Below are 144,179 nucleotides of genomic sequence, written 5' to 3' on the forward strand. Positions count from 1 at the left end.
GACAGTCAAGCACATGTGAAGCTTGATCAATAATGAATAATAATTGAAAGATTAGCAATCTGGAAGTAGGTCATGGTGGAGGAGACCGAACGAGGATTAATTGAGTTTGCACTCCTCTTAACCCTTACTTTTTAAATTATAGCACTTTAACTCCTTATTGTATATTTTGGATGTGTTAGCATTGATTATATATTTGTTATAGTTTGTATGAAATGTGCTATATATGTTTATCCTTTATCTTTTTATGCAATAAAGTTTACATAAAATATACATTTGGAAACAAAAATGAGACTTTTGTGAAAATATTTTCATACTCAATTTACCCTCTTTTGAGTATGAAAGCTACATTGCTAACATCTACAATATTAAAAAGGATAACAAGAGACACTTTGTATCACAAAGTTGATATCATATGCCTCCTGGACAGTATCCTCTTTTATTGTTCTTTCTCTAATAACTTTTTTTATTTCTAAATTTCTTATGCTATGGCTAAATGGAGTCTAATTGGATTTTGTTATAAATGGGTTCAGTTTTAATTCAATCTCTTTTTCTTTATTGAGTGAATTATCTTGTCTTAATGCTTTCTACAATTGATATGTGATAGAGTAATAGTAGTTAGTTATAACTGTCAAGTGTTAGTTGTAACTATATTTAGTTTTGCATTCAGTTAGCTCAGTATATATGCAACTGATGTATCAGTATTCGTTTCATGAAATGCATCACAGATTTCTTTCTTTATTCTTTCTTCTTCCTTTCCTTTCTTCTGTATGAATCTGATACCTTTCATGGTATCAGAGAATTGTTCAGATCCATGGACCCTATTCAAGAATCAGCTCCAGCTTCCGCGAATTCAAATCCAACTCCATTACACACATTCTCTAATCCAGTGTCATTTAAACTGGATGATGGAAACTTTTTACCCTGGAAACAACAAGCAATGACAACGATCAAAGGTTTCAAATTACAAAAGTTCATCAGCCAAAGTGATGAAAGCCTCAGATCCGAAAGTGAGAAAGAAATCTGGGAGCAACAAGATCAGCTCCTCATGTCATGGCTTCTGTCATCAATGTCAGAATCAGTACATACAAGAATGGTTGGCTGCAACTCCTCATATGAAGTTTGGAAGAATCTTGGGGAGTTCTTTGCCTCTCAAACTCGTGCCAAGATTAAACAACTCAAGATCCAACTTAGAAACACCAAAAAGGAAGGAGCAATATCAAAGTATCTTCTGCAGATCAAGAAGATTGTTGACGCTTTGACAGCTATTGGCTCCAAGATTTCAACTGAGGACCACATTGATGCAATTTTCGATGGATTGGGCGAAGAATATGATCCATTTATTACCTCAGTCACTTCAAGAACTGATGATTATGCTGTCAATGAAATTGAGGCACTACTGCTTGCTCAAGAAGAAAGGATTGAAAAACACAAGAGACCTGAATTAAGTCATCTGCAAGCAAACTTTACACAGATGAACTTTAGGAGACAAGGTAATTTTCGAGGAGGTTCTCCCAATTACAACTACAGAGGACGTGCACCTTACAGAGGAGGAAGAAACTTCAGAGGTGGAGGTCGTTTCCAATCTGGTCAGAACTTCAATGGAGGTCAAAACTTCAATGGAGGTAAACAACAGTGTCAAATATGTGGCAAGTTTGGTCATACTGGATGGGAATGCTATAATCGGTTCAGCCAGAGTCTTCCAAATCCGTTTGAGCAGCAACAAATGCACAACTTTGGAAACTCAAATTCATCTCCCAAGATCCAGTCAAATATGACCATAGCAAATTCCAGTTCCTCTCAAGTTGATGATAACTCAGATTTCTTCTCAGCTTTTGACCCTACATGGTATCCAGATTCAGGTGCCACAAACCATTTTACACCAGATGCTTCAAACCTCACAACAAAAGCACCTTACACAGGTAAAGAAACAGTAAAGATAGGTAATGGTTCAGGTATGCAAATAAAGCACATTGGTCATTCTGTTCTTCAATCAAATTCTTTAGCCTTTACTTTATCGAATCTTCTTCATGTTCCAAATATCTCCAAGAATCTCATCAGTGTCTCTCAGTTTGCACAAGAAAATAAAGTTTTCTTTGAGTTCCATGCTAACATTTGCTTTGTCAAATCACAGGCTACCAAGGAGATCCTTCTCCAAGGCAAGCTTAAAAATGGATTGTATGCTTTTGAAGGTGCTGCCATATCGAAGTCATCTAAAGAATCCAAGTTTCCAAGATCTTTTCTTTCTTCTGCTTTTGATAATTCTAGTCACTGTAATAGTTCAAACACTTCATGTTTAACTATGAATGTATCCAATCATGTCAATGTAAAATCTACTCTAAGTCTTTGGCATGGTCGATTAGGACATGCTGCTCTAAATACTGTTAAGACAGTTCTGCAACACTGTAAAATACCATTTTGTAATAAAACTAATCATGTTGTTTGTAAAGCATGTTGTATGGCAAAAATGCACCAACTTCCATTTCCTAACTCTACCACAACCTATCACAAACCTCTTGAGCTCATCTTCTCAGACATTTGGGGACCTGCAGCTGTCCAAAGTACATGTGGATCTAGATATTATATTAGTTTCATAGATGCATACAGTAAATACACATGGGTTTATCCTTTACAAAACAGATCCCAAACCTATACAGTCTTCATACAATTCAAAGCCATGGTTGAGTTACAATTCGATACCAAAATTAAAACTCTTCAAACTGACAATGGCAAGGAATATATAAAACTCACTCCATTTCTTAGAGAACATGGTATCATCCATAGATTCTCATGTCCATATGTTCATCAACAAAATGGTAATGTTGAAAGAAAACATAGACACATTGTTGAAACTGGTCTAGCACTCATGGCTGCCTCCTCCACACCTACCAAATACTGGGAACATGCCTTCCTTGCAGCAACTTTTATCATCAACCTACTGCCAACACCAAACTTACAGAACCAATCACCTTATCAAGTCCTATTCAACAAAAATCCTAACTATGCATACCTTAGAACCTTTGGTTGTGCATGCTACCCTCACACCAGACCATATAACTCCCATAAACTTGACTATAGATCCACTCAATGCATCTTTCTTGGTTACAGTCCCCATCACAAAGGCTATAAATGCCTTGCACCTTCTGGTCGAATATACATCTCCAGAAATGTTATCTTTGATGAATTTCTATTTCCATTTGTCACACTTGCTGAACCTTTGTCCCAAACACAAACTTCACCTCCTTTATCCTCTGTCCCTCTCATTCCTCTAGTTCAGTCCAAGTGTCCTTCTACTACCACACAAGACACAAATGATCATAATGCTATTATTTTGCCTACTAACATCATTAACTATGCAAATGTCTCTCCTTTGCCTACTGTTTCTTCTCCCACCAGGGTGCTCACAACCTCCACAGATACATGTTCTGGTATTCCAGCACTTGCAGCAGCTAATCCAACTCTTACACAAGGTAATCCTAGTCTCAGTTCCACTCAACCTATTACAACTACTGCCACCAACAAGCATCAAATGACCACACGTGCCAAAGCTGGCATATTCAAACCCAAAGCTCTAAATGCTTCATTAGAACCAACAACTGTCACTCAAGCCATGTCAGAACCTCACTGGCTGAAAGCAATGCATGAGGAATATGATGCATTGCTAAAGAACAACACTTGGAAATTGGAGCCCTTACCTCCAGGCAGAACATCCATAGGCTGCAAGTGGGTGTTTCGAACCAAGTATAAACCATATGGTAGTATCCTCAAGTATAAGGCTCGACTAGTGGCAAAAGGCTTTCACCAACAGCCAGGATTTGATTTTGCTGAAACCTTCAGCCCAGTGGTCAAGCCAACAACTATTCGAGTTGTTCTCAGCCTAGCAGTAACTCAACAGTGGCCAATACATCAAATTGATGTTAATAATGCTTTTCTTAATGGTGATCTCACTGAAGATATTTTCATGGAACAACCTCCTGGCTTCACAAAGGGAGATAAAGCTCTTGTGTGTCATCTCACCAAAGCTTTATACGGTCTAAAGCAGGCTCCAAGAGCATGGTTTGAAAAACTAAGCTCTACTCTCATTCGACTTGGATTCACAGCAACAAAGTGTGACAGCTCACTGTTTGTCTCTTTTACTCCCACAACCACTCTATATGTTTTGGTCTATGTGGATGATATCCTTATTACAGGATCATGTTCCATAGCTATTAAAGCTCTTATTCAGGCATTGAACACTGCCTTTGCACTCAAAGACTTAGGTCATATTCATCACTTTCTTGGAATCGAAGCTCACAAGCTATCTACTGGTCAAATTTTACTGAATCAATCCAAATACATATCTGATCTGCTCAAAAAGGCAAATATGGCAGATTGCAAGCCAATGCCATCTCCAATGATCTCAGGTTTGAAGCTCTCTTCTACAAATGGGTCTCCCTTTCATGATCCTTCCTTGTATAGATCAGTTGTTGGTGCTCTACAATATGTCACAATAACAAGACCAGAAATCTCCTACTGTGTCAATAAAGTGTGCCAATTCATGCACAATCCGCTTGACACCCATTGGAAAACAGTCAAACGAATTCTGAGATACCTTAGTGGAACTGCATCTCATGGTCTGAAATTTACTCCATCCATCCACTCTCATCTTGTAGCATACTGTGATTCTGATTGGGGATCCGATCCAGATGATCGAAGGTCCACATCTGGCTACTGCATTTATCTTGGTGGAAATCTAGTATCCTGGTCATCTAAAAAGCAACCGGTTGTCAGCAGGTCAAGCACTGAAGCTGAATACAGATGCATCGCTTCTTCAATCACCGAGCTTACTTGGCTTCGCTCACTCCTTACTGAATTACATGTGCCTTTGCCAAAACCTCCCATGTTGTATTGTGACAATCTAAGTGCAGTAATGCTTTCTGCCAACCCCTTATTTCATTCTCGAACTAAGCATTTTGAACTGGACCTGTTCTTTGTTCGGGAAAAAGTACTCAACAAGGAGGTTCTCATTCATCATATTCCTGCCCTTTATCAAATTGTTGATGGACTTACTAAACCAATATCCAACTTGAAGTTTCTTGACTTTCGGACCAAGCTTCGAGTTTCTTCTTAATTCACTCCTCAGCTTGCGGGGGGATGATAGAGTAATAGTAGTTAGTTATAACTGTCAAGTGTTAGTTGTAACTATATTTAGTTTTGCATTCAGTTAGCTCAGTATATATGCAACTGATGTATCAGTATTCGTTTCATGAAATGCATTACAGATTTCTTTCTTTATTCTTTCTTCTTCCTTTCCTTTTTTCTGTATGAATCTGATACCTTTCAATATGATCTCTCATGGATTTATTTTGGGTTTGTGTATGGCAATAAAAATGTTGATATAAAAGCAAAATTTGGATAATTTCACCGTGTTCTTTATATCTACGGATATACATATGAAAACATACGATCTTGATAATTTATTACTTGTAATGCTTGAGCCCCGTACGAGAGATGTTAAATGGTTAGAACACTTAGAGATTAAGTTTAAACTACTTGTTAGAGCCCCATATTAATTTTGATTATGTCTTAACCCTTTCCGCCAATGAAGATTGAAGGAAATCAAAAACCCGAACCATTTTTATCATTGCATCTTTGTTCGTGTTAGTAGTTACATTTTAACTTAGCGTTGTCATTCATCACTTAATTTACTGTTCATATATTCAATTTAAACCATTACGATCGATTCAAAAAAATATGAAAATAACAAAATAATACTTGAAAATTACTAATCTCCGAATAACAAAACGTTTTCTCACTCCTTTATTAATTGTATGACCATTATACCATCTGTGGGCAGAATTAATTTTATTTAAATCAAACACAAAATTAAACCAAAAAAAAAGTACTTTTAGTCGCAAAACTTAAAGAATACCACAAAGAAAAAGGCAAAGAAGGCGGCTAAATTGTCCTAACCACATAATAATCGATGAATAGTAAAAGGAAAGAGAAACATCACCAAACAAACCAAACGTGTGAGGTGTGTCCTACGACAAGACCGACATTTCCTCCCATTTTTTTAACCTCAACTTTGATGCTAACCACAAAACACAACCCTCTTTCCATTTCAGTCGGCAATTCTGAAGCTCTTAGAAAAAGTCAAATCATTTTGAGAAAAAACAAAAAAGTAATTATTAGTTTCTTTTTCATTTAGACTTAGGAGCTGAAATCACCTTGAATCTCAAAATATTTTCATTCATCAGAGGAAAAAAAAAAAAGAAAACTGTTTATTGAATTTTGTTGAAGGTAGTGATTTGATTGCGTAACCCATTTTTGTTCAAGTTTTTTCTTTGATCCTTCAATGGATTCTGACTTCTGGACCTCGCGTCTTGCCGCCGCCAAACGCCAGTACACGCTTCAGCATCACCACCCAAGTTCCCATTTAGGTTGGTGTTCATGGCAATTCTTCCTATGTTCCCATTTTTTTCTGGGTCTGGTCAAAATCTTCTTTTTATTATTATTATTATTGAATTTGTGGGGTGTGTCAGATCGGTTAGGAATCGATGACTTTGATGTGGAAGAAGAGGTGCGACCCGATTTCCCGTGTCCCTATTGTTATGAAGACTTTGACATCGTGTCTTTGTGTTCTCATCTTGAAGACGAGCATTCATGTGAATCAAAAGTCACGGTGGGTGGCTGTTATTATCTCTGATATCATTTCCTTTCCGTTGTTGTAACTTAGATCTATTTTCTGTTCTTTGTTAATATGTTTGCTTGTTACAGTTGGTTTTTTCTAATAACAAAAAAAAAAATAAAAAAAAAAAATCTAAAGCTAGATCCTGTTTGCCTCGTATCTTCATCAGATAAATGGGTAATCTTGATAACAAAGTTGTTGGAAGCCTAAAATTAGTTTCCTCATATGGTTGAAAGCAAGAAAGCTTATTGCTACATAGCAAACCTATACTGAATTGAGTTTTCTCTATTTTTCGATCTCAGAAAAATTCTATGAGCAGCTTTACTTTTAAAATTCCAAACCAGAGGAGTGTCTTAGTGATATTTGCTTGCTCAGTTTCAGTGTTATTGAGAATCTGCAAGTTTTGATTAGATACTTTACTGGGCATTTAGAATCGTTACCTGTGAACCCGGAATAATGTGGATTGTGGTAATTTAACGTGGAAAGAGGTTAAAACTGCATATAATGACATTTTTTGAAGTCATTTATATTTAGGATCTAGGACAAGTAACCTGCTTTAGGTTCTTGACATGGCCTACCTTATGATTGACCTGAACATAGGCGTGAGAATTGTAGTTTGCTGGTTCAAACTAGCATATAAGCATGTTATCTTTTGTTTATTGCCCTTATTCCTTACTCTTTTTTTCCCCAGATACTTTGTGATTTGGTTATAATAAAGCAAGAAGTGATGGAGTGAATTAGCTCAAGAATATATATAACTGATTAATTTAAACTTTGTGGAGGACCGAAGTTTGCATATCAAAGAGGACTATATGATTTAGTTTTAAGTTTGTAATCTATTATAAATGAGTAAGAAACCAAAGGCAATTCATAGAAAGAAAATGGTTAGTATAGGGCCTTCTTGATTTTATGCCCTTGAACTTTTTTCTTCCTGCCTATATATTCTTCTAGCATACAGCTCCAATGAGAATTGTCTCTCTCTATTCATTTCTTTCAAATGCCCTTTATGTATTGTATACATGCGCTCAAGGGACTTTTACAATATACCCAAGGACATTCAGGAGGTATGTTCCTAACAACTACTTACTGAGATGGGAAATGATTCTGTATCATTTCATAAAAAAGGTAACCTTTTGATGAATGATCTTCTGAACCTGAATCCTAAATGTTATCTGTCGTTAAAAATCTTCTGATCATTGAGATGGACTTGCTGCTCAATTAGAAATTTATAATGTAGCTGATTTTGTGTGTATGTGTGCACTTTGAATAATCTGTATTAATAAACTATATAAAGGAAAAATCAATGAAGCTGAAGATCAATGATTGGCTTTTTTTTTTTTTTCTGGTTGTTGCTTTACATCCCCACCTCAAGAATTGACTCTAATCTGGTTCTGATAGTGTCATTCATTGTTTTTCTATTATGCAGATTTGTCCTATATGCTCAGTTAAAGTTGCACGGGACATGTTGAGTCACATAACGCTGCAACATGGGCACTTGTTTAAGATATCCTTTATATTGTTGTTTTGATTGAAAATAATTAGCTTGCTCAGATATTGGGTTGCTTCTCAAATGATAAATGAAAAACTTCAATTGTTTTCCTTAACTAAGGATTACGTACAGAGAAGGCGCAGGTTAAGAAGAGTTGCTATTCCAAATAGTCAGACATTGTCACTTTTGGGTCGAGATCTTCGTGAGGCTCATTTACAGGTGCTTCTTGGTGGCGGCGGTGGCGGTGGATATCGGTCAAACAGTGCCACAGTATCTAATGCAGCTACTGATCCATTCCTATCCTCTTTTATTTTGAATTTCCCTGCTTGCGAAGCAGAAGAAATTTCGAAATCTGTAGTAACAAGTGCTGAAGATTCTTCTTCAAGGAATACGGCACCTTCGCATATTTGGAAATCAAGGTGCTCTTTCATGAATTTTAGCTTCCTAATTGTTATTTAATATAAAGAGATTTGGAAATATCTTTGAAATTTTCAATCCCTCAAATCATCAGGAAACTCTCATTATAATGCATTAATCTGTTAAAAAAAACCCTGTTAAATATCTTTTTGATTTCCTTCCTGCACATTATTTATGACAAAAAAACTTAAACATATCTTTACTCTCGAATATTTGGCAATGGACCCGGAAATGATACATTGGAAGAATTTTGCATTTTTTTTTCCATCATAAGTATTTTACACCATCAAATGATCTGAATGTAATGCAATGGGGTGGGCAGAAGCATGATTTGTGACCTTTCTATGTCATCTAGGAACAGATATTAGTCCACTGTACTTGTGTACATAAACTGGTCCTTTCATTCATGCTTAATGTGCATGTTTCATCTTTATTAAAGAATGCCCTAGAATCACAGCTTTGATCTGTGTGTCTCTGCAGTTTTGATCCCTCCTTGAGTATTGAAGAGCGGGAGAAAAGGATAAAACAAGCTGCTGGAAGATCTGGTTTTGTGCAGGATTTGTTTCTTTCAACTTTATTAGGCGACTAATGGAAACTGTGAGTTGCTTAGAAAAGAATAATCAGACATGAGATCCATCCTTTAGGATCTTGATGATAGATACCTCCAGCGGGATAGGGTGGTTATTTGGTAATCGATGTTAGCCCAAGTGGGATATTTGTGGCAGTGGCACCTTTGACAAAGTGCTGAATCTGATGATAGTTATCCTTATCCATTTATCCCATACTTGTAAGCATCTTCACTAGAGATGTATTACTTTCTTTTCTTTTTTTTAAAAAAAGTTTTCTAGCTTATGGAAAGACTTATATTTTGTTATATTGGCATTATGATTCCTTTAGTAATGAGAACACAGAGGACCCTTATGCTTCGTTTGACAGATGAAATATTTTGTACAATCTAATCATTGCTTAAACAAACAAGAAGCAATTAGATCTATCAAGGAATTAAGTAAAGGGATTGAATATATCTCTCGTCATTGGCAACACACCTCTTAACTCGTCGCTTTATTTTCTTTATTTTTTATTTTAAGTACAAAGTCGTCACTTTTTATCAAAGAGAATGTTGTCGACCACGTTCTGAGAAGTTGACAAATTACCCAATAACAACTTTCAAAATTCCCTTCCCTTCATTCTCATCGGTTTGTTACGGAAGGAGGAAAACTACATCATCCTAATCGAATCTGATGAAGAAATTGGAAATGCTCTTTGATAAATTAAAAATAAAATAAAATCGCTAAATGTATCAAAAACTACATTTTTATGTACCATCTAGATCACAAATTCGTAATGTCTGTGGGAATATGAATTTGTGAAAGTTTCACAATATGGCTTTAGTGAGCTAACATATTTTTAAATATGAATTCACTCATTTTTTTTTGGGGTTTTGATCCGGATAAAATATAGGCCCAATGACATACGAAAAAGCCCAACCCACCAAGGATCCAGAGCAAGCGTGACAGACAACTATCGCGTGTAAGCCATAATGCTCTCATCGCGACAGACAAGCCGCAATAACCATATCGCGGATGAAACCCCCTCAAGTAAGCAAGCTTAACGTCCAAGGCAATCCCACCGCGCCTTTATGCCAATAAGCAACGGACAGCTCCAGCTTACCGCGACTCTACAACTAGACACTAACAAAGATAAGGCAACTCAGATCTTAGTACTGACCTGCAACCCAAACTTGGCAATCAGAAGCCAAGCCGCCTTGCTAAGGCAGCATCATAACTACTATATAAACAAAGGGTTCAACACTCAGGTACGATCATCCTTTACATTTAACAACATACATCACCTGCCTCTGATACTGACTTAAGCATCAGAGTGTCTTTGCAGGTACCCCAGTCAGACTTAACGTGCTACCGCAAAGGGCAGATACACAGTTTGATCCCATCCTGACTGAAGGCCCAAGACCGAGCACTAAAATCCATATCTCAACCGTGTGTGATCAGGCTTGATACAGTTTGGCCAACCCACGCCATATCCGGTCTGATCAGGTTTATTATTTGGTTGTAGAGCTTCATTTTGTTATATTATTTTTTTATTAAAATAATTAATTATGCAACCAGAACCAGGTGAGAGGAACAATATAGAGGGGGCGTACCACATACGGTATTCGTTTATCATCGTGTAAATGTTGAATTGTTAGTAGATACTGAAGCCTACAAAATTTGAAGGACATTAAAATCCATCATGCTGTTGAGACTTGAGTCTCCAAAGGAAATAGACTACTTCATGTAAATTTTTACATGATAATATGTGCATATCTTTTTTTTATAGACATTAAATAAACAGGATTTGATCAAAATTTATAAATGTGTATAAATAAAAGAAATAAACATGAAAAATCTATTTCTATTTCTAATTCACCTTAGTTCCGTTTAGAACATCTAATGTTTGAGCTCTGAACTGGACTTTCGATTAGATCGTGATCCCCCGGTCATGCCAAGGAAAAACAAGGATGAAAATCCACTGAATTATTCGCGTAACAGACCCATGGTTCATGTAGTAGCATATGGTCTTCGAAAAACTAATAGTTTTTTTACCATTTAGCTTGTAACTTTTTGTCATGTTTTAATTTTATTTTATTTTTAAAGAAGTTTGAACCGTTGTTTAGTGATTGTCATTTTAATATTAATTTGTCTTCACAGCTGAAAAGGTCTTAACAGTTAACCAAAAGACAAAAATGGCATGCACAAAGTTGAACTGGTCGGTGGAAGACACACATGTCAACTTGTCGGCATTAGTTAAAATTACAAATTAATTTATGATTTGCTCGTTTGAATTCGCAATATATTCTTGAATACCAATGATGGTCATCTTGATCAAACTTCTAGCTGGTAATGATTGTTTAATGATTACTACAATGTTCTTAATGTTCTGCTTGCTGTAAAATCGACTTTGACATTTAACCCTTATAATTCTTTAAAAATATTCTTCAAGTACTTTGTTTTATTTTATAACCAACCCTACGTATATTAACTTTATTTAGATTTGAAAAACTCAGAATCAGTAATATCAATAGTAATAAACAAGGGTACTTGCAAGAAAAGCAGAGAACAAAATTTTACAATGTCATTCCTGTAAACAGAAATCTCTTATTTTGACACAAATTAACAACACGTACGTAGTGCTGTTCATAAATGGTGTCTCAAGAACAACTAGTTAATTATTAATTACACAAAAGACATAACTTATTTATTACTGCTAATTAATTTTACTTTACAAAACAAAACACAGAGAAAGAAAGAACACTCGAATTCAATCCGAACCAATAGAATTAATTATCATTCTTCTGATCAATTTAAACTCTCAATGGCCTTAGCATCTTCCTTAGGGACAGTGACAGTGAGAACCCCATTCTCCATGGAAGCCTTCACCTGATCCAATTTGGCATTCGCTGGAAGCGTGAAACTCCTCTTGAATTTTCCACTGCTACACTCAAAGCGATGCCATCCATCGTTGTTATCTTCTTTCTCCATGCTCCTCTCTCCGCTAATCTGAAGTATTTTTCCATCTTCAACCTCAACCTTCACTTCCTCTTTCTTCAGCCCCGAAATATCAGCCTTGAATACGTGAGCTTCTGGGGTCTCCTTCCAATCAATTTGGTTATTATGGAACGCTGGATTCTCCCGAGAAAGTTCTGGTAATGAAGTAGAAATGGCACTCGAGAATGGAGAATCCTCGAAGGGGTTGCTGTTTGGGATGATGGACATTTTCTTGAGATTTTTCTGTGACAACAGTGTTCGATGTTGTTGTAGGGACAATTTGGATGTTTTAAAGAGTGTTGTATTATATTTATGTACTCTCGGAAGGTGAAGAGAATTCTTCGCAAACATTCACGGACGAGATTATAAGTCTCCTTTCTTCGGATAGAATGTGGACATAATTTTTCTTGACAGAGATCTTTATGGAATTTGTGTCAAATTCTTAATTTTGTATATAATACAGACAAAAAATAGTTACCTGAGGATTGTGAGGAAATGATAAAACTTTTACGCTCATAACTGTGATGTTATTAACAGTTAAATTGATTTTATAAGTTTAAAAGGCTCTCGAGGAAAACGTATTAGAGAAATACAAAAATATTAATATATAGTAATATAAATAAGAGTCTCCAGAAATCAGAAGGCAAAGAGTTAAGTTGAGTTGTAAACTCTTAGATTGAGTGAGAACTCTCTCTTTTTACTCAGTATTGAGTAAAAAGTCTGTAACCTTTATCTAAATATTCTTGACACTCCTTTTTGAATTCTTCAACATCTTTCACTGTATATGGAATCTTATTAGGAACATTTACTTCTTGTAATGGATTTTTAAATTTTATTTCAATTAATTCTTCATTAGTAATATTTATTCTATCTCTTAAAATTTGACCTTTTTTAATTATTTCATATTCTAATATTACTTGTTTTTTCTTCAATGTTCTTTTCTTAGTAATTATGAATCCAGACAATAATAATACTGCTATTGAATAATTCATATCTTATTTGTCTTCTTTTTCAACTTAATAGTCCTACGTATGTTGATATGTCACTTCTTCATAGCTGTCTTCAATTTTTGCTTCTTCTTCTTCATTTTTTGGGGCAACATGGACATTTTCTTTAAGTGTCTTTCGTAGTTACCAAGACTAGTACAGATGGCTGAAATAATTTCATCAGGTAATGTGTCTAAGTATTCACTCATTGTTTCAAACTTATCTTCAAACTTTAGTAAAAGTTTTTTAGCTTCTTCCTTCAGTGGTTGTGAATCTTTACTGTAGATGATGGATATACGGCTGTAATAGTTTAGCCTGTATCCACTTTTATTCTGTAAAGGATTGGAATCAATTGGTCTTGTAAACGATGATTTCAATGAGTTTAAAGCCATGCATTTAAATCAAATGATGATTTCTAATTGAGTTATGTGTAGCTGGTATTTTAGAACCGTGTTCTTTTATCTTTCTCAATATTCTGGTCAAATAGGAGCTCTTTGATGTAGTGGGAGCAAAGTATTGACCTAAGACAATGTACACTCGAAGTACAAGAATTTGTCTTTTGATTCCAAGGGGAGGTTATTAGTATTGATATCAAAAGTAAAATTGACATTAAACTCTTGTGTGGATTAATGTGAGTAAAAATTAATTGATATTATTTACAATAAATTATTTGGAATCTCCAAGCAATGGAAAATGAGATGCTCTTATTAAAAAATTAAAAGGTTGCTTTATAACTCACTTTTAATTAATATATAAGGTCATGAATCTCCTATAAAAACAGAAAAGAAAAACATAATATTTGAGAGAATGTGAGAGAAAAGGAGATGAAATTAAAAAATTCGAATGTACAAGAATTAGTGAGAGAATGTATACTAAAATCTTAAATTTGAAATAATTCAAGTATTGTATAGTATATATTTTATAATCCACATTAAGTTATGTGCTTATAATTTTATTTATCATTTTAATATTGTGAATTTCTATTATATTTTAATAAAAAATAATTAAATAATATTTCCTCTTCGTAGGAATAAATCTTATGATATTACAATATCGATCTAGATTTATTTCTCGACACTATAATAATTACAATTCACATACATGATACTTTCCCTCACAATCCATGGTAAGGGTTTTCTTTCTTAAAGACCGCATACACAAAAGTAATATTACAACACTAACGCTAAGCACACAATTTAAAAAAAGAAAAGAAAAAGAAAAACACATAAACATAATCAGTTTAACCAGAGATTTCTATGGCCTTAACATCAGTCTTCTTGACCTCTTCCTTTGGAACAGTCACAGTAAGAACCCCATTTTCCATGGAAGCTTTCACTTGTTCCATTTTGGCATTCTCTGGCAATCTGAACCTCCTCGTGAACTTGCCACCGCTACGCTCCACCCTATGCCACGTGTCATTCTTATCTTCTTTCTCAACGTTCCTCTCTCCAGTTATCTGAAGAACCCTGTCATCTTCAATCTCTACCTTCACTTCCTCCTTCTTCAGACCAGGAAGATCAGCCTTGAACACATGTGCTTCTGGGGTCTCCTTCCAATCCACTCGTGTGCTCACAAATGCAGAATTTTCCCGAGAAAATTCAGGGTAGGAAGCAGAAAGAGAACTGGGAAAAGAAAAATCCTTAAAAGGGTCCCAGACATCGAGGGAGAATGGATCGAAAACGTTGCTCCTTCGACCACCCAAGAAACTTGGAATCAGTGACATCTTCTCTTATTCTCTCTATTGAACTGGAACTAGCACAGATTGAGATTGTTACCAAAGAACCTTTTTTCTTTTTTTCTCGTTTGATGTTGTTCAGAGGGACATACGAGGTATTTAAACAAGCGGAGAAGTAACCGGTATTTTCGAGAAAATCCAACTTCCCATTGATTTACCGTTTCTAAAAATTCGAAAACTTTCTGGTCTCTTCTGCGTAGTAATGCCTAGAAGGGTCTAGATATCACTTCACGAGTTCGTTGTTAATTCGGCTTGGGTTTTGAAGTCCAAATAATGAGTTGGGCTGAAAACGAAAATGCTAAGTGAAATAGTGTAGTTAATAGCGCCTTCATTTGTTTTATACTTTGAGCCCAACCCACGTCGATAAGGTTAGGGGTGTGAAAAAAATTGGTTGATTTGCCCGTGTTTTTGATCTGATATTGATTTAATCTATAAATATTTACTTTTTTGAATTAGATTTAATTACTAATCCACTTTTATTTGGGTCAGTTTTAAACTTGACTTATTTTAATAATTGACATATTGACCCAAAACTTGACTCATACCCATTATGTGCAGCAACAAAAAAAATGAAAAATCAGCCACTTTTATTATGCATTGACATTATATGATATAAATTATTTGCTTTTGCATAGGCTGTATCACCTTCTTAACTAGTATATGTATTACTTAGTATGAACTTTTTAATCTTTTGTAATCACTTATTGTCAGATTAGTCAGACACTCTATTTTTGTAAAGATTAGCCCTTTTCTTGTGTTCTATCTGTTTTTCTGTCAATAAAGAAATAGGTACTTATGATAGGAATACACTAAATTGCATCTTAGTTTGATACTTGTGTGTGCTAGATATAAGCTGAAAGTTTAGTATGTAAACCAAAATCTTTGGGTACGAGATGAAATACTCCTTTTTTTTAATTTATCATTATTTTGGAGCTTTTTGGTGTTCCAATAAAATCATGATAATTGCTAATTGCAAATATCAATTATGAGTTAGAATGAGCTACTCATGACACTGATTAGTACCATGGAATAGTAATATTAGCATTTTTTTTGAAGAATTGGTATCTATTTAACAAATATCAAATTTATTATATATTTTAAAAAAAAAAAAATTAAATTACATGAGTTTAAAAATTAAACCAATAACTATAAAAAAAATCAAATAAAAAATAAGTTTTGAAATCAAGTCAAAAGTGGATCAGGTTGGATTTGACCTGATTTTGAAACTAAGTCAGACCCACTTCAGAAATCAAGTCAAGTCAGATCTGACCCAGTTCTAAACTAGTTCAAAAAAAATTAAATCGAATCAGACCTGATTTGGATCAAATTAAACTGGATCGAGTCAAAATATCTTATTTATAAAACTAAGTCAAGTCGCGTCGGCACAAAAATTCGACCCGACGTGACCCATACACAGAGCTAGATAAGGCTAATAGAGTAAATAGGGCCTTCCTAAATATAAAATGGTAATTCAAATGCACATGTTCTGAAACCTCAAGCATAAAATATTTTTGTTTGTCATTCTTGGTTGTCTACTCAGCTTCATTCTATGGTTCACAATTCACAAGTAACACCCGCTTCCATGTAGCCCATACATAGAAAATATTATCCTCGAATGATATTATGACAATACACAAAAAATAACAATAATATTCAGATGTAAACAGTACATTTATACTGTTATATAGTTAAGTAAATAAAATCCATAAGAGAGCTATAAAATTGTATTTTGTATACATGACCAAAAAAAGTAAAAGCAATAAAGGATGAAATTAAAATAAAAAAGTATATATATATATATATATATATATATATATATATATATATATATATATATATGTTGGGCTTCCTCCTTCAATACTAAGCCCAAGTCCATTTGAGGAGTTTCCTAAAAACTCTAACCCTAATTTCCACCTCCTCTATATATACTCATTAGTTGTGGGTGGAGGCTAGGTTAGATTAGAGAGGTCAGATTTGAGAGAACAAGTTTGAGAGAAAAATTGTTTGATTGTTTGAGTAAAGCTTTATGCTTTGCATTTGAGAGATCTCTAGAGAGAGTTTGAGTGAAACATTTCTAGGATAGTTTGATTATCACCATTATTGGAGAGGTTGAGTTAACCACCACATTGGTGTATTTGATTCGTTGTAAGTGGATTTTTGATCTGGACTAGGTCCCGTGAGTTTTTTACTTCCTCATTGGAGAAGGTTTTCTCACGTTAAATCTGGTTGTGTTCTTCTTCTTCTCTCTCTCCTGTGTTTACGTTTTGATTTTTTCGCTGCGCTGCCTGACCTGGTGAAGTTCAGGCCGAGGTATTGTCGAGATCCGAGATCAGGATCTTGTTGATTGACTTCCGCACAAAGGCCCCTGAGCCGATCTGAGGGAACCGAGTTTTTCCAACAATATATATATGAAATTAATATTTATTCTTTTTTTTTATAACAATATTTATTCTTTTAAAGAATATAGAATTGTATCATTTTAAATGAGAAAAATAAATATACAATAAAAATCATGGGGGAAAAAATAAAAGGTTTTTTTAATGCAATGTCGTACTAATTTCTTTGGTTTAGGGAATAATTCAATTGCTCAACTACACAAGTGCTCCGAACAAGCTCAAATTTCGACTTTTATGATGTGAGTTTTAAAAAATAAAATTAGAAATTACTTTTTTTAGCTTAAGAGACAAACGCTTAAGGCATGTTAAAATGAGACGTGACAAAAATTAATTCAATAATTGCTTTTATATATGTTCAGTTAATTTTGCAATCAAAGAGAATAGAATAAATTGTATTTATGATAAGTTAGTCAAAATAAAAATTTAGATAATTAATTTTGTTCGGATCATCTCAAAAAATCAGTTTTATATATATAGTAAAATAAGAAAAGGTATGAAGCACATTAAAAAAGAATACGTATTCAACTATCTAGGCTTCAAAATAACCAAATGAATTACATCTAAACATCTTAATTATGAGAAAAAAGTTTTTTATTACAGAAATTTTTTCATTACTTCAATCAATTTTATCTAAACATATTATTTTTATTCCAAAACTCTTTTTTCCGTAAAAAGAACTATTTTAGTAATAATTAATCATTAAAAAAAATTCTTAAGAGGAATTTTTTTTTATTACGGTGAAAAAATTATTACTTTAATCATTTTTATCTAAATATCTTAGTTTTATTCCAAAAATGTTTTTCCCTATTTTAGAAATAATAAAACATTTTCATGCATTGACTAAAATTTTTTTGTTTCATTTTAAAAAAAAATATCCAATCATTTCTTTAAAATACCGACATAGGCAACCAAACAAGAGTAGCTCATATACTCCTTCATTTTCGAATAACTTCCTTTTTGGAAGAAGAGATATTTTTACTATAAAAAATATTCATTATCAATCCACTATCTTCATAATCACCATTGAATTAAAAAGAAAGAATACTAACAAAATGTTGAAAAAAGAAAAAATATCAATCCAATAATAATTATGAAGATAATAAATTATTTAGTAATAAGAATATCCTCATTGTTTGAAGAGATAAGAACTTTTTCCCTTGTATCATTAGAGATAGAATATTATATTTATCGAAGGCCGAACTTTGTTCATCTAGATCAAGATTATTCTCAACAAGAATATGTACTACTTAATCATGCAATACAAATTCAACATATTTTCTACCTTTTGGTAATGAGTATTGTATAAAATATCCTAGTACACATTGTTCATCCTTAATTATGCAAGTACAAGCCAGAGTTTACTAACATTTATCAACAAGATCAACTATGAAATATTATTATTTTGTGTGAGTACAGTGCATAGTATGTCACTACAAGAAAACTGGTATTTGGAGGCTGTTTCACTTAAACTGCCTCCAATTGATACATAGAGGCGATATTTTCGACGATTTAATTGATTCGAGGCGATTGACGTGAAACCGCCTCCATTTTAACATTCAGAGGCCGTTACATTGAAACCGCCTCTAATTATTACATTTAGAGGCGGTTAAACCATAACCACCTACAAATGTATATTAGACGTTGTTAAAATAATCGCTCTCATTGACCATTTAGAGGCAGTTGAGATATAATCGCCTATAAATGTAGCAATTATAGGTGGTTATATTAAAACCGCCTCTGAATTGTAAATTGAGGCGGTTATTTTAACCACCTCTAATATACATTTGGAGGCGGTTTCACGTCAACCACCTCAAAATATACATTAAAGGTGGCTAAATAACCGCCTCCAAAGCATATTTAGAGGCGGTTCATGATCTATCGTACAGTGAGATTCAAAGAGAAAAATCTCTTTGTTCAGCCGTTGGATTGTCCTCAAATTTGGTTAATGTGTTCTTCTCTTGTAATATTTTAATCTAACCGTTTAGATTTTTAAGTTGAATTATCTGGTGTTATATATAAATTTCTAAAGATGACTGTTGCACATTGAAAAAAACCATCTTACCTTCACTTTGAAGTCCCACATTGGATGTCACTTGTTCCTCTTTCTCTATTCTCTTCTATATAACAACCCACACTAACACACACATATACAAAATTCAATAAGTTTTTTATATTCAACTAATAACAATTATATTAACTTTTAAAACTAATTTTTTTTAAAAAATTATATTAACTAATCACTATACAAATATATTAAAAATAAAAATGTAATAATAAAAATTATATTAAATTTTAAAAGTAACAATATTAATATTAAAATTTTAAAATTTATATAATTTTAACCATTTGGAGGCAGTTACACGTTATTTGGAGGCAGTTAATATAACCGCCTCAGATTGTCTTTTGGAGGCGAAAATGGAGGCGGTTAAAATAACCAACCGCCTCAGATTATCTTTTGAAGGCGGTAGTGGAGGCGGTTAAAATAACTGCCTCAAAATATGTTTTGAAGGCGGTTAGAATAACCGCCTCTGATTGTCATGTAGAGGCGATTATTCCAGCGGTTTCTAAAAACTGCCGCGTTTTGCCTCGCGACGGTGATAAACGAGGCGGTTTATGAACTGCCGAACCAAGCATTTAGAGGCGGTTTGAACTGCCTCTAAATGCAAATATAACCGCCTCTAAAAACCAGTTTTTTGTTAGCAAACCCAGAAAATTTTATTTATGTTTGCATATTTAGTCCGAATATTTAGTGGAGGGGATTTGGGGAGAGTGCTTCCGGAAAAAAAAATTAAAACAAAGTTTTAAATGCATTAAAAATAAAAGAATATAAAAAAATTATATCCTTATGTTACATGCACCAAATTTTTTGTCAAGTTAAGAAAAAGATAAGACCAATTCATTAAATAACGTGTCATTTCACTTTCTTTAATTATATAACTTGATAAAAAATTTGATTCATATAATATGAGAGATATAATCCTTAAATAAAAAAAAAAAACTTGAACTTAGCGTAAAAAAATAGTAATCAACTTAATGATATAAACCACTGATAATACAGCCACTAAAATTGTTCCTTGAGTGACACTCATAATTAATTAAAAAATATATCTCTTTTATACTAGACAAAATGTATGACCAAATTTATGTGTGCACCTTGCACATGTAGAAAATCAAATAGCTCCGCCACTAGTATGTAATATCTATCTTGCGCGAATCACACACACAAAAAGCTACAGAATACAGAGAAGCATAGTATAATCAACCAGAGATTTCTATGGCCTTAACATCAGGCTTCTTGGCTTCTTCCTTGGGAATAGTAATAGTAAGAACCCCATTTTCCATGGAAGCTTTCACTTGATCCATCCTGGCAATCTGAACCTTCTCATGAATTTCCCACTGCTACGCTCAACCCTGTGCCATGTATCATTTTTGTCTTCTTTCTCAAAGCTTCTCTCTCCAGTTATCTGAAGAACCCTGTCATCTTTAATCTCCAACTTCACTTCCTCCGTTTTAAGCCCAGGAAGATCAGCCTTGAACACATGTGCTTCTGGGTCTCCTTCCAATCCACTTGAGTACTCACAAATGCAGAATTTTCCCGAGAAAATTCAGGGGAGGAAGCAGAAAGTGTTGGGAAAAATCGGTTCCCTCAGATCGGCTCAGGGGCCTTTGTGCGGAAGTCAATCAACAAGATCCTGATCTCGGATCTCGGCAATACCTCGGCCTGAACTTCACCAGGTCGGGCAGCGCAGCGGAAAAATCAAAACGAAAAACAAAGAAAAACACAACTAGATTTAACGTGGGAAAACCTTCTTCAATGAAGAAGTAAAAACCCTCGGGACCTAGTCCAGATCAAAAATTCACTATGAAAATAATGGTTACAAATAATCAGAATCACCAATGTGGTGGTTAACTCAACCTCTCCAACAATGGTGATAATCAAACTATCCTAGAGATGTTTCACTCAAACTCTCTATAGAGATCTCTCAAATGCAAAGCATAAAGCTTTGCTCAAACAATCAAATAATTATCTCTCAAATTTTTCTCTAATCTCTTAACCTAGCCTCCACCCACAACTAATGAATATATAGAGGAGGTGAGATCTAGGGTTAGGGTTTTTAGGAAACCCCTCAATGGACTTGGGCTTAGCATTGAAGGAGGAAGCCCAACAGAAAGAGAACCTGAAAAAGGAAAATCCTTAAACGGGTCCCAGACATCGAGGGAGAATGGATAGAAAACGTTGCTCCTTCGACCACCAACGAAACTTGGAATCAGTGACATTTTGTTTATCTTGGATGTAATTGAAAATTCAACAAATATATGAAGATGTAACACAAATTGAGATTGGTTTCCTTGAAATATATAGTCTCAAGTTGGTTGTATGTGCAACTAATGTGGAGTTTATAAGGTCTTGGACACTCTCACCCTTTTAGCCTCGCCGCCCCCCACTTTCTCTTGTGGCGTTTCTTAGCACAGGTAGGTTGGGCCTGTTGCATTGTCCACTCTTCAAGCCCAATGGGCTCTCGTGTGAGGGGGCGTGTTGAGATATATAGTCCCACATTGGTTGTATGTGCAACTAATGTGGAGTTTATAAGGTCTTAAGCACTCTCACCCTTTGAGCTAACTTTTGAAATAGTGTATCTCAAAGTTCCTTACACTTTGTCTCATGTTTCGCAAGGGGACACATAAGGTATTTAAAAGAAGTGGAGGAGTAACCTAGTATTTTCGAGAAAATCTTATCTAATCTAATGTGAGAAAGCTCGGAAACATTCTAGAATCTTCAAATTACAACCTGAAACCCCCGTCGTAAGTCGTATGACTTCATTCCCACACACGCCAGATGGGCTTGCTCCTTGAAGCCCAACCTAAGCTGTAGGCTAAAAGTTAAAGGCAGGGTGGCTATGATGGTTATAACGATCCATTTATAGGTTTTCTAGCCCATAAAATAACACATATCATTCTGCTGATATTATTACATTAATACTGCTAATATTTTGATTTTTTTGTGTTTATATAAATTAATTGAGTCGAAAACTTCCATTAAGGACTTAAGTTTAAGAGATAGAGTAACAATCAACCAATTATTAAACTCAATTAACCATTTATGTTTATTAATTAAAAATTTATTAATTATTTATCTAACTTAGCGAACAACTTAAGGGAACAACAATCAACTATATAGTTAACTGAATTATCAAAAAGTTAATTTTTAATTAATTCTTTTTTATTTTGTGTGTGTGATTAGGATGTAATTTATAAAAAAAGCAAAAGCAAAAAAAATGAAACCAAAAAGGTTCTTTTCAAATAATGATCAAAATACAAAATAACTATAACTTTTGAAAAAAATCATCTAAAAAATAATACAAAAAAATTATTTGTAATATGGAATAAATATAAAAAGCCCACTTGTGAAAAGCCTTCATTATGAAGAAAGCCTAATTGTAAAGCTTTCACCATGAAGAAAGATATTTCAGCAAATTCTCTCAAGAGTCAACAAAGGCTGCTACATCTCAGCAAGGCTCTTTCCACAAACTTCTTTACAAAACTTATCTCAGGCCATCTATTCAAGAACCAATAGAAAACTTTGTCGTCTCAACACAGGGACATCCTTCAAAATTGGACATCCCTTCACTACAAATACATGTGGGCTAAACACAAGGAAAATCATCTTCTTCTACATGAAATCTACTAGGGGAGGATCACGTGATCACCCATATTAAAATGGTTCTAATTAAAGTCCATCCAAATGGACAAATAAAGGATTTGTTAATGGCACTTTAGAGTTTAGACAATTAAGTTAAAAATATTTCTCATTCTTCATTAAACTATTTTAACTATTTGAAAAATTAAGTAGTAGTTTTTTTTTGTTAAATTTTTAAGGTAATAGAATTTTATTTAACAATTGTATTTCATTTCATTAATAGATTTGGTAATTTTACGTTAACTAATAGAGATGACAATTTATATATGTCAGCTAATTGTATTCATAGGTCAAGGTCTAATACAAATATAAATATATTCAATTCAAATATGATTCACTTAATTTGCGAGTTGATATAACATGATACGACTTAGATAATATTGTTTATATCAATTAACTTTAACAACCAAATTATAAAATAACATGACACTAATAACAATCAAAAGGTAATTAATTACAAAAATATGAGCTACTATTATTTTATGGGTTGACATGCAACACAATACAATCTTTTTTATTATTTTTTGTCAACATAACACAAATGTGAATATAAGTTAACTCAAACACCAAAATTTCATATCATATTTGTATTATGTCACGGGGTCAAGCACTCCATCTGTTAACTTTTTCTAAGCTAAGTATTATATCTCTTAATATTTCTTGCTATTAGAGTCTTCCAAATATTATCTTAATCTTGAAAAAGAAACTTTAGTTTTTGTTATGCAAACAAATTTTGTTGCAGATGATTATTTTAGCAAATCTTCCTTCCTTAATTATACAACATTCTAATTAGCTCTTAAACTATCTTAATGAGTTACATTTCCTGCAGGTGGCTTACTTAAATCTCCACCATCATCTAAATTGTCTTGCTAATCATGTTTTATTGTATCCACCATCTATTTTGTTACATTAATAACATGTTCGTGTATTATTCTTAATTCCATAATTTATTGGTCAAAATATATTTTTAATCTCTATACAAAAACAATTAAATATGTATAATTATTTTTAGTTTGAACTTTGTAGTCTCCGTTACAATTTATTAGAGTTATTAAATAGAAAATTGAAAATACCAAATTAAAAATAAATGTCATGTATAAAAGTTAAAAATAATATATTTTTGTTTTTTATATGTGATAGTCATTTTTAATTTGATCCGTGTGTTTTCAAGTTAATCCATATCAATTGCATAGTATTACAACGGTAACAGAAACAAAAATCAACATTAAAATACTTATATATAAAAATTAAATTGAAAAATCAATGTAAATTAAAACATTTTTAACCTAATTTAAATTAATCAAATTTTATTTGCAAGGCGTTGCTTCTCTTCATTCTTTGTTTTTCCTTTTGTTGTGATACTGTAATCCTAAGTTACATGTAGCACTCTGTTTTAGAACCGGTTTGTTAGCATCACATATGACATTAATCACAGTTATAATCACAAAAATTGAATTATAATACGGATAAATTTTTTCCTTTTTCATTAATAAACATTTCTGTTTAAAATCAATTCCGTAATTAAAACAATTCCAAAAACTGTAACCATAACTTAAATAATATGAGGAACACTTAAGGTTAATTTAACCATGCCATACATCGCTCCCCTAAAATGCCAAGTAGTCCCCTTAGACCAACAAGACTTAAAAACTCATTTGTATTGATATTCAACACTAAATTCTCTTCATGTTTTATTTTCTCAAGGAATTCTATACTTGCTTTATGGTTCTCATCTCCCACTATGTTATAGATCTCCTCATTAGCTACGCGTAAGTTCAAACCGCGTTTAATTTGGAGTACTGTAGCTCAAGTTATGAATTTTTGAAAAAAAATGATGTTGAATTTCGCAGGGTCCCGCGCTAATAGTGCCACAACACTGACTTTTCCTTGTCTTACGGCATCGTCATCGCCATCTTGGCGCCAAAAGTGCCACGATTCTGGAAATTACACTCTATTCTGGTATTTCACCCATAACTTGAGTTATACTTAATCGATTGATGCAATCTTGATCTCGTTGAAAAATTAAGAAAAAGATCTATAACTTCCATTAAGACACAATGGTCCAAACCTATCATATAGAACATGAAAAATGGACAACAAGACATAATATCTTTATATTTACATTAATTCTCAACCTAAATGTCTTCTTTTACCTAATTGGCATTGTATAAATACTACAAGACATAATCCTTACAATTGTAAGACACACATTTATCAAAATAGGCATCCATGCCCTTCCATCATATATACAATAAGTACAATATTAGACAATCTCCAAATGTCTTTAATATATAACCATGAGACTTTGCTACAAAACACTATGATCAAATCATTGGCTCCCATCAACAACATGAGACACCAAAGGAGGTGAGCATAGGCTAAGTCCATCAAAATATATAATGATGTACACATATCAAATGGCTATGAAATGTAAATCCTATACATAGGAACTACCAAATGACATGCTTAACCAAAATAATGCAACATCCTCATATATTAATCTAGCCCAAGTATGACCACTTGCCACCAGAGGCTCCTGTAGTATTTGTACCTGAAAGGGAATCCCCACAACACAAGGTGAAATATACAAATATACCTCAGTAAATCAGGGATCCTTGGAGCATTTCTTCACCCCATAGTTCACTAACAGTATAATAGCAATAACAGTAAATACATATCTATGCAGTGTGTCAAACATCTCTAAGAGACATCCCTCGAGCTCTCAAGCTGTCATAAGGATACTTAGATGCAAATAATCTTACTGGCCAACTAAACTACCAAGTATGAGTTACGCATCGACATGCAACATACAAAACATAGGGAAACACCATCCTATGTCACACCAGTGTATACACATACGTATAACAAAGCATTAAACTACTTTATTGCATTTACATATACTATCAACAACCACTATCCATTCAAGGCTTGATGGAACAATCAAGGGATCAATTCCCAAGATCCAAAGGCTTACCCTAATTGCTTCCAATCTCAACCTTTGCTCACCACCAATGTGCAACATCAAACTTCACAATTAATACCTACATCAAGGTATCATACAATCTATGAATACAACCAATTAAGGCCAACATAATCATACAGAACCAAGGCAATCCATTACTGTATACTAGGCATAAACTCACCAATTCAAGTGAGCTAGTCAAGCTCCAAGGCTTCCTCCAATAGTTGATCACTCACAATTGGTCCATTTGGCTCAATCCTAACACCAAAATGAACACAAATCAAACATACTACCAACCAAGGGCTCTACATGCAAGAAATCACAATTTCAAGCATAGATTTTCCCAAAATATTGAACAATAACCAACTGATAATCTAAGTCAATTTCTACCATTTATTTATCATTTGTAAAGGAATTTAGCTTCAATCTAACTCAAACTCATAAAATCACAAATTCACTATTCATCATCTTCAACCTCATGCAATCTCCATGGAAACAAGGTTTGAGAAGTGAAAACTTACCCCAAAAGATCACACAACCAAGGAATGATGGTCTCCTAAGCTCCCATGGAAGAAAATGTCATTGAACTCCTCAAATCACCTAGTGGGTCAAATTCTTGGAAATGAGATATCTCTCTCCACAAAGCTTCTCACTCAAAACTAAGCTTGGATTCACAAAGAGAGGAAGATTCTAAGTGATTTTGACTTTGGAATGGATTGATTTGGATGAGAAATTACGAAGCTAGGGTTTGGGCTTCAAAATTAGATTCTCCACTCCTCTCCCTTGCTTGTCCGTCGAAGAAGAACAAGAAGAAATGAGTGGATTTTCATTTGTTTTACCACTTACCATAGGTTAGTTATTTTAACTGGGTAAAAACTTATTTATCTATTTAACTATGTTCACTTCCAAAGTTTTAAATATTTTTTTATGAACATTTCTCATTTTACTTTTATATTTTGGGTACTTTTTCATAAACACATTTTTACTCCATAATTTTCACTGATTGCAATTTTTACATCAAAAGTGACCCTATTTATTTAATTAAATATTTTACCTAATTCAACACACTAATACAAGAATAGTTACCTAATTACATGCAATTAATTAAATCTTATGGTGAGAGATACTATATTATATATCATAAATTTTACGTATACATTTTATTAAATACTAATTTCAGCTGTGTATAATATTAGTTAATAACAAATAAGTACTCTTCACCAAAAAAAAAAAAACAAATAAGTACCCTCTCCCATGCACAGGACAGGGGTATACAAATTTTGACTAATAAGTAAGAAGTAAATTAAATTGAACTAACGTGGAATTATAATTTATGCATTTGATAGTGACGTTATTTGAAAGCTTTTCCCATATTCTTTTTCACATGGACAACAGTACATAAATAAATATTACTGCAACTTCGAAACATGAATATAGTTTTGCATAACATTTAATTTGGAGACAACCAGCATCTACGTAGTTGAAGAATTTAGCTCAACAAATATGTAATTAGAAGAATAAAAGTGATAATAATAATAATAATTATGAATTAAAAAAATTAAGAGTTAATATCATGATAAAAGACATATAAATTATGAATTTGTTAAATTTATTTTCTTAATTTTTAATTAACAGTTATAATTCTATATTTTATCTTTTAAATATATTGTTTTAGAAAAACCAAATTCTTTGTTGAAAGCTTCCTATTTCTTAGTGTTTCTTTTTTGTCTTCATTTTGGAATTACTTCCTGGCCCAGTTAAAAATGAAAACAAAGTTGGATACTTGGGGGCCGTTTGTATGGGTTTCTCAAAAAAAAAAAATATTTTTTTTTATGTCTTGCTTATTTTAAAAATATATTTTAAAAAAATAAACCTATTTAAATTTACAAAAATATTTAATTTTTGACAATTCAATTGCTTGGTTTTTAACAAATATAATAATAAATGAGCTTTTAAAAGAAGAAAATAAATATTATGTCGTCTGCACTCCAGATGTACTGATTACAAACTAAATTTTTTATTTAAACAAAAGGGAGTTTCCACAAATTCTGACATTCTGTAACATCATCTTGCTGGGTATTTTCAGATTAGTAACTCAAACTTTTGCTTTGTTCATTAACATTCATTTGTCCTCTTTTAGGTGAATTTCTAATATACACTAAGGTGGCGTTTGACAGAGTAATTTTTTTTTGCTTGGTTAAAGCTTCTCTTCCATTAGACATTTTATACTGAAAATTCTCAGACTCAGATTACTTTTCCAAATACATAATATTTTCGCTTGGAAATTAGAAATATTACCAGGTAAACAAGAAAAACATAATACTTAAAGCAAACAGAGGATTACATGATATCTTACAATCCAGGTAAGGGGTTTCATGATATCTTAAAGACAGAACACACAAAAGTACATATAATAATATGGATTATATTTATCTCATTCAACATAAGATAAATCAAATTCTTACACACACATAATAAAGATGGATCCCACCTCTATTTTGTCTCTTTCCAATTATTTCTGGGTCCCTCTTATAATTTTGTGTCACTAAAATGAGATAACCTATCTCCATTAACATAAGAAAAACATTTCCCTAATAATATATAGCCAAGCACACAACTTTTAACCAAAAAGACAGAGAAACATTATCCGTTTAACCAGAGATTTCTATGGCCTTAACATCAGTCTTCTTGACCTCTTCCTTCGGAAGAGTCACAGTAAGAACCCCATTTTCCATGGAAGCTTTCACTTGTTCCATTTTGGCATTCTCTGGCAACCTGAACCTCCTCATGAACTTGCCACTGCTACGCTCCACTCTATGCCATGTGTCATTCTTGTCTTCTTTCTCAACGTTCCTCTCTCCAGTTATCTGAAGAACCCTGTCATCTTCAATCTCAACCTTCACTTCCTCCTTCTTCAGACCAGGAAGATCAGCCTTGAACACATGTGCTTCTGGGGTCTCTTTCCAATCCACTCGTGTGCTCACAAATGCAGAATTTTCCCGAGAAAATTCAGGGACGGAACCAGAAAGAGAATTGGGAAAAGGAAAATCCTTGAAAGGGTCCCAAACGTCGAGGGAGAATGGATCGACAACGTTGCTCCTTCGCCCACCGCAGAAACGTGGAATCAGTGACATCTTCACTTCTTCCCTTAATTGAACTCTGGATATTTAAATTGTTAACAAAGAACCGCTTCTTCTTTTTGGTGTTCTACAGAAGGACACACAACGTATTTATAAAAACAAAGAAGTAACCGGTAATTTCCAGAATATCCTAATAATGCCCATTGATTTACCGTCTCTGAAAATTCGACAACCTTCTAGACTTTTCGGCACAATTCCCAACCCAGAAGGGTCTAGATATTACTGTATGACTTCATTATTTATCTGGCTTGGGTTTTCAAGCCCAAATTATTTGTGTTGGGCTAAAAGAAAATAGTGGTGCTTAATAGGGCCTTAGTTTCTTTCGCATCTTTGGGCTCAACCCATGTTGTAATGCTAATAGGGCCTTCCTAAAAATACAAAATATAAAACTAATTTTTAGCTTGTTATAATTTTCATCTTTTTTTTTTTAAATAATGTTAGTAATGCAAATGCATTTGTTTTTAAAATCTCAGGCATGAAAAACTGCTCTTCATTACATTACATTGCTAGTATAGTGATAGTCAACTAGACCTCAAGATTTGACTTGTGAAAAGAGTATTGAGTTTTAATTCTGAGAGCCGCAACTTCTGAGGATGGTAAATGACTCAATCTCGAAACCAATGTTTAAAAACTCGGTCCAGCCAACGATTCGGCCGAGGTCAGGGGTCACGGATTCAACCGGAGTATCACGAGGTCATTTTACTGACTCGATTTTATACATTAAAAAAATATAAATATATATCTTGTATGAAAAATTCAAAAAAATCAAACCATCAATTATCAAAGATTCAAAATATACTTAATATAATTCAACCAATTACATCCACAAGTCAATATTACACAAGCTAATCAAAGTATCAAAATATAAAACACATATTCCAATGGAGTTAATGAAAAGTTATATCATCCCTTATGCTTCTCACGCATTTACAACAACATGTGAAAGGAGATCCTTTATCCAAAAGCAAACGACGAAGGAGAGGTGGCGGCGCGACGAATCAATGGTAAGGAGAAAAGAACTAACACGGCAGAGGAGATCACCGGATCAGGGAGACTGAGTCTAGGTTTGGGAGAGAAGATTGGACGAGAAGAATAATAATGATTCAGATTTCATATCTAATTCTAAATCTAGGCAAATCGAGTTTTTTTTACATCAAACAACGCCTTTTCGTGAGTAAATTTTTTTTTAAAAAAAAAAAATACAGTGACCCCCTTTGACCCAAGAGTCATGGGTTCAACCGCGGGGTTTCGGAGGTCAGAGAGGTCAATGTGCATGTAGAGTCTAACTGCTGATCCCAACCCTCAGAGAGAAGGGGTCAGTGACTCGGCGGGATGGATCCCGAGACGAGACGGGGTTTTAAAACATTGCTCGAAACTAGATTAGTCAAACATGTTAGGGTTTGTGACAATAATTGGTATTAAAAAAAATTAAATTAAATAAAGGTCAACTAATTTGTGTGGAGTGGGATTATTGCTTGCTTTCTTAACTTCTTCAAAGCAATTATATAGTTATTACTCTAAGCTATAAACCTACTCAGACTATTAGGCACATTTCATTAATTTTGTCTTCAAGTTTGCTTGGATAAAGAGAGTGACCATACCTGCAATTTCAATTTAATTCTTAGGGACCAAAAAATATTTCATTTACTTGATTATATAAGTGCCCCTAGTAAGTTCGAGCTTTGACTATGTCACTATCTTTATGAGAAGTGATTGCCCCGTAAAATTCTAAAGTGCGTTTGTATAAGTTTTTTTTTTTAAAGTACTTTTATGATACAATTTTTTAAAATCTTTTTTTTTTTCTAGCTTGAGAAGCAAACGGTAAGGGTGTGTTAGAATTAGCTGTGAAAACATTTTTTCAGTAATCCGTTATATGTATAATCAATTATTGTTACAATCAATTATAATAGAATAAGTTTTATTTTAGGATATGTATGTCGATAAACTATTTTAGGATAATTAGTTTCATTTTAGATTATGTAAAAAAAAGTCACTTTTATACAGTAATTTTTTTTTGAAAAAATATGTAGTATGTTTTGCATTCTAAGTGCTCAAACATTATGGGGTTAAATGGGAAATGGGTAGCTAGATTCGAAATAAAGAGATGATTTTTTTTTTTTTATAAACAAATAAAGAGATGAATTATATATTCCATAGTGTTAAAAATTTTGCTTACGAAGAAAAAGCTTTTTACTATAGTAAAAAAAAACTTCTTATCACTTATGTCAGTTTTAACTAAACATCTTAATTTTATGAGATGTGATATTATACCTATTTTTTTTTATGCCTATTATACCTAATTATTTTTAACACCGTTAGATCATAATATTAAAAAGAGAGAAAAATAATGAAGGTTAAATGAGATTCTAATCTAATAGTGCTAAGAATGAGTAAAAGCATAAACAAACAGAAAGAATAAGTTCTAATCTATTTTGAATTTTTATTTTTTTAAAACATTATCCAGTTGCCTTATTAATTTTTTTTAATTAACAATAACTTTTTCCTTCTAAAAAGCATAAACAAACAGAAGCTTTATGATTGATTTCTATTATTCTATTCACCCATTTGAACTCATGAATTTAACTTAATTTCGGGTTGACAAGCTACAATTTCTTCAATAGCAAAACATCTAACCTAAATTAAAGACTTACCGTACACAGGTTAACAGGTTTCATCAATCTGCCCATTTTGGATCTGGTATATTAATGAAAATAAATAATACACATGCAACTTCTGTTTATTCCTTAGTCTAGCTTACCCACTCCAAGATTTTTAGAGTAAAATTATTGTTTACAAATTTTTGTCAATAAAAAAAATGAAAAGAAGTACGATGAAATTTAGATAAAGAAAATAAAAATTATGTTGTTTTAAAAAATGGACTGATAACCATCTTTACTCTCTAAAGTGGATTGGAGAGTGAAAATAATGTCTGGGTTTAATCTTCATTTTAGATCATTTATCTCCTTCTATGTGTTTATACACCCAATATGAAAACACTAAAAACAAATAACGTTTTTATCAGGGGAAGAATATTGTAACAATCAATTAGTGTTACTACCAATGTTACTATCAATCAATTTCACTGTTAGATCGATTATGTTGATCTAACGGTTATATTTATTTTCATTTTTGTATGGTTATGATTCCTCATATTTAATAATTTATATTTATTTTCACCTTTGTATGATTATGATTTTCCATATTTAATGCTTTCACATTAAATATGAGAAATCATAATCATACAAAGATAGAAATAAATATAACCGTTGGATCAACATAATCGATCTAACGGTTAAATTGATTGGTAGTAACATTAGTAGTAACACTAACTGGTTGTTACAATATCCTACCCATTTTATCAAAACTAAGAAAAATAAAATAATATAAAAAACTATTAAAAGTGATATGAAGCTGATTAATCATTCTCATTTGGAAGCTTCATTATTAATGTACACTCTATAATATATAGCTACGGTGTGGAGTTTTAATCAGATCGATTATCAAAGCTGATTTTCAAATTCTCAAAATTTTCATTGTTCTGGGTGGGCGCATATATGCAAACAACCTAATTTTAAGTTTCATTTTTATTTTTCGTAGTAGCTAAATCAAGTTTTCTGAATTGATTTGATGTTAAAGGATTACACCTTCGAAAGCTGGAAAATTGATTGTAGTCTTATTGTCGTATAAAATTTTACTAAAAGTAATTGGTTCTAGCCTTTTCCTTTGCAGTTCCATTACTCTAATTGAAAATAGATTCTTTTACGTGTTATTTAATATGATTATATCATTTAAATTTTGTTTAATCATACAAGAGGAATCAATGGTGATAAAGGATGATAGAAAAAAAATATTAAAATAGAAAATTATAAAATCATCACCATCAACTTATTAATTGATGATTAAGATTTTCTCACATGTTATGATCGAGATGATTCTCACATCACAAATCTATATATAAGATTCAAAAGATTTCAAAATTTGGGACAAAATACTTTTTTCTTTTTTTCAATTGAAATAGAATGTTACGTGTTATGGACCGAATTATTGGGCTTTATTCCAGGTTTATATCAAGACAAAATATCACTATCGCAAAATATCTACACAATTATATCAAATAATTATTATTTATTTTAGGGAAAATTTTAAAAATCTCCTAGTACTTTTCTCATAATCATTTATCTTCTCCCAAAATTTTTAAATCATTTACCCAATGTTATTAAAATCGGTCCGGTCATTGACCCATCGAGGTACTGGGTCACCGAGTCACTAGTTTAGCCAGTGGGTCACTGGTTCAAACGCATGACCCGGTAATTATATACAATTTTATAATTTATATTAAAAAATTATAAACATACTCAAATATCTAAAAAATGATAAAAATCTCAAATATTTTAATATAAAAAATAATAAATTAAATATTATTATCCAATAAAAGATCAAACAAAAATATAATGATCGTGATATGGGGCTTTAGGTTCAGAAAATAACATCTCTAACTATAAATCAAATCAAAATTTTCTGTATAGTGTATAATTGAGATAATATTAGTGTTGTAGGTACAAAACTTATGTAAATCAATAAACAAAAAAATATTAAAATGTGTCCATTATGATTTTTTTTTGAAAAAAAATTTAGATTTTTTTTTGGACCTGACCGGGTCGCCGGTTAACCGACCGGGTCACTGATTTTCATGAAAACCGGCCGGGTCGCACCGGGTCGCATCGGTTCTGATACATGACCGGTCCGTTGCTTCAACCGGACCGGTTACATGACCGGTTTACCGGTTCCCGGGTCGGTTCGGGTTTCTTAACACTGCATTTACCCCCTGAGTGAATGGGATAAGTGATAAAAAATTTTTAAATAAAGATATAAATGATTCAAAAAATTTGTAAGTGTACATGCACTGAGACCTGCCATTTACAAAAAAAATAAAAAAAAGAATGTCACAATTTTTAATGAGTCTATTAAAAATAAAATTACTTTTATATTACATAAGAGTAATTTTTCCCTTAGTGTAAACACACTTCCCTCTCATTATAATTACAAAAACACATTGATTTCTGTCCAAAACGACGTCATTTTGAACTCAATGCAAATAACTTATCTGCATTCACTACAAAAACCCTAAATATATATATATATATATATATATATATATAGGGGAGGGATCTTTTGACTCTAAAGTAAAACTTACAACTTTTACTGTCCATCTCAACCGTTGATTTTCGTACATCTAATTGTTATTATTTATTTGAAATAAATAAATAATTAATTGTTATAAATAATCGTTAGATGGACGGAAATCAACGGTTGAGATGAAGAGTAAGAGTTGTAAGTCTTACTCTAGAGTCAAAAGATCCCTCCCCATATATATATATATATATATATATATATATATATATATATATATATATATATATATATATTTGCTACAAAATTTTAAATAATAATTACTTCGCTACATGAAGTTTTTCGTGCTATAAAACGATTGGTTTTGTGATTTGAGCTAAAGAATCCAAAATATGATATAGATTATTATTTATTATATAACACAAAAATTTATGTAATTTTTTTACATTAAAATGAAAATGTATTACTATTTATTGGCTTGTAGGTAGGGGTGTTAACGAGCCGAGCCGAGCTCTTCTCTTAAAAGGTTAAGTTTGTATTTAAATGGGTCAGCCTGACCAAGCCTGTTGCCTGTTATAAATATAATTATTGGCCTGTGGCTTGTCTTATTTTCAAAAAATAAAAGCCTGATTTAGCCTGTTTAAAAAAATAAGACAATAAAAATTTATCCAAACAGAATATATAATCAATAACACTAGTAATTCCATAAATATTCATAAATTCAAGGTATATCCAAACAGCATAATATAGAACAAAATCATTCAAAAGCTCTATTTAACCAATAAAATGGGATGAAATGGATTGAGGAGAAAGAGAGGAATATTACAAGTAGTATAAAAAATATATAAAAAAATAAAATAATATACTAGGTCGGTCTGAGAGACTCTAATGCCGAGCTTTTGAATTGGAGCCTGAAGCTTTTTTTATTAAACGAGCTTTTATACAAGTTCAAGCCTGATGCCAACAACCAATTTCAGACATGTAAGCCTTCACGAGCCGAGCCAAAGGCCCCTGCCTCATTTAGCACCCCTACTTGTAGGCAATTACACTGAACATGAGAACAAGAGAAAGAATTCAAATGTACCTAGAATTGCAAGCAAACTTTGAGGAAGCTGGCTCTAATTTTTTAGTCCAAATGTACTTGATTTTTATGTCCAAATATACATGTTTTTTTAGCCCAAAATACTATTATATATAAGGTTTGGTGTTTGTCATTTTAAATGACATAAGTTATGTCATGTTAAGAGAGAGATAGACACAAAGAATGAAAATCATGAGAGAGAAAGTGGGCGGTTCTTTTTTAATTTAAATTTTAAATAATTTTGTTTGTGTCTATCTCTCTTAAAATGACATAACTTTATGTCATTTAAAATGACAAACACTTTTCCCTTATATATATATATATTAAAAAAAGGGAAAATGTTTTTTTTCTTTTCCTCCTTAGAAACTTATTTCTTTTTTCTTTTTAATAGAATGTGTCATTAGCGATAAGTAGTAGTTTTTTTTTTTCAATAGATAAGTGGTGGGTTTCCTTGTGTGAAACATATACCACTCAATAATTAATTATTTAAGGGATTACCAAAATCAAGCTGCTAAGTTCCAGATTTTCTTATTGGATTATTTCAGTTGCATGCATAATGTAATGATGGTGTTTTCATAGGTGAGTATGGATCATGTATGGCTGTTGCGCTTGATTTTGAATTGGGCATGGCCTATTTTGGTGTAAACAAAATAATACTCAGCATCTCTTCTTGGCTATTGTGGGTTTCACTTAGGTTTCTGCCTCAATGAACGTTCGTTCATACCCATCTTCATTCAATGAGACCTCGAATTCGTTCACTATTTCCAGATTTGTGCTGAGAGAAGGGGGAGATCTCGAGTTTAAGGAAGGAATGAGGGAAAATGTAACGAGCACTACTAGAAAATGCTATTTTTTCGAAGAAAAAATTCCGTGGAAAATGGTTGAAATTCCGTCAAAAATGACATTTTCGACGGAAATGAAGCCGTCGAATATGTCTTCGTGGGTAAAAAAAATTTCAACGGAATTAAAGATTCAGTCGAAAAATTTGGATGGAAAAATTTCTGTGGAAAGTTTCGACAAAAAAATAATTCCGTCGAAATTTTTCAATGGAAAATGAATGAAATTCCGTCGAAAAATCTTGTAATAATTTTCGACGAAAAATAAATTTCGTAAACAAATTTCTACGGAAAATGAATGAAATTCGGTCGAAAAATCTTGTCTCAATTTTCGACGGAAAACAAATTCCACTGAAAATTTTTGACCGAAAATGAATATAATTCCGATGAAAAATCTTGTAATATTTTTCGACGAAAAATGAATAAAATTCCGTCGAAAAATCTTGTCTCAATTTTTGACGAAATTGTTTTTCCGTTGAATTTTTTTTTCTCAACAAAATTAATACCAATTTATGTTTCACACCTGATAAACAAATATAATGAGAGTAACATATCAAAATTATATGATCTTAATATAATTATGTGTACAAAAGTCCCTGTCATATACTAATCGAAAAAGTCTTATATGTATAAATGTTCAAGACATATACTAATCAAAAGTGACATACATCTACAAAAGTCTCTGCCATATACTAATCAAAAGAGTGTTATATATGTAAAATGTCCAAGACATATACTAATCAAAAGAGACATACATATACAAAAGTCCCTGTCATATACAAATCAAAAGAGACTTATATATATAAATATCCAAGACATATACTCATCAAAAGAGACATACATAAACAAAAGTCACTGTCATATACTACTCAAAAGAGTCATATATCTATAAATATCCAAGACATATACTAATCAAAAGGGAAATACATATACAAAAGTCCCCATCATATACTAATCAAAGAGTACTATATCTATAAATGTCCAAGACATATGCTAATCAAAAGGGACATACATATACAAAAGTCCCTGTCACATACTAATCAAAAGAGTCCTATATCTATAAATGTCCAAGACATATGCTAATCAAAAGGGACATACATATACAAAAGTTCTTGTCATATACAAATCAAAAGAGTCTATGTACAATAGTCCATGTCATATACATCCAAAAAAGATAAAAAAAAAGTCATGCTGGTGGATGACCTGCGTGATCATGGTCATCACCTTGGTCCTGAGACGGGGGATGAGTATAGTCGTCATCCTTAGTATCTAATAATGCCTCAGGAAGCCTTCGCAAAAGCTTCTCCATTTTTTCCATTCGCCTCTGCATCATAACCTTGAGACTATCCTTTTGCTCAACCCTTTCTCCTGATGTGCAGCCTTCTCCTGTTGTTGTGCAGCCCTCTCTTCTTGCTATGCAATTGTACCCTGCAATTGCATAATCAATGTGCGCATCTTGTCATGCTCTTGCTGGAACACTCCAAGTGGTAGCCCATTGGAGAACTGAGATTGCTTAAATGATCCTACCCGTGTACCTAAACCGTATATCCGTCCTTTACGGTTAACCCCACCAGCTTCCTGCAAGAATTCTTCATTATCCGAGGCAACACTGCTAGCATCCTTTCCTGGAGTGACTTGACTGTCTCTCTCTTCCCTCAGTCTCGTAAAGCCATCCTAAAATTTACATAGAAAGTATTGATGTGTTAAAGTCAGGTGCACTAAAACTAATAAGATTTTGAAAGTAAACATTTGGTGTAAAAATCAATAATACTCACAACTATTGCCTTTTCCTTGTCATTGCACCACCTGTCACGATCATCTTTAGATGTGTGTGTATGCTTGAACACAGCCCAATCTAGCGCGGACGAATCCGTGACCCCATCTGCCTGTTGCGTGATACATTTACATCAAACAATTGGAACATAATACGCTAAATATAAAAAAAAAGGCTTACCATTTTATGAATCTACATGCATATGCAATTATAAGTATTCTTACCAACCGCCTTGCATGCTTAGTAGATGGAATTGAACATCCAGAATGTGAAGGTCCGTCAAATTTGGACTTGTTCCTCTTATTTGCTTCAGCCATTTTCTTCCATTTTTCATTAGACCAATGAACCTTTAAACCATCAAGAACATTTAGTCTCATCCAAGACGTATTGCCCTTTCCTTTTCTTATCAAATTCAAGTGATTTTTGATTATGTCAGTGGCTTTGGTCTTGTATGCTTTATCAAAAAGATATTGGTCATCCGACAAGCATTTATATTTTTCCTACAAGGATTAAACATGACAAAAAGACAAGTTAGTAAATTAATCAACATTAACTTGAAAAACCTTGAATCATGCATAAATATTAATATGGTCAGATTTGAAGGGCAACATTACCATCAATGTGTTGAACCAGTTCTCCTTGACGTTGCCTGAAACTGCCCTATATATAGGGTATGGACCGTCATAGTTGCGCTTGATTATTTTTGATATTTTGCACACTACATCATATGGTTCAAAGCTGAAATACATTGTAATGTGATTATATTGACCAATGCATTTAAATTATTATCAACACTTACATGAAGATGTATAGAAAAAATAACACAATTACCATTAACAATTGTTGTACTTACTTGTTGCCATCGACGGTCGTCGTACCCATATACGATTGTCCACGGGATCAATCTCCCCCCATCGTGGAACAAGATCTTGGATGACAGGTGGAGGTGGACCATAATAAGGAGCCTCTAGTGGGACAGAGCGTGATCCTGTTTAACAAAAACAAGAGAAAAAGCCAATAAATTTGCCAATAATCATATTAGAACACAAATTTTTTGGAAATAAAAATGTAGAATATGTGCATAGTTAGTAAGATAACCTCATTTGCTTCTTCAGTAGAAGCTACAAACGGATCTGGTGTCTTTTGGACTGTCGATGATGGTAATTGTGCATCTGGTGATGTTGTTTGCATACATGAAGAGAATGACGTGTGGTCCTGCCCTCGACCTTTAATGGCCCCTCGTCCATATGTACGTAGAAAGGAACTATCCTTACCTCCGACCCTACCATGTGTAGGGTCAAATGCCTTCATCTGCATAAGAAACATTCATGATTAATATGAGTATCATGGCGATCTCCATAAGAATTGATCATTCTTGAAAATGTATACACATTCTACATCAATGAACTTGTATGGCATCCGATGTTACAAAACATTCTAAATCTGATTTCCGTCGAAAAATTCATAAATATAATTTTTTTATATGGGTCTTCGATGAAATTCGTTTTTCGTCAAAATTTTTCTACGGAATCTGATTTCAGTCGAAAAATTCATAAACATTATTTTTTTTATATGGGTTTTTGACTGAATTCATTTTCTATCGAAATTTTTTTATGGAATATGATTTCCGTCGAAAAATTCATGAATATAATTTCTTTTATCATATATTTTTTGGAAAATATTTTTCTCATGTTGCATGAGACAATTTGTCTCACGCAACATACAAAAAAGTTGGTGGGACCCACTTTTTCGCTTTCTCTCTCCTCTTCTTAATGGGTTCCACCTACTTTTGTGTGTGTTGCATGAGACAAATTGTCTCATGCAACATGAGAAAAACATTTCCCATATTTTTTACAATTTTTCAACAGAAATTTATTTTTCGTCAATAATTTTGACGGCAAATTTTTCGTCGAAAATTTTGCATTTTTTAGTAGTGAGTGGTATGTCTAAATGGAATGGCTGAGTCCTGTGAGAATTTTTTTTGAGCGGGGGCTCGAATCTCAAGTCCAAATTTCCTTCAATAAAACCACTTATATTTATCTCAATAAAAGTAATGAATTTTAATTTTTTTAATTATTTACACTTTTATTCATTGAATAAGTAAAGAGAATTAAAAAGTTTGAAATTATTTCAGAAATAAACGTAGATTGCTAACCTCCAAATTGGGTAATAATGACAAATTTCATATTCTGTTTTAAACAGTAATATTTCATTTTTATTTTCGTTTATAAATAAATCTTTTTTATTGTAATTTTAGTTATTTGCTATTTCAGTCATTTATTAAAAAATATTAAAAAAAGTTTGAATTCAATGAAAATACTATGTTTTTTATTTTCCTGAAAAGATACAATAAATTTAAAATTGCACAAAGTTATATATACCATTTAAAATAAAAAAACACTTTTTCATTTTATACTAACTTACTATTTTTAATTTATAGTCTAAGCTTTTTATTAAAATATATGATAATATTTAGTTTATTTATTAAATAAAATGTAACAAAACAAAAATAAAATCAGGAACAAAAAATGAATATAATTAATACGTTGTTGATTGAAAATATTATATTTTCTTACTACCTATCAATTTGATAAATAATATAACAAAATACGTAATAATTTTTTAACTAAAAACAATTTTATTATTTTATATGATTATTTTTAAAAATATCATTTTTTATTATATATTAAGCGTTATTACAATATTTTAATATGAATCAAACAATTAACCAAATAAATTAATCAGGTGGTCATATTTTTTATTTTGGTGGATGTAATCAGGTAGTCATATTTATGGGTGTAAATGAGACAGATTATGTCAGGCTTTAGCTTTGATAGCCTAAGCCTATATAAAATATTTAAAACATATACTGACATATTAAATGTTTGATTTATAAATCTGGCCTGACATATTATAAAAAACTAAAAAGCCTAATACGACATGTAAGGCCTACCAAGTTGTAAGTTAAAGTTTGCAAGCTTAAACCAAACTGAAATATAAAATATAAAATTTCTTATTCGCAAAGATCTTATGAAATAATATTTTCATTAACAACACATGAAAGAATGTTCATAAAGATCACATGAAAATGTTCATAAAGATTACATGAAAATTTCATATATATACATTTATAATTATATATATATATATATATATATATATATATATATATATATATATATATATACATATAATTTGCACTTTCTTTACTAATTTGAGATAATTTGATATTATGATAAAATTTATATGAAAAAACTAGCTTAGTTTTTTTTTATTTTTTTGATAATGTAAGTTTGATGTTTTGCGGCTATAGATTTATTACTTGTATGTATTGATAGAACAGAAATGGATTTTAAAAAAAGTAAACAACATAAACAAACAACCTATTTACAACGATATATTTTCAAAATGTATAATAAAACACTCAACATACAGACATACAGACATACAGTACATTTTCAAAAAATAAGTTTCTGAAATAATTGGAAATTACGATATAATTTATATGAAGAAAATTACTTTAAATTTTTGATTTATTTGATAATACTAAGATTAGAGGTAAAGCTATAGATTTATTAGTTCTATATAATCTTGATAGAACAAAATGGATTTTTTTTAAAAAGTAAGCAACATAAATAATCTATTTGCCAACGGTATATTTTCAGAATGAATAATAAAGCATATGCATTAATTAAGATAAATATTTTGAAAATAGTTGGACGCTTTTAGGTATATTGATGGTGCTTGGTTGCAGAGTCGGTATGGTTTAGTAGATATAGAATGTTTAACAAATCAAAGTGGCGCAGGGAAAGCGTGATGGGCCCATGACCCACAAGTCCTACATATTGATGGTGCTTGGTTGCAGAGTTGGTATGATTTAGTAGATATAGAATGTTTAACAAATCAAAGTGGCGCAGCGGAAGCGTGGTGGGCCCATAACCCACAGGTTCCAGGATCGAAACTTTCAGCAAAAGTTGAGAGAATTGAACTTCAATCTCGTACTAAAATTATTTTAAACTTTTTATATTAGGTTCATACTTTATTATATTTATTTTTGTTTATAATATAAAAAATTTTATTTTCACCTCCATCAAATTTTTTTTTGAGTCTTTCATTAGAAAATTATGGAAGATTTGATTGAAAGACCAAATACAAATATCAAACTCTAAATATATTATGAAGTAAATACCATTTTCGCTCGTCAGCAAATTTTACGATGTCCGCTTTAGTCCCTAGCAAATAAAAAGGCTATTCGTGGTTCTTAAGAAATTCAAAGTGGACCCATTTTAGTCCTTTTGAGGGACTAATATGGGTCTTTTTTAAATTTGTGAGGGACCACGATTTCAATTAAATGGGTCCATTTTAAATTTCTTAGGGACCAAGAATAGCCTTTTATTTGCTAGGAACTAAAGCGGGCATCGTGAAATTTGCTGAGTAATAAAAAAGGTATTTATTCTATATTATAATAGCTTTATATGACTCATGACTACATTGAGTCCTCTCTTTCCTTCTTCTTTTTTAAGTTGCAATCGACTTTCATACGGTAAAACTTTCAAGTTTAGAAGTAGAAAAAGAACCTGTATTATTAGATGGGAAAATTATTTGTCCTTTAAAAGGATGTAAGTTGTGTCCTTTTAATTTTTTTACTTTATGTACTCTCGATAGTACATAGTTATAACATGAAAAATTGCTTTTTTTTATCTCTTCTCAGTCATATCAGCTGACGTGAAAAGTGAAAAAAGTAACTTTTTCATGTTATAACTATGCACTACCGTGAGTACATAGATAAAAAACTAAAAAGATACAACTTACATTCTTTAAAAAGACACACACTAAACCCATATTATATAGCGAACTTTAGCAAACCCTTCTATCATGGGTGTTTCAGGGAGCATCTCGAAAAGAGCTTATTTTCTGTGCTCCAGGAGCATATGATCCCCCAAAAATAAAAAATAAATAAAATATGAGTGGAAATAAATATAAAGATAAGAGTAGTATAAAAATATTACTTTTTATTATATTTGGTAACAAGAGCACCGAGTACTCCGTGATCCTGGAATACCGAAAATATTTCACTCGAGGAACTGTCTCAGCGGCCCAGGTTACTTTTGATTTGGGGCCTCCACATAGCTATCAGCCAACTCATGAACCCATTTGAGGCCACCAACCTGGGACATGAGTCTACGACTCGCTATCTCTTGAAACCACTCGCTTACTCACATCAATCACATGTGAGAAAACTGTTTTGGACCATTTCTCACCCCCTCAACTATCCCCAGAGGTAAGGATATGCATGGGTCGAATTGGTTTAAACGGTGCGGTTCGAAAACGATTTGGTTCAGTTCAATTCAATACTGGTTCGGTTCAAAAATGATTATGTTCGTTTGGAAATGGTTCGGTTCGATTCGGAACCTGTTCGGGTCGACCCTATTATGAAAATAAAAAATAAAAAATTAATGAAATAAAAAAAAATAAAAATCAGTTCGGTTCGATTTGAAAACGGTTTAATTCGGTTCGATTCGAAAACGATTTGGTTCTTGAACTAGTTTTAAAAACCAATTTGGTTCATGAACTAGTTCTTTAAAAGTCGGTTCGGTTCTTGAACTGAATTTTAAAAATCAGTTACTTTAAGTACATTTCAACTCAGTTCAAGATTCGATTCAGTTTTTTAATTATTTTGCAGATTCCTATACGTGGGTCTAATATGCAACATAACACTGCCCAGAAGGGGATCACCTTCAGCACATTGCATATTCTAGTCTCAGATCACTCACAATCTGTGTACACACACGCCCCTGATTCTTACTCGTTGGACTTTCGGCTGGAGATTCTTGATCACATCGCGCTAGCTATTTCTGTCATTGCTGCGTAGATACTATCACTATCTCTTCAAGTAGACAGTCTTTGTTCACCTACAAACCATGAGCTACTAAGAAATAGAGCTACACTAATGGCCACCGGACACAAGTCCAACAAGGTAAAACAAACCCAAAACAAATCGATTACTCTTGACCTATTTTGCCTTCCATATGAATAGATCATCAACTCATTTTATAAAATCCAAATATGATTAATTAATGATAAGCTCACAGTAAGAAATATTCCTATATTCTCCTAATTGGGAACACAATAAGAAATACCTTTCTATAATATCCAAGATTTTTATGAGAAGTGATTATTGTGCAAATTTTTGAGTGATTGAATGTCTTTGACTCAATCGCATGAGTTGATCGAACTTGATTTTCATAAACTAAGTTCAAATTGATAACCAAAATGTCAGCCCAATAGCTGACAAATTCTTCTGATTTTTATGAGACTGATTATAAACAATGATTTGCTAATTATCAAAATTATTATCTAGATTTTCAATGCCTTTGGCTGGCTTGTCTATGCAAACAAGCTATGTTTTTTGTTCGGCTCGTGGTGACGTATCAAGTAAGTTTATCTAAAAATGATTCTTGCCTTTATTTGATTTTACAATTTTACAGTTGAACTTTTGCTATTAGATTCTGAATATTTTGAATTCTAGGAAAACAACCATAATCTTTTCTCATTTGGTATTGAGAAGGATTATGATATTTACTGCAAGCTGGTGTTTCTTCACATTTCTCAAAACATTTTCTACAAGTTGGATTTTATTCACACGAGTGTTACAGCAATAAATACCACACTTAACCAATTAAATTATTCATAACCCAACATCTTCCTTACAATTCAAGGTACATGATATCCATTTTGTGACATAGTTTGAAAATAAGATACTTAATACAAGTAAGAAAAACAACCAAGAAACAGAGAAACTATAATCAGTTCAACCAGAGATTTCTATGGCCTTAACATCAGTCTTCTTGACCTCTTCCTTTGGAACTGTCACAGTAAGAACCCCGTTTTCCATGGAAGCTTTCACTTGTTCCATTTTGGCATTCTCTGGCAACCTGAACCTCCTCATGAACTTGCCACTGCTACGCTCCACCCTATGCCATTTATCATTCTTGTCTTCTTTCTCAGCGTTCCTCTCTCCAGTTATCTGAAGAACCCTGTCATCTTCAATCTCTACCTTCACTTCCTCCTTCTTCAGACCAGGAAGATCAGCCTTGAACACATGTGCTTCTGGGGTCTCCTTCCAATCCACTCGTGTGCCCACAAATGCAGAATTTTCCCTAGAAAATTCAGGGAACGAAGCAGAAAGAGAATTGGAAGAAGGAAAATCCTTGAAAGGGTCCCAGACATCGAGGGAGAAAGGGTCGAAAACATTGCTCCTTCGACCACCAAAGAAACTTGGAATCAATGACATCTTCTCTTTCCTTAATCGAACTCTCGATATTGAAATTGTTAACAGAGAACAGCTTTCTGGTTTGATGTTCTCCAAAGGGACACACGAGGTATTTAAAGAAGGGAAGGAGTAACTGGTATTCTCGATAACCTTCTGGACTTTTCTGCACAATTCCCATATTGGTACTTCATAGGGCCTTACCCTTGAGCCCAATCCATGTTGCTAAATGGTAGTGCTAATAGGGCCTCCTAAAAATATAGAATTAAACTAATTTTCAGCTTGTTTATAATTTGGATACATTTTTTCTTTTTCTCTTTTATTTTAAAAAAGACAATGTTGGTGGTGCAAATGTACTTGTTCTGAAATCTCAAGCATGAATACTTGGTCTTCATTCGCTTTGCAAAACTGATAAATATCATGTAACTACTTTGAATTGATTATCACCGATTATGCCTTCGATCACTAATGTTGATCACGATTATAATTCCTCGAGGGAGCTTGAAGATGTCACTTTTAAGTTGCCGTCATCATAAAGCTCTTTCCAAAACAATTTCCTTTTAGTTTAACAATGTTATTTTTTATTGCTTGCCAACACCCTATTTTGATGGAACCCGTTGCAATTTTACTGTACTTATTATTATTTTTATTTCTTTATATAAAAAAACCCACGGATTTTGGTGGCATTTTCTTGTAAGGAAGTAAATTGCGAAAAAAAAATTACTATTGCAAAAAGTTGGTGATTTGTAAACTTCTTCTATGTAAATTATTAACTATGGGAAAAAGGAATTTGTTTCTTCAGATACTCTCATTTTGATTTTTAGTTGCCTTTACTTGTTTGGTCAAATGCCTACCATGTAGATGTACAGGTTATAAATTTCTCATAGAAATTTTTTCTCTCCAATAGACACAATACAAATGTGAGGTTTAATGAAAAGAGGAAAAAAAATAAAAATAAAAGTGGAACCCACATTTGTGTCTACCGTTCCTGGAGACATAATACAAATGTGGGATCCACTGAAAAGAGGAAAGAGAAAAAATAAAAAATAGAATTCATACCTTTGTATTATGTAGGAGAAAAAAATCTTCTCCAATAATAGGAGAAATCTATCTCCTCTTGAATAGAGCAAGTTCATGTTCAATTTGAATATGTCTTCGCATGGTTCTGGAGTTCCAGAAATAAAAGCTTACATATATCTAAGAATACTCTAAAATTTGCTTGCGCATATGTTATACTCAGCTTGTTATCTTTTTACATGTGAATCGTATTGTTTTTGTCGTAAAATGACTAATTATCTGATGTGGTTCTAGTTTTTGTTGTTGAAGATGCACAATAAATAGAGATAAGAAGAGAAATGAAGGTAGAATGAAGTGAATCACTTTATTGAGAAGAATCAAATGTCTCATTATTCAGACTAGTAACTAATGCCTAATTTCTACAGTAATCCTCCCTTTTTATTCAAGGATTAAGACCCCATCAAACTCACTCACTCTTGATAACATGTTTCCACCTCAATTCTATGGAATCTATCTCCAAAAAATGTACCCTTCAAGTCTCAGGGCTACCCTCGTTTCTAATTTCTTTCATATCAATACCACCTCCAATACCCGGACATGCAAATTTTTACAAAAAGGGCGTGTCGAACACGTGTCCGACACGGACACGCTCTGACACGTTCCGACACGCGATCAACATTTTGTGACATGTGGTCAACTCTCCGACACGTTTGGACAAACTTTTTCGACACGCAGTCAACTTTTTCGGACACGTGCTCAACACTCGGACACGTTTTTTTTTAGTCTTAATTTTATTTTATTAATAAAAATAAAAAAGTCATTTACAAATCAATTTTTTTCTGTTATAAAATTTGACATGAAAAATTAACAAGGTACGAAAAAATATTTTTGTTTATATTTATGTTATAAAATTTGAATATTTGATTAGTTATATGACTTATTATGGACAGTTATATGTATTAAATATAAATTATATTATACATATTAAAAATATTATTTAATATCAAAATGTGTCCCAACATGTTGAAATATGTCATTTTTTAGAATTAACGTGTCCGCGTGTCGTGTCGTGTCCCGTGTCAGTGTCCGTGGTTGCTGCCATGGTTGCTCCAGAGGAATGCATATGGAATGTGGTGGTTGTAAAGAGTTCAATGCCTCACTCAATAAGTTCATTGATGAGAGAAGAAAATATAATGAGATCGTTGATTGGTTGTGAAGAATTCCTTCAATGCCGTTTTGGCAAATTCACTATTGAGAATGGTGAATTCATCTATAATCTTGTTATGGAATTTGCACCTTATGGTTCTCTATGAGACTTAATTAGGAAAAGGCCACTGTTTGAGAGTGAGGAAAGAATCTACACCATTATGCTTCTTAAAGGGCTTTCCTGCATTCATCAAGCTGGAGTTGTTCATTGTTATTTAAAGCTCGATAACATTCTTCTATTTCCTTCATCTAAGAATGATGCAAAGTATCAACTCAAGATTGCAGATTTTGGATTGTCTAAGACTAAAGAAGAGATTATCAATGCTGAGTATAGAAATTTCAGGTTTAGAGGGACACCGTTATACATGTCACCAGAATCAGTTAAGGGTCAGATTGAAACATCATTGGATATATGGTCTCTTGGAAGTATAGTCATAGAGATGATCACTGGGTTAAATGTATGGAGGAACCCTCCAACTTCAAAGGAGATGATTCCAACTAAAAATGAGATGATGTACAAGCTTGTTGTCTGATAGTCCTCAAGAGTTGAGGCCCATTAAGTGTAAATTGTTCCACAAAACCCATGTTTTGGTTATAAATCACTCCCTTCAACCTTCTTCTTTTCATATAGAGCAACTGTTTTGAATAGTGAACCAGAGCAATGCCGAAAGTGGGAATTAAGGTAGACCTGGAGCAAATTTAACATTATCTTTTTCACATATGACTATTGGGTTAGTTTGCTTTGTTCAGGACACCTAAGGCCCATCAAAAGGAACCACAAAATGAAGAGAGAAGAAGGAGTGTTGCGCAGAAAGGAAAAAGAAGTCTGCTATAGTACAACAGCAGTCAAAGGAAGCAATGGGGAGCCGCCACGTCAGCTACAGCAGAGAAGGTGGAGGTGCTGCCTCTGCTACAGTATGAAAGCAAAGAAGCTGAGCAATGGGGAGCCGCCACGTCAGCTACAACAGAGAAGGTGGAAGTGCTGCCTTGAATCCGATACTCCTACTCACAAAGGGAGCCAAAAGCAAGGGGGACCACTTCCATTTAAGGCCAAGCTGGCAAGAAGCAAAGCTACCATTGGAGAGGATTTAGACAAAGCACGACCCTTGATGAAAGGAACAATGGAGATCAAATGAAGAACCCTATAAAAGGAACAAGCAATCCTCATAAAGAGGAGGATCAGCACCCATCCTAGGACCGGTTGTCTCTTTGTTTTCTTATTTCTTTGTAAAAATGCTCACTAGGAGCTAACTTCCTCTAAGTAGGTGAGGGTTCCATAGAAGTAATCCCTTTTGTCTTAAGATAGCTTTGTAAGGAACACATATTTTATAAATGAATTTTGAGTTGCTCTTTGGTTTAATTTATTGATTTTGTGAAACCCTTTGGGCTGGCAACCTCATCCCGGGACCACTCGGTTGATGAAACACTGACAAAGGCGTGTGGAGCATTCTCAAAATCCTGGGGTAGTTTAGCCTGAAGAAAGGAGGGATAAACACCTGGAATGGGGAGCACTGCCATGTGAATCCATGCTCTTTTGAGAAGGCAGCATGGTTTCCTTGCATATAACTCCAAGTACTATGGAGTAACGTGGAGAGTAAGGCCTTACCCTCTGCTTACCTATAGCAAAACAAGGGAAGGAGCAAAATCCACTTGTAAAACATGCTACCAGGCAGGGTTAACCAAAGGGATGAAAACATGGAACCCGTAACACCTACTTGATCTTTTTGTATCTGAAATTAATCTTAACTCAATTCCTATCACAACCTTTTCCTCACGATAACTGAACTGTGTTTTACTAGCTGATGCTCTTACTTTCGTTTCGTTGACTGCTCTTAAAGTTACTTCAATTGATGCCATTTTATTCGATGACCATGCTAAGTCATTCACTGCTCTCATCTGGTTCAGAATGGTTAACATTGTTTAACTAGCTGCCCAGAGATTGCTCTTTGTGAAGCTTAGCTGAGAATAGTGATTTCTTTTATTGCTCCATTTTACAAATTAAGTTTCCTTTAGCGCTTCTTACTTCACAACTGCTCCCTGAGGACGATAAATCTGGGGCTATAATACCCTATATTGCTTGACACGTACGCTTGCGTATAGTTGAAGAGGGTTGCTCTTAGTCAGAGTAGATTGCTCCTGTTGGCAATCCTGATTACTACTCTACACTCTTGCTCTCTGAAAGAAATATTCCCGAGCAACTCTCGGTTCGACCAAGCATTGTCCTTAAAGAAGCACCGAAGATACCTAGTGGAGTAAGTGAGGATTGCAGAGATTTCTTGAGCAAATGTTTCATCAAGAATCCTAGTCAGAGATGGATTGCTAGCAAGCTTCTCCACCATCCTTTTCTGTTTTCTCCATGTGATTCTTTTGGAGGTTATGAAAGATTTCATATGGTTAATTCGTCGTCCTCATTTTTCACTTATGATTGTAAGAGGATACCTTTATGATACAAATTCTACGTGTCTGTTTCGTTCTTTATGACAGAAGTATGTGTCACGTTGTTATTTCCTGTTCTGTTAATTGAATTCATAATACGGCTACACAGAAGAATAAATAATTTTGCAAATAACAAATAAATGTATACACAAAGGAAGGGTGGTAGTTGATGCTTGGGCTAAAATCAGATATGTAAAGTTTATCGAAAATATGAGAACAATCAAGGATTATACTCGTAAACAGTACAAATGTCTTTCAAGGCTTGAAGTTGCGTAACAAGTATATAATCCTATTAGAAATACTGTAATAGTTGTTTATAAGAAATGTAGAAATCAATGTGCAACAATGTACAAGGGAATAGAATTGGATATCCAATGAATGGTCTCGTTTAATGAAAAAAGAAAAGAAAAAAATAAAAATGGGACCCACACTTGTGTCCACAAGTCCTGCAAACATAATACAAAGGCGAGATTCACTAAAAAGAAGGAAGAGAAAAAATAAAAATGGAATCGACACCTTTGTATTATGTTTGCAGGAGAAAAAAAAATCTTCAATCTATATCCCATCTTGAATAGTACAAATTCATGTTCAATTTGAATATGTCTGCGCATGTTTCTCGATTTCCAGAAATAAAAGCTTGGACATATATCTAAGAATACTCTAAAATTTGCTTGCGCATATTTTATACTCAACTTGTTATCTTTTTACATGTGAATCGTATTACTTTTGTCGCAAAATGACTAATTATCTGATGTGGTTCTTTTTGTTGTTGTTGGAAGATGCACAATAAATAGAGAAAAGAAGATAAATGAAGGAAGAATGAAGTGAATCACTTTATTAAGAAGAATCAAATGTCCCGTTACTGAGACAATCGATTAATGCCTAATTTCTACAGCAATCCTCCCTTTTTATTTAAGGGTTAAGCAACTCCATCAAACAAACTCACTCACTCCTGATAACATGTTTCCACCTCATTCTTTGGAATCTTTCTCCAAAAAATGTACCATCCAATAATAGAAATAGAAAGTAAATAACTAATCATAATGGTTTTTCAAATTAAGTTGGTTATTTATTTTGAACTAAATAACCAACTTAATTGTATCTATTAAATAAAATGGTTATCTATTATTAATAAGTAAAGTGTCAATAGAATAAATCAGCAACTCCTCCCTTTAAAGGCTTAAATTGTTTCAAATGAAGAAGAAAAAAACATTAAGACGATAAACAATTTCTATGCATTTATATTTTTTTTTTAAAAAGGTTCTACTCAAATTTTAAAACTTATTTTTTCAGAATGATTTATAATCGGGCCTCGCCAGTGGTTTTCTATACATTTTTTTTCCTTTGTATCTCAACTCAAATTATTTGGGCTTCACAAACTACAACGATGTCTAGACTCTAGAGCTGTCTGGGTCCTCTGACAATAATTCTAGAATATTTCCAAATTTCGGAGAGTAAATACGATTTCTAGAAAATTCAGGATTGGTCGTCCACTTTATTTAAATACCTCACTTTCCTATTTGTTATTCAGATAACAATTTCAATCTGCAGAGTTCCTAAGTTCTGATAAAAGAAGAATACAAAATGTCACTGATTCCAAGTTTCTTTGGTGGTCGAAGGAGCAATGTTTTTGATCCATTCTCCCTCGATGTTTGGGACCCTTTCAAGGATTTTCCTTCTTCCAGTTCTCTTTCTGCTTCGTTCCCTGAATTTTCTAGGGAAAATTCTGCATTTGTGAGCACACGAGTGGATTGGAAGGAGACCCCAGAAGCCCATGTTTTCAAGGCTGATCTTCCTGGGCTGAAGAAGGAGGAAGTGAAGGTTGAGATTGAAGATGACAGGGTTCTTCAGATAACAGGAGAGAGGAACGTTGAGAAAGAAGACAAGAATGATAAATGGCATAGGGTGGAGCGTAGCAGTGGCAAGTTCATGAGGAGGTTCAGGTTGCCAGAGAATGCCAAAATGGAACAAGTGAAAGCTTCCATGGAAAATGGGGTTCTTACTGTCACAGTTCCAAAGGAAGAGGTCAAGAAGCCTGATGTTAAGGCCATAGAAATCTCTGGTTAAATAAAACAAACTAAGCTGTTTTTTGGTTTGAAGTCGTGTGCTTTTCTTTGTTGTAATGCTTATATATGGTGTGATATGCTTAATTTTTGTACTACTTGTGTGATATGTGTGAGGAAATATCATGTAATGTGCATGATGTATTGTAATTGCATAAAATAAATAAATAGTTTTCTTGGTGAGATATTGTTACATTCCAAACTGATTTGTCTGCTAATATTTTTCATATCAGGCCACAATCAGTTTTCGAGGAAAATAATATTAACTAATTTGCCATAGATTTACTGAGAATACTGAAAATTTTGAGAATTTAAACACAAATTAGCTTTGGGTTAAGACTCCTTACAATGACTATTACAGAATGCACAGGCCTAAAGAGGCTTTGGTAAACTTTTCCTTTTTCCGAAGTATACACAATACATTTACTTAAAAAAAGAAAAAGAAAAAAAGAAGCATACACAATTCAGATAGCACTTCGATCTGTAGTTGCCCTACCTCAAACTATGGGTCATGCTCATGATCTGTATCTGCCTTACCTGTTTCCATGCTGCCGTGTAAACATGTAAAATTTTATTCCTTCTCAGTACATGTCAGTGATGAAGTTTAGTTTGAAATAACAAATCATGATATCATATTCAGAAGATAATATTAAATTATTACGTATACTGCTAAAAAATAATGAAGGGTTCAAAAAACCTTGGTCTAACTGGCTTGTCCTAACGCTGATATAAGTTGTAATAACTCCTGGGTCAGCTTGATGTCCCTTGAAATTGTGGGTGTACAGAATAATTATATGAAAAACTGGTGTCTGATGATACCAAACTGTAAATTTGTCAACTAATCATAAGTCAAATAATTGATTTGAGAAATACCAAAGTTACCATAATCAAGTTATAAATTGAACGCATGACAGAAATGTATTACCTGAAACAGAATTCACTTGAGAAATACCACACTTAACCAATTAAATTATTCATAACCCAACGTCTTCCTTACAATTCAAGGTACATGATATCCATTTTGTGAAATAGTTTGAAAATAAGATACTTAATACAAGTAAGAAAAACAACCAAGAGACAGAGCAAGATCATTGTTTAACCAGAGATTTCAATGGTCTTAACGTCAGTCTTCTTGATCTCTTCCTTGGGAACAGTCACAGTGAGAACCCCATCTTCCATGGAAGCTTTCACATGATCCATTTTAGCATTCTCTGGCAATCTGAACCTTCTCATGAACTTCTCACTGCTACGCTCCACGCGATGCCATGTGTCATTCTTATCTTCTTTCTCGACGTTCCTCTCTCCAGTTATCTGAAGAACCCTGTCATCTTCAATCTCTACCTTCACTTCCTCCTTCTTCAGACCAGGAAGATCAGCCTTGAACACATGTGCTTCTGGGGTCTCCTTCCAATCCACTCGAGTGCTCACAAATGCAGAATTTTCCCTAGAAAATTCAGGGAACGAAGTAGAAAGAGAACTGGAAGAAGGAAAATCCTTGAAAGGGTCCCAAACATCGAGGGAGAATGGATCAAAAACATTGCTCCTTCGACCACCAAAGAAACTTGGAATCAATGACATCTTCTCTTTTCTTAATTGAGCTCTCGATATTGAAATTGTTGACAAAGAACAGCTTTCTGGTAATCTGGTTTGATGTTCTGAAAAGGGACACACGAGGTATTTAAAGAACGGAAGGAGCAACCGGTATTTTCGATTACCTTCTGGACTTTTCTTCACAATTCCCGTATTGGTACTTAATTGGGCCTTCATTTTTTTATACGCCTGAGCCCAACCCATGTTGATAAATGGTAATGCTAACAGGGACTCCTAAAAATATAGAATTAAAATAAGGGAAATGTTTTATTGATAATTTTTTTTTTTTTTTTACAAACTTATAAATTATTCTAAATCTGACTTGTCATATATTTTTTATTGAAGTCTGACCGATCAAACTTAATGTAATTTGTAAAAAAAAAAATTTGTCAATGTTCTGTCTTAGAAACAGAGATGTCTAGCCCAATAGGCTGGTATGTTGATCTTGGATCTAGTGCCTTCTTCAAGGTATCTATGAAAGAGATACTCTTGAGTCAAGCAGATCACTTTGCACAATGAACTAATAACGCTTGCCAATGGGGTGTGTGTGCGTACAGTGACAACATAACAGTAAGAGAGAGTGTAACGTACCTTTAGGGTTTACCTTGTATTTATAGAAGTTACCTGTGGGTAATATGATGTGGGTCTTTGGTGCCTCTGATGAGGGCTCAGGCCTGTCTGCTATGCTGTCGCATTAGGATTAGTATCCATAATAGATATTATCCATAATTATACTTGATTTGAATCTTGGATTACCTCTTACTGAGCGTGTCATTCTTTGAGCCCTTTATACGGTTGGATAACAGTCAATATAACCAGCTTGTTTATAATTTGGATACTTTTTTTCTTTTTTTCTTTTATTTTAAAAAAAAAGACAATGTTGGTGGTGCAAATGTACTTGTTCTGAAATCTCAAGCATGAATACTTGGTCTTCATTCGCTTTGCTAAACTGATAAATATCATGTAACTACTTTGAATTGATTATCACTGATTATGCCTTCGATCACTAATGTTGATCACGGTTATAATTCCTCGAGGGAGCTTGAAGATGTCACTTTTAAGTTGCCGGCATCATAAAGCTCTTTCCAAAACAATTTCCTTTTAGTTTAACAATGTTATTTTTTATTGCTTGCCAACACTCTATTTTGATGGAACCCGTTGCAATTTTACTGTACTTATTATTATTATTTATTTATTTATATAAAAAGACCACGAATTTTGATGGCATTTTCTTGTAAGGAAGTAAATTGCAAAAGAAATTTTACTATTGCTAAAAGTTGGTGATTTGTAAACTTCTTCTATGTATATTATTAACTATGGGAAAAAGGAATTTATTTCTTCAGATACTCTCATTTTGATTTTTAGTTGCCCTTACTTGTTTGGTCAAACGCCTACCATGTAAATGTACAGGTTAAAAATTTCTCATGGAATTTTTTTTTCTCCAATAAAGACAATACAAATGTGACGTTTAATCTCTTACTGATTGTTAAGTCAGAACCTGTAAATATTTGGCAAAAAAATTTAAATAATGCTTTTTAATGAAATAATTACGCATTTATTGCAGTTTTGAGAATAATTACACATTTATTGCACAATGTGACGCCCAGGCGTCTCACCCTAAAGGAAGACGCCCCAATGGGGCGTCACATGTGACGCCCAAAAGGGGCATCACATGTGACGCCTAAAAAGGGCATCTCATGTGTGCCCTATATATACCCTTTTTTTTACCATTTCACTTCCCACTATTTCACCTCTCTCTAACATCTCTCTAACCACGGTTTGTGCTCCCGACCGAACGCGAAGATTTTCGTAGCGAAGCTCTGCCAACTTAGGTAAGTTCGTAATACCTGCTATGTATACGTTTAAATTACAATGCTACCTTGCAAACATGTTAGGATTTATTGTATATTAGAGACTTAGAACATTAGGATAGTCACTTAGAAATTTTGTACCATGCTATTCTTTTGTGATAGTGATTTAGAAAATAGTGATAGTGACTTCGTAAATTTTGTATGATGTTATTAATGCGAGAGTGTATTGATAATTTTGTAGTCAGTTAGGTGTGATGATTAGTACATATTTATGAAGTTATTAGTGACTTAGGGTTAAATATTATGTCAGTATGATTTAATTTGTGTCCGATGTTTTATTATAATTTAATTACAAATAAATGATTGTACTACGTATTAATAATATTTCATTAATGTCGATTCTAGTAAAAACGTAGGGTTTGTGCTTAATTTTGTTGATAATAAATTAGGGCATTGCTTAATTAATTTGTACATAAAATGTGTTGTTACATGTGATTAATTTCATTGTTGTTTTATATTATGGTGAGTTTAGGGTCATGTGCTTAAGTGCCATTTGGACATCTTTTTTGTTGCAAATTCTTGGTTCACAAATAACTTGTCACCCAGTTGCCACGGACCTTGTATTGAACCCGATCCTGAAACCGTACCATCAGTGCATGATTCATGTTCACTTCGATAACTCCAATCAATGAACGAATAATGCGGAATTCCTTGCCAAAAAGGAATAACAGCTTCGTCACCTGCATCTGATAATTAAAAGTTTTTAATACAAACTTCCTAAATCAGATATTAAATCAGGTATCAATTCAGGTATATACAAATTATATCAATTACCTTTATGATTACATAATAGGACAGACACAACGTCATGCAATTGCGGCATTTGCGCGACCACTGGTTCATGGTAGCCTGGAATTTGAGACGCACCCATCTCACCACCTTCATCTCCATCTGAAGCACTAGCATCCTCCGCCAGAAGACGTTCTTCCATTGCGATGTGTGCATCATCGTCGTCGTCTTCGTCGTGCATTTCCCAAGTTGGATCATTTTCATCTACCTCAGAAATGTTACCAACTGGAGACGCATGAGCGGCAGACGTTGATGGATACGAGGAGAATTTAAATCAACTGACCTCACCGGTAATGAAACATTCTCCGCTGCGGCGATGTCGACATACAACTCCATAAAATCTATCATTGACTTGTTGAAAAATACTTCCATTGTCATCTCAACGTCTTCATCGTCAAACACTTGCAAACTAATGTATTTATCACATTGCCATAACCTTGTCGTGATCTGAGTGATACATTGGTTGCTTTGAAGACTTAACTTCTGCCGAATTCTCTGATGCAGTTCGCCAATGGTTGCGTTGCGTTGGATACGTGTCGGTCTTTTTTCACCTTCAAACATGACACCTCGTCGACCTTCTACCTTCCTTCCGTTGTAATATAACACAACACGAACAGAATTAGGATTTGAACTCATTTTTAAATAGAATAAGAAATAAAATTCAAATACTAAATTAAAGATGAAGGATTATGTATGTATGATGTTAGGAATTTCGGTAGAGAAGAGATATAAGATGAGAGAAGAGGTGTGAAGAGTTGTAAAAGTGGAAGGGGAATATATAGAGTGCATAATGTGATGCCCCTTTTGGGCGTCCCATGTGACGCCTGAAAGGGGCGTCACATTGTGCAGTAGATCCGTAATTATTTTTAAAAATGTAATAAAAGCGTAATTATTTTATTAAAAAACATTAAATTAATTTTTTTGCCGTAAATATTTAGTTTGGTTTTTGTGGGATCAGTGTTGATGGCTTGGTTTTTATGTTGCAAGTGTTGATAAGCCGCCTCTGTTCAACACAAAATTTATCGGCTTGTTAAAGTTAATGGGAAAATATTCGATAACAAAAAAATATTCTGTGATTTTTCATTTTTTTTAAATTTTGTATAATTTTTAGCTCAAGGAAGACTCCTCAGTGCATGGTAGAGAAAATGCTGACAGAATGTCCATGAAAAGGCATAGACTTATATTTGTTGTTAGTTAAATGCCCTCCCAACAAGGTAAATTTCAACATTTTTGTAAATATATCTCTTTGTTACACACAAAAATACACCTTAAAAAAAAAATACACCATGACAATGTGATGGCATTGTGTGTAACCAATTAATTAATCAACATATGTATTACTTATATCTCTAACAATATACCTAGGTAAAAATAATTTGACATGAGTTTCTGAAAGACTAAAATGAAGTGTAACCACTTAAATATCTGCTTAAGACCAATAAGGTAGGCCACCAAATCTATATAATTTTTAACAAAACATCTAATTTCAGACGAGATTAATTTACAAACCATAGTTTGATCTCCTTGTGTACTTTGTAACTAGTTGAGCAAGAGAAGAATATTTATTCTTAACGACATAATGAACCTGTGTCCTCCATGGTGACATTCAATGTTTTGAATGTGGCCCTTCTCTCTAAGGACTTAATTGAAGACAAAGCAGTTCTATGTGCACCTTCAAGTTCCATAAAATCAGTGCCTATCCTGAGAATGTCTTTGTATTTTTCCTGATAAAGTTATCCTTCCTTCTCTAGTAACCTAGATAAATTGTAAGCATGAGAGAATAACTAAGACAATAGGAAATTGTGATGTTTGAATACAAGAACATGAAATCTATTAATCACTCACCAATATTAGATTAGCATCAGGTAAGAACTCTACTTGATGAGTTATGTATGTTACAGTTTTTGTTTTCAAAAGGTCAAGCAAACACCCTTGGAACAGTATAGTAGTAAATGTAAAACTAGATAACACCATGTTCCTCCAAGTGCATTACAAAAGTAGTGTAATAGTAAAAACTGCTTAATCTTTGCGGGTATCATTCTCCTTCTTCCACTTACGAAATATGTGTGTGTATAAAGTATTTCTACAGCCACTTTAGATAAGGTTATCTACAATTATCTATTTTTAACTAAGTCTGACCAGTCATACATTGTTATAACAATAAAGCTGTCCTTTTTTTCTCTCTCTTGAGACATTGTGGGCTGACATGGCAGAGAGAAAAAATGTAATTTTTATGTATGACCGATCAGACTTAGTTAAAAAGAAATAGTTGTAGATAACTTTATCTAAAGTGGTTGTAGAAATATTTATCGTTATATATATATATATATATATATATATATGTATGTATATATGTATATAGATAGATTATTCTTATATCGGTGTAATAATAAGAAGTCTTACATCAAATTTTAACTGGTCATTTTTGTGCAGCTAACGATTAAGATTAGTTGGATCATAATAATTAATTATGTAATATAACTAATAAATTTTATCCGTTACATGCACGGAAATTAATGGTTATGATTTGGTGTAAGACTTGTTATTTTTACATCGGTGTAAGTTGATCATATATATATATAAAGACAAAATATGGCATTCACAATTGCCTTTTTTTTATTAATTTTTTATGTGCGTTATGGATTCCAATTTTGTAAATAACAAGTAAAGACGAGAATTCCAATTTTGTCCTAAGAAAGGTAAATCGGTGCGGGTTATGGATTCTAAAATGGTAAAGATAAAGAATGATGATCGCGGGGGCTTAAAAGTTAAATAACGACGAGCATTAGAGCTCTAACAACGATCAACGACGGACACAAGGGTCCAAAAATTAAATAACGGCAAGCGTGAGAGCTCTAACATTGGCCAACGACGGACATGGGAGTTCGAAAATTAAATATCAATAAGCTTGGGAACTTTAATAGCAACCAAAGACGAATACGTGGCCCAAAAGTTAAATAATGATGAGATAGAGATCCCGGTTTGAACAAGAAATATAAATGCGGGGTAGGGATCCCGACTTAAGCAGGAAAATAAAAAGGTGTGGGACAAAGGACACGACTTGAACACGAAAGATAAATGATTGCGAGACAGGAATCTCGGGTTGAATAGAAAATATAAAATGCGGGATGGGAGTTCAGCTTAAGCAGGAAACTAAATATGCGCAGGACAAAGGGCCCAACTTGAGCTTGAAAAATAAACAGGTGCGGGACATGGGACCTGGATTGAGCTAAAAAAAAAAAACTACTACTAAACAGTGGGCTCGGCTTGAGCTCGAAAAATAAACAGATCCACCTTGAGCTGAATAAATAAACAGGTGCCGGACAGTGGACTCGACTTGAGCTCGAAAAATAAACAGGTGCGGAACAGAGGACTCGACATGATCTGAAAAAATAAATAGGTGCATGATAGTGGATCCAGCTTGAATAAGGCAAAATAAATATTTTTTATAATTTCTAAATGCATAGCTATAAATATCATATGTCCTATCTTTTTATTTTATGTATCTTGAAAAAAATAAAAGAAAGGCACTTCCACACACTCAACCTGCAACCCAACTTAGTGCGGATATTTTGTTTTGAGTGATTGACAAAATTTACACAAAAGTTTTGCTTAGAAGAAGGTGGAAATGCACATAATGGAAAAGAAGCCTGTCACACTATAGCATTTGACTGCAATATGGTCAGCTGGAGACATGGGAAATATGAACCCATAAGACATTCCATCCCCATTAATACAAGGCTATAAACTCTTTTACCCAGACAAGGCATCGCAATTGTAGCCATCTCAATCTATTATGACATGGAAAGACGACAAAAAATAGAAACAAGTATGAAATGAGGACTTGAAGGAATGCCCAAAAGAGGGGAATTAATTCAATGATCCCCCCTCTTTCTCCTCTCCTCTTTCCTCATATTTTTTTTTCTCTCTCTTTCTTTCTCTGTCTTTGTCTCTTTTCCTGGACCATGTGCGCAGGAGCACATTAAATTTGCTCCAAAAGAGGGAATTGGAGAAGATCCATAACTAATCAGCCGCTTGATTGTCTTGCAATACATTGGAGAACCCAACTTTTCCTTTAAACCATCAACTCCAAGAAAAATGTTGGGGCTTCTTGTTTTTCTTTTTTTATAAAAAATGCTGAAGCAAAGTGAAGATGGGACTTTTTAGTTCTAGTTACTCTTGAGAAGTAAAAAAGAAAAGGAAAGAAACTAGGAGAGAAACTGCAAGCTTCTTATAATTCAAATACCCATAAACCCAAATCCAACAAAATCCAACACGGTAAAGGTGTGTGTCACCGACCGGAGCACAACTGCCTTGCCACCACGCACGCGACCTCGACCATTGGCTAGGAAGCACGGACACTCCAAAAAATAAGGAGTGTTGTGTCCGACATGCCGACACGGTGCCAGCACGCGGTCAATATTCCCGACAGGTTGACCATTTCGACATGCGAATTTGACCTTGTCTGGCACGCTCAAATGGCATTTTCACAAAAATATTATATTTTTTTAAAAAAAATTATTTTTTTAAAAATTAAAATATATTAATAAAGCTTCCACCTGATCATATCAATTCCCCCATTTTCCCCTTAAGTAGATAATAGACCATCTCATCACCATCGTTGTCATTCCTGTTAAGTTCTCTCTCTAATCTGATCTGATCTCTCTCGTATATTTTTTTATAAAAGCTTCCACCTTTATAATTTTTGATTGTGTTCTTGATGTTCTTTTATTTTACAGTGTATTCAGTAAATAATTTTAGATTTGATTCTTTTTCTTTTAGTTTATGTTTTTGCCTTTTGTGAAGAACGTTGCTACGATTCTTGGTATTAGGTGTATTTTTTTGTTATTGTTGTCATTGGTTACATCTGATTTTTGTTTTTTTTTCTCCCTTTATGTAACACTCTGGATTCCGATTTTAAATCAATTTTTCTTATGTGGTTTTGGTTTGGAAAAGAAAGTTGAAAGATAACATGTTGATGGATATTATTAATTTAGTTTTATTTTTTTATTTAATTATTGAATATTAAATGAAAGAAAAAAGTGTGTGTCATTTTAAAGTATTAAAGTTATGTTATTTTAAATGAGAGAGAAATCAATTATGAGAAAAGAGGATGGACAAAAAAATACATTATATAAATAAAAATATTATTTAATATTAAAACGTATAAGAATGTGTGTCGACATCTATTTTTTTTTAGGATAAATGTCATACCCATTCACTGCGTGCCACTGTGCACACTGCTGCCTTGACCACCTACCCCAATCATCGCGTGCCACCGCACACATCACTATTCCACCGCGCACAGTCCGCTTGCCACCGTGCGCACCACCTTGCCAATCCACCGGTCTGCATCTTCCCGCTGCAGGTAAGTGTGAAATCTCTCTACCCGAAGTCTTCCGATCTGTTTTCTTAAGATGCTTGTATTAGGTTTTAAAAAATGTAGAGGTTGGGTTTAGTGATCTGGGCTATTTTCTTTTTAAGAAAAAACCCAAAGCTGGATTTGGTCATATATATGTTATTTCGATGGGCTTGTTCGACTTTCGAAAACGGTAAAGATATATGGCGACTGTCATGTTCCTTCATTTTTGGAAAAGAAATTTTTATTTATTTATTTATTTTGTACCTATAATAACTTGGGTGGTGGGTCCATCCTAATACTTTTGAAAAGTCTAAATTTTGAATGTCATCATCATGTTACGTTGGGCTACATTTTCACATTTACTTGGTCAAACTTCATTAAAACTAAAATAGGAAAAGTAGCTTGCCTTCTTGTTATTTAATTTTGGTAGTTTATATTTATTCAATTTTTTGAATTCGGTGTTACTTTTTGCACGGGACATTATGTTTGTATATATTATTGTGCTTTAGTTATTGTTCTCTAAAAAGAGTAAAAATCTAACATAGGAGAGTGACATTATTTTCAAAAGAAATAAATATATTTTGATAGTTATTCTTCTTGTTATTTAATTCGGTGTTATTTTTTTTACTGAAAAAGATGACTAGAAGAGGTTAAATAGATATACCTTTCAGATTATACCAACAAAAAAAAGAGAGAGACATTATTTTAAAAAATAAATTAATATATTTTTCGAACTTCACAATATATTAAGTACTTTTCAACGAATCCATTTTAAATTTTCAATCCATGTTGTTGTATAATTCTCCATCTTCAGGCATTGTATACATCATATGGATTTTTGTATAGTTACGCAACCTATGTTATCTTAAATCGTGTGAAAATGCGGATTCATTTTCAAATAAAATTATTTTCTCTAAAAAGTTTAAAATTAAAATTAGTCTTGTTCAAGATGGAAGTTCACTTTTCATCTTGGGAGAGAGTATTAAGAATATAAATATTATTTGAAATATTTTGATATATTATAATGTTCTAAAATCTCCTCTTGCTCTTTTAGATAAGAGCCTCATTTACATATAAATCAATTTACTATTCAATGAAATCAATTTTTCCCTTAAACGTTGCCAAAAGTTGATGACTGACAGGGCTAAAAGTATAAAACTGAAGATAGCAAAGCATATTAATCGTCAAGTATTGGACTTGAAATTACATCTCATCACAAAAACCAAACAAAGCTCACTCAGTCAGTATCTCATCTCAGGTACTCCTCAGCGATGCTTGCTCCTTGTGTCACCGCTGTAGAGCCTGCCATCACATATAACCCAATTTATTTTAGCACAAGCAACACAGATCCACAGCCGTTGGATAAAAAATCAACGATAAATCAGCCTTTTTTCCTATAATACTATAAAATATATATTTACCAACATGCATGGCATAATCTGAAATAATGTTATTTGGGAGCATTCAGTATCATTTATCTTCGGTAGTTACTTTCTTCAAAACGCGCTAAGAACTGAATATGTGTGCAATGAGCGATGAATTTCAAGGTTTGAAGTTTGGAAGCCAAAACACAACATATATAGCAATAGAATATATAAGGCGTATATGTACCAGTCATAGACAGTGGGAGAATTGGGTAGTGGTTTATCAAACATCTCAGCACCAATACTCTTTGTGGCCGAGTTACTTCCAGGATGGAACACGCTCCTCCAAACGCTGTCAACTTTACGCGCTGACACAGGTGTTGTTGGGGTTGTCGGTGTCCCCGGCATAGACATTGTCCCGTGGGACATGCTTCCTTCATCTACACCCAGAAAAAAATAAAATAATAAGAGTAATAATTCTCAAGCTTATGCACCACTTAAGAGATATTGTAAGTCACATAGGGGGTTTCAATCTTATCAGGTATCGCCAAGTAATTAGAGTTGAATTTTCGTCAACCTCATTTATGAAATAAAAAGTTAATTTGAAGTACACGGTAAAAAAAGGCTTGTATATTATCCATATTAAAAAAAAAAAAAAATCATGTGTAAAGTGTATGCTAAGAGATATAATAAAATCATTTGTATGAAAATATACCAATATTATAGAAAGGTACCTTTGATACTCAGGGGTTGGGAGCTGGTGATCTTCCTAAGCCTGCCAAGGCCATGCTCAGGTTGAGGGCCAGCCACAACATCATCCCACAGCTTCTCTAGCAGAACCATCTTGATGTTAATTATTCTTTCCCTGTGATTCTCTTTGATCTCTTAATCAATTGATAAGGGGATCACAATGTGTTTGTTTGCACTTTATATTTATATCTAGAGGGTGATGCTTAAATTAATATCTGTAACAAGATGTGGTGTTCTTGGTTATATTTTGTTAAGCTAAAGTGGGATGTATTGTTTTCCTGCTTCCAAGTGTGTGTAACTTGTATTTTGTTTTGATATATATAGTATGGCAGTGACTGGTAATAGTTAATCAGAGGACGGAAAGAGTGAGAGAACAAATTGGATGAGGGAGCGAGTGATGGATAAAGATGTAAGACCGGGTAAAATGTAGGTTGGCTTACAATTGTGAACCTGAATACACATTTTTCGTTGGTCCTTTGCCCTATTCTTCAGAGCAATATGGGGTCCATGGTGATGTGGGACTAGCTTACGAAATAGCTCATGGCCCAACTTCAGTGTTTTCTTTTAATGCAAAGATATATCCTATAACTAGGAAATTTACCGTAATGCCCCATTTTTCATAATAATATATCTAAATGTAGGGTAATTTTTTTTCCAAATTGCCACGGCACTATAGTTGCTGAAGTTTTTAGCTACCATGGACGAGACACGTGTCACTCTTCTCGTGGATGAAAAGGCCTTACAGGCCTGTTGCACCAAAGCTGCTACCTGAGGTAACTACTATGGTGGATTAACACACACACACATATATAAATATATATATATATTATCGTTTCTCAAGTTGTTTGAGATAACTTTATCTCCGGCTATTAAATCGTAACCATACAAATATGGATCAATGTTGATAAAGGAAGAGAGAAAAAAAGAAAATCATAATCATTCAAAGATGAATCAATAAATATAAAGAAATAAATAAAGCGACATAATTTTGGGCTGGCTAGAGATAAATATATCTCAAGCAACTTGAGAAATATTTTTCATATATATATTTATCTCCGGCTATCTCAAAATTACGTCGTTTTATTTATTTATTTTCTTATATTAATTGATTCGCCTTTGAATGGTTATGATTTCCTTTTTCTCTCTTCCTTTATCATCATTGATCCATCTTTGTACGGTTATGATTTAGTAGCCGGAGATAAGATTATCTCAAGCAGCTTGAGAAACGATAAGCCCATATATATATATATATATATATATATATATATATATATATATATATATATATATACACACATTAAATACAAATAAGTTATTTACATTCACTCTTGAAACAACGTCGTTTTGAGTTGAAAAATTCAAAAATTATAATGATAAAGACTATTATAACCTTGGAATAAATTATAATTACAAAAATACTTTAATTTTTATCCCAAAACGACGTCGTTTTGAGCTCAATGCAGATAACTTATCTACATTTACTGCAGAAAAAATGAACCTATATACATAGGCAGAGGATCTTTTGACACCGGTGTTAAACTTTAAAATTTGACACCAAATTTTAACAGTTGATTTTCGCTAATTTGGAAATCAAACTTATTAATTAATATTAATTCTAAAAAACTGATAACCGTTAATTGACGAAAATTAAAGGTTAGGATTTGGTATCAAATTTCAAAATTTAAGGATCTTATCCCATATATATGTATATGGACATTATCAACTTACATTGATGTAAGAATAGTAAGTCTTACACCTAATCTTAGTCGTTGATTTCCGTCAATCAAACGACAATAATTGATTGAGTTATTTTCATTAGAGGTGGAAAAATGAGCTCGGCACATCGAGCCCGCCCGCCAATTCGCTAGCTCGCTTGGGCTGAATATTTTATTTAATGTAAAACGTCATCAGTTCTGTGGGCAGCCTGTCCCAACTCACCCAAACAGGGCGGGGCGTGCCAGCCCATTTTTTGGCAGCCTTATGGCGAGGCGGGCCGTCCAATTTGCCACCTTTAATTTTCATTAGTTAATTATTAATTCTCAACAAATTAGAACCATCAAATTTACAAAAAATAACGGTTAAGATTAAGTGTAAGATTTATTGTTCTTACACCGGTGTAAGTCTTACACCAAATCTTAACTGTTGATTTTCGTGCATCTAACAGTTAAAATTTATTGTTGATATTAATCAATTAATTAATATAATCCACTAAATCTTAACCGTTATTTGTATGGAAATCAACGGTTAAGATTTAGTGTAAGACTTATTTTTTTTACACCAGTGTAAGTTGATCCTATCTATATATGGGGTAGGATCCTTTCACACCAGTGTCAAATTAAAAATTTGACATCAAATCTTAACTGTTTATTTCGTGAATCTAACAGTTATAATTTATTGAATTATATTTATTAATATATTATTAGGGTTCGCTTTTTCTACTGTCAATGTAGATAACTTATTTACATTGAGTCCAAAACGACGTCGTTTTGAGTCAGAAATCAAGGTATTTTTGTAATTATAATTTATTTCAGGGTTATAATAGTATTTTTCATTATAATTTTTTAATTTTTCAACATAAAACGATGTTGTTTTGAGAATAAATGTAGATAACTTATCTACATTCACTATAGAAACATTAAAGCCAAATTATTAATTATCGTTAAATTATAACCGTTAGATTGATAAAAATTAATAAATAAATCAATAAATATGATATAATAAATTATAACGGTTAGATTCACGAAATAGACAGTTAAAGATTGGGTTTTAAATTTTTTAGTTTGATGCCGATTGCAAAAGAGAGAGGGTTCGAGATTCTCAAAAATAGTTAGCACTTACCACCTTATCATATACAGCGATAAGGTAGAGAGTACGTTGATAAGTATAACTAACAAGGAGTTTTATATTAAACTTTCATAAAACTTGTATAAAACGGGTAAAAAAGCATGGAAGAATTGGGGAGGAGCAAGAGAGTTCCAAGTTCACTTTTCACTCCGCATTGGTTTGCTTATAATGAATTCAAAAATTATAATATAGAAAAGTAAAGAAAAATAAGGAATGTGATTTCTTGTCCTACAGCTAGAATTGGAAGCTAATAATTTATAAAATTACAATTATAATCAATATACAAAAATCTTAATTTAAAATTAATAACATTCATAATATAAATAAGATAATTTAACAACTAAGATAATGATAAACTAATCTAATAATAAATAATTAGGATTAAGGGATAATAATAAGTCTTGATTGCTACATTACATCACCCTTCAAAATAAAATATATAATTGTACCCAACATTTTTTATTTTTTTAAAAGAAATAAAAAATAAACAAAACCTCTTACAACGTTACTCTTACCAGGTGATGTCAATCTCAATTGAAATTCTTCATTCGGGTCTTTTTCCAACACAAATTTGCTCCACCACAAACCTTTTTCCAACACAAATTTGCTCTACCACAAGTGCTAATAATGGAGTTACAAAATGATACAAAATTAAATTATTAAAAAAATTCCGTATATGAAGAATCAATTAAAAGAAAAGAATGTTATATCACACGAAACAAGTTTTATCAACATCTTACAAATTATGTGATGACTCCAACACTACATCCACAAGAGAGCGGATTCTCTCATATAAAAAAGTAATCATGTGATTATAATTATTCATTTAAAAATTATATATATTTTTTTCTCTTATTTCATCATCAATAAATGATTGTGATCAGATAACATGATATGACTATACGATCACTTTTTCACGTAAGAAGATCCAAATCCTTATATCCACCAGTTTCACTTTTCATATATTCATTTTAAGGGGATGATAATGTATGCATTCATCAACGGTTACTATTAATTCATAAATGACTTGGTAAAATATTTTCATATATAACATTCACTTTTCCTATAAAAAAAAAACTTTCAACATTTTCCTCCAAAAGTATATCATGTTATAAAAAAAAATCAACAATTATCTAAAGAAGAAAATGCCAACAAAGGTTGGCACAGTTGGTTAAGGGTGTAGTTCATATCTCACAAGGGTGTGCGTTTAAAATTCGCTAGCCAATGTAAGAACTTAGTTGGTAATATGTAATCCCTCCCGAAAATCATGAAAAAGATACAAGATTTTTCCTGACCCTATTGGCGGACCTACACTTGTGTCACTATCTGCAAGTGCAGACACAAATTTGTTTCTCCCTTGATGATTGTAGATTTCAAGACGTTGTAATATAATACTGAAACGTGATCTTGCACCTTCTAATTTGAAGGCTGTTGTGGATGCTTCAGTAGTAACTATTGATTGACATAGAAACATAGTTTGAGCTTGTTATCATAATTATTTTGTTTCGTAGAGGTTCTTTCCTTCGGAGTTTGAAAATGATGTGGATAGGACCCATGCTGTGGATCCAGCAAAGAGTGCATTTCAGGTGAAGGCCAACATTCGCAGAGCCAGTGAAGCTGAAGAGAAATTTTCCTTAAAAAAGTTTTTCGATGGTGCTACCCATGAGTCATGAACCTGACACTAAATATATAGATATAAAAATATATTTTGAATCCACCACTACATGATTTTGGTGGGATTCCAGTTTCTAATCTCACTTAAATTTTTTTACACCAAAAAAAGAGAACTCAAATCCTAGAAGAAGCCTATTCAATTTAGGGGGTTTTTGGTATGAAGATTTTGATAGAATCTTTGGGAAAGTGGTGTAGGGAAAATAGGTTTACCATGTTTGGTATGAGATAAATTAAAAAATACCAGTATAAAATGTTTCCCATGAATAATTTTTTCAACTGGACTTTGGCAAAAAAAAATGCAATTCAAAAGGTGGTATTTTTTTTTTATCTAAGAACCAAGATTCTTAACCTACCCTATAAAAAGCACATTTAAAAATTTTGGACACACACAACCCTATTATAAAAGGAATAGTTTAACAAATTTTCAAACAGGATGGGTAGTTTTGTAATTTTATTCCACATTCCCACATATATTTCACAACTAACCAAACATAGCATTAATATAATAACTCAATTTTTCTGGCAAAAATTTTGGCCTGCCAAACAACTTTTTGTAAGTTGCCCAAGATAAAAAAAATCTCGTCATATTCTCTGTAACTTTTTTTTCTCGGTAAAAAAAATATCTCTCATACCAAACGTCCCCTTAGTCTCTTAGGTAGTGTTTAGTTGTGGAGAAGTTAAAATTTTGGTGGGTAAGTGCATGTGGGAATCTGACTCAACCACGTTTGGTTGAAGCTTTTTGGAAAATTTCCCTAACAAACAGGTTTCCCCAGCAATGCAAGAAGAAGTGCAAAAATTGGATATTGACACTGTTGAAGAATCCATTTCAACAGGTGGTATTTGTTGAGGGTATCAGATAAATGAAAATGGTTGAAAATGGCATGACAAATATACCCCCTCTTTCTTAACCACACGTTGAAAATGGCACGCCAGCACTGAACTGGTTTGGTTCATCAGAAATGTTAAAGAACCCAAAGGCAAAATCACCATTGGAGGAAACCCAACAGTTATTGTCAACCACAGAAAGTTTGGAACCCAAAGGTATCAGAGCTGTCACAACAGGAATAGTCAACTTGAATGGATCAAATCTCACGACCCAAATCGAAATTTTCTTCCTTTTTTATTTAGTTGAAACTTTTCATAGAACCAAACAACTTAGCTGAAAAGGGACTGGACTTAAAAGAGAAGAGAGTGAGTTGAACAGTGAGGAATGAACAACACAATTGTTAAGTGGATGATTGGTTGGGAAAGGACATGAAGTTGAAGAGTATGAGTAACTGGGTTTGGGTGGAAGTGAGTGAAAATGGGGTTGCTTTGAGGATGTTGCAAGTAGCAATTCAAAGAAGAAAGCGAGTGAAAATGTTTAATTTTATAAAAAGGTTAATTTCGTCTTTTGCATTTTTTTCCCATCACAATTTTATTTTCAACCAAACACACATTAGGATTTTTAACCCAATTTTCTTAGTAATATTTTGCGCTACCAAATAACTTTTTTTAAACTTTCCTACCAAACTAACTTTCCAACGTCTTTCCTAGTAAAGACAATTACCCACTTTAAAAAAATTTATCCTCAACCAAACACTACCTTAATAACACGTCATACAGTCACATTTCAAAGGTAAAAGAAAAAACGAGAACTCAAATTCTAGAAGAAGCCTATTCAATTTAGTACTTTCTTGTCGTCAAGAACAAAGAGATGGGAAAAGCTAATTACAAGACACTATGCTGCTCAAGCTAATCCTGTGGGAGAAGTATGGATGAGTTGAGCGCTTTATTTTGGACCCATTAGAGTCAGCTCGCCCAGAGGCCCATAGACAAAACGAAACCATGGGCCTGCAGTCGCCTCTCGTTTCAATGACTATGTGGCCTCGGTAAATGCCCAGTGCCATTTGAATTCTCCTGCTTATTGTACAACATGTTAATAATGAATATTGGCCCAAGAGATCATGCATCGAAAACGAATTCTGGTACTTACTACTTACCCAAGGCCGAAAAACACAGTATAATTTGTGGACTGAAATATGCTGCAAATCTACCCTCAATTGAGTTTTTTTTCAAGTATATATATATATTAAAATTATTTCTTCGGTTGTGATGAACATCCAACAATAAATTTTACACTATTAATTGTTATGATTCTCAGAATTTAATGTTTTCACCCACCTTTTTATGGTTATCATTCTTGAATTTATTTGCTGGACGTCAAGTGGTCGAAGAAAAGTAAAACACTATATATATATATATGGACAGGATCCTTTCAAATTTTAAAATTTGATACCAAATCCTAACTGTTGATTTCGCCAATCAACGATTATCATTTATTAGGAATTAATAATTAATTAATAAATTTGATTGGCGAAAATCATAACTGTTGATTGATGGAAATCAATGGTTAGGATTTGGTGTCAAATTTTAAAATTTGATACCAGTATCAAAGGATCTTACCCTATATATGGTTGTAATAAATAATTTTATTTTCTGCAAGAACAAAAATTATATGGAGTCTACGTGAAATCATGCGAAGAGAAGAGAGAAAAAATAATAGACTTCACACACTTTTATGCAATGTTGTAAAAATCGGACCGGAACGGCCTGATCGACCTGGAACCCGGAGAACCGGTCATCTGACCGGTCCGATTATCAATTGAATCGGCCAAGTACTTGACCCAGTGTGACCCGACGGATTTTGGTGAAAATCGGTGACCTGGCTGGTTAACCAGTGACCCGGCCCGAGTTTTTTTTAAAAAACTTTTCCAAAAAAATCATAATTAACATAGTTGAGTGATATCTGTTACTTACTGACTTACATAAGTTATGTACCTACAATACTAATATTATCTTAGTTATATACTATGCAGGGAACTTTGATTTGATTTATAGTTAGAGTATCGTTTACTGAACCTGAAACATCAATATCACAAGCATTATATGTTGTTTGATCCTTTATTAGACAATAATGTATAATTTATTATTTTTCATATTAAAATATTTAAAATTTATATTATTTTTTCAACTATTAGAGTATGTTTATAATTTTTTAATATAAATTATAGATTTATATAAAATTATGGATCATACAGTTGAACCAGTGATCCATTAGTTGAATCAGTAATTCAGTGATCCGGTATCTCAATCGAATTAATAAATCCGATTTTAATAGCATTATTTTTATGTGTATAAAAAATAAATTATATGCTACAACATAAAAAACACTAATTCTAAAATTTTATAGAAAAAATCTTCGTAATCTTATCTATATCAAATCGAATTAATTAGATAATTAATGAAATAATGAAAAGAAATCGGTAATATTAAATTTTATTTTGATAGTACTTCTCTGAAGTAACAGACTTTTTTCCCGGTAGGTACGTCACGGAATTTAACACAAGCAACGCATTGATTCTCATTGGACCGCTTTGTGCGTCTATTTTCAATATTTCGAGAAGGGAAAAGTGTTTGTCTTTTTAAATGACATAATTTATATATTTTCAGCCTTATAAAGAGGTGAGACTCACATTTTTGTATTTTTTTATTCATATTCTCTATTCCTTTATCTATCTATTTCTCTCATTTAAAATGACATAATTTTATATCATTTAAAATAATACACACTTTTTTTCTTTTGAAAAATATGCATATTACTTATATTCGGTAATCAAAAGAAGCATAACTACGAAGTTAAAGTGGATAATTTCCCAAGCTTACGAGGGGTCAGAAAAGTGGGCCTGTACCCTTTCATGGAAGGATATACTCTTGCAGCAAGAAAATTATAATCACACCCTTTCTAAGAAATGAAAATCAAAGTCACTTCAATGCAACGCAGGTCTTGGCCTTCCGTCCACCCTTTCGTAAACATTAAGGTTAAGTAAAAACCAGAATAGAAGCCGACGACAGTGAAACGTGTACTGTGATAGACTCACAACACGATAAATAACAAACCATCGAGTAATAGACTTACCATGCTCGAGGGTTAGCCACTTGACCAAGCTATTGGTTGGGATGCATTGTGCAAGTTTTTGAGGGATACAGTAATAACAAATACTGTTCTATTCGGAGATAGAGATTGGATCTAGGTAAATATATCATTGTGCACGATGAAACAGTGACATAATTAAAGGGAGATGTGTGCATAGTGACAACAAAATAAAAAGAGAATAAGTCATACATATAGGTTTTATTTTACTAATGAAATTTTGGACCTTATGATGGTTTTTTGGGTTCAATGCTTGATTCCCCACTAAAATTAATATCAATTAAGAATCTTTTCTTAATTTTTCGTATTTATGCCATGTCGATAACAAAGACAAAAATTTGAGATACACTTCATGTGACTTCAAGAAAATGACTTGAAAATGACTTCAAGAAAGGGTTAAGTATATTATATTTATTATATCACTCTACATTGTAATATCCACCAATATGCAAACTTCTCCTGCATGAATCAATGGGCTAAATGGTTGACATGACAATCCCACTATAAGGATGATAGACTTCAACACAAACTCAATTCTATTGGCTACTTATTATAATTGAAGCCAGAATAATATTTTAATTTATATATATAATTTGATCTAATGAGTGTTATTTTAATGTTTAAAAATGTTGGTATATACAATTGGTCTTTGAAAATAACAACTGAAGTTCATCTTTTTTGTCAGTCAGTGCTAGTAAGTAGACACATTTTAATTAAATTGTCTACACAAAATTCCTAAAGATTAACTTATAACAATGAAGTTGTCCTTTTGAAAGATTAATTTATATAAAGGCATATTTCAACACAAGTTGTTGCATTTAAGAACTAAATTAATTATAGATTAACCAATGATAAAATCGAGATCTTAAGTAAAATCGAAAGAGAATTAAAAAATCGTAAAACATTTAATCGTAATGTAAAAAAATCGTAAAAAATCGTAAAAATGTAAAAGCGTTTGGAATATTAGTAAAATCATTTTAATGAAAAAAAATCGTAAAAACATAAAATCGTAGTAATAAATCGAGATTTTAACAACAATGACATTAATTCTATTTTAATTTAATTAACATAATTGGTAAAATTAAGTCGCATAATTGGATAAGTGACTTACTATTTATTATTTAGTAACTATTTATAAATTTAATATTTTAGTTTGATTTAGATTTTTGAGAATTTTTCTTTAAAATATGCCCATATATATGGAGAGGGTAAAAAATAAACTTTTCGAGTCGGCAAAACACAATCCAACTGTATGAGAAAGTGGTCCCAAGATGTAAGTTTTTGCACATATACACATATATATATAAGTTTTGGAGTTAGATAACCAATTTAGTCATGAATCAATGGGTACCCGTAAAGGAAACAAGCTTGCCTCGCATGTTGCAACAGAGAGCATTTCAGTCGACTCACTCTCTTTTGCTGGTCTTGTTTCTGCCGAAGACCAGCAACAACCAAAGCCCTCTGTTCCTAACCAGAATAAACACTCCCAAGTAAGCAAGCAAGACTCAGATTTTGAATTTGCAACCATTAAAGCAGACATAAATTCTGGTGCAATTCCAATCAAGATAACACCTGCTGATGTTCTTATTTCCAATGGACAAATCAAACCACACGCAATTGCATTTCAACCAATTAATCGTCGTCCTCTCATCACAAATCCCACCGTTTCCTTAAGGTCATTACTAGTAATTGATCACCATGTGAGTAGCAAGATGTCAAGTGAGCAAACAAGCGGCGCAAGGAAATACCATGAACAACTTGTCAAAGGAAGAAACCATAAAAACAAGGAAAGGACGTGGTTTGGCCAGAAAGTGTTAAGGTCTTTTCTATCACCATGCCGCGAATGCAAGGCCATTCAGCCAGCCGCTGTTAAAGGACAAACTGTTGCAGGAGAAAAGTTCAAGATACCCTGATATAAAGTTTAAGATATGGATATTCTTCTCGTTTTTTATATATGATTTCAATTTTGATGCATCATGAGTATTAAGTTTTTTTTATCACTCTATTATGTATTGTTTTACATATAACTTCCAAACCAGGTAATTATTATGAAAGTTAAAACTTTTTTAATGATAAAACAATGCATAATTAAGTGATAATTTTATTTTTCTCTGCCTTCTGTTAGATATGATCTCCATTGTTAATATGGTATCAGATCCTCGCAGCCCCTCACTTTCTCTTGTGAAATTTCTTAGCACAGGTAAGCTGGGCTTATTGCATCATCCACTCAAGTCCACTGGACTCTTGTGTGAGGGGGCGTGTTGAGATATATAGTCCCACATTGGTTGTATGTGCAACTACTGTGGAGTTATAAGGCCTTGGGCACTTCCACCCTTTGAACTAGTTTTTTGAGTGGTGTATCTCAAGGTTCTTTACATGAACTCAATGAATATACATAATTTTATTTTTCTCTGCCTTCTGTTAGATATGATCTCCATTGTTAATAGATAATGTGAAATATTTTATACTAAAAATGCATCAAACATAAATCATTTAAGTATGAGTGTGGCCATTCAAAGTTGTAAAATGTTTTATTATTATGTTTAACTTGCTGACCATCCGGCATGCTACCGTCCTGTTTTTATTTTATTTTTCTGTTTTGGTAGATATAACAAATCTGATTTTGAGTTTGAAACTCTCAACTCTCCCAATAAATTATAACTTTTAGGTTTTGGTAGATATTGTCTTATTATTCTTTGTCGGCTCAATATCCCCCAATTTCTTCGAATGCACATTTAAGATGCACTTAGTAATCCTTAAGTGTCATATATGTTTATATACGAATGTCTTGCTCAAATAACCAAAATACTTGAACATGTTGAATGCCTCTGCTTCTGCCGAGAAAAGTTTCTGTGCTCCAGGAATACAGAATATCTGACGCTGACTGATTTTATCAAATATAGTAAAAAGTAATACTTTTACACTACTATTGTCTTATATTTATTTCCATTTTTGGGGCAAGGATCGTGTGGTTCACTTAAAAAAAGCATTAGTAGTGTAAAAGAAATGGACCCTCCACCACCACATCTGGGGTTCATGCGGTGGGGCATTAGACCCTCTCTTTGCAAAGATTCAGTGAAAACCAAACCTTATTTTCCAAAAAATAAAAGAAAACCAAATCTTCAATCATTGTGTAATTACAGACCATCTTTGACGAACTTTATTTTATTGGTTAAATATATAAACTAATTCTTTTACATCGCAGACTTCTTCATTTATCAGAATTTATTCACTATGTGTTCATTAAAAGTAAAATATCAGATATTCGTTCTGCTATATAAAAAGATGGTTCGGTAATTCGCAAATTTTGTTTGGTGAAACTCCGTTTTATCCTAAATATGAAGAGCATTTTTTGTACCACTATCGCAACGAGTGTTTAATGAGATGCTCATATTTGCATTACGTTTTTTAGAAATATATAGGATTCGTTTTTTTGCAGTTACTGTAGATAAATTATCTGCAGCGAGTGGAATACAACGTCATTTTGGGACAAAAATTATAGTATTTTTGTAATTTTAATTTATTTCAGAGTTATTATAGTCTTTATAATTATAATTTTTTAATTTTTCAAACTCAAAACGACGTCGTTTTGGGAGTTAATACAGATATATCTGCGATAATTGCAGAAATATTTTTTTGAAATATATAATATAAATATTAAAAAAATTATATTTGTCTTAGCCAATAATTTTGAGAAAAGAAAAAAAAACTTTAATATTTATATTATCTGTTTTCGAGAATTTATAGTGCAACTCAGTGCCACGGTAACATATTAAAATTTTCCCTAAATATGATGCCTTTCAGATATCTCTCCTCACACCATTTCCACTCTGACAAGTATATGTCGTAGTCTATAGGCTTTTAGAATATTGTACCTTTTTTTTCAAAATTTTATTTTTGTTGAAATAACCCCTGATGAAAATTATTAACGAATCTAGCCCAAATCAATCCCATTGCTCCATTAACGAGATTAGAGAGTCATACATGTACCATTACCAGCATTCTAGAGTCTCTCTCGTTGGACAATCTAGCCAGCTATGTAGCACCGATACGACACGCGACACATGACACGACATGATACGACACTCTGACACGTCAATCTTAAAAAATTATGAATTTCGACACGTTGGGACACATTTTAATATTAAATAATATTTTTAATTTATATAGTGTATATTTCATTTAATATTTAATAATTTAACAAAAAATAAAACTAAATTAATAATACCCATCAACACATTATAAAGATGAAAGTTTTAATAAAAAAAATAAGAATTGGGATGAGAGAAATATAATATCAGATAGAGATATCAAATCATATTAGAGAGAGATCAGAGAGAAGGAGATACAACAAGAGCATAATAGGAATTGACAACAATGATGCTAGATGATATCTTATCTACTTAAGGGGAAAAAAGACAAAAAAAATAAAATTGATATGATCAGGTGAAAGCTTTATTAATATATTTTAATTTTTTTAAAAAAAATTAAAAAAAAAATTTAAAAACTTTTTACGAAAATGCCATTTGACCGTGTCGGACACGGTCAAATTCGCGTGTCGGAATGGTTAACGTGTCGGAAAAAGTCAACCGCGTGTTCGACACTGTGTCGGAGCGTGTCGCCGTGTCGGAGCGTGTCAGACACGACTCTTCCTGTGTTTACAAGTGTCCGTGTTTCCTTGGTAGCCAGACACAGGATCCACTTGGCAATATCATAAATAATTCTTATTTGTTTGAAGTAATTTTTTTTTAAATTATTATAATTCAGAGGACGTTACATTTATTATTAATAATGATTTATTTGTTATAAAATATATATTTTAATATATGGATGGATTTTGACCTCTCAAATACCTTGTGATGTATGGACGATTCTTTTTTTTTTTTTTTTTTTTTGTAAATAAAGAGGGGCTAAGCCCCAGAAACAGAAAGAAATTACAAATCAGAAACTAACAAGCTAGACATATTTCTAGCATCAGCAACTATAAGTTCCATCAACTGAGGAGGAGGATCTTTAAAAATCTTGAAATGGAGATTATTAGTCTGCCCAGCTTTAGCTAACCAATGAGCACATTTGTTGTTTTCCCTCTTGGTATGAACAAGATGAATAGTCCAATCTGCTTTTAACCATAATCTCAATCTGCTAGTGACTTGAGAGTCCCTAGGATCTTCATGCTGCTCCTTTAACATCTGGATGGCTTGGCTAGAATCACATTCTAGCTCTATTCTTTTTAACCCTGTTCCCCAAAGCAGTTCCAAACCTTTCAGTAATCCCCATAATTCTGCATCAAGAGGATTGCAGGAACCTAAATTACAATAGAAGCTTCCCAAAAAGGATCCATTGTGATCTCTTAATATACCACCACAACTAGCTTTTTTCATGCCACTAGAAGAAGCTCCATCACAATTCAACTTAACCCAACCTTGCTTGGGGGCTGTCCAAACGCTATCGTTGGAATCACCACGACGCTGATAAATTCGGGCTTGCAGAATCTGTTGGACAAACATCCAAATTGAAGCCTGTGATTGCTCATCATGACAGAAATGATCTTCATGGATCTCCAAATTTCTCCACTTCCACAAAAACCAACAAGTAGTAAAGAAAATATCCCTCCAGTCCTTCACTTTATTGGAGGACCACATGTTATCGATATTTAAAGTCAACCAATCCTGCAAATTCGAATTCATAAAGGAATTGGGTATCGAACCTATAAACCAAGATTGCCAAATTCTCCTAGCATGTCTACAATCACGAAGAACATGAATAATAGTTTCCTCATGATTTGGACAACTGGGACAGACATTTGAACCTCCGCTCCACTTACTGGTTCTGCTGCGCACTGAAATTATAATAATAGATGGATAATAAGATTTCTGCTATACTTTAGTTGACAATCAGTTTATATCTGGACAACATGGGACTAGAAATACTATATTTTTACACCATATGCATGACAATCAGTTTCAATCTGGTCCCTATAGAATAACTCGAACCCAATTTCCTCATGATATGGACGATTCTTTAGTTGTTGATGATTTTTGATGTATTATGTAACCACAATATTAATAATGTATTCAAATTACTTACTTGATTACTCCTCCATTATATTTAAAGTGCTATATAAGCACATGACTCTTATAGAAATTATAATAATAGATGGATAATAAGATTTCTGCTATACTTCCATACATTTCTCTTATTTCTCTTAACTCCTCTTTCTTAGTTTTATAACATTATTGATATTATTTTTTTCTTTTTGTTTGAACTCAAATATTTAATATCATTTAAATTGGGTGAATGATATCGTACATAATTCATAATTGATTGAATGCTAGTGTATATTCGTGAAATATTATTATTTGTGTTGTGATTTTATTTATTTGTGATTAACCAGCTATTATTTTATTTTTTAAAGATTTGAAATTTTAGAAATCATGAGATGTTTATGTTCCGGTAGAAAAAAATAATAATCAATTTATTATCATAATAATAAGTTTAAATTTTTATTTATTATTATCAATCAATAATTAAATTATCATTATGAAAGATTGCACTAGATAAATGATAATTATTTATGATATTAATTATTATTTGAGTAAATAAATTTAATCTCAATTTCTAAAATAATAATATTTACATTATTTATTATCTTAATTATTATATATTAATCATTGAGATTTTTATTTCCAAATATTTGAGTTTTTTAAATAAAAAAGGAAAGAAAAAAGTCAATAATAATCTAACTGTAATTAATATTTGACTTGTATATAAAATAATTAATATTTGACTTTTTGACATATATAACTTTTTAAAAAAAAATTGTTGAAATAGTTGGACTTGTAATCTATTTACAGTTTAATTCAATTCTCTTTGGCGGGTTAGTTATTATATTATTATTTTTGACAATAAATTTAATTTTAAATTTTAAATTTTAATGGCATCAATATTAATTATTAATTACTAATTATTATTTATGAAAATAATTACTATTTAAAGGAAATAAGGATAAAAAAGAGTGAAATTTAATGTTTTACGTAAAATTCTCTGGCCGTTTAATGTCCAACAATAATATGTATATATATGGTCTATGATGCACGGACACGGACACGGGACACGGGACACGACACGATACGACACGTCGACACGTTAATTCTAAAAAATGTCATATTTCGACACGTTGGGACACGTTTTGATATTAAATAATTTTTTTAATATATATAATATAATTTATATTTAATACATATAAAAGTGTATAATAATTCATATAACTAATCAAATATTTAAATTTCATAACATAAATATAAATATAAATAATTTTTCGTACTTTGTTAAATTTTCATGTCAAATTTCGTAACAGAAAAAAATTAATTTATAAATTATTTATTTTATATTTAGTTAAAGTAATAAAATTAAGATTTAAAAATAAAAAAAATAAAAAAAACAAAAAAAAAACAAAAAAAAAACGTGTCCGAGCGTTAACCGCGTGTCCGAAAAAGTTGACTGCGTGTCGGAAAAACGTGTCGAAACGTGTCGGAGAGTTGACCGCGTGTCCCCAAATGTTGACCGCGTGTCGGACGCGTGTCCGAGCGTGTCCGAGCGTGTCCGTGTCGGACACGTGTCGGACACGTAAATTTTCAAAAAAATCACGTGTCCGTGCTATGGAGTATATGGTTATGATTCTTCACATGTAATGCTTTCATTTTTTTTATGGTTATGATTTTGTCTTCTCATTTAATGCTTTCACTTTTTCTATGGTTATGATTTTCTCTTCACATTTAATGTTTTCACCTTTTTTATGGTTATGATTTTCTATATTTAATGATGTAACCTTTATATATGGTAAATAATTGATTAAGAATGTAATATCAGAAAAATTATAGTAATTTATAATAATAATAAATTAATAATAATAATAAACTATAAATTAGTGATAATATATATATATATATATATATATATATGATGGTGATAGATAATAAATTATAATATAAATTTTACCTTTGATAAAATTATTTTGTGCGATATGAGTACTATTGGAAATTGATTTTGATACTTTGTCTCCAGATTATTGATAATAAATATATATATATATATATATATATATATATATTAGATATAAATTGTAATTAATTGAATTATTAATTGATTAATCATTATACTTTAATGTTTGATTGAATTAGGATGAGTCAACAAATATAATTTGATTAGATACGATGAGTCAGCATTGACTCAATAAGACATGGACATTAAGGGACTGAAAAAATATAAACCCCATAAATCAAATTCAAATTCTTTTATTTTAAGAGAGATATCTAATATCTTAATTTTAAGAATTAAATAAAATTAATTATACTATTTTATTAATTATAATTGATTATTATAACTGTTTTATATATACGTTGTAATTTCATTTTAATGGGGAATGTAATATTCGTTTATTTATGTTTTAAAGGAAGAAACTTCCAGCTCAAATAGAACAAACTCTGTCAACAATCATCGAATAATGTAAATTAATTATTCATTTATATATAGAAAGTGTAGACATACACTGCTCCCCGATGATTGCGCGCCAATTCGTCCTCAGTCAAAAAGTTCAATGAAAACCTCACAAACATTCTCCACCTTAGGATCTAAAAATATCATCATCAACAATCATATTATTCACTTGTCAATCTAATCATCATCATCATAAACTTCTAGATATACTTGATTTTTATTGCCTTTATTTATGAATCCCGAAAAATAATTCATCATAAATAAATAAGAGTATACAGATAGGCGTGATATGTTGCCATTTTGGTTAGTGCAGAGCTGCACCATCTGATTGAAACTGCAGAGGTCATGATAAGGCTCAGCAGCAAAGTAACAACTGTTCCCCTCCTTTACTTGGCGCTCGCTGAGTAGACTTAAAAACGAAGAAGATTTTGCGAGTGTGCTGCAAAAAGTGCATACCCCACATTGTCTCTCTTCTCTTTCTCTCTCTAGAAAAGCACGCAACAAAAAAAAAATGGGGACGCGACGAGAGACAGAGAGAGAAAGAAGAAGTTGTTGTAGAGAGAGAAGCAAAGAAGGCAAGCCTCCCACAATGCTGCTTCGATTTCTTCTGCTATGGATGCTCTGTTTTCCTTTTGTTTCCTGTGAAGCTGGTCAAGGTGAGCTTCAATTCGCTTGTTCTTCTCTTTTCTCTCTCCTTCATGTATATCAAAGGGGAAAATGTTGATGCTTGAGGATATTTGGATTTAGATTGCTTTCAATGTGTTTTTTGTTAGTGTTGTGCTATCAATTCAGTCATCAATGAAAAACAATGAACATTTTTTTTTTTCTTTTGATCCATGTGATTCTTCAATCTGAATAAATTGGAGCTTGCGCTAAATAAAATGCTTCAGAATTTTATTTTATTTTTTGATTTTTTTCTTTCCTTATTTCTCTTTTTGGTTGGTTTAAATTTTGAATGACGGGGTAACATATTTCAACTTTTTTCACGTTTTAGCTTTTGTGTTTAGTCCATGTATGAAAAGACCTGTGCTGGGTATATTGTTAAATAGAGAACACGAAAATTCGTTATCTTTATCTAACTAATCTCTGGAGCTAACTATTTTGGTTATGGTGAAGGAGTAATCAAGTTTGGATGGTAGGATTTTCACCCTCGTTGGATACTTTGATGATCTTGAGAAGCTTAGAAGTTGTTAGATTGTCCAAACTTTTGAAGAAATTAATTTTAACACCATTTTCTTTTAAAAAAAATTACAAGCTAGGGGAAGTTTGTTAAACTCTACTATTCAGAGTAATAATTGTTATTCTTCTAATGAAAAAAGAGTAATTACTGTTACAAGATTGGAATTTTTTGGGTTTCCTGTGCCTGTTATGCTTTTAAGTAGCACACATATTGCACAAATCATTGCATGCAATTCAACATTGTCTAACGCAAGTGATCAAATTTCATTTTTGCAATCTATTGCCAATCTACGAAATTCATATTGAGATTTACATCTGAAGTGGCAGTTTTTACATGGTTGTAGCTATTTTCTTGGTGAATCTGAGGGTCAATGAACTAGCTTGATTGCTTGCACATGCCACAGGATTAGGATTTTCAAAATTGAGTGAATATTTTGTGTTTTCTCCTCCTTTGATATGCTTTAAATCACTGCAGCACCATTTGCTATGCGGTTAAGCTGTGGGGCTAGTCAAAATGTTCAAACAATACCAACCACTACCCTTTGGCGTAAAGATTTTGGATATATTGGAGGCATAGCCACAAATGCAACTCGTCCAAGTTACATTACCCCACCACTCAACACTCTCCGCTTTTTCCCCTTGTCTGAAGGTCCTGAAAATTGTTACAACATTAATGGAGTGCCAAAGGGTCACTACTCAGTCAGGATCTTTTTTGGACTTGTTAGTCAGTCTAGAGATATCAGTGAACCTCTATTTGACGTCTCTATTGAAGGCACTCAAATATATTCTTTGAAATCAGGTTGGACCAATCACAATGATCAAGTATTTGCCGAGGCCCTAGTGTTTCTTACGGATGATTCTGTTTCAATCTGTTTCCATAGCACTGGTCATGGAGATCCAGCAATCCTTTCTATCGAGATTCTTCAAATCGATGATAAAGCTTATTATTTTGTTCCGCAATGGAGCCAAGGGATAATACTTAGAACAGTTAAAAGACTGAGTTGTGGTTTTGGCCAATCAGGATTTGGCATAGATTATGGTGGGGATGCCAGGGGAGGGGACAGATTTTGGCAAGGCATTAAAAGTTTTGCTCAGGATTCAGATCGACCGAGATCTGTCGAAAGTAGAATAAGTCAGGCTTCACATCCACCAAACTTCTATCCAGAATCTCTTTATCAGTCAGCGCTTGTTAGTACTAATAGGCACCCTGATTTAACATATACATTGGAGGTGGATCCCAACCGAAACTATTCTATTTGGTTACATTTTGCAGAGATTGATAATTCAGTGACTGGTGTGGGGCAAAGGGTCTTTGATATTATGATAAACGATGATCGTGCTTTCAAAGATGTTGACATTGTAAAATTGAGTGGGGATCTTTATACTGCCCTTGTGCTTAATACAACTGTTGGCGTTGATGGGAGGACTCTGACAATTACATTGAGCCCAAAGGAAGGTGATCTCGCCATAATCAATGCCATTGAGATATTTGAGGTTATAATGGCTGAGTCAAAAACTTTATCGGAGGAAGGTACGTGTGCTGATCTCCACCCCTGTTACTGTTTTTTCAGCATGAATATTCATACTAATGATATATGGTATTCATTATATGATTAAAAAAAAAAGAAAACCAGAACTGAATTTGGCAGAGAACGTGAATGACTTTGAAATCCTCAATCAGGATTTGTGTTATGTCATTGGAAACGAGTGATAACATTATGTCCATGCCTAGGAACTGTATTATGATGTTGAATTATACAGTTTGTGCCTTATTTTATTACGCATCTCAAGATACTCAATTTTTGGGTCTATAGCTTATCAAGAGTACAGCGTGGATTTTATGCCACAAGCTGTGCTACGTTCTGATTGAATGTCATATTTGTTAGATCTCTTTTGTCTCCTTATACTTTTCCTTTTCTGACTGCTTTTGTCATGCATCTTCCTTACTTGTTCTCTGATTTATGAACTATTAATTGTAGCAAATGCAGTTTTTGGTAATTGGAATGCATTTGAACTTTTGCAAATTGATCATTGTTCATTTACTCTAGTTAAGGCTTTACAAACATTGAGGACAGCACTGGGGCTTCCGCCCAGGTTTGGGTGGAATGGTGATCCATGTGTTCCTCAGCAACATCCATGGAGTGGAGTGGATTGCCAATTAGACAAAAGTAGCGGCAGCTGGGTCATTGATGGACTGTAATTTCTTGCTATCCTTATGTAAAACTTTTATTATACATTTGATTGTGTGGTAGCATTTAGTGTTGTTCTCATCTCATTAATTCTTTTACTCCTTTTCACTTTAACAATTTGTTCTCTCGAATTGTACCAAAACAGAGAATCAATTTTTTTCTTAAGCACCGGAGCTGATTTCCTTCTGTTAGGAAAGAAGGAAGATTTTTGTGCTTTGGCCGTATGTATTTCTCTATGCATAATGAAAGCTTACATTCAAACAGTAATTAATATATAGGGTTTAATATTTCTCCTGCATACATAGGAGAGTGGGTAGTACCTTATAAGGAGAAGAGAGAGAGTGAAATCCACCTATTTTTACGCGTGTGTGCGCGCGCGTGTTAGGAGAGTGGGTAGGGTCTTATGAAGAGAAGAGAGAAAAAGAGTGAAATCCACCTATGTTTACGTGCGTGTGCGTGCATTTGATATCACCTTGTTTGCTCCTCAACGAGGTAATAACCCTTGCATTGACCCTCCCCCTTCTTAAATTTCTTTTGGGACGATTTTATTTTAAAGAAGGTTTAAATATATTTTGATCCTTATATGTAACACTTATTTTTAATTTGTTTAGTTTTCAATTTAATTCCTACATCGTTTTCAATCTGGTCCTTTCTGTTTGGAGTTATAACACAGTGAAATGTAGGGATCAAATTGAGAGGGAGTATCACATATAAGGACTAGAAATACTATATTTTTACACCATATGCATGACAATCAGTTTCAATCTGGTCCCTATAGAATAACTCGAACCCAATATCACTATGTTATAACGGCAACAAACGACGAGGACGAAGTTGAAAATCCTTGAATGTATAAGGACTAAATTGAAAACTTTTTAAGTATAGAGACTAAATTAAAACAAGTATTACGTATAAGAACAAAAAATATATTATAACCTAAAAAAATCATAGAACTGCACCTTGCAGAGCGAAGAGATTAGTTCCACTGGGGCACAAAGATATTGTATTTTGTGATAAATCTATGTTGAATATTTAATCTCAATATCTCGGTTAATTAGGGTTTGATCTTTTATGAACAGTGGTCTTGACAATCAAGGTCTGAAGGGTTACTTGCCAAATGACATATTCAGACTAGCTAATCTACAGATCCTGTGAGTTCTAAAAGGTTTCCTTAGTATTTTGGATAAAAATTTATGTCTCAATATTTATCTCACTACATAGATGTATGTATGTATGTATTATGCATGATATATCAGTGACAATAAAACCATACTTATGACTTGAGTAATTTGTCCACTTTATTTTTTTCCTATTTTTAACTCATTATTTGCTAATAAGCAGAAACAACCAGCAGGTTCATTTGCCTATTCCTTATTCTTATTAGCTTATGCATTACAGAAATTTGAGTGGAAACAGCATCCATGGAGCAATTCCATCCTCACTTGGTACAATAACTAGCCTGCAAGTGCTGTAAGTGATTTCTTCCTCTTTTTCTTCTCATAAAATTTTTCCATTGTTTTGAGTTTCTGAAAGTTGTGCACCGTGTCATTCCATAAATGGTTGTCTTGGCTTTGGCTATCTAATTAATGTCATTTCTGAATGCCATTGGCTTTGGCTATCTAATTAATGTCATTTCTGAATGCCATGGAATCATGCAGTGATCTGTCCTATAACATTTTCAATGGATCAATTCCAAATAGCCTAGGACAGTTGACATCATTACAAAGACTGTAAGATTCTCTAGTGTTTGTTCATATGACAAATATGAAGTCAACAAATCTGTATTAAAATGTCTTCCTGCAGGAATCTTAACAGCAACATCCTGTCTGGAAGGGTCCCAGCAACTCTTGGAGAAAGACTGCTGCACAGAGCCAGCTTCAAGTATGTTATCCATGACTAAGCTATAGACAAAAGTTATTGAATACGTATGCGACGAGAGGAGATACCATATGTTATTTATTCCGTTTCTTTACGCAGAGTAATTAATGTTTCTAAGTCTAACTTTTAGATGGCTGCAGTTTTACTGACAATGCAGGTCTGTGTGGTATACCTGGATTGCCTTCATGTGGACCTCATCTTTCTTCCGGGGCCAAAATTGGCATTGGCTTAGGTGCTTCTTTTATATTTCTCCTTCTTATTACCTGTTCAGTTTGTTGGTGGAAAAGGAAGCAGAATATCCTCCGAGTTCAGCAAATTGCAGGTAAGGGATATTCGTCATTTGTGGATTGCAGTTATACTAACAAAACTTAGTGTGTTTGTTCCACTTCCACTGAAGTCAATAAAATGGGTTACATTTCATATTGAGCTAAGCTTAGTTTGGCTTTAATTGCCTAACTTTAAGCCTAGGTTGAATTTGGGAAAATGTTGTATGAAAATTTATGCTCCTTCTCCCCTGCAGTAAGGGCAGCAGCTCCGTATGCAAAAGCAAAGACCCATTTTACACGTGACGTTCAGATGACAAGGCCTCTTAATCATGGCAACACCCGCATTGCTGCTGAGAGTGGGCCTATCTTGCTTTCATGATACCATCCCATCATTCTGATACCCAATGAAGTCTGCCTTGGTATTCTTCTGTTTCCTGCCTTCAATTGGATTTTATTTTTCAAATTGGAGAACCGGCCTCCTGATTTCTTGAATGATTGGCAGTGTAATCTGATCTTCTGATGGCTCTCCTCCTTACCATGTTTAAATATTGAAAGTTCCTTGAGACCATTGAATCACTTCTTACGTGCTGAGAACCCTCCTGGTAATTTGTAAATCAGAAAATTTTGTCCATTATCATGTTTAATTTTTTTTCTTTCTACTGTCCTATTTGAGACTATATAGAAGATTTATTTTTTCTTCCATCTGTTAGAGAATTTTTTAGTAGTAAGCTTTTATGGTTGAATTGGTTATAGAAATCATATTGTTATACTGTTCATTAAAGAACTAAGGATAGAGAATTAACAAAATCCAGACCAGCCAGACAATTCTTTCAATTTCTTTTTTAGTGTGACGATCTATATTTTTTTTTGGAAGAATAGTGTGACGATTTATTATGCTTTCGGCAGTGTACTGAAAATCCTGCAAGTATTATAGTGAAAGTATAAGTATTCTCTTTACCAAAATTGTGAACCAATTATCAATTCAGGTAGTTGACACTATTTGGACTAGCAATTTAGATTGCAGGAAGTTTTAACTGCAATCAACTAATAAAAATGCATAAAATTAAAATATTTTTGGATTTTGAAGTTTGACAAGAACAATGAGAAATTACAAGTGATGGAAAAATAATGGGTTGGAAGAACTTCGGGGTAGATTTCACCTAGCTTTCCAAACTCGTAAATAATCCAAGTTCAATTTTCTTTTCACATTTCCTATCAATGATTTAGTTTTTGCATTTTATTTAAACTCAAGTCATTGTTAAATTAAGCTTTTGATTAACTAAGTATTCCTAATTCCTTAGCTCAATCTCAATTGAATTAAACATTAAGAGCTGAAGATCCTAAGAAAATCACATGCGTTCATATTACATTAAGAGCTGAAGATCCTACGATCCTAAGAATTATGTTGTAGGAAAAGTGATTGTGTTATGTTATAGAGATTCGTTTTGCGTGCCAGAGTTTTTTTTTTTTTTGTTTCAAAAATTGCGGGTCCCACAAAATGTTGTGTGTAGAAAAATTGTTGTGGTCATGTTAAATGATAGATGCAAAACCCTATATATATATATATATATATATATATATATATATATATATATGGATTTTATAAGAGTTATGTTGTAGAAAAAGTGATTGTGTAATGTTATAGAGATTCGTTTTGCGTGCCGTAGTTTTTTTTCTTCTTCAAAAAGTGTGGGCCCCACAAAATATTGTGTGTGTAGGAAAGTTTGTTGTGTCATGTTAAATGACAAATGCAAATCCCTAGATATATATAGGGTTCGCTTTTTCTGCAGTTATTGTAGATAAGTTATCTGCAGTAAGCCCAATACAACGACGTTTTGGGGCGGAAATCATGGTATTTTTGTAATTTTAATTTATTTCAGGGTTATAATAGTATTTATATTTATAATTTTTTAAGATTTCAATACCAAAACGACGTCGTTTTGGAAATAAATGCAGATAACTTATCTGCATTAACTGCAGAAATATTTTTCCCATATATATATATATATATATATATATGGGTTTGATGTTTGTCATTTTAAATGATACAAGTTATGTCATTTTAAGAGAGATAGACACAAGGAATGGAAATCATAAGAGAAAAAGTAGTTGGTTTTTTTTTTTTAAATTTAAATTTTAAATAAAAAAAATTATTATGTGTTTATCTCTCTCTTAAAATTACATAACTTTATGTCATTTAAAATGACAAATACTTTATATATATATATATATATGGGTTTTATAAAAGTTATGTTATAGAAAAAGTGATTGTATTATGTTATAGAGATTCGTTTTGCGTGCCGTAGTTTTTTTTTTTTTTGCTTCAAAAAATATGGGCCCATAAAATGTTGTGTGTGTAGGAAACTTTTTGTGATTATGTTGCATGATGAATGCAAAGTGGGCGGTCTGCCCTGCCCCGCCCCACCCCGCCATCAACCCGCTAAAAAATGAGTCAGCCCGCCCCGCCCCGCTTTTGAAAGTGGGCTGAAAAACTCAGCCCCCCACCCCGTTTAGCGGGTTGGCCCGCCAGCCCAAGCCTATATTACACTGACCCGCCTCAGCCCGTCTATGCCCGCCATCAACCCGCCAAATTATGTTTGTTTATGCGTTGATAACTACAATAGCAATATGCCCAAGGCTCTGTTTGATTTTTATTTTATAAAACAATTTTTTTTTTTTTTAAGAGTAGAAAAATAAAAAAAGATGTTTGTTAATCAGTGTTTTGTACAAGTAATTCTGAAAACAACATCTGATTTTCAGTTTTTAAAACCAAATTTACAGAACACATTTATCATGTTTTGGTTGTGTTTCAATTTTTTACTCCCAAAATTTATGTTTCACTAACATCGACATGGGACACGACACGACAGCATGTTAATTCTAAAAAATATTAAATTTCGACACGTTAGGACACATTTTGATATTCAATAATATTTTTAATATAATTTATATTTAATACATATAACAGCTCATAATAAGTCATATAATCAATTAAATATTCAAATTTTATAACATAAATATATATAAAAAAAATTCAAGCCTTATTACATTTTCAGGTCAAATTTCACAATAGAAAATATTTGATTTATAAATTAATTTTTCATATTTAGTTAAAAAGATAAAGATAAAATAAAATTTAGATTAAAAAAAAAGTATCAAAAAATATTGATTACGTATCAAATATTGAACCCACCCCCCCCAAAAAAAAAGTGTCCGTGCATCAGATCCCAAAACAACAAAAACATCTAAAACAAGAACTTCAGTAATGGCACGATGAAAATTATTTGAAAATGGAAAAGCTAAAATTAACATTGTGCCTACAAGCTCTTGTAGCCGCCCAATATGTTCTTATGGTTTTTGGTGTGATTGATAGCTTTTTCCGTTTTTTTGCTTCAAAATCACATTCTAGAAACAAATCTACCAAACAATTTTTTTGTTTTTTTAACTTTTGAAACTATTTTCAAAATAATGTTATTAAATGAATTTTTTTCATCTATTATTCTACAAAATAGTTTTTAAAAGTTACTTTACAAAACAATTTTAAGAACCAAAAACCTTGACCACAATCTTAGTTACCGAAATTACGGTGAAAGAAAAAAATAATGAATACACAGAAACAAGCTAACCTAGCTCAAGCAAAGTCAATCTTGGAGTTCTTGATTCCGTTTCATTGTAGATTAATGATCAACAATTAAAATGACTATTTTATCTTTTCCATTTTAACAATTTTTTCATTAAATATCAAATAAATAGCTACGATGCCTGAATAACATGATCATGATAAAATGATAAATTAAAGGGTTTATTCCCAGGGAAATATTACTCTCATTTTACATGAGGTAGTTATCTCATTTTCTCTCACTTCGAAAATCGTGCCCCTTCTTTTTTCTTTTTCTTTTTTGCTTTTAAAAAGTGGGTCCTACTTGGATTCTCTCTGTAACATGAGAGAACTACTCTCATGTTACATGAGAGTAATATTACCCAATATAGGAAAAAGTGTGTATAATTTTAAAGGATGTAAAGTTGTATCATTTTAAGAGAGAGAAAGAGATAGATAAAGTAGGAGAGAGAGTTGACAAAAAAAATAAAGGTGTGGGTCCCACCTCTTTGTGAGAGTGAAAGGATGTAAGTTGTGTAATTTTAAATGATAGACACTTTTCCCTAAAATATAATGGTTCCACATGAATGATAGTGATAATTTACGTAGTTTGTGCCAATCCATTCATTTCAAGGCTCCAGATATACATGTTCTATTTTAGTTAGAAAGGTAAAACGGCTACCAGTCTAAAGAGTACAGAATATTTTTCGTCTTGAACTAGTTGATTTGGGAACCTCTTCTACTCATCTCATATAATATCATTACTATCTTTACCCTCTCTCTGGAAGAAACTCTTTGACTCTGATGCATATGATAACATAACAACAAACCCAAGGGACATTTGACCATACTGCCTCTTTTTTTAATATAATTTACCTGAATGCCACGAATTCAAAAAAAAATTCCAAACTGCCACGGTACCATAGTCGCTGAGGTAGTCAGCTACGATGGGACACGTGTCACTTTCTCAATGGCTGGAAGGTCTGATTGCACCAAATTAGCTAACTACCTCAACTACTTTGGGTTGAATGAGTTGCATGTCCATTCACTGGGAACGTGACACGTGTCCCGTCCATAGTAGCTGACTATCTCAGCGACTACGGTACTGTGACAGTTTGAAAAAAAAATTCTACTCCATGGCATTCAGGTATATTATATTCAAAAAGATGGTAGAATGGTCAATGTCCCCAAACCCTACTACTGTAAAATTATAACTGCAAACTTATTGCTAAAATAGTAACCTAACTTTCCACATATATCTGAATTATTGTTGAGACCAAGAAAAGTAAAAATGTTAAGTTCGACTAATAAAATATGATGAATTGCACTTCCAACCCGCTGGAAATGCAGGATGTTTCCTCAGGATATGCCTATTATATGCTCTCCATAAATATATAGCAAGATCCAGTGCGCTATCTTAAGACTAATAAATGATGGAGATTATTTAGTTGCTCCAACTAAGGAGTTTCTTTGTTAAATTTTATCTTGATGAACACTAGAGTCTAGAGGGGTATAATATATTTGCTAGCTATAATACTTAAACTCAAGAAGAAAAAAACAACTTGCTAGGCGTTTTCTGAATCACTTGAACCAGCACGAGCATCCGGATTTAATTCCTCTGCAGCGTCGTCAACTATCCTCCATCTGTTAGATGCACCAACAGTAATCAAATTTTAGCTTAGCTTAACATTGATCAAAGTCAAAACCATGTTTTACTCTATACCTCTCAAGCACAAACTTCCCTTCTTTGTACATTTCATTCTTGTCATGTGCTACAACCTGAATAAATCCAAACTCATTATTACTTCAAAGTTCAAACTGCTTTGAGCTCATCAAAAAGTGATGCGGCTATATGGTGATAAGACCAATTTAGATTGAAGCAGGAACACAGAAAGACTCAACCTAGTGCTTTATACCAAAGATGTTACCTTGTGTGTTTCTACAGATAATCCTTCTAAATAAATCCAGAAGCGATCTCTTTCCTAATGGCATTAAAAGTTTAAATAATTTGGGATTCTCTGCGAGTGCAATTGAATCATTTTCCATGACATCTTGTTTAATTTCTGTCCAAACAGGACGACATTAAACAAATCTAGAGTTTTATAGCATCAATTTCAATTACTTTCTCGTGGGATAGAAAACAATCTCTTAATAGTAACTTACACTTAAAAAGATGACAAGCACCCAAAATGCAGCTCACTTTTTTTCATGGTAGATCATAAACGAATTACATATACAAAATAGATAGGGAAACCAGAAAATTCTTTCCTGTTTGTTCATTTATTAGCAATAAAATTGTTGGAAACTTGAAATATGGTCAATTTGAGCGTTTCATATGGTTTTATTTTATGGATACGATTCATAGTATTCATGGGGTTATAGACATCTAGAAATATCAGATTTTAAATTTCTGATTTGCCAACATCAAATTGATTGCTAATTTAAACTTTCAAGACTCATCCCCAATCCCAAATTAATGACGTCAAGGAACTTTCTCCTGTGTAAAATACTAAGTGGAACCCCCAGATTGAATTCCAATTTCTTTAACACTAAAGAACAACAATTAAAAAAAAGTTAGAGAATTTCTAAAGTTGAGTTTTAATTAGCATTATTACTCGTTAGACTATTCTCGTATTTTTAAACTCTTCCCAAAAGAAGTCCCATTTCTTTAGACTTGTCACTTCTGAAACAAAACATATCAAACTTAACGAACTCCATGAAATAAAATCCACAAGCCCATAAAATTTTCCCATAAATTCTATTGATTAAATCTTCACAAAATTCCATATTAATAACAAGCTTTAGGATGCTTATCCCTTATAGTGACCAAAAGTATGACAAGAAAGGGAAAAAAAGGTGCAAAGGTAAAGCTTACATATTTCCATCCGAGAATTTGTCCACAGCAGCAACAAAATACATCTTCAACTGTGTGCATTCCAGACATCATCAATCTCTCCACCTGAGGCCCAAGCATTATATTCACCCTATCAGAGGCCAAAAATTAACAAACAAGGACATTGGAAACAGTCAGTCAAGAAGATGCTAGGTAAGGTGATGATTGGTGAAAAAAAGGTGCTACTTGTCTGAACCAGAAGAAAATTATAATTTTTTATATCACTAATAAACCCATAATGTTTCAATCCATTTTCCAAATCAACAGAGGAAAAGATGCTTAAGGGTGTAGTAAGGGCCCTGCAAGGGTGGGACTACTAAATTCATCCGTTGCCAAATACTGAACAGATATCAAAGTAGGTCTATATGAAAGTGCACTACTAAACCTGAGAAAAAGTAGGGAAAGGCAGGGGGCAAGGAATAGAAGCAAACATTGCAAATAACTTACACATTGCTGACAAGGTAAGCCCTCCCTCGACTGCAGTTGAAGGACTGATCATCATAGGAAAACAAAACAGAGTCAAACAGGTAGGACATATGAAATGACTCGTACACAAGCAACTGGGTACATTTTTTCAACAATGGAACAAGTAATAGCAGTTACAATAATTATCTAGGACATGACTGAATTTGACTGTTGATCTTGTTTTTATGTTCTTGGGTATTTATAACTTGTTCTACGCTGTTACAAATTGTAGCAAGCATAAAGATAGTTTACAACAGAAATGTGAAAGAATTGTCAGTAACTAGCCTCTTTATTAAGCAGTCAAATTATATTACAGTGGGGGATGGAAAAAATACTCGGTTTTGGTTGGATAAGTGGGTTCCCAAGGTGAATAGATTGTTGGATGTTGCTGTTGACTTGATCCCTGAATCTGATCTTGCGAAGACTGTTGATGACTTTGTGGTGCAGGATGGTTGCTGGGATTGGAATAGACTTAACCATCTCCTTCCAGCTGATATACTTTCTTGGATTTCTGGAATTGTCCCCCCATCCCCGGATGATGGAGAAGAACGAGTTATTTGGGGATGCTTCTAACAATGGGGCTTTCTCAATCAAGTCCCACTTATAGACTGCTCAATCCCGTTTCTGATTCCGATGCTAGGAGAAACTGGTCTTTAGCTTGGGAGTGGGATGGTCCTCAAAGAATTAGGAATTTCCTTTGGCTCCTCATTGGTGAAAATCTGTTTACAAATGATGCTAGAAATAGAAGACACATGGGGTTTGGGAGCTTGTGCTTGCGTTGCCACTTCCTCGTGGAGGATTGCCTACATATATTTAGGAATTGTAGCTGGTCTAGAGCTCTTTGGTTAAAGGTGGTTGACAGGGAGCAGAGGCGTCAGTTTTTTAACTTAAATTTCCTGGACTGGTTGGAATCTAATCTAAGTAGGAGGAAGGCTAGATCCCATCAGCCAAGATGGAACATCCTTTTTGGTGTAATTTGTTGGATGATTTGGCTAGAGAGTAACAACTTCATTTTCAAAGGCTGCAGTAAAACCCAAAACTATGTTATTGCTAGAGCCAAATCTTTCACTGAGAACATTTTGCTTGCTGAGAGAACTCTCTCTAGTGCTGGGATTCCTCCTAGCTGGAAACAGGAAATATTTATCAAATGTCAATTCCCTCCCATTGGCTGGATTAAGTTGAACACAGACGGGGCTTGTAAATGGGATACCAGAAAAAATGGGTTGTGGTGGTGTGATTAGAGACTGCAATGGTCGATGGATTGTGGGCTTCTCAAAGAATCTTGGTAGAGGCAATTCCCAAGTTGCTGAATTATGGGGAGCTCTTATTGGTCTTGACTTAGCTTGGAGGAAAGGTTTTAAATCTGTTTTGCTGGAGCGTGATTCCTCTACAATGGTCACTCTCTTGGTTAGAGGCTGTGAGCCTCATAAACCTTGCTACAACCTGGTTCATAAAATCCAGACTCTTGTTAATCGTCCTTGGATAGATAATATCTCCCATTCGCATAGAGAAGGTAATATGGTTGCTGATTGGATGGCTAATATCTCCCTATCCCAAGACTGGAATACTGTCCTGTTTGAAGAAACCCCCACCCCCCCCAAACACCCACCCACCCACCCCCAAAGGGCTGCGTCTTGCTTGTGCAGAATGATATTATGGGTGTTTCTACACCCAGGCTTGTTTGTAAATTGTTTTTCTTTCCCTTTATTTCCAAAAAAAATAAAATTATATTACAGGAATTCATGTGTATTTAAATATAAGAAGACTAAAACTACCAAAATCATCAAGGTATAATAATTCAATTTCTTTTTCAAAGCAACACCAATTACAGATATTGGTCCACTGTCAACTCTTTACGTATAAGCTCAAGCAAAAACGTAAGGTTAGAACAATATGCATCTTCCATTACAGGATAATGCTAACACATAAAATATCCAAAAAAGGGCAACATGGTGCAATACAACTCCTGCTATGCGCAGGGTCCAAGGAAGGGTCAGATCCATTGTGTGGGTCTATAGTAGGGAGCTACAACTGTATCATGTTTAGCAACAGCAACTAAAAAGGCAAAATAAACAAATTCTAAACAGCAATATGTAGAGGAGATCTCACTCCTAAAAGCCAGGCCGATATGAGGGGAGAGCCTTCATTTTAAATGAGGTTCCTTGTCTAACACCCACAACGAAAGAAGTGAAGTAGTGAAAGTGTGAGGAAACAAAATGGTAAGAAACCAAAAGGCAAGTGACTCAAAAGCAGTCTAATAAACCCTAGTAAATTTCTTTCTAGTTTGAATATAAAAAAACAAAATCTTGTTCCAAGTTATTTCTTTGGTCTCTGATGGGCTATGACTAGTGGGCCCAAGTTCAGCAATGCAAATTAGTTAGTGAATTAGCTAGTTTGTTAGGGAAACTATTCTAGAATATTCCTAGAGTATAGAATAAAAGGAATGTGTGTAGGGTGATAGGGGGATATTGAGTATTTTGGTGAATTGGGTTTTGGAAAGGATCTCTTTGGCCTAGGTATTTTGGCTTGAGAGTGAGTGAGGTCTTTTGGTGTTTTATTTGTTATTCCTTTGTATTTCTTGTTATCTCTTTGTTATGCTTACTAGTTAGTGTCTCTGATGAATATTGAGATAATGGAAGTATTTTACTGTTCAATTGTTGTTATCTTTGCTGTTGAATATTTTGGGTTCCATCAATTTAGGAATATTGAGATAAAACAAACGCGGAAGAAGAAGATAGTGGAAGAGACGAAAAAGAAGTAGCAGATGAAGAAGAAGAAAAGGAAAAAGAGGCGGCAGCAAAAGAGAAAAATGACATGGAAAACAATAAGAAGAGGGAGGAGGAGAAAGAAACGATTCTGGGAAGAAACGGGTCGTATGTGGGTAAGATGGGAACCGGGTCAAAATTTGGATCCGGGTTTTTGGGTTGTCCAGCTCTCATCAATAGAGACACATCAATAGAGACACACAAATAGATGGAACCCAAAATATTCAACAGCAAAGAAAACAACAATTGACAGTAAAATACTTCCATTATCTCAATATTCATCAGAGACACTAACTAGTAAGCATAACAAAGAGGTAACAGGAAATACAAAGGAATAACAAATAAAACACCAAAAGACCTCACTCACTCTCAAGCCAAAATACCAAGGCCAAAGAGATCACAAGAGATCCTTTCCAAAACCCAATTCACCAAAATACTCAATATCCCCCTATCACCCTACACACACTCCTTTTATTCTATACTCTAGGAATATTCTAGAATAGTTTTCCTAACAAACTAGCTAATTCACTAACTAATTTGCATTGTTGAACTTGGGCCCACTAGTCATAGCCCATCAATACTCCCCATTCAAAATTCACCTTGTCCTCAAGGTGAGGAAGAGAATAGGGGATGTAATTGAACATCCACCAGGATCCCATCGCACATGAAGCATAGGTCGCGCCGCCGTTGTTCCACCGTTTCCTCCGACGACAAGCAGCAACATCGCGCCATCCTCCTCTGGTTCACGTTGGTGTTGCTCACTATTTCTCCTTGTGTGGAACCCTGCCTTTCTCCTGGGGCATACATCATCAGCCCCTGTGCAAAAAGTAAGTCATTGGCCTTGTTAGTAAAGAACTGAGCCCGTTTCCCCCATCATTATAACTTGTGCTAGTGGGCTTTTGCTGAAATGAATTGGACCCATTTTGAATGCCCAAGCTCACTCCTCCATCATCATGTTTCTAGTTTACAGAGTTATTGGGTTGTTGTTGAGCCCCATTGGTTTTGACATTACCACTTGAATTGGGCTTGTGGTGATAAGTGTTTGGCCCATTTCGTGAACTAGACCCCAATCCCCAAATTCCTTCTCCATTTGTATTATTGGAACAGGCTATAATATATTGTCCTGATCCAGGCCCATTATAATTCAACCCACTACAGCTCACTGCTCACCGTCTTCCCAGTAACCATCTCTTTCTCTTCGTTTCTTTCAAGCTTTTCTTTCTCACATTGAGCTAACAACCTAATGCCCTCCATATATGCTACTGATTGCAACCAGATTTTAGCGCGAATCTCCGCCTTCATCTCTTCCTCATGTTTTTCTTGTTCTTCTTCTTCAACCTCTACCTCTTGCTTTTCTTCCTCTTTTTTAATTTCTTTTGATCCTTTTTTGTACGCCTTTACTTCTGCACCTTCCCCTCGATTTGTTTCCTTAAGACCAGTTAGGAATGTTGTTCGAGCTTCGTATGGTTTCCCGTGAACAAAGCTGTGGAATCTTTGCAGGACTGCCGAGCGAAATCCCTCCCATGTGATTTTTGGATTTCTTGGTTTCCACCATTGGAACCACCACTTCGCCCTTCCCTCAAAACAACTTGAAGCTATCGCCACTTGTTTTTCAACAGAGATTTGATTCACCTTAAGATAATGCTCCGCCTGCAAAATCCACCCATATAGATATTCGTCAGTGAAGTAGGGAACCTCCTCCCTTTGGTTTAGTGTCGCATGTGAGACTCTCTCTCCACAATCACCACCATGAGCAACAACTTTTTTTTTTCAATAACTGATCTCCTTTCCCATGGGTCCGCTCGATCAATGAGCTCCATTATCGTCTCTCTCAATTGACGAACAGAGTCTTCGACTTCACCCATTCTTTCCTCCACACGATCCAAGCTCTTCTCAACCTTCGTCAATCTGTCTTCCATTTTTATTTTTATTTTTCAGATCTGGATCAAAGAGCACTCCCAGGATTGTAGTGCTTTGATACCAACTTGATGGAACCTACTTTTATAATACTGAAAATGATGAAAACAGACATGGAGCCAAGCTCCTTACAAAGATAAAATGCAGAAAATAAACACCAAAAGACCTCACTCACTCTCAAGCCAATATACCTAGGCCAAAGAGATCCCAAGAGATCCTTTCCCAAAACCCCACTCCAAATATTCTGAATACATGCATACCTCACACTCCCACACTCCCTTCTTATATCCAATTATTTAGGAATATTCTAGAATAAATTCCATAACAAACTAACTAACCCATTATCTTAAGCCCATCACTAATTATCTCAGCCCATCAGTCTCTTGCATCAAAATAAGTGAGAAAAAAAAATACATGGCTCCACACACATCCTTCCACGGGCTCTACAAGAAGAGATCTGTGTCTTAGAGAAAAGGCACACCGGTTTATTTGATCGCCCCCTCTTTCTTTATGTTCCCTTTTGGTCCAGTGGTATGTCAACTCATGACAGGGAACGCTTACGCCATGACTCAGATCTTGAATGTTCCTTTTCTTAGGTTGAAGAGAAAAAAGAAAAGAGAGCGAGAGAGAGGTAAGTTGGGGGGCGGGTCAATTGCTTTCCAAATCCATGGGTACCCTCTAATCAGAAAAATTTGCAGTGGAGTTGTGGACTGAAACATGATCTACATACATATTTAAAACTTCTCCCAAAAAGTAAACTTCTATTGTTCTCTCATTAAAGTTATTCCAGTTTTTAAAAGGAAAATCTTCAATAGCCTCAATTTCCCCCTAAGAGATTTATTAATTAACCTATGAGAAAAGTCATCTGTTTCATCATTACCTACATGATGCAACATTGGTTTCTACATATGGTCTCCCTCACTGAGTTTTCATCCAACAGCTTATTACTACGATTCCAAAACCGTTAATTCATAGCATAGGACTCATGAAATAAACATTTCCCCTCTATTTCCAACCTAACATCATATTATATATATAATTTATCAGAAAGTGCCATAGAACATAATCTGCAGACCCTGCCCAATGGATCCCGAGAAAAATCTATAAAAAATGATTGCAATCCAATTACTGCCAATAAATAATCCCCAAAAAATAAAATAAAATATTAACCTTCCACACAGTTTCTGATTGATTTCCAAAGAAGTAGTCAAAATTCAATCTTTCACCAATAAAATTGATCATAATACAGAAAAAGTGAGGCTTTCATTCATTCTTCTTCTTTTATTCTTCAGGTTTTCAAATTTGAAATCAGAATAAGACAGCTAAGAAAAAAGGGAGAAGGAAATAGAGTACCCGAGAGAGAACATCATCAGCAAGGACAAGAGGTGTATAGCAGAATCTGCATCTGTAAGATCTGCCATCCAAATCAAGAAGAAAAACCCTCCCCATCTAACTTAACCCTGAACCTCGCTCTCTCATAACACACGACACAACGAAAGAACAGCAACCTATGCACGACAATCTCAACAACTCACTCGCAAAATCCTATAGTGCCCTGTTGCCACCTCGCGTTACTGGTAACTTGAGGGAAAATAGTCAAATTAATCATGTTTACTTTTTTCGGAATGGATATACTCACAATTTAATAGTCAAATTACTCATGTTTCCTTTTTTTTTTTTTTTGGGAATGGTTATATTTATAATTATTGTTGTTAAAATCTCGATTTATCACTATGATTTTATATTTTTACAAAAAATATTCATCAAAACGATTTTACTAATATTCCAAACGCTTTTTACGATTTTTTTACATTACGATTTTACACTTTCGATCTTTTAATCCCCTTCCTATTTTACTTAAGGTTTCGATTTTAACAACTTTGTTTATAATATATAAACAGGGATATTTTCACTCTCAAAATTTTTCACTACCAACTTACTACATATCTAATCACCATTAGATTAACATTTTCTCTCTCTTCAAAAACTTATTAACATTTTACCTCTCTTCAAAAAAAATTTAACATTCTCTCTTTGATCCAATAGTGATGTGATAGGTAGTAAGTTAGTAGTAAGAATTTTTTATAGTTAGAATATCCTCATTCATAATATATATATATATATATATATATATATATATATATATAGGTAGGATCATTTGACACCGGTGTCAAATTTGAAATTTGACACCTTATCTGATAGCCGTTAGATCAAAAAAGATCAACGAGTCTGATTTGTAAGCATGTGACACCATTGATCTTTTTTGATCTAACGGCTATCAGATGAGGTGTCAATTTTTAAATTTGACACTGGTATCAAGGATCCTACCTATATATATATATATATATATATATATATTATATAATTTTTTTGGTAAACTATATATTAAACACTTTAATATTGAACGAAATTTATTTATGATATTCAAAGCATTGAATTTGAAATCGTCGTTTAGAAAATATTTTACCTACCAAAAATTTAAAAACTTTAACTTTATAATAGTAATTAATTAAGGTCCTTAATTATAATAGCAAAGTATTTTGATAATATTTATTAATTAAAAATAAATCATACATATCATCTATGTTGTACCGACACTGATACGGGACACGATAAACAACACGACACGCCGACACATTAATTATAAAAAATATCATATTGAGACACGTTTTGATATTAAAAAATAATTTTAATATATATAATATAATGTACATTTAATACATATAACAACCCATAATAAGTTATGTAACCAATCAAATATTCAAATTCTATAATATAAATATAAACAAAAATAATTTTCCGTATCTTATTAATTTTTCATGTCAAATTTCTTAACAAAAAAATTAATTTGTAAATTATTTTTTCATGTTTAGTTAATAAAATAAAATTTAGTTCTAAAAAAAACATATCGGATGCGTGTTGGAGCATTGATGACGTGACGAAAAAGTTGATTGCGCGTCGAAAAAAGGTGTCGGAACGTGTCGGAGCATTAATCGTGTGTCCTAAGATGCTGATAATGTGTCGGACGCTTGTCAAAACGTGTCGGAGCGTATCAGTGTCCGACACGCATCTTTTTTAAAAAATTGCGTGTCTATGCATCGCAGCATATCAGTATTTTTTAATTAGAAAAATAATTATCTTATATTACATAAAATAATTACCTTATGGCAATAGAGATAAGGTAATAGAATTCATTATTATTTTTTTTTTTAAAAAAAAAAAAGAAAGATAATAGACTCTCTGTTCCATAAGATAAATAAATCCCTTTTAATTATTACAAACATTTTGTTTACCAAATCGAATTTTGTTTATGTTTTTCAAAAAAAAATTACAAAAATACTTTTAAACGGTTGTGGCCTTTAATTATGATAATGATAAAAATACATTTCCTTAACTAGTTTACAACAAAAAGCCAAGGTATTCATGTGATACTTTTGGACCATATATATAAAGTTTCACTGTAAAGTCTAACAAATATAGCTTCTTATTACTTAATAGTTTAACTACTATTGCTTCAAAATTCAATTAAAGATGAGTATAGTTAGTGATTCAACTTATCCAATATTTTTCTAACGAATCTAATCTTTCATGCAATTAATATAATACATTTTCTTAACTAGTTTACAACAAAAAGTTAAGGTATTCATGTGATTGAAGTTAAAGAATTTCATGCAATTCATATAATATTAATAAATTGGATTCTAAGATTGAGATGTGAATTGCTCTCAAGTGTAAAGGAACCACAAACACCCATTTCAATTTCATTTATGTACAAGATATTAGAATTTGGTTTGAATAAAAAAAATATATGAATTCAAATTTGATATAATTGACCTGAGTAAGTCTTATTGATTTACTCGAATAAATGACTTTCTATTACAATATAGGCTACGTCCAACTTGTCTGTATTATATTCACCTCATTGTCACTCGTTACAAGTCACTTGGTTTACAAGGGAATATAAATAGGATTTAGAAGATTCTAACTGCAGTTATTCATGGGACTAAGCACAAACTATTAAGAAAATATAAAATGCGAGACCCTAGTTGTCTTTTTGCTAACCCCGTCAATAAAAGTCTTCATTAATATACGAAGTATGAGTCGTACCTAATATTAATTAGATAAATATGCGACGGCAAACATCTCCTTCTTTATCGTAGAAAATCATACAAAATGACAAGTGATGGCAACATTTAAGCACTCATTATTTTAGGACTTAGGACTTAAGCCACCACTCCTCATTTGAGCAATAAAAAATTAAAAAGAAAAGAAAAAGAATTACATCAACTGTTCTGCCTGAGGCAGAGATGTCTAACCCAAGGTTAGATAGTTGATGCTGGATCTAATGCTTTCTCTCTAGATACCTATGAATTAGGTATCTTGGGGGGGCAGCGAATCACGACACACAATATGACGGCTTTAGCCAAAGGGGGTATGTGTGTGTGCTGTGTGATTGCATAAAAGTAGGGTTAAAAAAGATCAGTCATACATGTGGTCTTTGGCTCCTATTTATAGTGCTTACCTTTGGGCTTGTGTTATTTTGGCCTTCTTTGATCGTGGGCCTTACTCAGGTCCATAACAGTTGCCCCTCAGCCCAGTATGCTGAGTATTCAGGGTGCCGAGATGTCCGAGTTATGCTCTTCAATGTAGGCGCTTTACCCTGGTTTTGATCATACCCCGGCTTTATCCTTCGAACTTTTTGACAAGAGAGGAGATGGACAAGTTTCTTCAGATTATTCTGGATATGAGCTCTATCCGAGATGAGTCAGTTAAGGTGTGATAAAGTTTCCTCTTTCAAGAAACGATTCTTCTTCTCTGAGAAACGATTCTCCTTCCATGTAATGATGGTTACTTTCCACGTGGCCCTCCTCAATACCTGCGACTTGTGCCACTACTCCACCCTATGTCGTTTCTCATTAACTGCCACTGCCAAGACGTCCCTCAATTGTCCTGTCCACTACCAAATTTACTCTCACGACCCTGTCCACTACCTATTCGACTCCAGTTTTCCCCTTCATTTCAATTATTTTGGCTTTTGCTCATTTACTTTTGCCTTATTCTTACTGAAACTCCCTTGCACTCCCCATCTTCCTAGCTTTCTTTCATAATTTCTCCAGTCTTTGTTCCTCCATACTCTTTCAAGGCTTACTTTTGGTACGTTTATTGGCATCCTCTTAATTTCCATTTCTGCCTATTTACTTCTTCCAAAGCTATTTCCTGGTTTTACTATTTCCACAATATGCCTGAATCTGTCGTGTTCTTGGTGTTACCATATTTGAATTTCCAGTATGCCATATTTGAATTTCCAGTATTCCATTTTATCTTTGTTTGCTTGATTACACGTTGCTCATTTTGCACTGCATTGTTTGTGTGAAATCTCCCTGTTATTGCTTATTTTCCACCATTTCTTAGTTCGTAAACTTTTCCTGGTATGGGTGAGAGGAACTTCACTATTCGAGGGAGACCCACTTGCCCTCGTATCTTCGGTCGTAGCAGTGAAATTGATGCAGAGGAAGAAGAAAGGTGTGCCGAGGAGGAGGAAAGGTTCATCCAAAACCTGCCTTCTGGTCCGAGATTTTGGTTATATGGTACGCCTCGGACCGAGGCAGAAACTCAAGCCACCTTGTTAAGAGGCTATCGAGGTGTTAGAAACAGGGGAGCATCTTCATCCTGTTCCTCAGTCAGGGGGCGTATTCGAGGTCCTCGTCACAACATAGGTGCTTTACCGAAGCATATTGCTCACAACCCGGGTCAAACCTCCACCCCTTCACATCCAACCCCAATCTTAGTTCATAGCCATGTTTCTCTCCACATTTCTCATCCAACCGTGCCTGTTAACCCGGGTGGTAGGAAGCTAGACCCTTGTTTCAATTGTATTTACCTTAGTGCTCAATTTGTTGAGAAGGGAAACAATTTTATGGCTGACCTAGTACTAGGCAGTTGTTCACACCATCTTGGCTCATCTACCCCTACTCCTTTGGTTTCTTCAGACGATTCTTCAAGCTCTTCACATAGTAGTTTGTTTAGTTCAGGTACGTACTTTTCCTGCTACGTATTTTTCTTGTTTTTAATCCTCCCATTTTTCTGTTCTAGATTTTTATGGAATCCCCTTCTGCAGAGTTAAACGTGGAAATTTCCTCATCCCGCCAAAGGCAGGAAGCCGAGAAAGGCTCTGTCCCCGTTAGCAATGATCTTCGAAGACAGTTCCCGTGGGTTACAAAAGAAGTTTTGAGCTTCAAGTCCAACATGTCCACTGAAGAAGTATTCGGGCTTTCAATAGGCAATATGGTTGGGTTTAATACCTTTTTCCCTGCAGATGATGAACCTGTTTGCTCAGGTCGGAATCCTGAAGAGCCACACTCTTTTTTCTTCTATCGTGAGTTGGTGACAAAGATCGGAATTCATTTTCCTTTTTCTCCATTCAAAATGCAGCTTTTAAACCATCTTCTCCTCACCCCAACCCAAATTCATCATAATGGATGGGCCTATATCGTTGCCTTCGAGCAGCTATATGCATCTCTATCTTTGCCTTGCACAGTTCCCATTTTTCTTTATTTCTTTAATGTATATACTCCCTGTACTGGTTCAGAATCTCCAAAGTTCAAAGGGTGGACTAGTATTCGGGGTCATGCCAGCAAGCCCTCTAAGAAGTTGTTTTCTGTATATAGTGATTCCTTCAAAGACTTCAAGGCTCATTACTTCAAGGTGATATCTGAGGTCGAAGAAACTCTGTGGTTTGTTGGAGAGGATGGGGAAGGAAAGTTCCCCCTTTATTGGTCTCAAGAACATCATCTTCGGAAGTCGATTGATTTTAAACTAAGGTTGTCAAGGGAAGACAAGGTCAATCTTAAAGCTTTGTTGGACCATGTACGCTCCCAAGGCCATCTAAGTGCGGCCTCTCTAGTAGCCAGATCACAGTCCAGCCTAGATCGAACCAGTATGCTTACGTCATTTTCCTTTAATGCATCTATGACTTATTTTTCATTGTTCTAACCTTGCTTGTTTATATGCAGATTCCAATATGGACTTCGACATGTAGGAAGAGCCAGATTACATTCTTTCTCTGAAAGGAAAAGCCACTCCTCATTCCCCTCCAGCCTTTAAAAGACAAAGAACTGGCGGCCCTTCATCTGCCACTACCTCTGCTCCAGCAACCAATCTTGACGTGTCAGTGTAGGACCTCACTAGTGATGTTGATAATCTGGAGTCAGATGCTAATCCAGTTTCTCCCGTTTAAGGTATCGTGGGACCACTCGTGCCGTGGTATCCATGAACCGAGGTACTCCAATCCTGCCCGCCCTCCCAGCTGGACTTAGGAAGGGTGCATTATGGGAAACAGGGGTAGCCACCGAACTTCGATGTGTAACTCGTCCACCACCCGCATTTTTCGAGTCTAGAATAATTTCGAGGGCAGAGATGGAGGAGCTACAGAAAGCTGAACGGTATGCTTTCAAGGCGGCGTCGTTGGTGAAGTTGTACTCATTGCTGTTGGAAAAACATACTGAAATTGTTGCTGGTAGGGATGCGATTCGGATTGATCGCGATAAAGCCGTCCAAGATAATAAGGATTTGGCGCGCTCTGTTGCCGAGTTGAAGTCATCTTTGGACCAATCCCAATTAGATTCTAAATTTGTGTCCGATTCATTTGGTTTGACTGCTGATAAGGAGAGCATTGTCAACTACTTCAAAGGGAAATTGACTGAACTGACAAAAGCGGAGTCTAAAATTGCTGCGTTGACTCTGGAAAATAACAACTTGAAGTCTGATCTTCAAAATTTGCAATCCAGCTATGATTTCAGTCAAGCCGCTCTGGAGAAGTCTATTGGTAGCGCCTTCAGAAATGCTGTCAATCAAATGAAATATTTTAACCCTGAGGTGACCTTGAAGACTGACCAGCTTGACTGCTTTGGCTATATCCGGGGTGGAGTTTATCATCCACCCCCTCGGCGAACCTGAGGCGGCGAACGTGGTGATTACCCTAGAAGCAGAGGCTGTTGGGCAAGAGTTCGAGGACGAGGTTAGACATATGCTACGAAGCGGTGATCAGGATTGAAGAGAAGACCCGGGATACCGGTTTATTTTGTACCTTTAAGTTTCTTGTCATGACTCTGAAAATTATTTTGATTTGTAACGAACACCCCATATTTGCCATCTAGCTTGTTACTTATCATAACATTGCCTGTTAACCTGATCAGGGCTATTTGATTTGATTTACTTTTTTAGCCATATTTTCCGCTTTAGCGATGACTCTTGCTTTTTTCGCAAGAATGTAGAAGTTAAAGGGCGTCCCCTCATTCTCTTATATGATCCCACCTCGGCTAGAACCCATGTTCTTGTTATTCAACGAGACAGGTTCCAATACCTCGATTTGGCTCCTGGCTAGAACTCATTATTCTTGCTATTTTAGCAATACGGGTTCCAGTACCTTGGATTTAGTTCCGGGCTAGAACTCACTATTCTTGCCGGTTTGGCAAGTCGGGTTCCGTTACCTCGGATTTAGCTCCTGGCTAGAACTCACTATCCTTGCCGGTTTGGAAAGACGGGTTCCAATACCTTGGATTTAAGTTAAAATCAGACCTTTGAAGACAACAAAATGAACACCATTATTCAAATTATTCATATGACTTGAAGTAACAAAGTAAAATCAAAATATCCTGTTCTTCAACTAAAATATTTCTTCAATTTATCTGCATTCCACGTTCTTTTAATATTCTTCCCTTATGGAGTCTCCAGTGTGTAGGCCCCCTTTGACAGTTTTTCTTTTATTTTGAATGACCCTTCCCATTTTGGAGCTAGCTTTCCTTCACCTGTATTTCGTCCACCAATGTCTGCTCTGCGAAGAACCAAATCTCCTACCACAAACGATCTAGGCTTCACCTTTTTATTGAACTGATTAGCAACAAGCTGTTTGGCTGCAAAGTTTTTACAACTGGCTCTGCTTCTATCCACTTATTAAAATAGTCAACAGCCACTATTAACCATTTTAGTTGGCCTTCTGCTGCCGCAAATGGACCCAAAAGATCCATTCCCCATTTATAGAATCGCCAAGGGGCAGTAATTAAGTTTAATTCTTCTGGGGGAGCTAACAGGTTCTTTCCGTGCTTCTGACACTGATCTCATTTTTGCACATGCTCCTTTGCATCATTGCTCATGGATGGCCAAAAATAGTTGGCTCTAATCGCTTTTCGAGCTAAAGCCTTACCTCCAACATGCTGGCCATTAATTTCTTCATGGATTTTAGATAGGATGTATTGTGCCATATCCGAGCTCAAGCACTTCAGCAGAGGTGAATAAATCCTTTTTTTGTACAGCTGCCCTTCCACCATGGTATATAGTGTTGCGTCTCTGACTAATTTCCTGGCTTCTTCCTTTCCCGGAGGTAGCGTCCCATTTTTCTAGGTAATCGATGATGATAAAATGCCAATCATCTACCTCTGCTATCTGCATTTCGCAGGCGGGTTCTGGGATACTCTGCTCAACCACTGTCCTATGATTTCCTCTTCCCTTGGTACTTGCTAGCTTGGACAATATGTCAGCCTTGCTGTTTTCGTTCCTTGGAATGTGATTGACATCCACCTTTTCAAATTCTGACATTAACTTCCTAGCATAGTCTAAATACTTTGTCAGCAATGGCTCCCTAGCTTGGTAACTCCCTACAATTTGAGAGGTGACCAATTGAAAATCGCTGTGAACTTGTACCCTTCGTGCTCCGAGTTCCTTAGCCTGCCAGAGTCCAGCTATGAAGGCTTCGTATTCTGCCTTGTTGTTTGATGTTTCAAAATCCAATTGCATGGAATATTCAATGGCCACACCTTCAGGGTTCTCAATGATGACCCCAGCTCCACTCCCTTTTGAGTTAGAGGAGCCATCTACATACACGTTCCAGGTATCCGGGTTGTTCGAGCTCTCACTTTGGATTGAAGTGAGCTCCCTGACAAAGTCCGCCAGTGCTTGGGATTTAATTGCTTTACGGCCCTCAAATGTTATATCAAATTATGATAGCTCCACAGCCCAACTCATCGTTCTACCTGCTAGGTCGGGCTTGTGAAGACTTTGCGAATTGGCAAATCTGATCTGACCATGATTTTATGTCCCTGGAAATATGCCCTGAGTCTTCTAGCAGAAATTAGCAAGGCAAAAGCCACTTTTTCTAACTTCTGATACCTGAGCTCTTCTCCTTGTAAGAGCTGACTTACGAAGTAAATCGGTTGTTGTCCTTCTTCATTTTCCCGAACTAGGACTGAACTGATAGCAACATCACCCACAGAGAGATACATTATTAGTGTTTCTTTTTCTCCGGGTTTTGTTAAAACTGGTAGGGAAGCTAGTTGTCTTTTTATCTCTTGGAATGCAGCTTCACACTCCGCAGTCCACCCGTATCGCACCTCCTTTCTGAGTAATTTAAAGAATGGTAACATCGTTTCTACAGATCGGGGTAGAAACTTGGTAAGGGAGGCTAATCTTCCTGTCAGTTGCTGTATCTCTTTCTTACTCGTAGGGGCCTTCATTTCTAGCACGGCTCTGCACTTATCCGGATTAGCTTCAATACCTCTGTGAGTTAGCATAAATCCCAAGAACTTTCCCGCGAAGACCCCGAAAGCACATTTTGCTGGATTCAACCGAATGCTATGTCGCCTTAATTTCTCAAAGGTTTGCTCCAAATCTTCAATATGCACCATTGAATCTAATGACTTGACTATCATGTCATCTATGTACACTTCAACATTTTTGCCTAGTTGGTCTGCAAACACCTGGTTCACCATCCTTTGATAAGTGGCTCATGAGTTTTTCAACCCAAAAGGCATTACATTATAACAATAGTTTGCTTTCTCGGATATGAATGTTGTTTTCTACTGATCCTCTGGGTGCAATGGGATTTGGTTATACCCGGAGCAGGCATCCATGAAAGACAACATCTGGAACCCAGAGGAGCTATCAACCAATTGGTCTATATTAGGCATAGGGTACGCGTCCTTTGGACATACCTTATTCAAGTCGGTATAATCTGTGCATACCCTCCACTTCTCGGTTGGCTTCTCAACCATTACCACATTGGATAACCAGGTGGTATATTGTATTTCCCGGATGAAACCTGCTTCTAATAGCTCCTTAACATGATCTTCCAACACTTGCCGACGTTCGGGGCTAAGCTTCCTCTTTTTCTGAGCTACCGGCTTTGATCCTGGATACACTGCCAACCTATGGCAACAAAAAGCAGGGTTTACCCCAAGAATTTATGTCGACTTCCAAGCAAAGATATTCTTGATGTTCCTCAAGCATGTGATAAGCTGATTTTTCACATCATCCGTCAATCCTTTGCCGATTTTTGTAGTTTGCCCCCGCTCTCCGATGGTTACTTCTTCTAATTCTCCATCAGGTTCTGGCCTTGGCATCTAGGTATCGTCCCTCATGTCTAATTACACCATGTTAATTGATGCATTTCCTTTCTGGCTTGGACCGACCTGACTGTTGTCGATCTCTTTGATCTCGGTCGACAATTTAGGATTACTTTCTACCGCTCTAACTGACTTGAAATAACAATCTCGAGACTCCTTCTGGTCTCCTACAATGGTGATCACTATGTTTTGTTTACCAATCATCTTGATTTTCTGATGTTTGGTGGAAACCAACATATCCCAATTGTGAATAGTTGGTCTTCCCAATATGACATTATACTTCGATGGGAAGTCAGCTACAATGAACCTTACCCTTTCATATTTGTATGCCTCTTTCGCGCCTAGGATGAGCCTAAGGTCAATATACCTTTTAGGAATGGTATAACGGCCGTTGAACACAATCAAGGCAGTGTTGCAGGGTTTCAGGTCTTTTTCATCTAGATTCATCTTTTTAAATGCCTGCCATAGGATTATGTTGGCACAGCTGTCATTGTCTACAAAGATCTTCTTAACTCTGCAATTGACTAGCGTCCCTGTAATGACCAACCCGTTAACATGTCCCGACATCACATCTTCTAATTCTTTCCTAGTGAAGTACAGTAATGGCGGCTTCGGTTTGGCTTTTTCTTTGAACTTAGGTCGCTCCCGAATCAAGAGCACCTCTCTTAAGTATTTCCTTCTAGCATTCATGGCATCACCCCCTCTGCCAAAAGCTACACTAGTTACAATGCATTCAAACTCTGGTTCCACAAACTCATCCTCTTCCCTAGCCGGCTTCTTACCCCGACTCTCTTCCTTCAATCTTTTTCCCTTGTCGGACTCATAGGCCGACCTCTCATTTTTCTACTGTTCCTCCATCCTTGAGTCCTTATCAAGTACTGACGCAACTTGCCATCTCTGATATATTTCTCAATTGCATCTCTCAAATCCCAGCATTCGTCTGTAGTATGCCTAGGCCCAACATGAAAGACACAATATCGAGATTAGTCTAACCCGGCTTGGTTCAGCAAAGGCCGAGGTCTGTCAACCTTCTTCATCTCGGTGGAGGCCATTCCTTCCAAATTTATGACCTGGGTGAATTCAAGGGTGCGTACTTCTCGAACCTTCCCTTGCTGGAGTTCTTTCGTCTTGTCTCTTACCCCGAAATTCGTTTTGCCTCTAACTTTCGGGCTTCTCTACCGGGTTAGGATGGTACTTCTGATCCATGTTCTCAATCTCCATCTGTTCCAGCTCCAGATACTTCTTTGATCGAGCTGTGAACTCTACCAACGTTCGAACCGGGTCTTTATATATTGATTTGGCTAATCTGGAGGAGCCATGCAAACCTGCTGCTATTACCAGGTGCAGATGAACATTTTTCAGACAATCCTGGAACCTGCAAGGCTGCCATTTTAAAATGATCCAGGTATTTTTGCAAGGTTTCACCAGGTTGTTGCCTTATTTTCCCCAGCGCGAATTCTGACTTCAGTTGTTTCTTGCTGGTAGCAAAATTCAGCAGAAATCTACCGCCAAATTCTTCAAAAGATCTGATGGACCCCGCTGGTAATGATGAAAACCACGTTTGGGCCACTCCTGTTAATGTAGTTGCAAAGAGTAGCGTGATCAAAGGTTGCTTTATCCCCTTGATGTACATGGCCGTATCAAAGGGTTCCAAGTGTACTTGAGGATCTTGCGTTCCGTCGTACTTGAGAAGTTCTGATAAGTTCAGATTCCCTCGGAAGGGTGCGTCGACAATCTCGTCCACAAAAGGACTATCATTGTACTGCCCCCTGTTGTACTTTCTCCTGTACACCCCAGATACATCATCCGGGTTCCTGAAGTGTTGTCTGTCGCTTAGGGGCAGGAGATTCTCTCTTTGCCTTGTTGTATCATTTCCTTCACCTCGGCTTCCTTCATGCCGAGTTGCTGGATCACGAGCAGGGTTAGCAACGACCCTTTGAGCTCGGCTATCAGCGTTTCTCGTCTGACTCCGAGTCCCCCCTCGATCATTATTATTCTGCTGAGGATTCGTGATCCTTAAGTCAGTCATGACTCGTGTTATAGCTCGTGCGGGATCCGTATTAGTGACCCGCCATAGCCGAGTGTCCAATTCTCGAATTTTCCTAGCATCTTCTTGCCTTTGGAGCTCATTCTTTCTCTTCATCTCCTCCATTCTCTGAAGTACCGCAGCGGCAACCAGATCTATCACCTGTGGATCATTAGCTGTGCCATTTGGCATCTGCCCAGCATTTGCAATTTGTCCTTCAATTGGTTGTAACCTCTCTACATACGGGGCATTAGGATTAACCGCTGGAGTTGATGTTGAATCAGAGTGCACCTCGCTGATATGCACAGCGTCAGTGTCTAGCTGTTGATGGTCCTGAAGAACATGTTACCCTGGCGAATCCTTCCTGATCGGGGGGATCGGTTGGTGTTTGGGATTTGACCTTGAAGGCTGCCAGTAACTGCTTCTAGTTGTTCTCACCATTTTAATTGGTGGCTTTTAACCACGTAATCGTGGGAAGGCGTTTCCCACAGACTGCACCAATGTTTTGCCTGAGGCAGAGATGTCTAACCCAAGGTTAGATAGTTGATGTTGGATTTAGTGCTTTCTCTCTAGATACCTATGAATTAGTTATCTTGGGGGAAGCGAATCACGACACACAATATAACGACTTTAGCCAAAGGGGGGGTGTGTATGCTGTGTGATTGCATAAATGTAGGGTTAAAAAAGATCAGTCATACCTGTGGTCTTTGGCTCTTATTTATAGTGCTTACCTTTGGACTTGTGTTATTTGGGCCTTCTTTGATCGTGGGCCTTACTCAGTCCATAACACCAACCATGCAGAAACTGATTAATTCGAGCAATATAATGAATAGGAAAGACAAATCAAAGGTTTGATTTGTAGATAGACTATGATAAAGCATGTGTACGTGTATGTTTTGTGAGGTCCATAATTAGAGGACGGGAAAAGGATAAACTACTTAAGGGGAAAATTGGTCTTAACTTTTATATATGTTACCCATAAAATTCAAGTTTCACCTTCTCAATTTGGTTTAGCTTTTTGCTTTCAAGTTTTGAGGTTTGAAATACTCTTCCGGATTGTTGTGTTCTAAGAAAGAAAGAGTTCCCTGGTGCACATACTATACCGTTTTAGGAACACAAGCTCCTTGTTGAACAAAGCAGTAATGCTTTGTAAGTTATATTCTTCCCATTATTGGTAGCTAGCATAAAACTAGCTAGAAATCGAGGAACTAGATCAATCATATTAAAACATAACAAAAAACTTTTACCAACATAAGTTATGGGGGAATGTTATATTTACAAACATTTTGTTTACAAACTATACTATGTTTTACTGGTAAGACACTCTTAAGTGAAGTTTACCGGTAAGACATAGTGTAGTTTGTAAAAAAAATAAAAATTGCCAATAGAACCCTCCTCTAAATTATGAAAACGATGTAATTTTTGCCTATAAAAGACCAACATGGCATGTGTTCATCATGAAATTGTAAAACCCTTTGTACTATGATTGATATGGTAATGCGGTGCCAAACTTCTCGAATAAGGAACGTTACAAATTCTTTCAATATGCATATCTTATTGATAAAAAATAAATGTAATGACACACACCACAAAAAAAAAAAATCATATGTAGTTATAATTGTCTTTATAAGTAATTAATTTAACATGAAAATAATGTAGATCGAATCTATAATATTGAGTATATATGAGTCAAACCTTTATGTAAGAGAAAATTCTGGGGTTCATCCTTATATGTAAGAATTTATCTTCTTCCTCACCAAAGCTTTAGTTGACAGCATCCTGCTTGCAGATAGCTTGCTAACTAAAGCGCATATTTCTCCTTTAACCAGAACTGAAACTTTCATTGCTTGGAAGTTTTCCCAGCCTGGTTGGATAAAAGTGAACGCGGATGGCAGTTGCTCTTGTAGGGGTGACAGAACCTCTTGCGGAGGAATCCTCCGTGACTCTGGAGGGAACTGGTTATTGGGGTTTAGGAAGAACACAGGCCACGGGAACACCGTCCTTGCTGAGTTGAAGGGTATCATGTTAGGCCTTGAAGTTGCATGGGACTATGGTTTCATGAAGGTTTGCCTTGAGAGTGACTCTACGGTTGCAATAGAGCTGATCAGAAACGGTTGCTCTAGGAACCAATCCTTTTCTTCCTTAGTCAATAGAATCCAAGACATGCTAAAGAAGGATTGGATGACCCAGATCTCTCACACCTTCAGAGAAGGCAATGCTCTAGCTGATCGGATGGCTTCTACAACTACAAAACATGTTTGGGACGTGGAAATTCTTGTCAGTCCTCCTCTGGAGTGTTTGAATCTGTTGTTAAGAGACCAAAGGGGGGTGTTAACCCCCAGAATGGTTTCTACTTAGCGTTTTTTTGTGTTTTCTTATCTTTCCTGTAATCCCAAAAAAAAAAAAAAAAATTTATTTTCTTTTTTGCCGGTGGTTATCTTTTTTCTTTTTAGCTTAAGTTGTTGAAGTGTAGTTTTATATCAATTTAAATACTCGTGTTTACAAATTAGAAAAGTCACGATGACAAATGCTTGAAAAGAAAATAGTAAGTAAAATAAGGAGAGTTTCACTCTTAATTAAAGTCATTCCAATTTACAATATATATCAACTCGTTTCTGTTTTTTTTTTTTAATTATAATTCAAATATATCATCAGTCAATAATGACGAATGAAAACAAAGAAATTCGGTATTTTAGACTTTGAACAAAAGAAATATACATGGCCAAATAAAGAGGAGGAAATGGGTCATCTTTTTTTATTGGCAGAATAACCTATGTGCGCCATCTTCTTACACTCCTGTTGAACTGGAACACCGTCAAGGACCAAAACCTCGTTGCACTTTCAGGCCATTCTCCGCCGTAAAATATTAACAACTCAATCAGCTGCTGTAACGAAAAGAACTAGGGGGAGTGAATAATGAGAGGAGACAAATAAAGTGAGGCAAGAAAATTAGAGAGAGGAAGAAATTTAGAGAATTATTGGGAGAAATCAACTTCCTTTTTCTCTATTCAATTTAGCCATCTTTTATAACAAGACTTTACAAATATATGAGAGATTAATTGATATCAGTCTAATTATTTTATTAATATTAATTAATACCAATCATAATAAATTAACATTAATCTATAATTAATTATAATAATATTATTATTTTTTATACAGCTACTGTTTACATGCAGCGTGCTTCTTCTGTTTTTAAAATATTTCTCATGTTATATGAGTTATATCTCATATATACATAAAAGTATGTGTGAGAATCACGTGAAGAGAAGAGAGAGAAAAAAGAAAAGAAAAATAAGATCCCACATTTTTTTTGAGTTAGTTTTTTCATCAGTTACTAGATAAGTTATCTGCAGTAAGCCCAATATGACATCGTTTTGGGGCGAAAATCATGACGTTTTTGTAATTTTAATTTATTTCAGGATTATTACCGTCTTTGCAATTATAATTTTTTAATCTTTCAAAAATAAAATTATATAAACATATTATCTTTTCAAAATAAAGTATAATCACAAAGTCTTGGTACGTAAAACTCAATTAGGATTCCTCAATTTCTTGAGGAGGAGGGTGGTTAAGGTCAAACTCTTTTTCACCCTTCGTAGCGATAACGGAGGATGAATCAAAATCACTGGCTATGACATCACCAATGTGCATGACTTTGTGATTGTTGTTATTGAAAGTGTTCGGGAAGTTAGTTATGGCCTTTGAGCCGCGGAGCTCGATGGCGGCGGAGTCGTAGGCTCTGGCTGCTTCTGCGGCGGTGTCAAAGGTTCCGAGCCAGACGCGCCTCTTCTTTCGGGGGTCTCTGATCTCGGCGGCGTATTTTCCCCATGGCCTTCTCCTCACTCCTCGAAAACGCACCACCTCTTCGCTGGACTTGGATTTCTTCACGCCACTCTTGTTACTCTTATCCCTTGGAGCCATAACTATTCCTAATTAATTATGATAAACGAATAAGCCTTTGTTTCTTGTTTGCATGCAGAGTTTCGTTGGTCTTTTATAGAGAGAGATGGATGGCATAGCAGTAGCACACGGTCATGGATGAATTTGAATGGGATAAAAGTATTATATGGTTTATTTTTTTAGACATTGGATGATTTAATGTCTCATTTAATTTGATATGATTAAGCTATATGAAACAATCTCATCCGTTCATTTTCAAATACATGATAAGGAGAGATGAAAATGAACTTACATTAGGATAAAAAAATGAAGAAAAGATAAGCGTTGACTCAAATGTTTGATCACTTTTTTCAGGTACCTGGATCCTCCTCAGTCACTTACTTAACCTGCATTAAAGAACAAATTGGGTGATACCTTTTAACCCCACCATTCAAAGCTCGAGCTATATGTATATATATATATATATTTTGGAAACTGATCCTAATTATCTCTTTGAGGCAAATCAGAACCCTCCGGTATCTCCACGAGTTCGACTCTTTGAGTATGGGACTAATCCAGAGTTCGGGTGTAAGTCCAAGAATTACGATATTTATGCTCCGATGGTGTTGATGGAATTTGAACCGATATTTGTATAGCAAATTACGTTGGATGGATGTAAAGCAAATTACGTGGGTTTTGTTTCTAAAATATTAAATATTTGTACTTTTATGCACTGGATTCTTTTTTCTTTTTTTTAATATTCTTAAATGTTGTAAGAGTGAGGATATCCATATGCCGAAGTCTTATCTTTTAATAGAGTTTGACTTAAGACCATTGATTAAGGAATTGAAAAATAGTTTTCATTGATTAGGAATTATAAAATAGTTTTGTTAATTTAGGCCACGTGTTAGAAAAGTAAAAAGTGAAAATTATTAAATGAAAATACAAGCATTTAATATTTTTTTTAAATAATTAATACATTTTTCTTTACGTAATTAGTGTGAGTAAAATATAATTTTTTATTGAATTGTGTTATAGATTTCTAATACATTCTCTACTATTTAATAAAAAATTTATTAAATGAAAAAGTATATATAAAATATATTGAAAACATAAAAATTCTTTAATATTTTCTTTATTTAGCAATGAGGGATATATTATTTAATCTTATTTCTTCACATTTGTCCAGAAAGATTAAGCAATTTGTTGACTATTATACTTAGGTATTGAATAAAAAGTTAAATTAATGAGTTTAAAAAAGGTTTAATATTTTCTAAGTAATTAAAAATATTAATAAAAAATTAAGTACTTTTTAACCAGTATTCTTAAACACTTATTAGCATGATTTTAAGAATAATATATATTATATAAAAAATAAAAATATATTAATAATTAGAAATTATTTATATTTTAATAAATTAAAATAATTTATTAAAAATATTAAAATATTTCTTAACCTATGTAAATAAATTAATGGAACAATTTATTTTATTTTTTCATAAATGGGATAACCAATGAAAGTGAAGTATGTCTGAATCCGCGAACATACCAAAACATAACCCTCCTTAAACTCTGTAGACAGCTGTAAATATCGGGTGTTGCTAGGTAGTGTTTGGTTCCCGAAATTTTCTTTTTAATGAGGAAATGTAATTGATACAGAAATGGTTGGAAAGTGAGTTTGGTAGGAAAATGTAAAAAAAGTTGTTTGGTTAACCCAAATATTACCAGGGAAATTTATTTAAATATGCAAAATCTATGTTCGGGAGAAACTTTACACCTATTTTTTTCACTTCCCCAGTTATCTCAAAATACCACATCTCAAGTGGTATTCTGTAACAGTGAATTTCATCCAAAAATCAACACAAAAGTCATTTTCCCATCTATCTTATTTGTCTGGTATTTTTTGAAAAAACTGAACCAAACGTGATATTTTTCAATATCCATTTACACTTTCCCATCAAAATAAACCTTCAACCAAACCAAATACGAGATGAGATAGAGTGGTAAGGATAAGGAATGGGTCGTCAATTTTGAAGCACGTGATGATGGCTCTGTTTCTGCAATTAATGGAATGGAATTATCGCTTTCAATTCGTGAAACTGTAATAATGCAACGATTACTAATGCTAAATATTTAGTTCAACGCAAATAATAATGGTGCGTATAACAAATTGTGGGCGGAACCTACTATTTCTCCGCGCGATATGATAATAGTTATGTTATGTGATGAATATAACTTTTTTGTTATCTTTAAGCTAACAAGTGTTCATAATAGAAAATATTAATAAAATAAATTATTTATTTGTAAATATATGATAAACCACAAAAATTAATTTTCTCTGTTTATATTTCTTAGTTTTTTGTCTAAAAGAAAAGGAATGAAAATTATTGAAATTCACCGAAATAATATTATTTTTTAATTCTTTCTGTTTCATCTTTAAAGATATTAAGTATTTGTTTCAATTAATTTATTTTGGCGATTTTTTTTAAGTAATATGTTTCAAAAAATTGAATATACTCCAATTTTTTAGAAAGTTTTCAAAATAAATATTTTTTTTTAAAGAAAATTGTTAACGAACATGCACAAATAATTAGAGGTAAGTCCCTATTGCTTTCCCTTTCCTTATCTATTCATACTAGGCAAAACCAAGTCTTTTCGATTTTGTTAGACGTGAACGATTATTGTAATACAAGACAACATATAATATTCGATTCACGTGCCTGTACTAAACATTTATTAAATACATTTCGCAATATTATAACGGGTTTAATATTTCACAGATAAATATGAGATAAGCTTGAGGGTTATTATTCATGGTCTGAAATTAATGATGACTTATGAATATTTTTCAAAAATAAAATCTTTCTTTAGAGATTTAGAATATTTATTTAATTATTTCCTTTATTAATACATATTTTTTAAATTAATTTTTGAGTTTAAATCACAAATCAAATCTTTATTTTATTTTCTCTAATAATAATATTTTTAATTTTTATTTTTAATTTAAATCACAAACCAAATCTTTATTTATTTTTTTTATATTAAATCACAAACCCAGAACTCAGAGGCTTCTGGGTTTAACCGCTATTATAATAACATTCTTACAAATTTAAATTATGTTTGTGAGAAATAAAATATGTCAAATGAGATGTCATTGCGTAGATCTTGAAAAGTTATGTGGAATCAAAAAAAGAATTACCTGATTTGGATACTCAAGTAAAAAGTTATGGCCTTAAGAAGTTTTATGATTAAATTGTTAATTTTTTTTGAAAAAAAGAAATGTGACACGGGTTAACACCTGATGAGTGACGCCTCTTTAGTGAAGTCTAAATTAGACGTGATTGGTGACGTCCAGATTGGACGTGATATTGTGCAATAAATGTGTAGTTATTTCCAAAACAATCATAAATTCGTAATTTTTTTATTTAAAAAACAATAAATCAATTTTTTTGCCAAATATAATATTAACCTAAATATTATATAATTAAATTTAAATTAAGTAATTATGATTCACAAATCACTACAATTATTAATTAATATTTAATTATTACTAATAACTAACAATTAAAAAAAGGGTAACACATCTATAATGTGACAGGAAACAAAAAAATTCCTTAGAGACAAAAAATTGGAGGAGAGAAACAAAAATAAAGAGAGAAAAAAAGTAGAAATGGGCTCACCTCACGAACTTTTTTTTGTTTCCTATCACATGATAGATGTATTACCCTTAAAAAAAATACTAGTCACTAAATAATTTTCATCAATCATTTATAATTCACTAATTTTTACAACTTCCATTAACCCCATATGGGTTTAAGTTCTTAATGCTGCAAAATTTAAATTCATTTTACACACACTTTGAAAAATCAATTTAAGTATCGGTTGAATCGCGGGTCATGATCGATTCACCGAATTGATACCAATTCAAGTGCATGACTGATTCAATGACCAGCTCGAATCGATGAGGCTACTGAGTTACTGAATTCCGGGTCTTCTTGACTGCTCCGATCCGTGTGAACGTGGAGGAGTTCGTTGACGATGAGTAGCAGGCGCATATATAAATATATAATGCATTTTATTGATTTCTTACTTCCATGTCACTCAGGTGGCTAGGTACATATTTGGTTGGTACCTTCTTATTGGGTTGAGAGGTATTTAAATGGAGGGAATGGGGATTGAATGAACACAACTGCACTCTTCTGAGTGGTCCAATGAGGGGGTTGTAGCACCCTAAAAATAAAATAAAAATAAAGGTGAAGATGCAAGGGTGTGGCAGCATTAACCAACCCAAACATATTTTAACGTGGTATCTTGTACCTGTGTCTTTTTTTTTTTTTTTTGTTACATTTCTAATGCGGATAAAAATGGTTTTGTTCCTACCATTACACTTCAACTCGCAAATTTTGATTACTCTTATAATACAGAAGTGAATTAGAAGTTATTTTCTTCCCATCACCAAGCAACAATGGTTGAAAACCCTATGCTTCTCATCTCCATTGCTATATCTCTAAAAAATATACACAGATAAAATTATACTTGTATGGCTTATGAATGAAATTATATCACAACTGATTTGAGCAAAGACGTGTTTCTTTTCACGCATTATCGCCAAAAGTTCTTGGCATTACACTTGAAAACGAAGGTATTGAACACTGCTTTATCGTACTCATGTACAAATTTTTTACAAATAGACTGGTGCAAATTGAAGTCAAGAGTTTTTGGTACGAAAATTCAAAAGTGGCTCAACTACCTTTTGAAAAATTACACTAATCAATAACAACACTTAACACCTAAACTTTACATACAATAAATCCAAGATTTCAGAATTAATGAAATCCGTTAGTCCTTGGGATTTTAATTTCAGATTCAATCAATCCATAACAATGAAAGCTTGGCCTTGATGGAGATTTTGCCACCCTCTAATGAAAGCTTGGCTCCAGTAACCACCCAATATCCAGGTGCATCATCTGGACCCCGAACAACTTCGTTTGTGTCTACAAACCTCAACCTTTTAGGAGTCTTTGTTGGTACAGGTGCATCAGTATTAGAATTGGCTTGATAAGCTACTGCTGAATTGTTATCCTCTTTTGCTGGCTTCTCAATCTCAACCCCAGGAGGATGCAATTCTTTGCTAAGCCTTGAGCTCAACAATGCTGAAAAGAATCCTGATTTTCGATTTGTGGATGAAGTAACATCCCATTCTGTTCTGCGAATTCTTGATGATGCCACTCTTGAGTATCCGAGCCTCAGGAAAAGAACCTTCTTCATTTGTACATGTCTGACCTCAAACCAAGCCTTTGTCACAATGTGTGACTCAACAATATGGGAACTATCGTACTGTATTGGGGCAGTGCATACATGTGAAAACATTTTCCACTTCACGGGTTCAAAGTAGCCTCTATTAACTGGCTCATCAATATGCTCAAAATCATTATGGTCCAAGATTTGAAAAGTCCTGGGAAGATTGGAAAGATGCTGGAGATGGATCCCCAGGTGGTCACTGTTTCTGCCTTCCAAAAACAAGCGAATACCGGTTACTGGCCGATGTCCAGAGTCAACCTGCAAATTGCAAGTTTAGAAGGGAGAATATAAGGTTATTAGTAAAATGAGTGTTGGACTAATGAAAGTTTACATAAAAAAAATGGGAGATCCAGGTTCATGACAAAAGTGCTGTAAGCTCGGTGTATGCAAAAGACACTGTAAGGGTGGCAGATTGCTATGCACAAAGAGGTTCAAGGCCAAAAAAAGTGGATGTGTGCACAGTAACAGCTAAAAGAGGAGGGATCAGAGCTTAACCAATTATTTATATATAGGGTTATCTCATAGTGGAATCAAATTGTTGAGGGATAAGATGATAGGTCTTATCCCTTAGTATCTAGGCTGTTTGGCTATCCTAGTTTCTTACTAGGTTGTTATTAGTAGATGATGTCGGACATGGGTTAGGTTCAGAAGGGGGATATAATTACAATGTAATTTAGGATTGCCTTCTTTATCGGTTTTGTAAACAATGTAATACAGGGAGATTTTCCCTGATCCTAATTCTGTGCTAGTTAGCCTTAATATTTAGTGTTTTGTAAACATTTATTTCCTTCATTTTCATCGTTAAAAGTTAGACGAGGGAATGATGCATCACTCCCAGATATTTCAAATAACGTGAAAGCAAGCTCTCATAGCCACCCTTCCCTTCATTCAATTTCCTTCTATCAAATTCTGTATCTTCTTTCCCTTTGGTTAAAACAGACAGAGTAAACGAAAACATTTGTGCAGGCATAAACCATCTTTGGAGGGAAAAGTATGCGACAATGATATTTGTTTCAATGGCTTACAACTAAAACAAATTACCTTTACAGTATTAACATAAAGCTTGGGTCCCATGAATGTGAACTGGAGTGCTGGAGACATGTTTCTTTTATGCTTGGGACCAAATCGAAAAGGCAGATCATACCCTGGAGCCCATTGCCGAGGCAACTGAAATTCTAGGAATTGATGAAGTTCCTCTATTGGGGGTTTATCTACATGATACACAAAATGATTGACAATTTAACACTAAATCCAGATAGGTAATGATGTTTCAATCCATAAATAAGAGTATAATCATCTTATATAATAATTTTACATGCATAGATGCTTGCGGTTTATGAAAGAATTGAATATCAGTATCCAAAATCATATTAAGTCTACAACGAACCCACCATACACTGACATAATCCAAAGTGCTCTATATAATCGTTACTAGAGCTGGATCTGAATGACTACTTCGTAAAGGATTCATGATAGGATTTGGATCCTATCTTGCAGAACAGAGGTTGAAGATGAGAGAAAAGCAAAGTTAAGAACAAGAAAGAGAAGAAGGAGATGAGAATGAAAAGTTTATTTAATAAGACCCACTTCGAGGGTGGGAACCTCCTTGGAAAACAATTAAACAAAGATGAAAAAAAGAACTTGGTTGATTGCTTGATTTTCCTTTTAGAGCCAGTAGGCTTATATACAGAAGCAGGTAATGAAAAATGCCAAGCAGCAGAAAGTGCCACCTGCACCTACAGCTAACGGACTTGCAACAAACTACGAATGGAATACAGCAGCAATAACAGAATGCAATACACTAACATCACAATTCTCCATCTAACAACTTCCTAAACGTGCAACCAACTTATCCTATGCAGCAGCTCCCATCTTATGTATCAGCTCCCATGCTAACCCAATTGATAATCCCTCATCCATTTGGGCTGGCCTCTGTGACGCTTGGCCCACCTGGCCTTGGGTGTGACCTGTGGATCCAGCTGGTGTTCTTCCTCTGGGCCCTCTGTCTCATTAGCTTGTGGATCTGTATCATCCCCTTCCCCATCAGAACACACATTGTCCTCAATGTGGAAGGAAGGAAAATTAGCTTGGAAGTCAGAAAGCAATTCCCAAGTCGCATCTTCCGGATATAAGCCCTGCCACTGAACTAACACCTTAGTTTCTGAAGCCTCGGGTCCTCTCTGAATATTCAGAATGGCTAAAGGTTGGACCAGTGGTTGGTGATCTATGGCAGCATCTGGCAACTGGAGAGGCTGGTCCGGATTTGATGTATCAGCAGCAAAGAAGGGTTTCAGCAGGGAAGAATGAAAGACAGGATGTATTTTGGAGCCTTCAGGGAGCTCCAATTCGAAGGCAACAGGGTTAACACAACGCACAATCTTGTATGGCCCATAGAAACGCTTGGCTAGTTTTTGTGGGGGAGCACCAGTCACTGAGGTATGGCGGTAGGGTCGTAGCCGGATCATTACTAAATCCCCTTCATGGAACTCAAACGCGCGACGATGGAGATCCGCAGAACGTTTCATGCTCTCTTGAGCCTTTAGCAAACGCTGTCGGAGACGGATTAAGAGGTTCTCACGGGTACTGAGTTCGAATTCAACAGCATCAACAGGGGTACCACCAAGTGCATAGGTAGGAATATTCGGAGGTTCCCTGCCATAAACGGCTTGGAAAGGTGTCATGCCAGTGGATGAGTGAATGGTGGTGTTATAACACCATTCAGCCCAGTGAAGGAACTTGCCCCATAAACGTGGTTGCTCATGTACGAAGGACCGAAGGTAGTGCTGTAGTGTTCTATTGACCACCTCAGTCTGGCCATCGCTTTGTGGATGGTAAGCGGTGGACATGCGAAGTTTAGTGCCGCTGAGTTTGAATAGTTCTTGCCAAAAATGACTGAGAAAGATGGGATCTCGGTCGGATATCATACTCTTTGGCATGCCGTGTAAGCTACAAACCATTTGAGCGAATAGATCAGCAACTTTAGATGCAGTAAAGTGGGTAGGCAGCTTACCAAAGTGTGCTGCCTTGGAGAAGCGATCCACAACAACAAGAATGACACTGTAGTTTTGGAAGGAAGGGAGCCCAGTGATGAAATCCAAGGATATGTCCTCCCATACTTGTGTTGGGGGTTCGATCGGTTGAAGGAGGCCAATCAGAGCTTGGTGGGAGGGTTTCATGTGTTGGCAGACTAAGCATTGTTGAACAAACACTGTTACATCTTTTTTCATACCCTTCCAGTAGAAATTCTCGCGAAGCCTGCCAAGTGTCTTACTGATGCCAAAATGACCAGCCAATGGAGAAGCATGGAATTCAAGTAAAAGAGCTGGTTTGATGGCTGAAGCGGCAGGAATAAAGATATTGCCTTTAAAGAGAAGCACCCCTTGTACTGCACGTATAAAGGGGTGAGAAGAGGGGTTTTCTTCTAATTCCTGTAACAGCTTTTGCACCTCCGGATCACTGTTGTATGTCTCTTTGAGCTTAGAAATAAATTCAAATTGTGGAACAGAGAGCACTAGTAAGGATGCTGGTGGATGTTCAACACGTGACAGCGCGTCGGCCACCTGGTTTGAAGCACCAGGTTTGTAAGCAATATTGTAGTCATAACCCAGGAGTTTGGACAAATAATACTGCTGCTCCGGAGTTTGAATGACTTGGGTCATGAGTTCACGAAGGCTCCGCTGATCAGTGTGGATTGTGAAACGGCGGCCAAGGAGGTATGGTCTCCATTTGCGTACAGCCTCTGTAATAGCATGTAACTCGCGTACATATGTGGAAGCTTGCAGTAATCGCCCAGAAAATTTCTTGCTGAAGTAGCACATAGGATGCCCCTTTTGTAACAACACAGCTCCCATACCTAACCCGGAAGCATCAGTTTCTAACACAAACTCAGAATCAAAGTCGGGAAGGTGCAAAACAGGAGCCTGAGTCATCGCGCTCTTTAGCCATTCAAAGGCAGTCCGAGCCTGATCTTACCATACAAAGGCATCACGCTTCAACATATCCGTCAAAGGAGCCGCGAGTGCAGCGTAGCCTTGCACAAATTTCCTGTAAAATCCAGTCAAACCCAGGAAGCCTCTTAGTTGTTTAAGTGTCGTTGGCAAAGGCCATTCAACCATGGCGAGAATCTTCTCCGGATCGGGGCCAACACCACTCTTGGAAATGATATGGCCTAAGTAGTCAATGGACTCCTATGCAAAAAAGCACTTGGAATATTTTAGAAAAAATTTATTCTGCAATAAACAAGCAAACGTTTGTCGGAGATGGTTCTTATGCACTTCCTCAGTTTTGCTGTAAACAAGAATATCATAAAAAAAAACAATAATAAACTGAAGAAGGTGGGGTTGAAACAACCTATTCATGGTCGCCTGAAATGTCGCTGGAGCATTGCACAGACCAAACGACATCACCAAAAATTCGTAGTGGCCATCGTGGGTCCGGAAGGCAGTCTTGGCCACGTCTGCTGGATGCATGCGTATCTGGTGATACCCAGAACGCAAATCGAGCTTGGAAAAACACTGAGCGCCATGTAATTCGTCCAGAAGCTCGTCTATGGTTGGAATCGGAAAACGATCTTTCCTTGTGATGGAGTTCAGGGCGCGGTAGTCCACACAGAAGCGCCATGACCCGTCTTTCTTCCGAACCAGCAAAACAGGAGAAGAAAAAGAGCTCGTGCTCCCTTGAATCAAACCAGAAGAAAGCATCTCACCAACTTGGCTCTCAATCTCTCGCTTCTGAAAAAATGGATATCTGTAAGGACGGACGTTGACCGGTGTTGCGCTGTCTAGGAGTGGGATCTGATGGTCCACGTCGCGTGGTGGAGGAAGCTCGTTTGGATTTGCAAATAGCTGGTGGAATTCGTTCAGCATGGTGAGGAGCCATGGCTGTGCGTTTGAGGCAGTAGGCGGTGATGTGGGGTTAGGTAGCATCTCCAGCCGAAACAATTCCACAATAAAATGGGTGGATGACATCCTTCTCAATTGGGCCAAGGAAATTTCGTTAAGCCCGTCAGATACAGCCCCTTTGAGTTGAATTACCTCTCCATTCTTCACAAACTTCATGGTAAGGTCTCCATAGTCAGTAAGGATGGGTCCCAAGGTTTTTAGCCACTGGACTCCAAGGACCAGATCCGTTCCACTAATTGGTAGGACGAGGAGATCCACATCAAATTGATGAGGCCCAAAATGGAGTGGTACTGCCTTGCAGACTAAGGAGCATTCCAATTCCTCACCATTGCCCACTACCACAGGAAAGCCTTGGGTCTTTTGAGCCTGTAAGCCCAAAAATTTAGTGATCCTATCTTGGACGAAATTGTGGGTACTCCCACTATCCACCAAAATAGAGAGCTCATGTTTACCAATCCGGCCCTTAATGCGCAAGGTCCGCGGAGCCGTTTGGCCCACCAGAGCATTGAAGCTAATCTGGCCCACTAAGGCCTCTTGATCATCAATGACGTCATTAGGTGGATCCAACGGTTGCAGGGGAAGGGAAAGTTCAGAAGGTAAGTACTCATCGTCACAAGCTGGATCAACTATCAACATCATGAACAGGTGCTTGCACTTGTGTCCAGGACGAAACTTCTCATCACAGTTATAGCAAAGGCCCTTGGCGCGTCTGGCAGCTGCTTCTTCGGGGGACAAGCGTTTCATCATAGGGCGAGTTTTTGATGCCAGATCTGGCTTGGGGGTGATGGCCGAGGTAGACGGTGGTGACCGGGAGATGGGTGCAGCGGACGCGTTTGGGTGGAGGTTTTTCTTTGCATCATTAACCTTCTCCTCTTGTAAACGAGCGAGACCAATGGCTTGCGTGAGCGAGGTAGGTTGTAGAGCTTGTACCTCGCGGCGGATTTCGGCCCTGAGCCCTGAAACAAAACAACTTAACAGGAAAGGGGGAGGAAGACCCACGATCCGATTAGCGAGTGTTTCGAATTGTGTTTGGTATGCTCGTACCGTAGTCGATTGACAAAGCTTAAAGAGCGCTCCCCTGGGATCTTCATATTGGGATGGGGCAAATCGCAGATCCAGGGCTTGAAGGAACTGTGCCCAGGTGTGTAATTGGCCATTGGAATGCATCCATTGGAACCATCCTAAGGCTTCACCCTCCATATAGAAAGAGGCGATGCGCAATCGCTGGTCCTCAGGGGTCCTATGAAACTCAAAGAACTGAGAGATTTTGAAAGACCAACCCAAAGGATCTGATCCGTCAAATCGTGGCACGTCCAGCTTCATTGTGGTGCGTAGGCCAGGTCCGAGATTGTTAGGATCCGGATTCAGGTGAGGGGGACCCAAAGGAAGGGGTCGATTTTCCAACGCCACCATACGGTGTGTCATGTTCTGAATATCTGTCTGGAGTGTGAGATGAGCTTCGAGCAGACGAGAGAGTGTGATCTCCATATTCTCGTTGGACGAAGCGGACCCAGCCATGTTCAGCGCTCTCAATGAAAGCACCAGATAATAAGACCCACTTCGAGGGTGGGAACCTCCTTGGAAAACAATTAAACAAAGATGAAAAAAAGAACTTAGTTGATTGCTTGATTTTCCTTTTAGAGCCAGTAGGCTTATATACAGAAGCAGGTAATGAAAAATGCCAAGCAGCAGAAAGTGCCACCTGCACCTACAGCTAACGGACTTGCAACAAACTACGAATGGAATACAACAGCAATAACAGAATGCAATACACTAACATCACAATTCTCCATCTAACAACTTCCTAAACGTGCAACCAACTTATCCTATGCAGCAGCTCCCATCTTATGTATCAGCTCCCATGCTAACCCAATTGATAATCCCTCATCCATTTGGGCTGGCCTCTGTGACGCTTGGCCCACCTGGCCTTGGGTGTGACCTGTGGATCCAGCTGGTGTTCTTCCTCTGGGCCCTCTGTCTCATTAGCTTGTGGATCCGTATCATCATTCCAAACAGAAAATGGGTTTACACTATTCCACACCCTTTACACAATTCTCTTTTCCCCTTTTATACATCAACTAAGAGTATTTTTGTTACAACAAATTCAGATTTATTCTCAACCATTGGATTATTTACTACCCCTTATCTATAATTTGTCTTTCTTGCCCCTTACTCATATCAATTCAGCTCGAAGAAATCTTGATCTGAATGACTCAAGTCAACTGAATGATACAGAAAGCTATGTAATACCCATGATAAGCAAGCAAATAATATTCTATATATGTATTGGCAATTATAAGCAGAGTTTGCGGCACTTTTTAGGAATTAAAATATGATAGAAAGAGTATGGGCTGATAATGAGCAGTAAAATCATTATATGCTTGCTTGGTAAGACAATAAAGAGGAAGGAATGAAAAAGGAAGGGCCAAACTCTGCATTTCATCCGTTTGAAAACATTTCTATCTCAAATATGGGATGAAAATGCAATGCCACCCTAAACAATAATTTTCAATCATCTCATTTTCCATATTTTCTGCCATATGCCAACAATATCAAGTGGAAATCTGAATATTTCCATCCCCCTTCATTTTCAAACCATTTCTATTTTCCACTTCTCCCACCGATCACACCCTAAACAAGCTCACGCCACTGGTCTAAATGTCTTCCAGATAAGTTTGACACATGATGTTCGTGTTAGACAACTACAGTAACTTAAGCAACAACATTATCAACCTAAACTGAGAAGTTCCAATAAATGAAAAGGAAAAGACCTAATTTGCCACATAGAAACATGCTTACTCACGTCTAAGATAAGAATTCACTGCATGACTTAGAAATCCATAGCCCGAAACAGAATTCAGTAGTGACGTAATGGGCATAAGTGACATTGATACAACATCAGGTGACTGTGATACGGTAGACATCCATTGATTATGGTGTTGGCCAACACCAACAATACCTCCCCTTCGAACAGAAATGCTTACGACATCCTGTATGAATAGAAGTTTAAACAACCAAACTAAAAAAAATGTCAGATGCAGGGGCGATTACATTGTGTGTAGAGGAAATATGAAAACCGTAATAAATACTAACATCATTGTTGGAGTGACATTCTACATATGGTTTAACAGAAGCAGCAAGAGCTATATGCATTTTCCAGTGCATATCCTGAGCATCCTGCAAAGATGGTCACAAAGTGAGCTGTTTAAAAGGCAAATTATATAGTAAAGAAACTTCCAAAAAGAGAGAGCAAAAAACCTCTGAAAAAGTATTTATAGGCATTTCCAAATATCAGTAGTGACATTTATCTGGGGATTAATTTTGATAAATATAGCATTATATAAGAAATACTCCTGTTATGCAAACTCAATAAAATAATACAATAAATGAGGAAGGTCATTGGCAAAGCTGAGAACATACAACTTTTGGTTCCTGTTCTCAGTTTCTCTCATGATACCTTACTATTCCTCTCACCAACTTTATTCTCTTTTAAACTTTTGAACTTAGTGCCAGAGCATCTAGGGAAATAAAATGAATTTTTGCAAGATAATATCAACATTCTTACACTGTTCTAGTCAGCATTAATTTATCTTATGCAGTAAATCTTGGATGAGATCTACAATTAGATTTTAGATGTAAAAAAATGCAATTTTTCACATAGGAATTTGGAAAGAAAGAAGTTTATATGGAGATCTCACCAACCTTTACATGGAATACAGGGGAGAAAAAGTTTGCAAATTGATGAAAGCATTTTTATGATTTGTAACAGTTGCCTGCCCCCAATTAGTTTGGGATAAAAGTGATGTTGATGCTAATATTGATGAATAGTTGCCTAAAGCATAGTGTAATATTAAGGCTTTGATGGCATATGAGTATTGCCACAGGAATGCTGACCACACTTCATTCTTCAAACAGTTCTAAGGTCAGCATACAACCTTTAAGGTCAGCATATAGTAGTGACAATGTCTACGCATTAAGGGTTAAGAAGCCACTTCATGTATGAACCTAGAACCTCGAATTTCAAAGCATTGTTTCGGATTGAGGTACTTGAAATCGGCCCCTCGAAAGGGTTAAACTCGAGGAATTGAAAATTGAAGCCTTACACAAGCATAATAGGTTGGATCCCAAATGATAGGGGATGGCAAGGTCTACCAGTGATTATTATGTTTGTATGTTTGTCATCAACAATTTACTTGGAGAAATAAAAAGCAAACTCAGCTACCTTTGCAATATGAGAAAATCAACTACTATCAGTAAGGTGTTTCACTCAAGTGTGTGCAAGGTGTAAATTATAGAGCTCCATGTACCATCCTTGTTAGCAATGTTAGGTGCTTACATTTTGAGTTGTTTCGGATTGAGTTATTTCCTGGATTCGAACCCATGACCTTTCAGTCATGAAGGAACAGTTTTACCACTGCTCCGGTTCGCTCCCTTTTTGGTTATCGTAGCTATACATAAGAAATATTCTTAAACACAAACTCTACAAAAGAAAAAAAATGCAAGTTACACCATTGCCAAATTTTCTCTTTTCCCACCTAATTACTCTCAGGATTCTTGTTCTCTTTTCAATGTTTCTCCTTAACATCAAAGTTATATCTCATATAACTAATCTGAGATGGACTAGTACACTTTTATATCTTTAAAATCCGAATCCTTTAATGTTCATGTCTTGATTCTCAAGTGCAAAACTAGAACCTATGTTTGGGATTGATGGAAATGGATGAAAAGAAGAGGAATGGAATGACATTAGTTACTATTGTTTGGATTGTTTAAAATAGGGTGAAATGGAATTGAATCTATTATATCTCATTCCATCCGACACCTCTATTTTTTTCCCCTCCTAATTTCGGGTATGGGATGAAATCACTTCAATAAAGTTATAATTCTTAAGGTTCTGTCCACTTTTCAATCAATAAAATGATAACTTTACTTCGTTCCATTATAAAATATCCAAACAATCATATGGTAATTTTATTCCACCCCATCTCATCCCTTTCTATTCTATTCCACCTATTATTAAATATCCAAAAATTGGCAGGTATAGCATCTTTATTCAGCTTAAATAATGCGACCCTTGATAGAGAAAATTAAAAACGAGGGTGATCAAATAAATCCTCTATACCTCCAGGTTTCTTGATATTTCAGCAGTATTGCAATTAGAACTTCTATCTACATCCTCATAAAACCTCTCATCAGCTACATGCTTTAGCAATTTCTGCACCTCGGTGGGCTTAAGATCCGAACTTCTTAACTGCTTGATGTGAACCACATCCTTTCCTCCCATTTTGACCCCAACAACAATATGAGTACCATATTTCTCAATGAACCTGAAGAATCATGTTTCACTTAGTGCACCATTCAGGTCCAAGGCAACATATTATACTTACCAAGACAGACAACATTAACTACGGCTGTTCAGTCAAGCACAATTACAATTGAAAATTCAAGTGAAATGTTAACATGCAAATCGGAGGTTTTTCAATTGATTGAGGAATGAGTGTAACTAACTTCATCTAGGAGGCAGTTAATATAATGATAAATTATACAGTCTCTTTATGTTATTTAAACTTGTGACTGATTGTAATAGGAATTTAACATAATAAAGACATCCATCCATCCATCCAAAATGGCAAAATACATCAAAAGCTACTAAAATATAATCAAATGTTAAGAAAACAAATAGATTCCATTTTCTTAAACAACAACAACAGTCGTAGAAAATAGGGGAGGGGCACAAGATGGGCAATTATACTCACTCAGCAAGGGCAGCAGCGTTCCATGAAGTGGGTATTTCTTTTTTAACATTTTCGGAAATAGCTATGTTGTGGGTTCTATCTAACTCAACGTTATACAACGTTATGAACCAGCCATCAAAAGCAAGGCTTTTAGGGGAAGCTGCTGCTTTCTTCCAGTAATTTCTCCTCATGTCAAACATGGCATTGAATTGGCCAGATGGGATCTTCCCGGATAAAGATAGTTCTTGATTAAATTGCTCAGACATCTGCAACAATTTCACCCCATTCAAATTATGTTGTCTTTTTTGCATGGGCAATCATGTCATATGAACATTCTTTACAATAAACAACGGAATTCAGAACTGTCCACAACTACACACGATTTCATTTACGGTAGGTGGCAGTTTTAAAATACGGGTTTAATTTGTAGCATAAATTTTTTTTAACTTACCATTATTGTTAAATGGGACAGGTTATAGTTATTACCTCTTTTTCTTACTACCTCTTAGGGCCCATTTGGATGGGCTTTTTTTTTTTTTTTTCAAAAGCTGTTTATTTTAAGGAAAAAAAAATTTCTCAAAAAAACTCTATTTGGATGCGTGCTTTTAAAAAAAGCAGAAATCATAAAAAAAATCAAAAATATATTTTTTTCGGAAGCTAAAAATTTTAGCTTTTAAAAAAAACATAAGTCAAAAGTCAAATATTTTTTTAAAAAAATAAATATTTTTAAAAAAATCTAAATAGCTGTAGCTTTTATAAAAAGTACTTTTAAAATAAGGAAGTGATAAGAAGCACTTTTTTCAAAAGTCAATACAAACGACCTCTTATTACCAAATCTTAACCGTTGATTTTTGTCAATCTAACGATTATAATTTATTCAAAATTAATAATTAATTAATAAGTATAACATAATAAATTACAACCGTTATATTGACAGAAATCAACGGTTAAGATTTAGTAATAAGAGGTAGTAACTATAACCTCCCCTGTTAAATTTATTAAAAAAATTGCTATCACAATTATTATCCAAAAAGTCTAAATATTTTACTAATGGGAAAAAAAAATCTAATGTTACTTTATATAACTTTCTCTAATGTTCATTGAAACGACGTCGTTTTGAGATTGAAAAATTAAAAAATTAGAATGATAAAGACTATTATAACTTTGAAATAAATTAAAATTATAAAAACACCATAATTTCTGTTCCAAAATAATATCGTTTCGATGAACATTAGATAAAGTTATATAAATTAATTTTAAAAAAACAAATCCTTTATTAATAGGGAAATTGAAAAGTTATGTTACAGGAACATAATTTTTTTACCTACAGATACATGGAAAACAATGCCAGCCCTTCTCTTTTCTTTTTTCAAAAGAAATATACTATGGACCCCATAGATATTGTGTCCGCTTTTCTTTTTTCAAAAGAAATATACTATGGACCCCATAGATATTGTGTCCGTAGGAAATTGAGGGTTTTGTTCTGTAACATTACAGACATAAACCCCTTATTAATATATCAATATCATCAGATAATAATATAAAAAAGCTTAGGCTCACAATACATAATATTTTAACTCTTATAATATGTAGTCGTACACTATATGCAATATTTACGGCGTATGTGGGTGGGATACTGCATACATTAATACAAATAAAATTATAAATCAGAGGGTAGTCGTTGAGAAAGTGTTCTATGTAGAATGAACTTATCTAAATGCATTAAGCTAATGTGAGTGGTGTCCGATGAATTTTTATAAATGCATTAAGCTAACGAGAGAGAATAATATAAATCATTAATAAGACTCTCACCCAACATTTTAAGATTTTGGGTGATGGTTCTTTACAAGATATTAAAGTTTCAATGATCATAAGGTCACGAGTTCAATCTTTAATGCTCTCTACCGCTCCTCACTTTCTAGTAGAATTAAATAAAAGCACAAAAGGTAAATCAAACATTGAGCCTATCCAATATCTGCGCTTTAAGTCAAAGGGCTCTTGCGCGAGAGCATATATTAGAGAATAATATAAATCATTAAAAAGACTTTCACCTAACACCTTAATGTTTTAGGTTAAAATAGTTATTTACATTTTAATATCATATAGTTTACTATTGTGAATAGATTTGAAGAAGAAGAAAATAATTTCTCAAAAGAGTTTTGATAAAAAAACTATTTTAATTCTAAAATAAATTAATTCAACCACTCTATTGATGTAAAAATTAACTTCAAAGATACTTTTAAGTTTTATCTTATGACCAAATTATACATACTATACAAGGATAACCGTTGCTTAGTAGATATTTACTCGTATACATACTATGGAATACAAGTAAAATAATTTTTACTTTTAAATAACAGTACATAAAAAATCCTTTTATTAAAAACTCATCCAAACGGCCCTAAATAGATAACTCAAACAAAAAAGTAATGAACTAACTCTTTAAAAGAATATTCAAAACCTAAAATCTTAGTATCCAAAAAAAAAAAAAAATCTAAAATCCTATGGACTCGAATAAATTTTTTATATGACTTTCCGGCACGATTCAAATACTTCAAATGTTTAAAATGAGTAATTGATGAAAAGAGCGTGTTTACAATTTTAATTGCTCAAAAATTAAGAATCAATTCTTAATATTTCAGATGAAAACAGGAAGTAATAAAAGGGTAATATGAAAAGGGTAATATGGGATAGGTTATTGTGTCTACTCCCATTTTACCTACCTTTGCCTACCCCTTTCATTACCATCCGATTATGATCTAATCCAACGGTCCATATTTGCGAAATAAAATAAACTCCTTTTTCCCTTTCTTTCCCCTCACTTACTCCCACACCCTTTCTCTCTCCTCCCCTTTATCTCTTCCACTATCCTATACCTATTTTTTTTTCTTCATCATTGGTGTCTACCACCGTGGACCTCTTTAACCCCCCACCCTCTCCAACTCCACGTCAAGTGAGAAGCTTTTCAACTTCAAAAAAGAGAATTTTTTTAAAAAAAAACCTTCCTTTTTCTTCAAACCCGTTAATCGCTTGTGTCTGTCGAACAATTTTTTTTTATAGCTTGTGACATCAAGTTATGTTCATATATCTTGAAGCCTTTATTTCCACAAAAGTAAAGATGAAATTAACGCAGCCCAATTCATGTAAACTTAGTCGACTAGAGATTCTTTTTCATCTGTTCTAAACTTCTAAAATAAGTAATCCTGCAAAGCATTGATTGATTATTCATTCATGTGTTAATATAGGGTTTACACATGGGGACAAAAAAAAGAAAAGAAATGGAAATTACTTACGGGACTCTGAGGACTTGCATTAGCATATATGAAAATATAAGCAGTTCTGCCTATGCTTTGGCAGTAATTTTGATAGATTATCTGCCTTCATTGGAGTGAAACATGACTGTGTTTTTGGCGATGAAGGAAAAAAAAAAGTACGGCGGAAGAGAGAAAGGAGAGGAGAGAGAAAATGTGAGGGAGGAAGGAAGGGAAAGAAAGGGAAAAAATGTTTATTTTATTTCGCAAATATGGACCGTTGGATTAGATCGTAATCGAATGGTAATGAAAGGGGTAGGCAAAGGTAGGTAAAATGGGAGTAGGCACAATAACCTATCCCATGTTTAAAATGAGTAATTGATGAAAAGAGCGTTGTTACAATTTTAATTGCTCAAAAATTAAGAATCAATTCTTAATATTTCAGATGAAAACAGGAAGTAATAAAAGGGTAATATGAAAAGGGTACATTTTTACTTTTTTTCAAACCCCTCCGTCGAGTAATCTGAAAAATAAACTTTCTCTGTATAAATGTTATCCAAAACCAAAAGCATAAAAAATGCATTAAAAATAAGAGAAATTGTTTTCTCCAACTGTAGGAGATAATTATCTCATGTCACATAAACATAAAAAGACGTGCCTGCAATTTCTTTAAATTTTTATTTTTCTTTAACTTGTGGGCTCCACATTTCTTATTAGTGTAAGAAAAAAAACTTCTCTCATGTTAAACGAGAGAAGTATTACCCTTAAAAATAAACATTTCATGTTTGCATTAGTTAAAATCATAACCAAACAATCGATAAAGCATAAATGTCGGAGTATTACTTTACCAGATAAAAGCCGGAAAAGAATGCGCCTTAGATGAAGAAGAGTATATAAAGGAGTTAAATTATCCATCAAATTCTTGAATTTAATTTGAATATGTCATTAGTATAAATTATATATCTTTATTTAATGATATCGTCACATCATTACAAATCAATATGTCAAAATTAAACTCTTAAATCTTATAATTTCATGTTTAATTTAATTAAGTCTTTACAGCTAAACAGATTTATGTGATTTTTTATGTCACACTCATCGCTCAGGTCATGCCGTAGATGTGTAAATGAAAAAGAGTTAACTGAGAAATTATATGATGAAATAAATAATTATGTAATGACAATAATAAATTAATGGGAATATAGTGTTGAGATAATTTTGTTTCATGCATACATAAAAGCAAGTGGAATCCATTTATTTTCTTTCTCTCTAATTTTTTTAATAGGTCTTACCAATTTTTTATTTTTTATGAAATAATTTTAGAGAGTTATTAATCTTATGTTACATACGATTAATATCTTATGTGGGCTAAATAAAATTGTAAGGCTCATAATTTTAAAAAAAGAAAAGAAAATGGGCATAAAATTTCCTGAATACATAGTATAAAACAACTATTTTATATAAGAAAAGATTATATTTACAAAAATTTTGTTACAAACTATATTATGTCTGATCAATCATACTTCAATCAAAAGTATAAGATCAGTCAGACTTAATGTAATTTGTAAATGAATCTTTTTCTTTTTATATAATATAAGACAACTATTTCTCATATTTTTTTATCCATTTAAACATCGGAAACAATATTCCCTGAATGAATATCAAATAACAGTTTATGCTGCCGGCAAAAGTTTTCTTCGCATTAATAACCATGTAACTTAGAAGTATTGACATGTCATTTTTTACCACGAGTCGCTACAATTTAAGGAAACTGTGAGTGACTATAACCCCACTAGAATTGTACTAATAATAATAAAAAAAGATTTGAGTAAATTCTACTAAATTATTATTCAATTCTCTTTTATATAAAAAAAAATATATATAAATACATATGTCATTTTGTAAGAAAATACTTAGAAAATATTATAAATACAATTAATATAGACCTCGTCATTTAAAAAAAATGATGGGGTCCATATTAATTATGTCTATAACATTATCTAAGTATTTTCTGTATGTATTTCCAAAAAAACCAAAGGAAGCAGTAAGTGAGTAAGATAGTGAATTAATTAGTGCTCGTTTGAATAGTCTTTTATTCTTAAAAAAATTTCTTTTTCTTTAAAATAAAAATACTTTTGAAAATTTTCAGATATTTGAATAACAATTTTTAAAAAAAAAAAAATTAAAATAAAAGCTAAAATACTACGTTTTTTAACCAGTTGTTGATTGTTTTAAAAAAAAAAAACAGAAATTAAAAGATAATATAATTTTTTTTTGGAAAAAAAGATAATATAAATTTTTAAAATACATTTTTAATCTCATCCTACCATATCTATTTTATCTCTCTTATTCTACGGTCATGCTATTTTATCTCTCTTTTATTATAATTTTATGTATAAAAAGTGTTTTTATTTTATTTTAATATCCAAAAACTTTTTTTACTTAAAATAACTTTACCTATTAAAAAAATTCTTTTAAAAAAAACAATGCATAAAAAGTCATTTTTTTGAAAGCTTATCCAAACAAGTTGTTAGTCTACTAAAAAAATTAGAGTAAAGCTAATTCTGGGTCCTATAAAAAAACAATCAATGTCCTTTCTCTAGTCTTTTACAAAAAAAAGTCAACTTTTGATCCTCCTGCAATTTCAGTTCTTTGAAATTATCATCCTTTATAAATTCAATGAAAGCCCAACTTAATTCTTAATAATGATTAACATGGATTTTTTTTTGTAAAGAATGAAAATGGGATAGTATCTTTTTGTTAGGATCTCAAAAAGAACTTTACACACAAAATTAATTAATAATAGATACCTGTTGAAAGGAGAGGAGCTCGGAAGAAATCCTGAATCGCTCGCCTGGGTGGCACTTGACGGAGGTGGGGACGTTGGGAACAATAACGCCGCCGGGAACCACCAGGTCCCTCGTCTCATTCCGGTGAAGTTCCACCAGCCTCGACCTGCAACCAGAAAAACGAATGTCCGATAGCACATCGTAACCCAATCCAATCGCACCCACTGCTTTTTCCGCCGCCGATTGTGGTTCTAACCCTGCATTTCTGATGCTACTCATCGCTCAACCTCTTAATGTTCTTCCCAGCAAGTTCAGCTTATTGTCTTTCTTTGTTTGGATGAAACATTGAACACGTCTGGTCTACGAGGGAGAAAAACACGCTTCGGAATCTGCTGCGTCCCTGTGTGGGAGGGCTTAAGAAAACAAGGAAATACGTTTGCGTCTTTTTTATTTTATTTTGAGTAAATACATTTTCGCTCCTCAACAAATCCTACGATGTCCGCTTTAGTAATTAACAAATAAAAAGGTTATTCGTGATCCTAAAAAAATCTAAAGTAGACCATTTTAGTCTTTTTGAGGAACTAACGAAAGTTTTTTTTGAATTTATGAGGGATCACGAGACTAACGTGGGTCTTTTTTGAATTTGTGAGGGATCGCGATTTCAACTAAATGGGTCCACTTTGAATTTCTTAGGGACCATGAATAGCCTTTTTATTTGCTGGGACTAAAGCGGGCGTCGTAAAATTTATTGAGGACCAAAAGAGTTTTTATTCTTTTATTTTTTTATACTTATTTTACTTTTCTCGTTTGTTTTAATTTGTAAATTTTATGTTTATAGTTTGTAGAGAAAAATTAATTTATAAATTTTTTGTTTACAAACTCTTATAAATTACATTATGTATTAAGAATAGTACAGTCCAGCACACAGTTTATTACCCTAGTATATAGTATAATTTGTAAAAAAAAAATTATAATTATAACTCTCCACGAATTTATATTTAGAAGAACATATCCCACATTTAACTGCGATAACATAATACTAAGGGAATATCATTTCTAAGCAGAAAAAATATTCTGCCGCAGAAATATAAGTTGGAGCGAACCCCCATCATATGCTTTCTCTCACATTATTTTTGCTTTTTCTATAGAGTTTGCTTTTTTTTGCAGTTACTGCAGATAAGCCAATACGACGTCGTTTTGTGACGAAAATTATGATGTTTTTGTAATTTTAATTTATTTCAGGGTTATAATAGTCTTTATATTTATAATTTTTTAAGATTTCAATCCCAAAACGACGTCGTTTTGGGAATAAATGCAGAGAACTTATCTGCATTAACTGCAGAAATATTTTTTCCTTTTCTATATGCTTTTGTATTTTTTCAGCTTTTGAAGGAGAAACAATATTTCCTAATAATAAATAATAAATAAGTAATCAACATAATATTAAGGGAATATCATTTCTAAGCAGAAAAAATATTCTGCCGTAGAAATATAAGTTGGAGCGAACCCCCATCATATGCTTTCTCTCACATTATTTTTGCTTTTTCTCTATGCTTTTGTATTTTTTCAGCTTTTGAAGCAGAAAAAATATTTCCTAATAATAAATAAGTAATCATTATTATATCAAGTGTTACGATATATATATATATATATACGAGGAATGATTCATTTATAATTTTTTTTTTATAAATTACACTAAGTCTGTTCGGTCATATTTTGTATAATTTGTAAGAGTTTGTAAACTTTTAGTTTATAAATAGAACTTTTCCATATATATATATATATATATATATATATATATATATATATATAGGGTTCGCTTTTTCTGCAGTTACTGTAGATAAGTTATCTGCAGTAAGCCCAATACGACGTCGTTTTGGGACGGAAATCATGGTGTTTTTGTAATTTTAATTTATTTCAGAGTTATAATAGTCTTTATATCTATAATTTTTTAAGATTTCAATACCAAAACGACGTCGTTTTGGGAATAATTGCAGATAACTTATCTGCAGTAACTGCAGAAATATTTTTCCCATATATATATGGTAAAATCATTTCTGCAGCCGCTTTAGGTACAACAACGACAGGTGTATGGTTATGACCATTAAATGCGGGGAATCATAACCATACAAAAGATGATAGCATTAAATGTGGGGAATCATAACCATACACCTGTGGTTACTGTACGTAAAGCAGCTGCAGAAATGATTTTACCATATATATATATATATATATATATATATATATATATATATATAGGGGTTTACATTTCTGCAGTTGTTGTATGTGCAACAATTAAATTCTTGCCATATATATACTTGAAAGCATTAAATGCGAAGAATCATAATCATACAAAGGATGAAAACATTAAATGTGGGGAATCATAAGCATACATTTTCCGTTGTTGTATGTATAGCAGTTGCAGAAATGATTTTACCATATATATATATATATATATATATAAGGGTTTACATTTCTGCAGCTGTTGTACGTGCAACAATCAAGTTCTTGCCATATATATACTTGAAAGCATTAAATACAGGGAATCATAATCATACAAAGAATGAAAGTATTAAATGTGGGGAATCAAAATCATACATCTGCCATTGTTGTACCTAAAGCGGCTGTAGAAATGATTTTACCATATATATATATATATTTAGGGAAAAACATTTCTCAAGCATCTTGAAATAAGTTTATTTCCGGCTATCCCAAAACTACGTCGTTTTATTTATTTATTTCCTTATATTAATTGATTCACCTTTGAATGGTTATGATTCCTTTTTTTTCTCTTTCTTTATTACCATTGATCCATCTTTGTACAGTTAAGATTTAGTAGCCGAAGATAAGATTATCTCAAGCTGCTTGAGAAACGATAAATCCATACATATATATATGGGTTTACATTTTTGCAGCTGTTGTACGTGCAGCAATCAAATACTTGCCATATATATACTTGAAAGTATTAAATGCGAGAAATCACAACCATACAAAAGATAAAAGCATTAAATGTGAGGAATCATAACCATACATCATTCGTTGTTGTACGTAAAGCGGCTGCAGAAATGATTTTATTATATACATATATAGGGATTTACATTTCTGCAGCTGTTGTACGTGCAACAATCAAATACTTGCAATATATATACTTGAAAGCATTAAATGCGGGGAACCATAACCATACAAAGGATGAAAGCATTAAATGTAGAGAATCATAACCATACACCTATCGTTGTTGTACGTAAAGCGGCTGCAGAAATGATTTTACCACATATATATATATATATATATATATATATATATATATATATATGGTTATGATCCTTTGACACCGTTGTCAAATTTAAAGTTTGACACCTCATCTGAGAGCCGTTAGATCAAAAAAGATCAATGGTGTCATATGCTTACAAATCAGAGTCGTTGATTTTTTTTTATCTAACGGTTCTCAGATGAGATTTCAAACTTTAAATTTGACACATGTGTCAAAAGATCATACCCCATATATGTGTGTGTGTGTGAGGTAGGATCCTTTGACACCGGTGTCAAATTTGAAATTTGACACCTCATCTGAGAGCCATTAGATCAAAAAATATCAACGATTCTAATTTGTAAGCGTGTGGCACCATTGATCTTTTTTTATCTAATGGCTCTCAAATGAGGTGTCAAAATTCAAATTTGACACTTGTGCCAAAGGATCCTATATATATATATATATATATATATATATATATATAATAACATATGCCTTTAAGGCAGAGAATTCCTATCTGCCAAATAGAAAAACCAAGAGAGAGAGAGAGATAGTATAAATCAATAAAAGACAAAAATAGAGATGATGACCCACTTGATTTTTCTCTATGAGGCAGGTAGAAATTCTCTGCCTTAAAGGCCGAGATGTTATTCACACATATATATATATATATATATATATATATATGTGTGTGTGTGTGAAGTTAGTATTATATATATATGGAAAAAAATATTTCTACAGCCAATTTAGATAAAGTTATCTTTAGCTACCCAAAAACTACGTCATTTTGATTAATGAAGGGTGTTTCTGTAATTTTAAGTGAGTTAATGAAGGGTGTTTTTGTAAAATGAATATAAAAAAAAAAAAATTACGAAAACACCCTTCAACAATTCACCTAAAATTACATAAACACCTTTCATTAATCAAAACGACGTAGTTTTTGGGATAGCTGTAGATAACTTTATCTAAAGTGGCTGTAGAAATGTTTACCCCTATATATATATATATATTTCATGTTGTAGAAGATAAATTGAAATAAATATAGGTAATCAATGTAGATTATTATACATTTATGTGATAATCTTTTCTCATGATACATGAGAAAAGATTAATCTCCTATACTCACAAAATAAAGGAGAGGGGAGGGAGAATAGATAAGAGAGAAAAAGTATAAAGTAGGCTCCACCTTTGAATTGTGTATGTAGGAAAAAACTATTTTCTCATGTAGCATGAAAAAATATTAACCCTATATTTATATACACTTATTTATGATTGAATAATGGCATTGTAAATTAGTTATATGAGACAAATGTGCATTGAAGTTTTCAACTACACATAATTTAGTTACACATAATTTAAGTGATTAATATTGATAATATATATATATATATATATATATATATATATATATATATATATTATTGTAATAGACAAAAGTGACGTCTAGTTCATACTCGAAAGGATATGTGCTATTGGCCTAATTTATCATCATTATTGAAGATATAAGAATCACATATTTAGCGAGCTCATCTTTAGTAAAGCAGTAGTATGTATTACTCCTATTGAAAATTAAACACTTGTCTTTAATACACTGCTTTTCTCTCTTTCATGTCATCAATGAGTATAGGTGTTTAATTTTTATTGGAGATATGTACAGAAAATTGGGTAAGATAGTAGTATTGTAGAAATTTCCATATTTAGCAGCATATATGGAACGGAGTGTCTGATTGTGTCATAATTGCTGGACAGTGTGTGTTTGGATGTTTTTTTTAAGTTAGAAGCAATTTATAAACATAAGTTAGGCCAAACAGGTTTTGAGAAAATGTTTTATAATAAAAACTTCTTTTTTTATAATGAAGAAAATAGATAACAGTTCCTAGGAGGAGCTTTTATAAAAGTTCTTATCTGCTTTTCTTGAATTGTGTATTTTTTTTTTTTTAAATGAAGAGCTACAGAGATAAAGAGAGATAATTTTCTTAGAATATGTGCTTTTAAGAATTTTTGGACTAAAATTTTTATGTAATTACCAAACAGTTTTTAGCTTCTTCTTTTTTTAGCTTTAGCATATAAGTAGCTTCTAGCTTAAAAAAGAGATGATCCAAACAGGCTCTAAGGGTGTGCATGACAACTTTCCCGGAATTAATTTTTTTTTTAAATTCTGTTCTCGGGAACAGAAATGGATAGAAACTCGTTTAGTAAAACCGGTTTATTTTTTGTTCCCGGGATGAACCGGATTAATTTTTGTGCTGGGAAACAGAAAAAAAATCAAAAAATTTCGGCTATTTTGATTCTGGGCATAGAATGAGAAACACTTATCTCTCTCAATTACTCTCCACCACTACCATCATCACCACCGCCACCGCCATCCCGACACGACCACCGCTACCACTGTCGTTACCACCACCGCCGCCACCACTATTACCATCACTATCACCACCATTATCACTACCACCACCACCACCACCACTATCGTAGCCATTGCCATCACCACCACGCTACCATTACTACTGCCATCGCCGCTGCCGCAACCACCGCCACCGCCACCATCGTCGTAGACACTACTGTTACCACCATCACTACCATCGCCACCACCACCACCACCACCACCGCCACCACCATGTCATCACAGACACTGCCGCCACCACCACCACCACTACCGCCGCCACTGCCACTATGCCACCATTACCACCACTATCGTTGTCACCACTACCATTATCACGTCATTGCCACCACCACCACCACCACTACATTATCGCCGCCACCACCACCACCATGTCGTCACCATCTCTACGTCACCGCCATCATCACCACCAACACCACTACCATCACCGTCACCACCTTCACCTCCATCGTCGTAGCTGCTATCCTCACCACCACCACCATCATTACTACTGTTGTCGTTGTCACCATTACCACCTTCGCCGCTGCTACTACCATGCCATCACCACTATTGCCACTGCCGCCACCACCATGACACCACCGCTACCACCACCATCACCACAACGCCACTATTACAACCACCGTCGCCGCCACCACCACACCATATGAAAAGGAAAGTGATGATCCGAAAAAAAATTATGCTTAATAGGAATAATTTTTTATTGTTGTGTTATCAAATGCAATTCTCATTCTCGGAGTAAAAATAAAACATGTTATCAAACACATTTTTTTCTCAGAAATTGTTCCAAGGCACAGAAATAGAAAAGAATTGTTTTTTTTCAGAAACAATGCCAGGGAACAGAATGGTTGCCATGCACACCCTAAGTGAATGAATAATATAGATTCCAAATGTCATTGAACCTTATTTAAGGCAAGCCGAATTTCAAAGATTGCATAATTATCAAAAAAATTTGTGCTTTTGGGAAATTCTTGGCAGGGAGATAAGGAGATTATAATCAAGGAAAAAATGTGTGTTATTTTAAAGGATGTAAAGTTGTGTCGTTTTAAGTGAGAGAAAAAGATAGATTATGAGGGAGAGAGTGAGGACAAAAAAAAATTAAGATGTGGATCCCACCTCTTTGTGAGAGTGAAATGACATAAGTTGTGTCATTTAAAAGAATAAACATTTTTTCCTATAATCAAATAGGTTAAACGGTAAATCCATCATAATAAATGGAATCATATATTACATCTTAATCCAAAATTTCAAAGCGTTAGAATTATAAGTCTTTCCACTTATATAATTCTCATTTAGTCTATTTCTAACCAATGTAAGGCTTCACTAATCACATTTTGATTCCTAATATTCTCCTCCTCAAATGTGAATCACAAGTTCACATTCACTCCCCTTTAAATCAGTGACGGACCTGCTTAGGGGCAAATGACTGCAAGTGCGGAGATAATAGTGTGATTTTTTTTTTTTGATACACAGTGACAAGTGAGCTTAGTCCGTTCACCATGGCACTCACCTTTGACGCCCCAGTGTCCTCTTTCACCT

General features: G+C 34.1%; 15 protein-coding genes and 1 pseudogene across 18 annotated transcripts; 5 read left to right on the forward strand and 11 right to left on the reverse strand.

Moving 5' to 3' along the window:
- The first annotated feature begins 6,027 nt into the window (after positions 1-6,027).
- Positions 6,028-9,501, forward strand: LOC133314018 (protein DEHYDRATION-INDUCED 19-like). Its single transcript, XM_061515443.1, has 5 exons — positions 6,028-6,419; positions 6,522-6,661; positions 8,094-8,171; positions 8,283-8,575; positions 9,054-9,501. The coding sequence occupies exons 1-5, from the start codon at positions 6,335-6,337 to the stop codon at positions 9,160-9,162; spliced, it is 705 nt and encodes a 234-aa protein (XP_061371427.1). The 5' UTR covers positions 6,028-6,334; the 3' UTR covers positions 9,163-9,501.
- A 2,370-nt stretch (positions 9,502-11,871) lies between these two features.
- Positions 11,872-12,382, reverse strand: LOC133314019 (18.5 kDa class I heat shock protein-like). Its single transcript, XM_061515444.1, has one exon. The coding sequence runs from the start codon at positions 12,344-12,346 to the stop codon at positions 11,930-11,932; it is 417 nt and encodes a 138-aa protein (XP_061371428.1). The 5' UTR covers positions 12,347-12,382; the 3' UTR covers positions 11,872-11,929.
- Positions 12,383-14,141: 1,759 nt separating this feature from the next.
- LOC133314017 (18.5 kDa class I heat shock protein-like) lies at positions 14,142-14,932 on the reverse strand. The gene has a single exon (XM_061515442.1). The coding sequence runs from the start codon at positions 14,825-14,827 to the stop codon at positions 14,345-14,347; it is 483 nt and encodes a 160-aa protein (XP_061371426.1). The 5' UTR covers positions 14,828-14,932; the 3' UTR covers positions 14,142-14,344.
- A 5,545-nt stretch (positions 14,933-20,477) lies between these two features.
- On the reverse strand, positions 20,478-21,513 carry LOC133314045 (18.5 kDa class I heat shock protein-like; annotated as a pseudogene).
- Positions 21,514-28,300: 6,787 nt separating this feature from the next.
- On the reverse strand, positions 28,301-29,112 carry LOC133314043 (18.5 kDa class I heat shock protein-like). Its single transcript, XM_061515480.1, has one exon. It carries the CDS (start codon positions 29,027-29,029, stop codon positions 28,547-28,549), a length of 483 nt encoding a protein of 160 aa, XP_061371464.1. The 5' UTR covers positions 29,030-29,112; the 3' UTR covers positions 28,301-28,546.
- Positions 29,113-44,519: 15,407 nt separating this feature from the next.
- LOC133314021 (18.5 kDa class I heat shock protein-like) lies at positions 44,520-45,229 on the reverse strand. Its single transcript, XM_061515446.1, has one exon. The coding sequence runs from the start codon at positions 45,148-45,150 to the stop codon at positions 44,668-44,670; it is 483 nt and encodes a 160-aa protein (XP_061371430.1). The 5' UTR covers positions 45,151-45,229; the 3' UTR covers positions 44,520-44,667.
- Positions 45,230-47,243: 2,014 nt separating this feature from the next.
- LOC133314047 (mitogen-activated protein kinase kinase kinase 20-like) lies at positions 47,244-49,796 on the forward strand. Its single transcript, XM_061515482.1, has 3 exons — positions 47,244-47,453; positions 47,571-47,876; positions 49,545-49,796. Exons 1-3 carry the CDS (start codon positions 47,244-47,246, stop codon positions 49,794-49,796), a joined length of 768 nt encoding a protein of 255 aa, XP_061371466.1.
- A 1,571-nt stretch (positions 49,797-51,367) lies between these two features.
- Positions 51,368-52,046, forward strand: LOC133314041 (18.5 kDa class I heat shock protein). Its single transcript, XM_061515478.1, has one exon. It carries the CDS (start codon positions 51,370-51,372, stop codon positions 51,850-51,852), a length of 483 nt encoding a protein of 160 aa, XP_061371462.1. The 5' UTR covers positions 51,368-51,369; the 3' UTR covers positions 51,853-52,046.
- Positions 52,047-52,794: 748 nt separating this feature from the next.
- On the reverse strand, positions 52,795-53,470 carry LOC133314038 (18.5 kDa class I heat shock protein-like). The gene has a single exon (XM_061515472.1). The coding sequence runs from the start codon at positions 53,424-53,426 to the stop codon at positions 52,944-52,946; it is 483 nt and encodes a 160-aa protein (XP_061371456.1). The 5' UTR covers positions 53,427-53,470; the 3' UTR covers positions 52,795-52,943.
- A 9,255-nt stretch (positions 53,471-62,725) lies between these two features.
- On the reverse strand, positions 62,726-63,667 carry LOC133314036 (dormancy-associated protein 1-like). Of its 4 annotated transcripts, none has more exons than XM_061515469.1 (3): positions 63,568-63,667; positions 63,072-63,264; positions 62,726-62,762 (listed from the first exon to the last, which is right to left on the reverse strand). In XM_061515469.1, exons 1-3 carry the CDS (start codon positions 63,665-63,667, stop codon positions 62,726-62,728), a joined length of 330 nt encoding a protein of 109 aa, XP_061371453.1. The 4 variants fall into 4 exon arrangements, with proteins under 4 accessions (XP_061371453.1, XP_061371450.1, XP_061371452.1 ...); XM_061515466.1 differs by having other exon boundaries at positions 63,072-63,272; positions 63,561-63,667; XM_061515468.1 differs by having other exon boundaries at positions 63,072-63,258; positions 63,559-63,667.
- Positions 63,668-64,302: 635 nt separating this feature from the next.
- Positions 64,303-73,978, forward strand: LOC133314048 (uncharacterized). Its single transcript, XM_061515483.1, has 5 exons — positions 64,303-64,347; positions 67,789-67,866; positions 67,930-68,004; positions 68,856-68,928; positions 73,386-73,978. The coding sequence occupies exons 1-5, from the start codon at positions 64,303-64,305 to the stop codon at positions 73,976-73,978; spliced, it is 864 nt and encodes a 287-aa protein (XP_061371467.1).
- Positions 73,979-81,151: 7,173 nt separating this feature from the next.
- Positions 81,152-86,452, forward strand: LOC133314044 (receptor-like protein 4). Its single transcript, XM_061515481.1, has 9 exons — positions 81,152-81,217; positions 82,216-83,271; positions 83,789-83,936; positions 85,009-85,080; positions 85,328-85,399; positions 85,588-85,659; positions 85,733-85,810; positions 85,948-86,142; positions 86,332-86,452. The coding sequence occupies exons 1-9, from the start codon at positions 81,178-81,180 to the stop codon at positions 86,450-86,452; spliced, it is 1,854 nt and encodes a 617-aa protein (XP_061371465.1). The 5' UTR covers positions 81,152-81,177.
- A 4,465-nt stretch (positions 86,453-90,917) lies between these two features.
- Positions 90,918-99,283, reverse strand: LOC133314031 (protein yippee-like At5g53940). Its single transcript, XM_061515459.1, has 5 exons — positions 99,065-99,283; positions 93,012-93,055; positions 92,547-92,655; positions 91,395-91,450; positions 90,918-91,315 (listed from the first exon to the last, which is right to left on the reverse strand). The coding sequence occupies exons 1-5, from the start codon at positions 99,158-99,160 to the stop codon at positions 91,237-91,239; spliced, it is 384 nt and encodes a 127-aa protein (XP_061371443.1). The 5' UTR covers positions 99,161-99,283; the 3' UTR covers positions 90,918-91,236.
- Positions 99,284-106,948: 7,665 nt separating this feature from the next.
- Positions 106,949-108,474, reverse strand: LOC133314049 (uncharacterized). The gene is made up of 2 exons (XM_061515485.1): positions 107,791-108,474; positions 106,949-107,686 (listed from the first exon to the last, which is right to left on the reverse strand). The coding sequence occupies exons 1-2, from the start codon at positions 108,472-108,474 to the stop codon at positions 106,949-106,951; spliced, it is 1,422 nt and encodes a 473-aa protein (XP_061371469.1).
- Positions 108,475-114,670: 6,196 nt separating this feature from the next.
- On the reverse strand, positions 114,671-115,057 carry LOC133314050 (ethylene-responsive transcription factor 11-like). Its single transcript, XM_061515486.1, has one exon. The coding sequence runs from the start codon at positions 115,055-115,057 to the stop codon at positions 114,671-114,673; it is 387 nt and encodes a 128-aa protein (XP_061371470.1).
- A 4,704-nt stretch (positions 115,058-119,761) lies between these two features.
- LOC133314051 (MACPF domain-containing protein NSL1-like) lies at positions 119,762-137,271 on the reverse strand. Its single transcript, XM_061515487.1, has 7 exons — positions 137,014-137,271; positions 130,974-131,218; positions 130,340-130,544; positions 128,311-128,394; positions 128,021-128,207; positions 121,358-121,527; positions 119,762-120,574 (listed from the first exon to the last, which is right to left on the reverse strand). The coding sequence occupies exons 1-7, from the start codon at positions 137,269-137,271 to the stop codon at positions 119,882-119,884; spliced, it is 1,842 nt and encodes a 613-aa protein (XP_061371471.1). The 3' UTR covers positions 119,762-119,881.
- Positions 137,272-144,179: the final 6,908 nt, after the last annotated feature.

Source organism: Gastrolobium bilobum, unplaced genomic scaffold, assembly GCF_033153095.1.
Source record: "Gastrolobium bilobum isolate Gb01-03AN ecotype WA unplaced genomic scaffold, APGP_CSIRO_Gbil_v1 utg589, whole genome shotgun sequence".
Taxonomy (NCBI): Eukaryota; Viridiplantae; Streptophyta; class Magnoliopsida; order Fabales; family Fabaceae; genus Gastrolobium; species Gastrolobium bilobum.

Excerpts from the sequence above, each read along its gene's own strand:
- LOC133314017 (XM_061515442.1), bottom strand. The coding sequence starts at position 14,827 with ATGTCACTGATTCCAAGTTTCTTGGGTGGTCGAAGGAGCAACGTTTTC.
- LOC133314041 (XM_061515478.1), top strand. The coding sequence starts at position 51,370 with ATGTCACTGATTCCAAGTTTCTTTGGTGGTCGAAGGAGCAATGTTTTT.
- LOC133314044 (XM_061515481.1), top strand. The coding sequence starts at position 81,178 with ATGCTCTGTTTTCCTTTTGTTTCCTGTGAAGCTGGTCAAG. Across the intron at positions 83,272-83,788 it reads AAAAACTTTATCGGAGGAAG|TTAAGGCTTTACAAACATTG; the intron begins GTACGTGTGCTG and ends CATTTACTCTAG. Across the intron at positions 85,400-85,587 it reads ATAACTAGCCTGCAAGTGCT|TGATCTGTCCTATAACATTT; the intron begins GTAAGTGATTTC and ends GGAATCATGCAG.
- LOC133314049 (XM_061515485.1), bottom strand. The coding sequence starts at position 108,474 with ATGGTGAACCAGGTGTTTGCAGACCAACTAGGCAAAAATGTTGAAGTG. Across the intron at positions 107,687-107,790 it reads TCCAGGGACATAAAATCATG|GGCCGTAAAGCAATTAAATC; the intron begins GTCAGATCAGAT and ends ATAACATTTGAG.
- LOC133314047 (XM_061515482.1), top strand. The coding sequence starts at position 47,244 with ATGGTTGCTCCAGAGGAATGCATATGGAATGTGGTGGTTGTAAAGAGT. Across the intron at positions 47,454-47,570 it reads TTGCACCTTATGGTTCTCTA|CTCGATAACATTCTTCTATT; the intron begins TGAGACTTAATT and ends TGTTATTTAAAG. Across the intron at positions 47,877-49,544 it reads AGATGATGTACAAGCTTGTT|CAACTCTCGGTTCGACCAAG; the intron begins GTCTGATAGTCC and ends AATATTCCCGAG.
- LOC133314019 (XM_061515444.1), bottom strand. The coding sequence starts at position 12,346 with ATGTCCATCATCCCAAACAGCAACCCCTTCGAGGATTCTCCATTCTCG.
- LOC133314048 (XM_061515483.1), top strand. The coding sequence starts at position 64,303 with ATGAAAAGGCCTTACAGGCCTGTTGCACCAAAGCTGCTACCTGAG. Across the intron at positions 68,005-68,855 it reads CAGCAAAGAGTGCATTTCAG|GTTTCCCCAGCAATGCAAGA; the intron begins GTGAAGGCCAAC and ends CCTAACAAACAG. Across the intron at positions 68,929-73,385 it reads AGAATCCATTTCAACAGGTG|ATAACCAATTTAGTCATGAA; the intron begins GTATTTGTTGAG and ends TTTTGGAGTTAG.
- LOC133314021 (XM_061515446.1), bottom strand. The coding sequence starts at position 45,150 with ATGTCATTGATTCCAAGTTTCTTTGGTGGTCGAAGGAGCAATGTTTTC.
- LOC133314036 (XM_061515466.1), bottom strand. The coding sequence starts at position 63,667 with ATGGTTCTGCTAGAGAAGCTGTGGGATGATGTTGTGGCTGGCCCTCAA. Across the intron at positions 63,273-63,560 it reads TCCCAACCCCTGAGTATCAA|GGGTGTAGATGAAGGAAGCA; the intron begins AGGTACCTTTCT and ends TTATTTTTTTCT. Across the intron at positions 62,763-63,071 it reads TCTCCCACTGTCTATGACTG|GCTCTACAGCGGTGACACAA; the intron begins GTACATATACGC and ends ATGTGATGGCAG.
- LOC133314043 (XM_061515480.1), bottom strand. The coding sequence starts at position 29,029 with ATGTCACTGATTCCACGTTTCTGCGGTGGGCGAAGGAGCAACGTTGTC.
- LOC133314051 (XM_061515487.1), bottom strand. The coding sequence starts at position 137,271 with ATGAGTAGCATCAGAAATGCAGGGTTAGAACCACAATCGGCGGCGGAA. Across the intron at positions 131,219-137,013 it reads AGCTCCTCTCCTTTCAACAG|ATGTCTGAGCAATTTAATCA; the intron begins GTATCTATTATT and ends AAATTGTTGCAG. Across the intron at positions 130,545-130,973 it reads AACGCTGCTGCCCTTGCTGA|GTTCATTGAGAAATATGGTA; the intron begins GTGAGTATAATT and ends ATGATTCTTCAG.
- LOC133314038 (XM_061515472.1), bottom strand. The coding sequence starts at position 53,426 with ATGTCATTGATTCCAAGTTTCTTTGGTGGTCGAAGGAGCAATGTTTTT.
- LOC133314031 (XM_061515459.1), bottom strand. The coding sequence starts at position 99,160 with ATGGGGAGGGTTTTTCTTCTTGATTTGGATGGCAGATCTTACAGATGC. Across the intron at positions 93,056-99,064 it reads CTGATGATGTTCTCTCTCGG|TCCTTCAACTGCAGTCGAGG; the intron begins GTACTCTATTTC and ends TATGATGATCAG. Across the intron at positions 91,451-92,546 it reads AAATTCTCGGATGGAAATAT|GTTGTAGCACATGACAAGAA; the intron begins GTAAGCTTTACC and ends GGATTTATTCAG.
- LOC133314018 (XM_061515443.1), top strand. The coding sequence starts at position 6,335 with ATGGATTCTGACTTCTGGACCTCGCGTCTTGCCGCCGCCAAACGCCAG. Across the intron at positions 6,420-6,521 it reads CCACCCAAGTTCCCATTTAG|ATCGGTTAGGAATCGATGAC; the intron begins GTTGGTGTTCAT and ends GGGGTGTGTCAG. Across the intron at positions 8,172-8,282 it reads AACATGGGCACTTGTTTAAG|GTACAGAGAAGGCGCAGGTT; the intron begins ATATCCTTTATA and ends ACTAAGGATTAC.
- LOC133314050 (XM_061515486.1), bottom strand. The coding sequence starts at position 115,057 with ATGGCTCCAAGGGATAAGAGTAACAAGAGTGGCGTGAAGAAATCCAAG.